This window comes from Marmota flaviventris, chromosome 2, assembly GCF_047511675.1.
Source record: "Marmota flaviventris isolate mMarFla1 chromosome 2, mMarFla1.hap1, whole genome shotgun sequence".
Lineage (NCBI taxonomy): Eukaryota > Metazoa > Chordata > Mammalia > Rodentia > Sciuridae > Marmota > Marmota flaviventris.
Window position 1 is genome coordinate 47,594,051 of NC_092499.1, and position 144,179 is coordinate 47,738,229.

General features: G+C 40.9%; 2 protein-coding genes and 1 long non-coding RNA gene across 3 annotated transcripts; 1 reads left to right on the plus strand and 2 right to left on the minus strand.

Annotated features, from left to right (window-relative positions):
* The first annotated feature begins 3,068 nt into the window (after positions 1-3,068).
* On the plus strand, positions 3,069-27,892 carry Psma6 (proteasome 20S subunit alpha 6). Its single transcript, XM_027929563.3, has 7 exons — positions 3,069-3,152; positions 15,407-15,501; positions 15,940-16,021; positions 17,448-17,603; positions 20,402-20,580; positions 23,200-23,294; positions 27,673-27,892. Exons 1-7 carry the CDS (start codon positions 3,077-3,079, stop codon positions 27,728-27,730), a joined length of 741 nt encoding a protein of 246 aa, XP_027785364.1. The 5' UTR covers positions 3,069-3,076; the 3' UTR covers positions 27,731-27,892.
* Positions 3,146-79,471, minus strand: LOC139704688 (uncharacterized). Its single transcript, XR_011706599.1, has 4 exons — positions 79,333-79,471; positions 73,127-73,293; positions 29,848-29,918; positions 3,146-3,606 (listed from the first exon to the last, which is right to left on the minus strand). It is a non-coding gene; the product is annotated as an uncharacterized lncRNA (long non-coding RNA).
* A 16,120-nt stretch (positions 79,472-95,591) lies between these two features.
* Nfkbia (NFKB inhibitor alpha) lies at positions 95,592-98,976 on the minus strand. Its single transcript, XM_027929604.2, has 6 exons — positions 98,632-98,976; positions 97,913-98,021; positions 97,366-97,576; positions 96,992-97,080; positions 96,606-96,866; positions 95,592-96,148 (listed from the first exon to the last, which is right to left on the minus strand). Exons 1-6 carry the CDS (start codon positions 98,856-98,858, stop codon positions 96,101-96,103), a joined length of 945 nt encoding a protein of 314 aa, XP_027785405.1. The 5' UTR covers positions 98,859-98,976; the 3' UTR covers positions 95,592-96,100.
* Between the last annotated feature and the right edge of the window lie 45,203 nt (positions 98,977-144,179).

Below are 144,179 nucleotides of genomic sequence, written 5' to 3' on the forward strand. Positions count from 1 at the left end.
AAAAGGGCCAGAAGAGGTAGAGCACCCTTAGTTTCAATCTGTAGTACCACTCTCACACACACACACACACACAAAAAAAAAAAAAAAACATAATACAAGTTTTAAATACTGAGCATGTACATTCTGTGAATGGTCTGATGCTTACTTTATGCTAGGCCCTGTTTGGTTTAAGGAGATGCTGGTGAGCAAAATACATAAGGCCACTGCCCTCAAGAAGACTGTGGTTCTAATCTAGCTTTCAATCTGTTTGTATTGAAAACGAACTTGATTCCATCCAGGAAGTATACTAAAAAGTATTAAAACGTACATATCATGTTTTATGCCTCAAAATTTGAATGAGCTGGGCATGGTGGTGCACACCTGTAATCCCAGCGACTCAGGAGATTGAGGCAGGAGGATCATAAGTTTAAGGCCAGTCTCAGCAACTTACTGAGGCCCTAAGCAACTTAGTGAGATCCCATCTCAAAAAAAAAAAAAAAAAAGTGGGTATGTGTGTGTGTTTGTGTGTGTGTGTACGCATGTGTAAAGAGCTGGGGAGGTAGCTCAGTGGCAAAGTGTCCTGGGGTTCAATCCCCAGTACCAAAAAAGGAAAGAAAAAAAAAAAAGTTCAAATGTGTGAAATAATTCTCACAGCCTGCAGGGTGTGAAATATCCCATCACTATAGGACAGTGAATATCCAGAATCATGTCTACAAAGGAAGCAAAAGATTGCAGCTATGAAAACATTTCTCAGTGTTCCCTTTCTACAGTTTTCTGTTCAATTTAATAGTCACTGTTGAACTGTTATGAACCAATCCCCATGCCAGGGGTAGTGGAAGATATAGAGATGAAAAGTACCCAGCCTCTGCCCTGCCACTCTTGATGAAACCCACACATCTGACTCTAAACCACGTAATTGCCAATATCTGACCCACAAAAATGGCCATCTCTAACTCAGAGAACACTTAACCTACCATGCATGAAACCCTGGGTTTAATCCCCAGAACGGGGAAAAAGGCCATCTCATTTGGTTCAGACTATTTAAAGATTCAAATAATATGCCCTGGCCATATAAGTAAGAAAGAGATCACTGGCAGATTTGGGCTTCTTAGAATCAATGATCCTTAAAGGAGACAGGAGCTTGGGGAATGAGGGGTGATCAGGCAGTGCAGCTCAGAGCAGTGCCAGTATTATCCAGGAATAGAAATAGGAGAATGAAGTATAGAAGAAAAGGCTGAAAAGATAGGTTAACAGCTTTGAATGCTAAAGACTAGATTTTATTCAACTAGGCATGGCGACACACACCTGTAATCCCAGCAATTTGGGAGGCTGAAGCAGAAGGATCCCAAATTCAAGGATAGCCTGGGCAATTTAGCAAGACATGTCTATAAATTAAAAAGGGATAGGGATGTAACTCAGTGGTGAAGCACCTGGATTCAATCCTAATACCAAAAGAAAAAGAATATAGCAAGGTTTGGCTGAGTACTTGGAATGTGTAGTAAAAAGGCAGGAATTGGCTTGAGAGGGAAGAGATTAGATAAGGAATTCTGTTTTAAACATTTTGGGTTTTGAAATGCCAAGTGGCTTAGTATGGAAGAGAAGATTCAGCTTCAAAAACAGTTTCAGTGTAAGACCTAATTTGAGACATCAGCATAGGGCAGGCTGTTGAGACAGAGGGATTAAATGAGTTCATCCTCCTAGCAGCCTTACAGAGAATTCTATGATTCGCAGGCAAACTATAGGAATTACAGAACACAAGCGCTCTCTCTCTCTCAGAAAACAATACTCAAAAGGTCGACTTGATTCTGCGAGTGGAGACCTGAACCAGAAGGGACAACTCTTATCAGTACAATTAGAGCTGGAAAGTACCCTATGTTCCAGAGATGCTGTTTGCATTTACTATTTTCTTAATTATGTTTCAGTTTTGAATTTCTTTTTCAGGTTAATAAAATAGAAATTTATTTTTAAAAACCACTCTTGAGAAATTGGAATTCTTTTATGATGTTCTTAGACATTCTTTGGTTCTAGGGGGGAAAACTCGGCCAACATTATGTTTTTGCATTCTGTATTCATTAACTAGGACTCTTCATTTGGGTAAAACCAAAATTAGCACGTTTCTACAATTTGAAAATCCACCTGCTGTTTTCCCAAGGGACATCCCCTTTTTTGGAATTATTATCATTAATCCATCCAACACTAACCTGCTCATCCCTTCTGATCTTGTTCATTATCCATCAAGGCTGCTAACCTCCGGATTTCCCCATTACCTGTATTTCAACCTTAGTTCCACTTCTAAAAAAAAAAAAATTGCTGTCCAAAGGAAGATCTTGCCAGGATAGAAGAAAATTCCGTTCTTTCCAGTGACTACTTGAACCCCTTCAGAGCCTACATTTTAGGGTTACTGCTACTGCAGCTGCTATCCTACCCACCCCGCCTCCGTCGTAGGAAGGAAAGTGGCAAGTAACGTGGAAGTAAGGAAGAACAACTAGCGTTCAGGTCAGACACAGGTTGGATGTAAGATGCCACTACTAACGAGATGTGATTACATTACGTGATCACACTGATAGGCAAATAACTACCCAGCAGCCCTAGAAATCTGCTTCGTTCTTTTTTTAAAAATACTTTTTTCTAGTTGTTGATAGATCTTTTATTTTACTTATTTATAGGTGGTGCTGCGTCTCGAAACCAGTGCCTCACACGTGCCAGGCAAGTGCGCTACCGCTGACCCAAACACACACACACACACACACACACACACACACACCTTCTCTCTTTTTAATATTTAGCTGCTTCGTTCTTGCTGTAGTCAACTCATTCTCAGCATGCAAGCCCTAAGACTGCACGACCCCCACTTCACCTGACCATCTTCCACAAGCTCAACCTTCGGCCCTCGGCGTCCCACCCCTAATGGGGGCGGGACCCTAAAACTCCCTCCTCGCTTGAATGAACACTAGGGCCGTGAGTTCGGCCGGCCGGAGCGGAAGAAGACCGGCCGGTGCCCCGGAAGCAGTCACTGAAACTTCCGCAGGGGTTTGTACGCCTGGTGCCGGAGCTCCGGGGGCCCCGAGACTGTGTTTGAAGTAGTGGGTGTACCAACATGTCCCGTGGTTCCAGCGCTGGTTTTGACCGCCACATTACCATTTTTTCGCCCGAGGGCCGGCTTTACCAAGTAGGTGAGTGAATCAAGTTCGCCCGATGGTCCACCTGAATTGCCCTGTCATGGTTCGGCCTGGAGCAAGCAGACGCGACCCGAGTTTAGTCTGGAGCTGAAGCAGGGCCGGAGTTGGGAAGGAAGCGCCTAGTCGAGGTTGAGTGCGTTGGTGTTCACGCCCGTCTGGAAGCAGGCTTCTGGGTCCCGAAGGCGAAACGAAAGCCTGGCCTCGTCTGGGCGAGCGCCGCAGCGCCTGAACACAAAGAGTTAAGGCAGACAAGGACTAATGCCTGCCTCTGGCTTCCTGAAGCCCTTTCATTTCCATTCTGTCCTGATAGGCCCAGAGTCTTATCTCCTTGAAATGATTGCTTCCTTATCTTCCCAACTCAAATGCCCCGTTTTTCTTTGTTTGCAGCATGGACTTCCTTGTCCTGTGGTTAAATCCACGCAAGCATTCAGAGGTTCCTGTGCTGTTTCTAGGGGTTACAAAAATAAATATTACACTCTGTCCCATACTTGGAGCTCACAGCTTAAAGGAAGTGATTGATATGTAACCAAATGGATAAGAAGGAAAATGAGAAGTGCCAATTTTCAAGTGTCTACCAAGTTCAAGACATCTTTGGAAAACTGTAGATAGAATGAATGGCTTCCAGTTATAGAGCTGCTCTTGAAACTGGCATCTTCTTTTAACCCACACCTGTGGGATTGCTCCTAAAGTTTAAAAGCTGGTTCTGAATTTTAGATGAGGTATGATGTACTGTTACTGAAGATCAATTTTAGTGAAAAGAATCCTAAACTAGTTATCAGTTATTCAATTCAGTTCAATTGCAGTAATGTCGGAGTTAGGTTATTATTAAAAGCAGGCCTTTGACCTCTTGCCATAGAGAATTTAGTGTTAGAAGATTCTGTTTTACATCTGGTCTGTAATAGTTTTATTTTATTTTATTTTTTTAGTTTACTACCTTAGTGTCCTTAAAAATCTTAAGTAGAAAAAAAAATCGTAAGCAGAAAGGTAGCCTATAAATGACGTTCTAGTCACCTGTAAATTTTTAACAGAAGTAAAAATAATTTGGAGGAGGGGCTGGGGCTGGGGCTCAGTGGTAGCACTTGGCTGGCATGTGTGAGGCACTGGGTTTGATTCTCAGCACTGCATATAAATAAATAAATAAGATAAAGGTCTATTAACAACTAAAAAAACATTAAAAAAAAAAAAAACACTTGGAGGGCTGGGGATGTAACTAGGTAGTAGAGCGCTTGCATGCAGAGGCCCTGGGTTCAATCCCCAACACCACCAAAAAAAAAAAAAAAAAAAAGCTTGGATGGAACAGGTTCATTATATTGCTACATACTGTATATAATGTGGCAACAAACAGCATCATGTTGAATCAGTAACCTTTTTAACTTGACCTCAATTGAAAAATATGACCAAATATAAAACAAAGAGATGACAGCTGTCTCCTTGAGGATTTTTCATTTTTAGTGTTTTATTCATGAGTTTTAAAGAATTTTCCTATATTGGACTACTGCTGTGAGTGTTATTTTTGTGCTTTTTAATTTGTGAACAGAGAAAGCCACACTTAGACCTATGTCTTGCCTATATCCTGCATTGTAGAATCTAGGCATAAAGCATCTTTTTGTTTTTGTTTTTGTTTTTGTTATGGTGGTGGAAGTTAAACCCAGGGCCTCACACTTGACTAGGGAAGCACTCAGTCACTGAGCTACATTACCAACCCCAAAATATAGACTATTTATTTATTTATACTGGGAATTGAACCCAGAGTCACTTTGCCAGTGAGCTACATCTCCAACCTTTTTATTTTTATTTTTTTAATTTTGAAACAGTCTCACTGAGGTGCTGAGGCTGTCCTCAAACTTGCAGTCCTTCTGTCTCAGCCTCCCCAGTTGCTGGGATAACAAGTGTACACCCCTGTGTTTGGCCTTCAAAGCATAGTTTATATTGTTTCTCAGATTTGGTGAATAGAAAGGCTGAGTATAGTGTCATTTTAATAGGATTTGGAAGAGAACATGCAGTTCAAAACAAGTTTAAGATCTAAACAGAATGATTTTAATATCTGTGCCTTGTTGAATAGCACTCTTCTGCTATTCAGGACATCAGTTAGACGTTGCTGAGAGAAAGAAAGTGAAAGAATGGTTAGTATGAGCAAGCAGTATAGTGGTGAAGAATTCAGGCCCCGGAGCCATACCTGGATTGAGATCCCTGTTCTATACTAGCTAATTTGGACAAATTGTGTAATCTTTGCTTTAGTATCTTTTTGCAAATTAGGCTAATAATAATTCCTTCTCATAAGGTTGTTTTGAGGATTAAATAAGGCAATGCATGCCTGCTACATACTAATTCCTCATAAATGTTATCACGTGCTTTTTTGATTCTTTGGCTTTGGGGGGTGGAGGGTCTATTAAATTAGTAGTTCTGTAGATGTGGAATGTTTTCCTTTCTTTGGATCCATCTATGCTTAGTTCTCCTGTGAAATATATGTATATACTCATTATTTGTAAATGCTATTTATTAGGTTTATAAACTCTAGAATCCTCCAAAGACAAAGCATCTAAGAATTGTAAGGTGCAAATTATTAATCTTAACTGCCAGAAAATAACATAACAAAAATAGAGTGATGATGAAGAAAAGATTAATGGAAAAGTAAGAATGTTCCTCATCTTCCATAGTTAAGACTCAAAGAGATAAATGTCGAGGATGGAGGAGTGTAGCTCAGTGGTAGAGCACTAACCTAGCATGCTTGAGATCCTGGGTTCAGTCCCCAGTACCAGAACAAATAAATAAATGTAGTCTAAAGTTGATAAATAGGGGTATAAATTGAAAGTTACAGTTCTAAACATAACGTTATAACTGTAAAAGTATAACATTGACAATGTTTGCTCCTAGTAAGTAGGGAGAAAGATTTTTTCCCCCCATTTTATACTCTTTGGTAGTATTTGAAATTTTTTTCTTAATATATGTACACAAGTATTTTGCTTGCACATGTTAAAAATCATAAAGTACTGTTAGGGATGGTGACACATGCCTGTAATCCCTGTGCCTTGGGAGGCTGAGGCAGGAGGATTGCAAGTTCAAGGCTAGCCTCAGCAACTTAGAAAGATCCTGCATCAAAATAAAAAATAAAATGGGCTCGGGATTAGCTCAGTGTTAGAGCATCCTTGGGTAATACCCAGTATCACCAAAAAAAAAAAAAAAAATTAGAACACCTAGGTTTGAAATTTAGTTTTCAGGGATGTATCTCAGTAATAGAACATAATTTAGTGTGAGGTCATGTGTTCATTCCCAGAACTGCAGCAGGGCAGAAAAAGAAATTTAATTTCAGGGCACCTAGCTTGTATATTATAATGTTGTAAACCTTAAATATATACAATAAAATTTTATTTTTGGTACTGGAGATTGAACTCGGGGGTTCTTTACCACTGAGCTGTATCCCAGTCCTTTTTTAAATTTTTTATTTTGAGATAGGGTCTCACAAAGTTGAGGAGGATCTCACTGAGGCTAGGTTGGCCTCAAACTTTCATTCCTCTTGCCTAAGCCTGGGATTACAGGCATGTGCCACCACACCCAGTTTAAAACTTCCTTTTTAAAAAAAAAAAATTAATTTGAGCAATTCCTCAGTTTACCAGTGGGGAAAATCTAGTTGATCAAATTAAGATTGGCTACATTATTTTCCCCCTGATGCTGGAGATTGAATTTAGTACCTTAAACATGCTAGGCAAATAACTCTACCACTGAGCTACACCTTCAGCCCTTTTGTATGTGTGTGATGTACTCAGGATTGAATCCAGGGTACTCTACCACTGAGTTACATCTACCTAGCCCTTTTTATTATTTATTTTGAATATACAAATATTAAATATTTTATATTTTAAGTTGCTGAAACTGGCCTTAAACTTGTAATTCTCCTGCCTTAGCCTCCCTAGTAGCTAGGATTACAAGCATGGACCACCATGTTGAACGCCAGCCCTTTTTATTTTATTTTTATGTATGTGTGTATTTTTACCAGGGGTGTTTTGCCACTGAGCAACATTCCTAGTCCTTTTTATTTTTAAACAGGGTCTTGCTAAATTACCCAGTCTGTCCTCGAATTTACCATCTTCCTGCCTTAGCCTCCTGAGTAACTGGGATTATAGGCTTGTGCTACCACATGTGGCTGGCAAGCCGTGCTGCTTAAGGCTCCTCTCGTGCTTTTTGAGGCTTTGCTGGATAGGTCTGGCAAAGAAGAATAGGATGGTCACTTGGATTTGTCTGCCGGTTGAATGTGAGAACTGCCTAGTTGCTTCTAAATGAAGCATATTGTTACGGAACTCAAAAGAAGTGGACTGGTAGAGAGAGATTGGAAAAGATAGTTTGTAAATAAAATGTGAAAGTAGTATTTATTATGTTATTGAAGCCAGAGTTCCTGGATTCGAGTCATCTCCACACCAAATGTGAGAATTTTCTTCATTTATAAAATGGAGATGATTCTACCTAGTTTTATGAGGCACCAAGATTTATTTATTTTTTATTGGTTATTCAAAACATTACAAAACTCTTGACATATCATATTTCATACATTCGATTCAAGTGGTTATGAACTCCCTTTTTTACCCCAAATACACATTGCAGAATCACATTGATTACACATCCACATTTTTACATTATGCCATATTAGTAACTGTTGTATTCTGCTACCTTTCCTATCCTCTACTATCCCCCCTCCCCTAGGCACCAAAATTTATGAGTTGATATGTGCAAAGCACTTAGAACAGTGCCCAGTATATAAGCACTCAAATGTTTCGGTAAGTATTGCTTTTAAGAAGAAACAGGCTGGGGTTGTGGCTCAGCGGTAGAGAGCTCGCCTCAAACATGCAAGGCTCTGGGTTCGATCCTCAGCACCACATGAACATAAATAAATAAAATAAATATGTTGTGTTCAACTACCACTAAAAAAATAAATAAATATTTTTTAAAAAGAAGAAGAAGAAATAGCTGGACGCTGTAGCACACACCTGTAATCCCAGCAGCTCAGGAGGCTGAGACAGAAGGATCACAAGTTCAAAGCCAGCATCAACAACTCATCGAGGCCCTAAGCAACTCAGTGAGACCTTGTCTCTAAATAAAATTTTAAAAAGGCTGGGGGATATGGCTCAGTACTTAGGTGCTCCTTGGGTTCAATTGCCAGTACCAAAAAAAGAAGGAGAAACAAGTCGCTGATGTAAATGGAGTAGAAACTCAAATAAATGAGCTGAGAAGTACAATCATATATCAGTTAATGATGAGAATGCCTAGTTAGTTGATCTCATTGTTGTGTGACTATCATAGTGTATACTTGCACAGAATAAGACAGCTACTATATCTCTAGGCAAGGGGACTACTATTGTATATGCAATTTGTTGCTGGCTGAGCCATCGTGATGGCTGTACTTAACTGTTTGCTTCTTTTGCAATTGAAAAAATTCTTATTTTAAAGCAGTGTTTCTCAACCCAGTCTCCTCATGCCCTCCTTGAATCTGATTTGAAATTAGATGTGTGTGTGTATACATACATACTTACGCGTGTGTGTGTATATGTATATATATTTACTACATAAAAGGTGATTGAATTGAAGACTACTGTATTTTTCAAATGTCATATTCTCCCTCTCCCTATGTCAGTGCCAAGATTTCTAGTGACCCTACTCCATTGAGAATCATCATTTTAAAAAGTAAAATATTAGGAAGCACTGAAATGAGTCACGGTTCCTGATAATGTAGCTTACAACTTTAGGAAAAGACAGAATAAGCAGCTTCAAAAAAATCTTAACAGAAAGTTTTTAGGCACATAGTATTGAAATGGAATATAGATACACTATCCTTCCTTGCCGCAGTGGAATATCTTGTTTTTTTTATTATCCAAACTTAATGGCATGTATGGTTCTCAATTCATTTTTATTTTTCCAGCTCATGTTTGTATAGGGGGAAAATCATATTTATAACCCTAAATTCAGTACAGCATTTTAAACAAAATTATGGTGGAAAAAGCCTTGAATAGCATTTCTAATAATTGGTAGACCCTCAGAATCACCTGTAGATGCTTTGTAAAGCCTGATGAGGATCGATCCATAAAGAGGTTAGCATCTCTCCTCTTGCTACCATCAGAGTCAGCTGCTAACATTGTGAGCCATTGTCTGATACTATGTGCTTGTCCTGAACTTTTGCCACACACTACCTTTTATATTTAGCTCTTGTTTTGTGCTGGTGTTATATAAATGCATACTAGAAAAATTGGGAAAGTGCTGGGCAAAATTGTAGGGAAGGAAGCAAAGTAAGTAAGAGATTACTGTGGAAAAGACATGTCTGTTTATAAAACAACTATTAACCATTTGGTTTGTGAGCAAGGTTACTTCCTAACCTGATGGTTTGTTGTCTGAATTAATTATATGAAAATATTGGCAGCTTCATGTGGTTCCACCTAATACTTGAGGTATTTTACTATGTATTTAAGTTAAGCTTAGGGTTGAATGTAATCTATTATAATCTTACCCATGGAAAAACTAGGGAATGGGCTAATACAGTTTTCTTGTATTATGTTGAACTTTCAAGGACAAATTAGCATTTGTGCATTATTAGCATAATGGTGTTTTTAGTCTTGAAAGTTTTTGAAATTTTAGTCAAAACAAAAACTTTTAGTGATGGAAATGAAGTGTTTTAAGATACTGTTACCAAAATTTTAATTCTAACTTTTGGGCTGTGGCTCTGTGGCAGAGTGCTTGCCTAGCATGTGTGAGGCACTGGGTTCAAGTCTCAGCACCACATAAAATAAATAAATAAAGTTATTGTGTATGGCAAATAAACAAATAAATAAATAAATGCATTTAAAATACTGCCCACAGGGATTAGTATTGTGGCTCAGTGGTAGAGTGCTCGCCTAGCACATGTGAGGCACTGGATTCAGTCCTTAGCATCACATAAAAATAAAGGTATTATGTCCATCTACAACTAAAAATATACATATATTAAAAAAAATGCTGCCCACAAACTCTTCTGTGTTTTCTTTATTGGACTTCATGTTGCTTATTTCTTCTGTAACATGTGATACTACTTTTTTACATTCCTAGTTTTTCTTTAGAAGTTACTCTTTTGAGGGTGGGGGGGGGCACTGGGGATTGAACTCAGGGGCACTTGGCTGCTGAGCCACATCCCTAGCCCTGTTTTGTATTTTATTTAGAGATAGGGTCTCACTGAGTTGCTTAGCACCTCACTTTTGCTGAGGCTGCTGGCTTTGAACTTGCAGTCCTCCTGCCTCAGCCTCCCTAGCCGCTAGGAATACAGGCATGTGCTACCGCACCCAGCTGAAGGTTACTCTTTAGGTGTGGGTGTTCTCTGAATTCTTTACTCTGGCACTTTCTAGTTTCCTGGAATTTATTCTGAAAATATGTTTTATGATGATAATGTTAAAATGGTGATTCATTTATGCTAACCTTTATTGAAAATTATAGTGCAGCTTGGTGAGTACTAAAATAATGGCACAACAAAAGGTACTATGGGAAGTAACTAGACTGACTGCCAAGGAGGGCCAGACAAGGCTTCTAAGAGAAGAAGAAGGTGAAAAATAAAAGATAGTTTGTGTCTTGAAAAACTGAGTGGCTAGTAATACCATTATTCAAGATAAGCACTATTAGAAAAGAAACAGATTTATGGAGAAAAGGAGCTTATTTTCAGACATGTATATGGAAGAAATACAAATTTGCAAATATGGTTCCAGAACTAGAGATGACAGAATTAGTAGTGATTATATAGGTTTAACTGAATCCATGTTACAGGATAAAATCATCCAAGGTTAGGGAAAAGTGACAGACTCCTAGAGAAAATAATACTTGAGAGGGAAAGTTCTCAGAGAAGCAGGAAAGGAATAGTTGGAATGATTTTCCTAACTAAAAACTTTAAATATTCAGTTCCTTAGTTCCACCAATCCATTTCAAATACTCTGTAGCTACATGTGGCTGAAGACTATTATATTGGACAGTGCAAACATAAAGAACATTGCCATCACCACTAAAGTTCTGTAGAACAGCATTAAGTCTAAAGAGAGAGCAAAGAGAACTCCCTTAATGGATCCTGACAAATTCACAGGTGTACCTCTATTGAGAAGCATTTTTATATGTATGGTATTTTTTATTTTGCATGACAAAAGTGTGTATTACCTTGGGTGATGGTACTGTGTCTTTTGTGGCTCTTACTGTGCATTAAATATTGAGGAAGTGTTCATTTAGTGCATGAGTGACACATACATACATACATACATACACACACACACACACAAGGATTACAGTTGTGTGCCACAGCGCCTGGCAGCTCTTACACAAATCAAATAAGTAATGCCAGTGAGTGAAAAGGCTAGATGAGATGCCGTAGGAGGTGGTGGTACCTGTGGGAAACTGCAAAATACATGTCCAGCCTTGGGTGATTTTTACTCTGAGCTGCAGTTATTATGTGAGAATGAAGATCAAGTGTTACCAGATTTTTTTCCCCAAGAAAAACAAACTCCTGGTTTTACCTTCATGTGATGTTTCACTTTGAGTTAATTAAAATCTCTAGGAAACCTACCCTGCATTCTAAACCAACGTGAATTAACTGGGTCCATGACATTTTTTTTTTTTTTTGGTGTTGGAGATGGAACCCAGGGATGCCCTACCACTGAGCCACATTCCTATTCCTAGCTCTTTTTATTTTTATTTTAAAATAGGGTCTCAACCTGCTGAGTCTCTGGGATTACAATATGCACCACTATGCACCTGGCTGCTCTTATCTCTTTTTTTTTTTTTTTTTTTTTGGTACGGAGGATTGAACTCAGGGCACTTGACCACTGAGCCACATCCCCAGCCCTATTTTGTATTTTATTTAGAAACAGGGTCTCACTGGGTTGCTTAGCGCCGCGCCGCGCCGCGCCTCGCCATTGCTGAGGCTGGCTTTGAACTCAAGATTTTCCTGCCTCAGCCTCCCGAGCCACTAGGATTATAGGTGTGTGCCACAGCGCCTGGCAGCTCTTATCTTCTTGATTAGCTCGGGTATTATATTCACTTCCTGTGGCTGCTTTATCAAATTATCACATGCTTGATGGCTTAAAATAACAGAAATATATTCTCTTACAGTTCTGGAGGCCAGAAGTCCAGTCAGTTTTACTGGTCTGAAATCAAGGTGCTGGATAGGGCTGCACTCCCTCTGGAAGCTCTAGAAGAGAATCTGTTCCTGCCCAAAGTTCTGCTTCTAGAGCTGCCAGCATTCCTTGGTTTGTGACCTGCCTCCTCATTCTAATGTTCAAGGCTAACATCTTCAGATCTCTCTCTCTACTTGCCTCTTCTAAAGATATATTTGGTTGCATTTAGAACCTACCAGAATAATCCCCCCATCTCGAGATTAGTTTTTTTAAAAAATTGTTTTAGTTGTAGATAGACACAATACCTTTATTTATTTATTTATTTATTTTTATGTGGTGCTAAGGATCGAACCTAGAGCCTGACACATGCCAGGCAAGTGCTCTACCACTGAGCCACAACCCTAGCTCCTCAAGACTCTTGAGCAATCACAGCTGCAAAGACCTCCCCTTTTGCTGGGTGCAGTGGCATATACCTCTAATCTGAGTGACTTGAGAGACTGAGGCAGGGAAATCACAAGTTTGAAGCCAGCCTCAGCAAGTTATTGAGACTGTAAGCAACTTAGTGAGACCCTGTCTCAAAATAAAAATATAAAAAGTCTGGGGATGTGTCTAAGTGGTTAAGCGCTCTTGGGTTCAATATATGGTACTCAAAAAAAGACCTCCTTTTTTTGAAGATAGAGTTCATAGGTTCCAGGGATTAGAGCATGGGTATCTTTTGGGAGGCTGTTATGCAGTCTACTACAGGGTGTATAATTTTATTGGTTTGTTGTTTTTGTTTAAAAAAACTACTTTTGCTTTGCTCTTTTCTAGCTTCTTAAAGTAGAAATTTAGGTAACTGATTTTAGACTTCCTAATGAAAGCAGTTAAAGCTATTTTAACTTTTCATGCTTTGTAAAAATTGCACAAATTTAGCTGTCTAAACAACACATATTTTATTACCTCATGGTTTCTATGAGTCAGGAGTAGTTTGGGCACAGCTTAGCTAGTTCTGCATAGGAACTCACAGGCCTGCAATCATGATACTGGAATTGGTCTGTGTTTTCATCTGAAGACTTGCCTGAAGGGAGAATCTACTTCCAAGCTCACTGGGGTTGTTGGCAGAATACATTTCTTTGTGTGTATAATTGAGAGCCCCAGCTTCTTGATGACTATAATCTGGAGACCAATTACTTTATCAAACTTACAAGAAGAATCTATAGAGTGAGTTGGCCAGCGAGACAAGTCTTATATAATGTTATAAAGATAACATTCCATCAACTTTACCATATTCTGTATGTTAGGAGTGGGTTCTAGGTGCTGACTACACTCAAGGAAAGAGGGTTACACAAAGGTGTAACTACTTCCCAGCAACTCAAGAGACTGAGGCAGGAGGGTCACAAGTTTGAGGCTACCCTTGTCAACTTTAGCAAGACCCTATTTCAAAAAAAAAAAAAATTAAAAAGGCTGGGAATGTAGGTCAGTGGTAGAGTATACCTAGGTTCAATCCCTAGTAACACCAAAACAGGGAAGGGAGGATGAGAGGAGTTGTAATACAGTAGAATGATAAAAATTAGTTATTATAGTTAGCCAGTTTAAGCTAGAGTTGAGGATTTCTTTCAAGGTGATTTTTCTAGAATCTTTTTGCCTTATTCTTTTGTTCTATCTTAAATATATAGCCACTTAGAAATATTAGATAATTTTTATTACAGCACCTATTAAAGGAAATTCTTTGGTTTCATAGGTAGTATCTTCTTAACTAGTTCCTATCACTGTGACTTTTTGAACAGATGAAGCCAGGCATCAAAACCTTGTCTAGAATAACACTTGACAGAATCATGAAATAATGTATTACAAGTCAAAATGTATATAATTAGTATTATGAATAATTTTTTCCTTTTAGTTATCTTCTGTATTTTCCACATTTCTACAATGAACATGTTTTGCTGCTTTTTCTTAATTTCAATATCTTTATTATTAAATTTAAATATTACAGAAATGAATAACACAGCAAGTGATAGTCTCATCTATAATCAAAAGAACCATATGTTGAAGGTAACATGAAAATTGCAAAAAGCATGATCCAGAAAAATTCAACTTGGTAGACAAATCAATGCAAAATAATCTAAAAGCAGTTAAAACCACATGTGGTCAAATTAGTTATTGAACAAAGCTAACAGAAATATTAAGTTTTGAGAAATTTTAAAGCAGCTGAATTTGACCTGGGGAAAAAAAGAAAAGACCCACAAAACAGACTTTTCTTTCTTTTTGTAGTGTTAGAGCTTGCCACTAAGCTACATCCTCAACCCCAAAATTTTATTTATTTTGGCAGGGGTGAGGGTACTGAGGATTGAACCCAGAGGTGCTTAATTACTGAGCTACATCCCCAGTCTTTTTTACTTATTTTGAAACAGGGTCTTGCTGTGTTGCTGAGGCTGCCCTCAAATTTGTGATCCTGCCTCAGACTTCCAGGTCACTGATATTCCAGGTGTGCACCACCAGGCTGGGCTCCAAAACGAATTTTAAATGATAAAACATGTTCAGTAAAGACTTGCTATGATTAAAATTACTTAAATTAAAACTGTGATTAAAATTACTTAAATTAAAACTTAAATTATGAGGCTTGAGCCTCATAATTTCAGTGAAATGGAAATGGAAAACAAAGAGTTGGCTTAACTTTTTTTTTTATTAGATTTTTATTATTTTGACTTTATATATCTTAGATGCATTCCATGTTAGTTTTTATAGCTCAAACTCATTCTTTTTTTCTCCTTTTTTTGTGGATCTGAGGATGGAATCTGGGTAGAACCTCACACATGCAAGTGCTCTACCACTGAGCTACATCCCCAGTCCAGCCTCATCCTTTTATCTTTTTTGATACTGGGGATTGAACCTAGAGTTGCTTAACCACTGAACAACATCCCAGCCCTTTTTATTTTATCTTTATTTTAAAACAGGGTCTCACTAATTTACTAAGGATCTTGCTAAATTGCTGAGGCTGACTTTGAACTTGTGATCGTCCCGCCTCAGCCTCCCAACTTGCTGGGATTATAGGCATGTGCCACTGTATCCAGGCAATTTCTTTCTTTTTAATGACTATTTGTTATTGCATTGTATGAATCTATAATAAATTATTCTACCTTTTAAAGAAACCTATTTGTTTTTCAGAATATGCTTTTAAGGCTATAAACCAGGGTGGTCTTACATCAGTAGCTGTCAGAGGGAAAGACTGTGCAGTAATTGTCACACAGAAGAAAGTACCTGTAAGTATTACATCTCAAGAGAATTTTTCATGAGTTTGTACAAAAGTGTATTACTTTATTCATATGTTAACATTATTCTTGCTTTGACTGCGTTCCTACTAGTTATTCAAGGAGTATTAGTTGAGCATCTATAAATGGTTTAGCTGAGTAGACAGAAGTAACATGTTAAATTCAGTGATATGATTATGAGCACAAGGGAATTTCTAAATTTTTTGTCTTCTAGGACCTTGATACAAGTTTAATAAACCCACAGGAAAAATATCTAGGAAAGGAAAACAAAGTCCCACCCCCCCAATTGGTTTTAACCATAAAGTGATTAGAATACTTTATATGTCTAGTAACATTATATAGTTTATTGCTGCATAATGTTTTTATAATTATGGAGACCTGTAAGGTGTTTCTCTTTTTTAAATTGTTTTGATTTATTTTGTTCACTAGGACAAATTATTGGATTCCAGCACAGTGACTCACTTATTCAAGATAACTGAAAACATTGGCTGTGTGATGACTGGAATGACAGGTAATCAGCTAGATGTCTGTTTAAATATACTAGCCTTATGTTATTTTCTTCAAATACTTTTTTGAGTTTTGCATTTAATTTTAGAGCACCAAAGTGCCTGATTTTTCTAGGTGATATAAGTAGATATGCGATACTCTCAGGCTAGAAACAATATTTTAAGAGTACTGTGAGTGGTTTTTGCTTAACCACTATATTACATACCCAGGCTCCCTCTCCCACTCTTAATTTATTTATTTATTTATTTTGGAGATAAGTTCTCACTAAGTTATTTAGGGCCTCAGCTTCCTGAGCTGCTTGGGATTACAGGCATGTGCCACCCTGCCCAGTTTATGAGTGTTTTTGAAGGTGGAAATGTAATGGTATCAGGTCTTTATGCTACTTTTAGGGAAAATAGGCTGAAGCACCTCTCATAGAAACTGTATTTCAGATGTGGTTAGTATTTAAGGAGACCTAAGTCATTATGTCTTGCTCAAATTTGGTAATCATGACACTGATTAAAAATGGGTAAGAAATACTATAAAAATTATTTAGGGGCCAGGTGTGGTGATACAACACCTGTAATCTCAGCAACTCAGGATGCTGAGGAAGGAAGATCACAAGTTCAAAGCCAGCCTCAACAACTTAGTGAGACCCTGTCTCAAAAATTTTAAAAAGGGCTGAGAATATGGCTCGGTGGTAAAGTGCCCCTGTGTTCAATCCCCAACAACTCAAAGAAAAAAAGAAAATTACTTTGGGTTTCTGTTTCTTGAAATCAAGGGAAAATTCAAGCCTGAAACAAAGATCAAGTGATATTATTCTCTGTCCTAAAACCTTGTGCTTTGGGAAGTAATTTGACTCTTATAGAAACTATTCCGACCAAAAAAAAAATAATTGTGACAACTGGTGAAAGGTTTATTATAAATGGGCAATGCAGTATATAGAGCTGTATCTTTTTATTTATTTACTTTCAGGTTCATTCTTTTATTTATTTACTTTGTTGGTGGTAGTGGGAATTGAATCCAAGGACTTTACCACTGAGCTACTTCCCCAGTCCTTTTTTATGTTTTATTTTGAGACAGGGTCCCACTAAGTTGCTGAGGGTCTTACAGTGTTGCTGAGGCTGGCCTCAAACTTAAGATTCTCCTGCCTCAGCCTCCTGAGTTGTTGGGATTACAGGCAAGGGCCAGTGTACTTGACAAGCTTCATCTTTTAAAAAAAAAAAAAACCTTGTTGCTGAGTCATTCCATATTCATTGGTGGGAGAAAGGGCCATAGTGGACCCCATTTTGAAGACTTTTCTTAACTCATAATAGAGATATACAGAAAGGTATAGGTATTTATGGAAAGGAAGTTGCCTGATGTTCAGGTTCATTCTTTCCTTTTAAAGAAGTAAACCTTTTTTTTTTTTTTTTTTTGGTCTGTCTGTCTTTTTTTTTTAATGCTATAAGCCGACAGCAGATCCCAGGTACAAAGGGCACGCTATGAAGCAGCTAATTGGAAATACAAGTATGGCTATGAGATTCCTGTGGACATGCTGTGTAAAAGAATTGCTGATATTTCTCAGGTCTACACACAGAATGCTGAAATGAGGCCACTTGGTTGTTGTAAGTATACTAAGAAGTCTCCTAAGCCTCCCAAATAATTGATCAGTTGTAATTTTTATGAGAAACGTGTTTAGAGATATTTAGGTTTTAAACATGTGATTTAGAAATTACATAAGGTGGGGAAATATTTTAATAAATCAGGAATGAAGAATAAGTTTCAAAACAGTATGATAGATATCTTTAAGCATTAGGTGCTGTTAGATTTTTTTAATAAAAATATGTCTATTTGAGTGTGTGATTCAAAAGATCCAAGTTCCTATTTTGTTGAGCTGTTGTTAAGGTATTCTATTGGAATTCTAGATTAATTAATTCCATGGAAATACCTAAATTAGGCATCTTGACAATGTAGCTACTTCTTTTGACCACTCTAAAGAGTTAGTAACACACAGGCCTATAATTCACGTTTTTAGAATAAATTCCTATTTTTGAAACAAATAGAATTTTATTGAGAGAAGGATAAAGTTTACCCATTTTTTAGACTTAATAAATAAATTAACCTGAAAAATTCAATACATGTTTGTTTCTGGCATTGTCATGCATGAGAATTAAATGTAATGATATTTCTCTTTAGTATCTGATTCTGCTGACCTTTTACTTAAAAAGTATTTCTCCCTTGATTTCTAAAATAGTATTCTTCTTTTAATTTCTTTAGCTCATCCTCTTCTGTTGATTCCTTAAATGTTGTTGCTCACCTGGTTTTGACCTTGGTCCTTCTTTTCTCTCTTAAATTTCATTCACTTGAATAACTTCACTTACTACCTCTGTACCAATTGCTCATGCATTATCTTAACCAAGTCCCTCTATATCCCACAAACACTTCAAACTTTAAGTTATTGCTATTTTTCTACATTCATTCTCAACTTCTCTTTTCTTGTCTTCATGCCACCTTTCTGGTCATTATAAAGTTTTGCCTAAGTATATTTTCCTTCTCTGCCTCGTGTTACTTTTTCATCATATTGGGCTTTTGTTGCTTAGCTAATTTTTCAATCTCTTCTCCCTTTTCTTTCTAGTCTATCCTCCATATTAACTCATGAGTTATCCTAAAATTGAATTTTTATTGTTGCCTCCTGATAAAAATAGATTCTTAATCAGCTTTAGCATAAATCCCAAATTCTTTAGAACAATATCAAGACCCTTTATAGTTTATTCCCATTTACCCTGATTCTTATGCTCTTTTCTTCTCCCTTACCAGAAAACTCTGTAATGTATGGATCTTTTTGTTGTTCCTGGGGTGCACCCTGCCCTTTCATGTCTTAGTGTCTTTGTATATGTTGGTCCTTTTGATTGTCCTTCATGTGTTTATGATCTGTTAAACCCTTCTCATTTTTCTAAACCCTGGAGTAAAGTATTTGTTGCTTCCTCCAAGTAGTAAGTGGGTATTTTGTGTTGCTCTTGTACTCCATATCCATTAAATTACAAAATATAAAAAAAGAAAATTACAGGTGACATAACTTTTAAATAAAGCAGATATCTGGCATCTTGTAGAGTGTCAATAAAATAAAGTTGAAAAATTCCTCATTAGTAGATAGTATAAAACATCTATAACTGAATACAGTAGCCGGCTAATACTGAATATTCTATTATAGGACACTATATAAAAGGTTCAAATCTAGAGTATAAGAAATCAGATGTTAAGCCATTACTTAAATACTTTATTATCTGCTCTGTTGAATAGAAAGAAGTTTGATTATGATGTTTAATTGTATGTCCATGGTGTGATAACATTTAGATTTGTAGTAATAAAGTTATATTAAATTTAAAGATTGGTTTGTACTGACTTTATTAAGGGGGCATATACCAGTGGGAAGAGAGATGAGCAGTATAAAGGTATGCAGTTAGCTCCAAAATGTGTTCCATACATTGTTAGTTCCCTGGAACCTTAGTAGTTATTTCTTAAGTTTAAAAAAAGAAGAAAAAAAGTAGTCCTGGTGTTTTAAGTCAAGTTTTTGCTTCTGTGACTAAAAGACCTGACAAAAACAATTTTAAAGGAGGAAAAATTTATTTTGAATGCTCATGGTTTCAGAGGTCTCAGTCCATAGACAGCTGGCTCCATTCATAGGGGCTCTAGGTAAGGCTTAACATCATGGCAGAAGAATGTGGTAGAGGGAAGTGCTCACATGATGATCAGGAAGCAGAGATTCCACTCACCAAATACAAAATAAATACCCCAAAAGTATGCCCCAGTGAGCAGCCTCTTCCAGGCACACCCTGCCTGCCTTAAATTATCACTCATTTAATCCATATAAGGGGATTAATTCACTGATTGGGTTAAGACTGTCAATCTAATCATTTCACCTTGCATTGTCTCACATGTCAGCTTTTGGGGGATACCTCACATCCAAACCATAACACCTGATTCGAGTATAAGAAATATTGAATAAAAGCTAAATAAGCCAATCTATAACAGAACATTTCAGAGCATTTAATATGTTGTTATTAATTATCTATAAAAGGGATAAATGAAAATGTTTTCAAAGTTTATTTGACCAGGTAACATCATAAGGGATTAAGGGCTCAAATAAGTATGCTTTGGGTAGTAGCATAGATTAGAAAAATTGTAAATTACATTTGTAATACTCAATTTCTTAATCTGTGATACATCCTTTTGCAAAATAGAAATTTATTTGTTGCCTAATTTATCTGATAACATATTTTGTCACTTTTCTTAAAGCAAAACACATGTCACAAAATTGATGACCAAAATAATAATTAGCAACAGTTCTGTGATAGCACAAGAAAGAGGAAATTTTGTTGTAGAAGAAAGGTATAATATATTTAATTAGGGTGTTTCTTTTTAGGTATGATTTTAATTGGTATAGATGAAGAACAAGGCCCTCAGGTGTACAAGTGTGATCCTGCAGGTTACTACTGTGGGTTTAAAGCCACTGCAGCAGGAGTTAAACAAACTGAGTCAACCAGCTTCCTTGAAAAAAAAGTGAAGAAGAAATTTGACTGGACATTTGAACAGACAGTAGAAGTAAGTTAACCAAATAGAATTGACTTTTTTTTTTTTTTTTTTATATTTTTTTAGTTGTAGTTGGACACAGCACCTTTATTTATTTATTTTTATGTGGTGCTGAGGATAGAACCCAGTGCCTCACACGTGCTAGATGAGCGTTCTACCGCTGAGCCATAACCCCAACCCATAGAATTGACTTTTTTTAATGCTTTGTAGAACAATGAAAATCTTTGCCTAATTGATAGTCTGAAAAGGGTTATTCCTGAGTTATATCACAAGACCAAAGTCTGTCAGCTTAATAGTAAAACTGATGTCATTCAAATGACATAGAAAAATGAAGACTTCTTTAATCACTTAATTCCTGTCTTGCTTCATAAATATATTGGAAATAGGCTTCAACAGAATACACATGATAAAATGGGAAAATATGAATAAGAGTAGGGCCCAAAGACTTGCATGGTTACTATAGTTGAGAGACTCAAATTAGGCTTAAGCTTCCTGGTGACAAAAGTGAAAAGGTTAGAAGTCAGTGATATTGCTCTTTTGGTCCTAAAGGAAAAATAGTCACATACCGAATTCTCAAGGAAGCACACATTTTCCTAGTAAAAGTACATGCTCGGGGCTGGGGATGTGGCTCAAGCGGTAGCGCCCTTGCCTGGCATGCTGCGGCCTGGGTTCGATCCTCAGCACCACATACAAACAAAGATGTCGTGTCCGACGAAAACTAAAAAATAAATATTAAAAAAAAAATTCTCTCTCTTTCTCTTTAAAAAAAAAAAAAGTACATCCTCACAGAATGATTTGGGTGGGTGGGGGAATACACACACACACACATATCTGGGATGCAAGATAGTATAGCTAGTTTTCTATGGGGTTCTTTTGGGGAGTTTTTGTTTGGTTGGTTGGTTTTGGTTTTGTTGTTTTGTTTTTCTACTGGACGTTTAACCCAGGAGCACTTACCAACTGAGCCACATCCCTAAGCCCCTTTTTATCTTTCATTTTGAGACAGGGTCTCACTAAGTTTGCTTAGGGCCTTATTAAGTTGCTGAGGCTGGCTGTAAATCCCAAGCTGCTGGGATTACAGACATGCACCACCAAACCGGCTTTGGAGTTCTTAAGGAGATTATTCATTACAATTGGTAAATTTTAAATTGACAAAGAACAAGCTAAAATTCTTACCCAAGTATTTAGTAATCTTAGACTGTAAAGAAGCCTCTTATTTAAAAAAAAAAAAAATTTTTTTTCTTTAGTTGTAGATGGACACAATGAATTTATTTTATTTATTTTTATGTGGTGTTGAGGATCGAACCCAGTGCCTCACATATGCTAGGCAAGCACTCTACCACTGAGCCACAACACCAACCCAAGAAGCCTTTTATTTTTGCCAACAAAATTAAGCAGAATTTTGGATCTGAGGATCTGGAACTAAGGCCTTTCTGAAGACTAACATTATGCTTTTGAAAAATTACCATTTAAAACTTTTATAGTCTGGTACAGTGACACATGTGCCTGTAACCCCTAAGACTTAGGAGGCCAAAGCAGGAATATTACAAGTTCAAGACCAGCACCAACAATTAATGAGACTATAAGCAACTTAGACCCCATCTTAAAATTAAAAAAAAATAAAAAACTTAAAGCAGGGTAGGCTAGGGATGTAGCTCAGTGGTAAAGTGCCCCTGGCTGGGTTCAATCCCCAGTACCAAAACAACAACAACAAAGAAATCTTTTTTATTTAGGCTCTAGAGATGTAGCTCAGTGATAGTGTTTGCCTAGCATGTGAGAACCTAGTACCACACACAAAATAAATAAATAAATAAAACTTTTCTATGTGGGGCCTTGGGATATAGCGCAATGGTAGAGCACTTGCCTGCATACTCAAAGCTGGATTTGATTCCCAATACTGCTCCCCACACACATATACATAAATAAATATAAACTTTTATATTTGGTTAGTAATTTATCTTATACTGAGAGATGTAAAGTTTTCATCTTGGAGATAATAGATCTTGTTAAAATATTTCTTAAATTTTTAAATTCGTAATTATATTAATACATCAGATTTTAAATGTTCTTAAATTCTTACTACTATAAAATCTTTGAAGGTACAAATTGTATTATTATTTATTCTCTTTCCATCTCACATCAGCACTAAGTGTAATACCTTGCATGTAGTGGTCATCAAGCCAATAAACTTTTAAAAAAATTATATTTATATATATATGTGTGTATGTATATATATATATGAGAATTTTTTTAGTTGTTGCTGGACCTTTACTTTATTCACTTGTTTATATGCAGTGCTGAAAATTGAACCCAGTGCCTCACACATACTATGCAAGTGCTCTACCACTAAACCACAACCCGAACCCCACAAATAAAATTTTATATAAAGCATCCTATTTTTTCATGTACCCCTTTAATTTATAGCTTGCTATAATAGAAGTAAGTTTACCATCATTGACAGATGACACATTATAGTTAATCAATCTGTTAGTAACATAGGCTATAGAACTATATTACTAAAATATGGAACAGAAGTAATAGCGTTTGATGAACTCATATTATTTGAATAAGTTTAGGATTATAAAATTCTTATAATTTTGAAATACTATGTTTTAATATTAATACTTTTTTCAGACTGCAATCACATGCCTGTCTACTGTTCTATCAATTGATTTCAAACCTTCAGAAATAGAAGTTGGTGTAGTTACAGTTGAAAATCCTAAATTCAGGTAAGTTATGTTATGAACCATGTATTTAAAGAAATTTACTAAGCTAAAATTTCTGACTAGAAAGGTAGAGAGAGACCTTTGGGTCCATTTGTTCTGTAACTTGGTGGAGGGTGAGGATGAACTATGATTGTAGTATTTTTTTTTTTCTTCAGCATTTGAGAATCTATTTTAATTTATTGGAGAGCAAGGAGTGCACCTTAGTTCTGGAGCACTTGGGTAGCATGCTAGAGGCCCTGGGCAAGGGGAGGGGTAGGGAACACTTATTTATAAGACAGACAGTAGGTGCTGGCGTTGTGACTCAATGGTAGAGTGCTCGCCTGGCACACATGAGGCACTGGATTTGATCCTCAGCACCACCTACAACTAAAAATTAAATATTTTTTTAAAAAAGACAATAATAGCTCTTTTCTATTTAAGAGTCACTTTATGTTTAACACCAGAGGTGTCACAAAATCATGTCCTTTTATTTTTTTAAATTGTAGTTGGACACAATATATGTATTTTACTTATTTATTTTTATGTGGTGCTGAGGCTCGAACACAGGGCCTCTCCTGTGCGAGGCAAGCGCTCTACTGCTGAGCCACAATCCCAGCCGCAAATCGCGTTCATTATATAAGCAGTAAAATAAGAGCTGTGTGGGCTGGGGCTGTGGTTCAGCGGTAGAAGAGCTGGGCATGTTAGCATATACCTGTAAACCCAGCTACGCAGGAGGTGAGATAGGAAGATTACAAATTTTTTAAAAATATATTTTTTTAGTTGTAGATGGACACAGTACCTTTATTTTATTTATTTATTTTTATGTAGTATTGAGAATCAAACCCAGTTTCTCACACGTGCTAGGCAAGCACTCTACCACTGAACTATAGCCCAAAAGATTACAAATTTGAGGCCAGCCTGGAGAACTTAGATGCTGTGTCAAAATAAAAATAATTTTTTAAAAAAGACTGAATGTAGCTCTTGATTGATCATTTGCCTAGCAAGCCCTGGGTTCAATCCCTAGTACTGCAGAAAAAAAATAGTAGTAGAAAACAAGCACAAGGGTTTATTTTTTTAGTTTAAGGCTGATAGAAATCCAATCCCTCAGTAGTAATTTTCAAGTTGTGTTTTTTGTTTTTTTTGTTTTTTTTTTTTCAGTCTGATTCTTTTAATGGCTACCACATCTCTGTATCTCAAAGCTAGAGGACAGGGTGTGGCTGCTACTAGTCTTTTTTTTTTTTTTTTAACATTTATTTTTTAATTGTAGTTGGACACAATACCTTTATTTCACTTATTTATTTTTATGTGGTGCTGAGGATCGAACCCAGGGTCTCGTATGTGTAAGGCGAGCGCTCTACCACTGAGCCACAACCCCAGCCCTGTGCTACCAATCTTGATAGGGCAGCATTGAAAAGAAACAGGGTCTCGCCAGGCTGAAGTGCAGTGGTTATTCACAGACACAAACCCAATCCCACCACTGATCAGCACAGGAATTTTGACCTGCTCCATTTTGACCTGGGTTGTTCACCCCTCTTTAGGCTACCTGTGGTCCTATGCTCCTGGGAAGTTACCATATTGATGCCAAAGTTAGTGCATACATGGGGTCAACATAGCACACTATAGCCTAGAGCCCCTGGACTCAATTGACCCTCCCACCTCAGTCTCCTAAGTAGCTGGGAATGTAGGCATATCCTACTATGTGGGACAGTAGTTGTCAAGTTTTGAAGGTGGAACTTTTATTTTGTGGTTAAGGATAATTTGTTTTTGTTTTGGCACCTGGGACTGAACCCAAGGTTGCTTACTTAACCACTGAGCCACATCCCCAGCCTTTTTTTTTTTTTTTAACTATTTATTTTTTAATTGTAGTTGGACACAATACCTTTATTTATTTTTATGTGGTGCCTTTTATAGAACCCAGGGCCTCACACATGCTAGGCAAGTGCTCTACCGATGAGCTACAACCCTAGCCCCTTTTTTTTCATGTTTTATTTTGAGACAGGGTCTTGCTAAGTCTTAGGGCCTTGCTGAGTTGCTGAGGTTGGTTTTGAGCTTACAGTCCTTATGCCTCAGCCTCCTGAGTTGCTGGGGCATGCAATCACTGTGCCTGGCTTAAGTGGAACTTTTAAGAGTACTTATATAAATCACACCATTATCTAGAAATCTTTGGGAAAACTGGAATTTTGAATATAACTGATGAGTTGCAGATGCTGGAGTGTTGTGTGTTGTTACTAAGTAACTAACTCCTGTGTATCAGCTCACTTAATTCTTCCAGCATCCTGTGAGATAGATTGCATACCATGGACTAGCGTGCTTTTGGGATTAGATGCAAGGAACTATGTGTCTTCTCTTAGATCACAACTGAAAGAACACATAATCATGGTTGGGGTGGAGGGTGGATAAGCCAAAATATAAGTTTTGGTTGCCTGTAGGTAAGTGATCTAAATGTGAATTCCTATGATTAAAAATAAACAAAAACAGGATTGATTATAACCTAATTTTTTTTCTTGTAAAACAAGGTTACCTTTTGTTTTTTTTCCTTTTTGGTGGTACTGGGAATTGAACCAGTACCACTCTGTACCACTGAGTTACATACTCAATTCTTTTTTTCTTTTTTTTTTTGAGAGAGTGAGTTTTACTAAATTGCAAAGGCTGGTCTTAAACTTGGGATCCTCCTGTCTCAATGTCCATGGTCACTTGGGATCCTCCTGTCTCAATGTCCATGATCACTGAGATTATAGGCATGCATTACCACATCTGGCTAAGGTTGCCATTTTTGTTTCCTTTTTTTGTACATTAAAAATCCAGAAGGAGCAATTTATATATCTCTTTAAAGAACCTGTAGTTAGCCTCTGGATTTAGTCCCCAGTACTACGGTAGTGGGAGGATGCCATTAGTTCTCGTTTTCTAGTCTAAGAATTTTTGATTATCAATCTTTGAATTTTATTTGTATCTCTTATTTTAAAAATTGGATAAGAGCCGGGTACAGTGGCATGCACCTAATGATCCCAGCTACTCGGGAGACTGAGACAGGAGAATTGTGAGAATTCAAGGCCACTCTGGGTAATTTTAGCAAGATCCTGTCTCAAAATAAGAAAAGGACTAGGAATATAACTCAGTGGTAAAGTGCCCCTGTACCCCCAAAAAAGTAAGTAAATAATCAGGTAAGAAACTAAGGATCCTGCTGGGCACAGTGGTGCATACCTGTAATCCTAGCAGCTCGGGAGGCTGAGGCAAGAGGATTGAGAGTTCAAAGCCAGCCTCAGCAATAGTGAGGCACTAAGCAACTCAGTGAGACCCTGTCTCTAAATAAAATACAGAATAGGGCTGGGGATGTGGCTCAGTGGTCAAATGCCCCTGAGTTTAATCCCTGGTACCCATCTCCCAACCATCCTCCCCCCCCCCCAAAAAAAAAAAAAAAAAAAACAAGGATTCTGTGTCTTTCAAAAACCTTTTATCATTTATAAATTCTGTGATAGTAAGTATACTTTAGTAACTAGGACATACAGCATAAGCATTAACAACTATATATAATTATAGCTTAATACTGCTCCCCCCGTGTTGCACTTATTTGACAAATTTCACCTGTTTTTTGTTTGTTGGTTGGTACTGACGATGTTTGCTGTACCACTGAACTCCATCCCCAGTCTTGATTTGTTTTTTATTTTGAGGCAGAGTCTCACTGAATGGTTTAGTGAAACAATGCAGACCTCCTGCCTCAGCCTCCCAAGTTGCTGGAGTTACAGTGTGCTCCACCATGCCCAACAATAAATTTCACTTCTTAGGAATCCAGCAATAATAGGTCATATCAACAAGATTGTCAAGCAGTTAATTCCTTTGAAAGCAAACGTAATTTAGAAAATGTCATATATTCAAAATGGAGCACCTTCTGACTAAAAGACTGTTCATAGAGTTACAATTTCATTTTCATGGACTTCTGAATCTGAGCAACTTTTTTAAAAAGTTCATGTAAGTTTCTATATAAATTTTCATCTTTCAACTGATAAGAAACTTGAGTTACACTAGGTATAAAGGCATTCCAACATCACTGCTAAATTGAGGACATTATGTATAGGTTAGCTTTATATTATTCAGTTGAAATATTTCTATCTCTGCCATAACTAAAAGAGTTTTGTTTCTAAAAGACCTATTTCTGGATCTAATATTAAACAACTAAATATTTCTGTATATAGATGAAGTTGACATAATGTCTGGGAATTCCTCCAAAATACGGAGGGAGTAGTAACTGGGTGAATATCTTAAAATGAGTGGTTATAAATTGATCATGTTGAAGTTGGATGATAGATACATGGGAGTTACACTGTCTTTTATGTGTTTGACATTTTGCATAATGAGTTTTTTTTTTTTTTAAGTAATTGTTGTTTTTTACCCTTTCACTTTCTAGGATTCTTACAGAAGCAGAGATTGATGCTCACCTTGTTGCACTAGCAGAGAGAGACTAGACATTGTCATTAGTTTACCAAATCCATGATGCCACTTGTCTGTGTGTTTGGTAACAACAAACCAACATTATAGAGGCCCTGGATTGAAAAAGGAACCTCTCCCACTCCTACTACTGAAGTAGTTAGGACTCTGTATAAATAAAAACAGTGCTTTTGGAAAAATGGTATTCTAACTTTTTTTGCCTCCAGTTTTAAGTATTAATCCTTTAGTACCTGCAGAGTGTTAAGTATTTGCCGTCTTCATATGATAGCGTTAGTCATTTTGTTGGCAGAAATGCAGGTTTTACTGGGCAGGTGGCACACACTTGTAATCCCAGCAATTTGGGAGCCTAAGGGGGATTCCAAGTTCAAGGCCACCCTCAACAATTCAGTAAGATACTCTCAAAATAAAAGATAAAAAAGGGCTACGGATAGAGCTCAGTGGCAGAGCATCTCTGGGTTCCATCCCTAGTACAAAAAAAAAAACAAAACAGAAATACAAGTTTCCTTGATTTGAGGGACTTAGCCCCAAATTTATCCTATAGCTATAAGGCATAATTAATAATAGCAGACTACAACACTGGCTTTGAAACCATCTCTGACGGTAAACTAGCATGTGAGACAAGGCTTTTATTTTACAGTTCCTCATTCTAATGGGCTATTGCTAAATCTGGAAGGCTTTACCTATAATAAAAAAAAAATTAGCCTATTGGTCTTCAGTAGGTTGTCTTCATTTAGGTTTGGGGGTGGGGAGTTGGTACTGGGGATTGAACCCAGGACATGCTCTACCACTGAACTATACCCTCAGCAGTCTTCAACCAGTGAACTAAACATTTAATCTTTACTCAATTGTAGAATTGTAATTAACCTTCAGAAAATAGCTGTGAATGTTCAGAAAATAGCACAGTGTGTATTTTCTGTGCTTGAAGTATTGAAAACAATAAGAAATCAGGTTATTCCCTGCTCCCCAGCCCTTTTTTTTTTTTTAATTGTGAGAGTCTCACTAAGTTGCCAAGGCTGGCCTCCAACCTGTAAGTAATCCTCCTGCCTCAGCCTCCGAAGTCACTGGGTTATAGGCTGGTGCCATGTCCAGCTAAGGAATTTCTTTAATGTTTAGAGAGAATGACATTAGCAATGTTAAGGAAATACAAAGTAAACTGTATATGCAAAATTATCCATTTGTTTTTTTGGTTTGTTGCTACCAGGGATTGAACCCGGGGCACTTAACCACTGAGCCATATCCCCAGTCCTTTTTTTTTTTTTTAAATTTTGAGACAAGGTCTTGCCAAGTCGATAAGGGGCTCCCGAAGTTGCTGAGGCTGGCCTTCAAACTTTTGATCCCTCTGCCTCAGCCTCCCAAACTGCTGGAATTATAGGTGTATGCCACCACAACCGGCTCATTTAGGTTTTTTAATGTACAGGATTTAAGGTTTTAAAATTTTTAGAGTGATTCCCTAGAGAAATGAACTACTAATTTATAGATAATCCAGAAATCCTGGAGTCAGGCTAATACATTTCATGTCCTCATTTTTACCAGGTGAGACTGATGGTAATGACCTCAAACAGGTCACTGTGGCTGCTACTTCCAATCCCTAAAATCAGAGTTGCTCCTGTTTGCAGCCATCAGGCCCATACAGGGAGGCCATGGGAGCATGTGACCACTAGAAGCAGGAAACTTCACCAACCACATCCTCTACAGAGCTGAGTCAAGAGTAATAAAGTTTCCTAAGAGGGAAGCGGGACTTTCAGTTTAGAGGCTGCCACTTAGATTACCCATCAAAATCCTTTAGGCTCTCTGAAGGTGCTAGCATTCTTTTGAAAGTGGGGTCTGTAGGACTACTCCCCTACATAGACTGAAATATACCCTTGGACCCTTGACTGATACCATCCCTCTGGAATCATGGATGAAAGACTAGCAAATAACTCAGTGTTTCTATAAGAAGATTTGGGATAGAAAACAAATTCTGGCTAGAAACAGTGGTACACACCTGTAATCCCAGCAATTTGGGCTGAGGCAATAGGATCCCAAACTCAAGGCCAGTCTGGGCACTTAAGCAACCTGTCTCAAAAAAAAGTATATTATATTGGTTAAATTACTTGAGGGGCTGGGGATGTGGCTCAAGCGGTAGCGCGCTCACCTGGCATGCACGGGGCACTGTGTTCGATCCTCAGCACCACATAAAAATAAAGATGTTGTCTCCGCCAAGAACTAAAAAATAAATATTAAAAAAAATTACTTGAGAGAATTGGAAGAAATTGATCTATTTTCATATGTGAACTTTAAATTGTGTTTTTAAAAAACTAGTCTGGGGGGCTTGGGATGTGGCCCAAGCGGTAGCGCGCACGCCTGGCATGCGTGCGGCCCAGGTTCGATCCTCAGCACCACATGCCAACAGAGATGTTGTGTCCGCCAAGAACTAAAAAAAAATAAATAAATATTAAAATTTAAAAAAATAATAAAAATAAAAAACTAGTCTGGGATAGATAACAGCTAATTCGAAAATGTTACCCAAAATACTAAGAAAAATGCCTTAGATCTTTAAAAAGGTATTTTGATAAGCTAATATATATACAGACAGAATATAAGAATATTGACAGGGGTTTGTTCAGACATGATTGAATGTAAACTATTTGGGTAAATACCTGGCTTTCCTTCTCTTGCTACCTCAGTTTGAAGGAACAGTTTTCATGAACCATTTAAGAAATGTGAACAACAAATCAGGTTTTGGCTTTCCTCACTAGCCCTCAAATTCAAAATTCGAATTTGTGCCATAATCAAATTATTATATAAATGATCTTAAAGATCTCTTTTAGAGTTAAAAAAGCTAAGATTAAATACATTTGTTGATCTGAATTTCCAAAAATAAAAGGAAAAAAATCTAAGTTGACAGAGATGTAATGGTGAATTAATAGGAGGTTCTTCCATTGAAATCAAGAATGATCTCAGGCTGACTGTTATCCATTTATTTTACATTCTGGAAAAATCTAGCTAACTCAATAAGATGAAGTTAAAAGGTATCAGGAGATAGTACTACAATTAGCTGTTTAGATTGTTTACCTTTAAAAAAAAAAAAAAAGAAAAGACCTAGGGGGGCTGGGGTTGTGGCTCAGTGGTAGAGCACTTGCCTAGCACATGAGAGGCATTGGGTTCGATCCCCAGTGCCACATAAAAATAAATGAACAAAATAAAGGTATTAAAAAAAAAAAAAAAAGACCTAATAAAGTATCAGCTTTTATTGGGGCAGGTCCTGTCTTTTTATTCTTTAAACTGTTTTAAATTTAATATTTAATTTCAGCCATCTAGTTGTCTCCAGTTTCAAAAGCAAGGATCTCTTAAAACTCTTAGCAGTAAAATATGAGCTAAATAGATTTGAAGCCCTTCATGTTCTTCATTATCTATCTCACTTTATCTTTGCAAAAATAAAGCAAGATCACAAATTCAAGGCCAGCCTGGGCAATTTTAGCAAGACTGCCTCAAAAAATAAAAAGGGATGGGGAAGTAGCTTAGTGTCAGAACACCCCCTAGGTTCAATCCCCAGGACCAAAAAAAAAAAAAAGTGTAGTTAATGTGTTTAATATTCCCCTACTGAAGGTTCATGTTAAGTAATTTGGCCAGGATCAGACAACTAACAAGTGGGAAGGACTAGATGAGATGCCACAATGGTCTTATCTCAGACATGTCTTTGTTAGGACATTAGATGAAATCTATAATTATCCTTTGTCAAGTTTCCCTTTCCCCATGACCGCACCCCCCCCAAAAAAAAGTTAAAAAATAACTATTTTCATATACCAGGAACAATTGCTTAGTAGTATGGCACCTATAACCATACAACCATGAACCCACCTGATCTCATCAGAAAACAGAATTTGTGTGTGAAACAGTAGCCACAAAAACATAAAATGTCTAGGAATAATCCTAACTGGAAAATACTGATCCATACGAAGGAAACAAACAAACAAAAAAAACCAGACACATCTGGCTCCTGGCTGGGAGCACTGAGTACTGTGAAGTTAATTCTTTTCCAAACTAATGTGATTAAAGTTATTTTAGTTAAAATACTAGAAGAACACTTTTTAAAACTTGGGATTGCCCAGAAACAGACCTTAGCATATGTAAGTAAGAATTTAATTGAAGATAAAATTAGCACCACAAAGCAATAGGGAAGTAATTCTGAGGGGAAAATGACTATATAGAAGAAAAAAAAAATGTTCCTTGTTTTACATTGCACACCAAAATAAAACCCAGGTGGCTCAGATAATTTTTAAAAATGTTTTAAGAGAAAGAAAAAGTAAAGGGGAAAAGCTTGGGATTAGAAACATCCCCAAATGATGAAGCACCTTTCTAAACAAAAGCACCTTTCAAATCATGAAAGGGAAAAAAAAAATTTTGTATATCTCACTACTTAAAATGTCACATTTTGCTAACCAGAAAATACCTATCAAAATAAAATTCAAGTAGTAAGGAAAACAAAAAGGTAAGAAAATACCAGCACATAAATAGAAGTATAATAACACTACAGACAAGTCATGGAAATTTCCTAGTCAATAAACTTGAAAAAATGATCAATCCAAATTTTAAATGAAAATCATAACATTTTCTATCAAATTACTAAAATTTAAAACAATACATAATGTACTTGACACATTGCAAATGTTCAATAAATATTTGTTTTTGCAAAGGGAATGATGAGGTACATTTAAAATCAGCTGGTCAGATAGCATGGCACATGCCTCTAATCCCAGGAGCCTGGGAGGCTTAGGCAGGAGGATCAAGAGTTCAAAACCAGCCTCAGCAACATCAAGGCACTAAGCAACTCAGTGAGACCCTGTCTCTAAATAAAATATAAAATAAATCTGGGGATGTACCCCTGAGTTCAATCCCCAGCACCCCCACCTCCAAAATAAAAAATCAGCTGCTCCTGCTGGTATAAGTGTATACATATTCCTCGAAGGAAACCTAGGCATATGCACCAAATGGCTTCATCCTTATCCACTCCCTCCTCCCCCTTAAACCCAGGAGTACCTTACACACAACTAAACCCCCCAGCCATTATTATTATTATTATTATTTATTAATTTTGGGACAGGATCTTGCTAAGTTACTGAGGTTGACTTCAAACTTGAGATCCTCCTTCCTCATCCACGTGAGTGGGATAAAAGATACGCACCACCACACCCAGCAATTCTGTTCGTAAAAATTTGTCAAACATGCATAATTAGATACAATGATACAGTTTTTATTTAAAAATTACATTGCATTCAATACTGTGCAAAAATTAAATTATATGGCATTCAATTCTGAGGAGTATTGTGCAGCCATTAAAACCCTTGTGTTGAATGCGCTCTCGCTTTCTCGGCCCCGCCCCACATCTGCGTGTGTGGAGCGGGCAGGAAATTAATCTCCAATTTAGGCGTCCTATGCTGTTTGCCCGAAGGCCTCTCCTGCATTGACAGTTTATTAAGCTCCAACTTGAATTTAAGACGCAGATGTTCTCATTTCACAGCCAGAGAAACGGATGCCAGGAAGTGTTCTTTCACCCTGCTCCATGCCAGCACTCATCATTCATAAAAATTTGGTTAAAATTGGGCTGAGGTTGTGGCTCAGCAGTAAAACGCTGGCCCAGGGTTCGATCCTCAGCACCACATAAAAATAAATAAATAAAATAAAGGTATTGTGTCCAACTACACTAAAAAAAAAAAAAAAAATGGTTTAAATCGTTTAATCAGCTGGGGTGGTGGCGTATGCCTATAATCCCAGCGGCTCCAGGGAGACCGGAGGATCGTGAGTTCAAAGCCAACCTCAGGAAGAGCGAGGGCTAAGCAACTCAGTGAAACTCTGTCTCTAAATAAAATACAAAATAGGGCTGGGGATGTGGCTCAATGGTTGAGCGCCCCTGAGTTCAACCCCCGTACCCAAAAGAGAAAAAAAGCGGGGGGTGGGAGGATGGGCGGAAACCTTGTGTTGGGCTAAGGTTGTGGCTTAGTGGCAGAGCACTTGCCTGGCATGTGTGAGCACTGGGTTCGATCCTCAGCACCACATAAAAATAAAAAAATAAAAATAAATGTATTGTGCTTATCTACAACTAAAAAAAAAAACCTATTAAAAATAATCAAACCTGTGTTGACAAACATTTAGTGACATGAAAAACAGGTAACATTATGTAAGAAACAGGATACATACAGTGTAGTCGTGGGAGAATAGCTCAGTGGTAGACCACTTACCTAGCACGCACAAGGCCTTGGGTGCAATTCCCAGAATCCCTGAGACAAACTATTTCATTCCCTTTGCCTTTCTGATTTCTGCCCTTCAGTGGTAGACAGTTCTGACTCCTGCCAACAGCATCCCACCTCAAAATTACTGTCTGCAGTCCTGGTATAAGTGTATACTTATACTTTCCTTGAAGGAAATCTGGGCATATGCACCAAATGGCTTTATCCTTATCCACTCCCTCCTCCCCCTTAAACCTAGGAGTACTTTACACATAATGACAAAATTGAGAAATGACAAAATTGACAATATTGAATTTTCTTATCCATAAACATGTAGCATCTCTCCATTTATTTAGATCAGATTTCTTTCATTTGAGTCTTATAGCTTAATAAAAAAAACTTAATATAAAATTTGGACATTAATTAGTAATATATTGAGGAGCTGAGTATGTGCCTCAGGACCTTCTCTGAAATCAGGAAAACCTGCTCGGTCTGTACAATCCCAACACGATCTGGAAATTGCAGGGTAAATAATACCAATTGGAACTGATGTATGAATGTCCCAGCCCCTTATAGGGCATTTCTGGGATGGGCTATAGATTTTGAAACTATATGCAAAATTTGGTATATGTATTAATTTCCTGGGAGAGACCCACAGTTTTTATCAGATATTCAAAGAAGCCTATTTCCGAAGAAGGGAGAACCACTTGCAGAAATGAAACACTAGAAGACAAAAGAATGCTATCATTGGTTATTACTGGTGGAATTACAACTGCATATCATTAACAAACATTTTTCTATATTTTCCATGTTTTAAAGAACATGTATAAAGAAATTGAAACACTCTAGATATCCAGCAGAAGGAAATTGATTAATAAATTATAGTTCAAGATATTTTACTGCCATTAAAAGTATTTTACAAGAATTTTAAATGGCACAGAAAAGTGCTTATGATAAAATTGGGGGGGTACAATATTAGATTGTTTACCAAGCCTATGATCTCAACAATGTAAACAATGAATTTAAAAAAAAAAAAAAACAACTCCTGGAACTAATATATGTTCACAGGAAGGTTAAAGGATACAAGTATAATAATACACAAAAGTTGGGGCCTGGGTTGTGGCTCAGGGGTAGAATATTCGCCTTGCATGTGCTAGGCTCTGGGGTCTATCCTCAGAACCACATAAAAATAAACACAAAAGTTAAATTGCTTTCCTGTATGTCAGCAATGAAGAATTTTAATTTGAAATTTCAAACAAAACACAACTTACATTAGTATCAAAAAACGAAATACTGAGCTATATATCTAACAATATACATATAAGATCTATCTAGAGAAAGCTATAAGACTGATGAAAGAAATCTTATCTAAATAAATGAAGAGATACTCCATGTTTATGGATAAGAAGATTCAATATTCTCAATTTTGTAATTTCTCACCAGTGTGATGTATAGATTCAATACAATCCCAATTAAAACCCAGCAAATTACTCTGTGGATATTGACAAATGATTCTAAAGTTTATATGGACCTATTTTCAAGACAGTGATCAAGACAACACAGTATTGGCAAAAGAATAGAAAATCCCAGAAACAATCGGGCTCAGTGGTGCACGCCTATAATCCCAGTGGCTCAGGAGGCTGAGGCAGGAGGATTGCAAGTTCAAAGCCAGCCTCAGCAACGGTGAAGCACTAAGCAACTCAGTGAGACCCTGTCTCTAAATAAAGTACAAAATAGGGCTGGGGATGTGGCTCAGTGGTTGAGTGCCCCGGGGTTCAATCCCAATACCAAAAAAAAAAAAAAAAAAAATATATATATATATATATATATATATATATATATATATATATATAAATAAAATTTGGACATTAATTAGTAATGTATTGAGGAGCTGAGTATGTAGCTCAATCATGGGGCATTTGCCTAGCATGCATCCAGTCCTGGGTTCAAACTACAAAAAATAAAAAAATATTGATATTAGTTCATGAATTGTGACCAATGTATTACAGCAATACAACATATTGGGAAAACTGGGGTCATATTTATATGTGAACTGTCAGTACCATTTGGTCATTTTTTCTGTAAATCTAAAACTACTCTTAAAAAAAAAAAAGTGTATTAATTGTGGTAGCACAGTCCTATAATCCCAGCTACTCAGGAGAATGAGGCAGGAGGTCTACAATTTCAAGGCCAGCCTGAGCAATTTAGAAAGAGTATGTTTCAAAATAAAAAGGACTTGGGATATTGCTCAGTGGTAGAGTGTCCCACATTCAATCCCTAGTACCTAAAAAAAAAAGCATTAAGGCCTGAGGAAAAATCATAATAGATAATCCAAACTATTTATAATGGGTACAAATATTTTTTCTGATTTCTTAATTTATTTTCAGGTGTTTTTCAATGATCTGTTATAATAGAATCAGACTAAAATTAAGTCCTGAAATTTAAAAGCCCAGGGGAGGTCACCATAGGAGGATCACCCCTTTAAAGTCTAGCCTTGGCAACTTAGCGAGACCCTGTCTCAAAACAGAAAAAGGTCGGGGGATGTAGCTCAGTGGTACAGTGCTCCTGGGTTCAAACCCCGGTACCAAAAAAAAAAAAAAGGAAAAAAAAATGTTAAAACCCTACACTGAGGGCTAGGAGTATAGCTCAGTTGTGGAACACTTACCTAGCATGTGTGAAGCCCTGAGATAGATCCCTAGGACGACAGCAAAAACAAAAAACAAACAAACAAAAAAAACACCTATACTGAAAAACATAGCTTTTAGAAAACCTGATTAAAATTTTCATTTCTTTTATGAGAAAAGAAGCCAAAATTTTTCCAGTAAAATAAAGAGAAGGTATGGATATTCTTACTCATTTATTATTATTTTTTAATTGCACCCACATCCTACAATAACATTACCTGGAGAGCAGTTTTGCTCTGTGGGTCACATGCTGGTCAACACCATCCTTCAAATCTTGTGTGGGCCACTTTCCTCAATTGCAGGGCACAAAGCCATGAAGCCTGGTGTCTTACACTCTGCGCATGCATTAAGTGTGTGCGCATTTCCCCACTAGACAAAACACCTGAGACACCATGGGACTGCAACTTCCTGCTGTCCCGGTTCATCCTACTCACCTCTTAATACAAATGACTGACTGCAGGTTAGAACAACCTCACCTCCTGCCCCTAGGAATCTTGCTTGCCTTCTCTTTAGATGAAAAGTGATACCACCATCACATGCTGGTGCTTGGTTCTGACTCAAGAAGAGCCTCTTAGGTAACAAAAATGTATTATTTGCCAACAGACCCCTCTACACAAGGTAAAAAAAAAAAAAAAAATCACAAACTCTGTGTGGTTTTAAATTCTCTGTGACACCACTTTCCTATGCCCACATCCCATGAGGGTTAGCAGTGAAGACTTTTAAATTTAAAATGTGCTAGATTAGTGGTTCTTAGCCAGAGTTTCACATCAGAAGTGTCAGGGGAAATTTTTCAAAGTGTACAAGCCAGGTCCTCACTCCTGGCCTATCAAACTATAGTCTCCCAGGATGCTGCTGTGGGCATGTGGGTTTTGGGGGTTTTTTGTTTGTTTGTTTGTTTGTTTTCGGTACCAGGGATTGAACTCAGGGGCACAACCACTGAGCCACATCCCAGCCCTCTTTTGTATTTTATTTAGAGACAGGGTCTCACTGATTTACTTAGTGCCTCTCCGTTACTGAGGCTGGCTTTGAACCTGTGATCCTCCTGTCTCAGCCTCCCAAGCTGCTGGGATTACAGGCTTGCACCACCGTGCCCGACTGGGCATGTGTGTTTTGGGAGTCAGGTCTGGTGCATGCTGTAAGCTAGGAAGTGGCAACTGCAGGTGACATGATCACACATGATCAAATTGTAGGAGCTCATCCCAGATTCATTACTGTTTTGGTTAATGGGCTGAAGAATCAATTGAGTTTCTGCAAAGTGACCCTGTGCATTAGGTTCATGTCATCTGTGCCTTTGCTGATCTCATCCTTGACTCTTACAGCCAGTGAAGGGGATAAAACATGCAAATGTCTAGCAATAATTAACCCTCTGGGCAGCCCAGCTACATAGCAACCTCATCCTGTGGCCATCCTTTCAAGGGCTTGAGACAGATTCACATGCCTTTAGGTAGACCCTCTCACTGAGAGACCTATCTCAGATCCAGAGGGATGTAAAGGAATATAGGAAAATATGCCATTAGAAGTAAATGTACCATTGCCTCAGATGGCAGGTGGTACTGCATATACTTTAGTGAAGCTACTGATGCCCCTTTTGAGCAGTTACCACAAAAAATGCTTTGGATTAGGAGCATTCTTCACATAGAAACCAACATCTGACCTTATTGCAAGGGGTGACCTGCAAACCTCACAGTTAACCCAGTTGTGAGGGTTTTACCAAGTGCTGCAATGATTAAGCTCTCACGGGGACTGGAATGAGGATGAAATGGAGAAGCAGAAGAAGCACAGGAAAGACCTGGTTTCCCTGGGCAGCGTAGGGATGATTTGGGGGGAGGCCCAGCTAACAGCCTCAGAGTGCTCAACCTAGCTGGGGTTTTCCAGGGACAGAGGCCATGAACAGCACTTCAGTTACCAGCTGGATTCTCACTGTCTAGTCTATAATTACCATCAGAGCCATGTTTGCCTGAAACAATATAACTGAGGCCACACTGCTTGGGCAACCTCCAGGGACCTGACTACCCCTGTTGTTTCTGGGAGCTTCTATAAGTCCTCAGCAAAAGCTTCAGGCAAAAAAGCTTCTGGGGAGCTGGAAGCAGAGGCACATGCCTATAATGCCACAGACCCAGGAGTAACAGGAGGAACACTAGTTGAAGGCCAGCCTGGGCAACTTAGTGAGACCTTGTCTCAAAATAAAATTAAAAGAGCTGGGGATGTAGCTCAGTAGTAGAGCACCCCTGGATTTGATCCCTAGTACTAGAAAGAAAAAAAAAAAAACTTCTGCGATGATAGCTATGCTGGTATTTCTTAAGTGATAAGCTCTAAGTTTTGGATGGACACAGCATAGGACACATTTACCCCCTCCAAAAAAGTAGCCCATGGATCCTCATAGAATGTCTGTAGAGACCCACTGTGACAGGGTGACCTGGAGATCACTTGCTTTTTGTGCCTCCATCCAGCAATACCCAAGAAAATGTGCTTCCAGAAAGAGGAAAGAATTCTAGGGCTGGGGTTGTGGCTCAGTGGTAGAGTGCTTGTCTAGCATGTGCGAGGCCCTGGGTTCAATCCTCAACACTACATAAAAGTAAAGAAATAAATATATTGTGTCCAACTACAACTGAAAAATAAATATTTAAAAAAATTCTAAATTCTCCTTATCAATTTAGAAAGCATTTTCTTAGTACTTATTCACAGCAAATAATTTTGAGCCCCTGCTACAAGTCAGACCATACTTTCAGGCACATAGTGATTAACAAGGTAACATCGACTGAGCTTCTGGAGTGGCTGAGAATTTAGGTCCTGCATCTCTTTCTCTTGCAGTGTCTCCTCCAAGTGAGCTGCCACTGAGAAATTGTGGCAGCCTCACATCCTGTCTGCATCAGCAGGGTAGAAGTTGGCCCTTTTGCAGAAGCAGATTAAACATGGAGTCCTCTTATAGGGACACCCCCAGAGACCAACAGCCCATGATTGACAGAAGATGTCTCTAACAACTTGCATTTGTAATTCGTGGGGTGCACCCCTTTCCTGCCACAAAGTACGCAGAGATCCCTTCTGGGGTTTTTTTTTCTTCTTTTGTCTTTCTCTGTGAAGTGTACTTAAAAAAACAAAAGGTCACTGTGAAACAAGGGAGTGTGCAGTTTCTCCTAAAGCAGGCAGGGCTGCAGGTACTCACAGCTGATTTCTCACATCTGAAAAGCCCCAGTTCCAGACTTCATTCCACAAAATGGGAACTGGTGGCCTTGGAGAGAGAGTTTTTCTAGGGAGGAGATAAATAGGCACTCGAACACCTGTGTAGGTACTTGCATGCCAGACCAAACAGCAAGACAGGGAGTAGGGGAAGTCCTGCTGCAAGGCCCAACCTCCCAATAGCTACACACTTAAGCACAAAACCCCTATCCTCCATTTGCTTCATTTTAAATCTGGCCTCAAAGAGACCCAGATAACAAAAGTACTGACTAGAGAGGAAGGGAGAAGGTCACTCACAGCCTCAGACTTCCAACTGCTGATACTGCTAACTCTCCAACAAATAGCCAGACTCACTTCACGCCTAAGGAATTTACTGCCTTGGTTTTCTCCCTGTAAAATGGATCCATTTCAAAGGGAGCTCTGAAATGATTAGACATAATACATTTAAAGTGCTGAAAGAACACCAAATAAGTATCTAGTAGCAGGGTCTGGTGTAGCCCTTCCAGAGTGCTTTCCGGTTTTCCCCACAGCACCCCGACCTTCCAATATGTAATTTCCTGAGAACATTTTCAAGTAGAAGGATCAGCAAGGTAGAAGCCAAGCTGAAGTTTAAAAGTTTCCCTCTCTGGCCAGGAGAGAGCAGGTGTGGCCCTGTGGAACCTGCCCAGAGCCTGCAGTTCACCAGTGAGTCACCTTCCCACTTCTTTCCAGGTGAAGAGGTTCCTCTTGAGCCTTCCATCACTCACTTGCACGTGGCGCACACAGGCTGTGGCTTTTCCCCACCGGGGGACCTTGCCTTTAGGGCAAGTCCTGCCTGGTTAGAACCTTCTCCTAGAGGAGCAGACAAGATGGCATCAGAAAGCAAGCTGCTTTTGACCCTTTCTGAACCAAAATGGTCTGAGGGGCAAGGTGGGCTCAACATTGTCTCCATTTTCTTCCAGCCCCAGGGCTGCAGAGTCCTCAAGAGCCCTGGTGGCACCCCAGCACAGGGTTCTGAGGCTCCTGACCTGCACCCAGAGCCTGTCCGTCCCCCGCCGCTCCCCCAGGTTCCTCATCCTGATGTCCTTGAGAAGTGTGTGTGAGTCAAGACCAACTGAGAAAGGAGGGGCCAAGGTGGAGGTGACTAGGGGGGCTGAGCAAAGGGGAGGAGAGACTTGGAAATGAAACTTCATTGCTGCCAAGCTCCTCTTGCATGCCTGGGGGCTCTGAAATGAATCAGCCCCTACAGACGGCCCAGGGGTTTTCTAAGTTCTCTTCTTCACATTCTTTTTTTTTTTTTTTTAACATAAAAATTCTTTATTCAACTTAATCCAGCCAGTATTGAGATAGTCCGCTATATTAAAAACAAGACATTTGAAAAAATTACAGCAGAATTAGCAAGGCAGTGACTAAGTCACTAAATTTAATTTTATATTCTTCATAGTCATTTGATAATCATGTAATGATGAACAATATTTTCAGCCACTTAAATGGAAATAACTTCTGCAAAGAATAGATTTCTAATAGTTGTTGAATTTTATAAAAGAGGTTTAAAACATTAAAGTTTCTGGAAATAACAAAAAAGCAATATGAAAATAAACTAGAAAACAAAATATACCCATCCATCTCAAAAGGCCACATCATCTCTTGAATTTGTACTCTGCTGCCTTTCCTTTACCTCTTCATTCTCTTTTTCCTGTTGAGTCCTTCTTATGCAGGAGGGATTTTGCAACCTCCCAGTGGCTTGTCACCTATAGAAAACTCCAGGTCAGCTAACAAACCAGCTTGCTTATCAGGCTGTTGGAGCCAGGAGGATGGCTGGCCTTGGGGTGGGGAAATCCTATCTTGCGCAGCTTCCTTCCTTCCTCCCTTTGGCCGGGCCCCACAGGGGTGGGGGAGCCTTTCAGGGCTTAGCACTTGGCTACTGGGCTCCCAGCCAAGTGTCCAGAGGACACTCCTCCTGACACCTGGATCCTTTTTATCTTCCTAGGGCTCAGAGACCATAAAACTCCTGCTCTAGAGAATGAACAAAAAACCCCTGCATTTCCAAGTCCTCCCAAATAGCCTGCTCCAGCCAGTTTCTCCAGTTTGTTCTGGGAGAAACAGGAAAAACACCGAGCAAGAACTTTTCTCTCTTGCTTTGTACTGATGGAACATGTCATCCTGCTGACAAGGCCCTTACCAACCAGGATTGAGTGATAAATTCCATGTGAACCTGCCCAGCACACAGCAGGCACCCCCAGAAATATTCTGCCCAAAGCCCTAAGGCTAGCTCTGTGTGTGTGTGTGTGTGTGTGTGTGTGTATGATATATATATATATTTGTAGTACTATATTAACCAGTATTGTTTGGACTTAAAAATGTATGCATCTCACAACAGAAATTCAGAAGATAATTAGAAATTATTTTGAAAACTTGTACTCCAATAAAATAGAAAATATTGAAGGCATTAACAAATTTCTAGAGTCATATGATTTGCCCAAATTGAATCAGGATGATATACACAATTTAAACGGATCAATTTCAAGCAATGAAATAGAAGATTCCATCAGAAGCCTAACAACCAAAACAAGTCCGGGACCAGATGGTGTCAGATCAGGTGAGTTGGGCAGCGAACAAAGAAGACAGATTTTAAAAGGCCGAGGAAGGAGGCTTTATTGAGATTCCACTCCCTGGCAGAACTCGATCAGACTGACAGAGTGGACAAGGAGAAGGGTCTGAGGAGAAACCACGTGGAAGTTCGACCAGACTGGACTTTTATGGGGCTTACAGCAGGAGGGAAGGGCTTGGGACAGGAAAATGTGTTTTTAGGGTCCCTTGTCCCGTTGGAGTTGGTCAGGGAGCTGGCTGCACTCCAGGATTGGCCAGGGGGTCCTGCTGATTGACAGGTGTTAGTCAAGAGATCTCACTGATTGACAGGCGATTCCACCCGGCACCTGATTGATGTTCCTTTTCCGCGCAGGCTGCTTTGTTCTAAGTCACCGCCACCGACCTAACAGATGGATACGCAGCCGAGTTCTACAAGATCTTTAAAGAACAACTAATACCAATACTCTTCAATTTATTTTAGGAAACAGAAAAAAAGGGAGCACTTCCAAACTCATTCTATGAGGCCAATATCACCCTGATTCCAAAACCAGGCAAAGACACATCAAAGAAAGAAAACCAATATCTCTAATGAACATAGATGCGAAAATTCTCAATAAAATTCTGGGAAATCAAATACCAAAACATATCAAAAAGATGGTGCACCACGATCAAGTGGGATTCATCCCAGGGATGCAAGGTTGGTTTAACATATGGAAATCAATAAATGTAATTCATCACATCAATAGACTTAAGAATAATATGATCATCTCAATAGATGCAGAAAAAGCATTCGACAAAATACAGCATCCCTTCATGTTCAAAACACTAGAAAAACTAGGGATAAAGCAGAAACATATCTCAACATTGTAAAAGCTATCTATGCGAAGACCCAGGCCAACATCATTTTAAATAGAGAAAAATTGAAAGCATTCCCTCTAAAAACTGGAACAAGGCAGGGATGCTCTCTTTCACCACTTTTATTCAACGTAGTTCTTGAAACACTGGCCAGAGCAATTAAGACGAAAGAAATTAAAGGGATACTTATAGGAAAAGAAGAACTCAAATTAGCACTATTTGCCAATGACTTCATTCTATACCTAGAAGATCCAAAAAATTCCACCAGAAAACTTCTAGAACTAGTAAATGAATTCAGCAAAGTAGCAGGATACAAAAATCAACACCCATAAATCAAAGGCATTTCTGTATATCAGTGACAGGGAAATGAGGAAAACTACTGCATTTACAATAGCCTCAAAAAAAAAAAAAAAATACTTGGGGATCAACCTAACAAAAGAGGTAAAAGACCTCTACAATGAAAACTACAAAATGCTAAAGAAAGAAATTAAAGAAGATGGAAAGATCTCCCTTGTTCTTGGATAGACAGAATTAATATTGTCTAAACGACCATGCTGCCAAAAGCATTATACAGATTTAATGCAATCCCTATCAAAATCCCAATGTCATTCCTCATAGAAATATAAAAAGCAGTCATGAAATTTATCTGGAAAAATAAGAGACCCAGAATATCTAAAGCAATCCTTAGCAAGAAGAGTGAGGCATGTGGCATCACTATACCAGACCTTAAACTATACTATAGAACAATAGTAACAAAAACAGCATGGTATTGGCACCAAAACAGACTGGTAGACCAATGGTACAGAATAGAGGACACAGAGACTAACCCACATAATTACAGTTATCTTATATTAGACAAAGATGCCAAAAACATGCATTGGAGAAAAGATAGCCCCTTCAACAAATGGTGCTGGGAAAACTAGAAATTCATATACAACAAAATGAAATTAAAGCCCTATCTCTAACCATGAACAAAACTCAACTCAAAGTGAATGAAGGACCTAGGAATTAAACGAGAGACCCTGCATCTAGTAGAAGAAAAAGTAGGCCCAAATCTCCACCATATCGGATTAGGTCCTTACTTCCTTAACAAGACTCCTATAGTGCAAGAATTAAAGTCAAGAATTAACAAATGGGATGGATTCATACTAAAAATCTTTTTCTCAGCAAAAGAAACAATCTGTGAGATGAATAGAGAGCCTACGGCTCAGGAACAAATTTTTACCACTTGCACATTACATAGAGCACTAATCTCTAGGGTATATAAAGAACTCAAAAAGCTAAATACCAAAAAAACAAATAGCCCAATCAATAAATGGGCCAAGGAACTGAACAGACACTTCTCAGAAGGTGATGTACAATCAATCAACAAATATATGAAAAAATGTTCATCATCGCTAGCAATTAAAGAAATGCAAATCAAAACCACTCTAAGATTTCATCTCACTCCAGTCAGAATGGCAGCTATTATGAAGACAAACAACAATAAGTGTTGGCAAGGATGTGGGGAAAAAGGCACACTCATACATTGCTGGTGGGACTGCAAATTGGTGCAGCCAATATGGAAAGCAGTATGGAGATTCCTTGGAAATCTGGGAATGGAACCACCATTTGACCCAGCTATCCCTCTCCTTGGTCTATACCCAAAGGACTTAAAAACAGCATACTACAGGGACATAGCCACATCAATGTTTATAGCAGCACAATTCACAATAGCTAAACCGTGGAGCCAACCTAGATACCCTTCAGTGGATGCATAGATTAAAAAAAAATGTGGCATATATACACAATAGAATTTTACTCAGCAATGAAAGAGAATAAAATCATGGCATTTGCAGGTAAATAGATGGTGTTGGAGAAGATAATGCTAAGTGAAATTAGCCATCCCCAAAAAACAAATGTGGAAAGTTTTCTCTGATATAAGGAGGCTGACTCATAGTGGGGTAGGGAGGGGGAGCATTGGAGGATTAGATGAATTCTAGATAGGGCAGAGGGGTGGGAGGGGAAGGAAGAGGGCAGGGGATTAGCAAGGGAGGTGAAATGTGATGGATACATTATCCAAAATACATGTATGAAGACTCGAATTGAGTGTCAACATACTTTATATATAAATAGATATGAAAAATTGTGGTATATATGTGTAAAAGGAATTGTAACGCAAAAAAAAAAAAAAAAACCAAAGTACATGTATAAAGGCATCGATTGGCGTGAACATACTCTATATACAAAGATATGAAAAATTATACTGTGTATGTATAAGAATTGTAATGCATTCCACTGTCATGTATAGCAGCACAATTCACAATAGCTAAACTGTGGAACCAACCTAGATACCCTTCAATAGATGAATGAATAATGAAAATGTGATATATATACACAATGGAATATTACTCAGCAATAAAAAAGAATAAAATCATGGCATTTGCAGGTAAATGGATGAGTTGGAGAATATAATGCTAAGTGAAGTTAGCCAATCCTAAAAAACCAAATGCCAAATGTTTTTTTTTCTGATATAAGGAGCATAGGAGAAATAGACGAACTCTAGACAGAGCAAAAGGGAGGGAGGGAAAGGGAGGAGACATGGGGGTAGAAAAGATGGTGGAATGAGATGGACCTAAATACATGTATGAAGACACGAATGGTGTGCCTCTACTTTGTGTACAACCAGAGACATGAAAAATTGTGCTCTATATATGTACTATGAATTGTAATGTATTCTGTTGTCATATATAACAAATTAGAATAAAAAATTTAAAAAAAATTATGCATCTGAGGTGTAATAGCTACTCAAATTTAAAATCTTGACATGCTTGATTTTTTAAACCAGTAGGGCCTCATTTTTTCAGATTCTCAGCCTATTTTGGAGGATCACTGGACCTTTTTTATGTATGGAAAGTACGTCTGTCTTCCCTCATTTCCTGATCACTTCCCCATCCTTGCCCACAGCCCCACCCCCATATAGCACAAAGCCCACAGTCAGGCCAGTTCCAAAGACCCAAGACAAAGTGAAAGACCCAAGGTTGGGTGTCCATTCCCTACCCCACGAGGCTGTTCAGCTGCTGCTGCCCCCAGCCCTCCCCTATGCAGTCAAGGCCAGAGAGGAGCACACCCCCACCCCAGATGCAGCCTCATGCAGGAGCGCTGTGGGAATTTTCCATCTCATTCTGCAGCCTGGTCGGCAACTCCTTAGATCATCTTGCTGCTGACACAGTCCTACGCTGGGCAAGCTTTCCTGCAGGTCAGAGAGGGCGGCCCAGGCAGTGCCCAGGCCTGCTCAGAACCCGGTTTCCCCCTCTGCAACCTGAAAGGGTGGAGGAGGGGTTCAAAGCCTCAGATATCCCTCAGCCCAGTGCCTCAGGCCCAGTAGCCTCAGCCTCCACCCCTGCCCAGGCCGGTTTCTTCCCAGCCTCTTGCTCTCCAGTTTCCTTCAGCTTCCCCTGTGGGCGGCTCCTAGTACTTCCAAAAGTCTCCTTCAGGAAATTTGCTAGTAGCCACAAAATAATGCAAACCTGTTCCTGGGGCTACACAGGGCGCAGGCATCATGCAGTCCTTGTCTCCTGGGGACCTGAAGAGGTAGGGTGAGGCAGGCCCTGTGACCCTGGGTACCTCTCCAAGAGCCCTAGGACAAAGCCCAAACTGGACTGCATTAGTTACAGATCAGGTATAAGCCAGTGGCCCTGGCTTTGCCTCTAAGAAAACTGAGCTCAACCCAAGGAAAGGCTACACAAAAACCTCAGGTGCTCCAATGTATTTCCTTTCTATTTAATATATAAAATGGTTGTATATATTAAAAATTATGATTTTTATATATTAAAGTTTATGGTTAGCATTGATTAGCTCTGTTTACCTAAGTTAAACTCCTTGCCCTGTGGTGAGCAGAAAGTGAAGACTCATGGACAAATACTTCTAAGCCCCAGAGTTCCAGGTAGTGACAAATGCAGGAGCATACTTCCTTCTGTGTGTCTGCAGGCTGGCCCCTGATGTGAACCTCATGGTCACAGCAGCCTGAGACCCTGACCAGAGAAAGGCCAGTTGCAGTGCCTTACAAGTTGCAACAGAGTGTGGGCCATTGCACATGGTAGGGAATGGTCAAGTGCCCTGCAGGTGGGCGCCAGAGAGATGCCACCTCACAGCTGATGGGAGAAGGATGGGGTAACCGTTGTTACCGCCAGTTAACAGAGTCCTGCTTCCCCACATGTTGAAGTTTGAACGTTAGAGAAGCATGCCAAGGCAAACATATAAAGCAGGGTTTATTTTAAAAGGGGTAACACAGACTTCTCCCAGGAGGAAGAAGGGGGCCATCGCTGGTATCATGGTATCCCAAGAAGCGAGGTGTTCTGCCCTTTTTACATGTCCTAGGCTTTCTTTGTTCTCCTGCCTTTTGCCCCTTATCTTGTGACTAGGCTCAGGAATGTTTGGTGGAAAGGCCCAACAGTGGGAAACAGGTGGACTAAAGGGGGAAGGGCAGGGTGGAGTAGCCAAGGAAACCTTAACAACCTTATAGCTCCCTGTAGGGAGGGGCAATTCCTGGGACAGGTTACCTTGACAACAGGTAGGAGCAGGGGCAGGTTCTTGATAAGGGTGGAGGAAGGGCTCTGAAGGAATTAACATTTCAATCCCTCAGGGGCAGACTCCAACTTCCAAGACTCACTCCAAATTGGCCTCCTTGATCTGACCTGACTGGATTTACACCGACTGCCTGTCTAATTCACAGTGACAGAGGAAGACTGGATTGATGCCAAAACCTTCACAGTGTTCTGACTCCTAAGTTCTCCCCAACCCTCTCCTCTCCACTCTGTGGTCCCTAGGTGAGGGTCTAAGGAGAATGTTGTCTGCTCTCCCAGCTCCCTCCTATGATGAGGCCATGATCACTTAGGAGAGGAATGGAATCCTAAGGGCTCCTGCTTCCAATTGAGGAGAGGTGGGAGGAACCCATGCTGACCATGTACTATGTACCAGGCCCCTAGGTAGGTGCTGAAAATAAACACTACCTCCTGGACTCTCTCAATAGCAATCCTATGAGGTGGATGTTTTCTTGACTGAGATGGGATTCTGAAGCTCAGAGAGATTAGTGACTGGCTCAAGGTCACATGGATGGTGTGGTGATTCAAAACCAGGTCAGTTTGAAGTTCAGTGACCTTGTCACACAAAGCATCTTGTGAAACATGCAGGCCTTGCCTTGTGAAATCCAGCAGTTAATCCACATTTTAGTCCTACTCCACATTCCAGGTTTTAGAGCTTGTTTCACCTGTAAAAGGGGCCCAGGGGCTCTCAAGGCCTCAAAATGACATGGGCCTTTGTATCCAGCTCAGTTCTGCAGATTGGCTTGGAATTGCTTAAGGAGAATGGACACTTCTCCATTAATAGATAATAGAGCAGGTGAAATAATAATAATAATAATAATAATAATAATAATAATAATACAGCAGGTGAAACTTTCCCATTTTCACATATTGAACTCCAAATTAGGGTATGGACCAAATGGGGCACATGGCCTGATAAGAAGCAAGCCTTTGCCTTATGACTTAAAAACAGAATTTGCCTTCTGATGGATGGTATCATGCAGCTAAATTTATTCATTGTGGTTGGTGATGTGAGAATCTCTGGAGTTTAGAACTCTTGAGTTTAGGACCGTCTCCCACTCAAACAGGGCAGCCCTTCCTAATCCCTTCATATGGCAACTGTTGAGAGATGACAGGTCCCAGGTCAGAACTGGATTGGGGCTGGACAGGGGAGAGAATCATCAGGGCAAAATCCTTGCCTCCCACAAAGGATACTGAAATACTGACATAGTTTGGCAAGTCTTAACACAGGCCTTGTTCAGTTCAGCTCCAGTGAGAACATTGGAAGAGCCTCCCCTGTCAGTAATGAGGGCCTCCCCACTGCCCCCCACCCCATCCCATGCCAGGGCTGCAGTTCAAGACCTAAGAGACAGCAGACAGCAGAGGACTAAGAATCTGTGGGCTGTGTGTGTGTGTGTGTGTGTGTGTGTGTATGTTGTGTGCTAGGGACAGAATCCAGGGCCTCATGCATTCTAAGCAGGTATTCTAGCACTGAACCATAACCTCAGCCCCTACGACTCTTAATTGAGAGTTCATTTACCTCCAAATGAACACCGTGTGTCTTTGCTTGGTTGCCTTCTGACCCTGGAGAGGGGTTGTTCTGACCCTGGAGAGGGGTTGTTGGCCAAAGGCAACATCGCTGACCTGCTTAGCATACTTTCCATTCTGTCCTTCCTCACCAACCAGAGTGCTCACCCCTTCCTGCTGTTTCTACAGCCAAACAGCTGTGGGAGTGGGCAGAACATGTCTACCCTACTTCCTGCAGATTCTTAGCAGCTGGGAGCTCCCTCTGTTGCCTGGTCATTTCAAAGTCTTCTGGAATATTCACCTTTGTCCACTGACTGCACACCATGCCCGTAAATGCTGAGAGGCCAAGGATGTTGATTTTGTAAAGGCAAATGCATTTTAGCCTTGGATTCCCTCACCTGTGGCTACTAGGAATCTTTATTTGCTTTGTTCAGGCTGTTTTTCTTGTGGAGAAAATAAGATTGCCAATTTGGGGGAGGGGGCTTTCAGGCCTCACATATAACCTTTGCTTCAGCTATTGGAGCACAGGTGGAACAGACAGGGATGCCAGGGGAAGACCCCTTCTGAGACTCTGTGGCAGGTCAGGCCCAGTGGCACATGCTGGTAATCCCAGCAATTTAGGGGGCTGAGGCAGGAGGATCCCAAGTTCAAGGCCAGTCTCAGCAACTCAGCAAATCCCTTAGCAACTTAAAATAAAAAGGACTGGGGATGTAGTTCAGTTGTAGAGCACCCCTGGGTTCAATCTCCCCACCAAAACAAAAACAAAAACAGACTTTGTGGCAGGGTAGGGTGAGGGGGACCAAAGGAAAAGTTCTGCAATCGCCTAAGCTGCCATCCCCACAGTTAGCCACCAAATACTCTGGTAGCTCTGGGCCATGTGGTCTTCCAGAACTCTGGGCCCCACTGGCTGCCTGTTTCAGAATTGCCCTGGTGCTTGGCACCTGCCTAAGTCCCACCCTAGACGTTCTAATCTCAAAGGAGAGGAAGGGCAGGAAAGAGTCATGTTGACAAGTCCTTCTGTCTCCAGGTAATTCTCATAGCCTGAGTTTGAGAACCATTGCGCTGAACAATCAGGCCACACCCAGTTGAAGGCAGTTCTGTACAAAGCACAAATTTCCTCTTCCTAGGGTAGCTGCTTCACTCTTGGATTTTTGTGTTCCTGGTCAGAAATTCAACAGAGACAGCAATATTTCTCAGTATCCTGGTGCTCTCTGCAGAGGAATGAGCCAGCTAGGCACGAGAAGCAGCCTCCCAGGGGCCCACTGCAGAGCCTTCCTCTCCTGTGACCCCAGCAGGGCCTTGCCCTGAAGTATTTTGGCCAGTTGACAGTTTGGGAAAACCCCAAGAGAGCCACAGAAGCAGCTGCAGAGGTGTCAGAGAGGGGAAGGTGTCACAGAGGGCTGGCGTCTTCTACTTGGGTGCTGTCTGGTCTCCTGCCTTGCCAGAGGCCCTGAGTCCACTCCTCAGCCCAACCTTGGGACTCTCCCCTTTGATTGCCTGCTGCACCCCATTCCAGTGCACCCATTTCCTCCTGATTCCCAGGTCAGAACTGATTCTCTGTTCTCTCATCTGGACCTCTGTGCCAGGTGGGGTCCCCTGCTTGCTAGCCTACAAATTTGAATTCATTTTTCAAAATCAACTTCAGCTCCTTCACCTTTTCCATGAATCCTTCCTGCTACCTTGAGCTAGAATCGATTCCTCCCTCCCTCCTGTGGTGCCTAGGAGATGGCACATCTCTCACACCTGTCTCAGTGGTCACGTTTCTCACGTTTGTTCATGGTCACAGCCCTCACGTCTCTGGGCACTCCTGTCAGCATGCAAAGCCCTGCAAGCCTCTTCACTGTGGCAGCTGCAGCTCTGAGTAGGTGTGCAGGGAAGTTGGTTCTTGTTTTAGCTCTGTGGTCTGGAGGTAGTTCAAGGCTTGATTTTCTTTGACACAGATTGCGGTGGGTTTTCTACTGTCTTATTTCAGAAGTGAGGAGATTAAGACAAGGTAAACACTCAGTGACACCTCAGTGCTTAAAAGCCTATTAGCCTCTACTTTGGTCTGTAATTTCCTCCCTGATGCTATTACAATATGCCATTATCTTGTTCATTTGTTTTCTTGTCTCTTGGTCCTTTGGCCTGCGTTACCTACTAGAGCATAAACTCATGTTAAAACTGGTCTTGGAAATCAGGATCAAAAATCTGGATCAGCTCCTTGTTTCCCTGGTGCAGAAGATTAAAACATGCTCAAAATGCCAAAGCAAGAGCAAAAAGTACATTCATTTAAAAAATAGAACAGAGAGAGGGAGAGAGAGTCTTCTGGAGAGGATAGGGTCCAGAGCAGGTGCCTGAGGGAGTGAGGGTGTCTTGCCCCTTTATAGGGTTCAGGTTTCCTTTCTTCTCCTGTCCCCTTTTCCCCTTATCTTGCTATGTGACCAAAAGGTGGGAATGACCAGAAGCAGAAAAGGAGCCACCCTGGAGGTATTAACAACTCCTTGCTGGGAGAAACAATCCCCTGGAGACAGGTAACCTTGGCAACAAGTTGTGAAGAGGGGAAGTGTTCTGGACGTATTAGCATTTTCCTTCTTTTTGAATTAGCCATCACCTTCCCAGCCCAATCTTTCATTATCTATACTGCCTGTCTAGCCTTTGCCCAGTCTCAGTGTGAGTGGGGTATATGGGATATACTTGCTCCCCACTGGGTCTTCAGAGACAATGCTGAGTGGGACCTTCACGGTGTCCATAGATGTTTACTATGAATAGGGTAAATCCAAAATCCTTGTAAATTATGTAGAGGCAGGTATAAAATTAAATATTTGGTCCTGTCCCCAAATACTCTGACAGGTAACTAACGCCCACAGTCTGTATTTTTCAGATCAAGCGTAGATACCACACTGACATGCAACTTTGACTTCCACAGGCTCAAGCCTTATTCTAATTCTGTGTGGCTTGAGCCACTCAGAATGAAATCCAGTTGATTCCGTGAGGTGACCCTGCCACAGTCGTTAGTACATGTGTTAGTACGATATCCTTAGGGAAGGATTTTGGAGCAAATAGTCTGAGCAGAGGGAAAGAGGATGGTCTTTGCTCTACATACTACTGGTTACTTCCCAGGCTAAGAACTTGGCTCAGGAGCTGGACAGGATGGTTAGCCAGCTGTGTAGATGTGTAGTCCTAAAAGTGTCTCTTGTGTCCTCTTCCTTAAAACCCATTCTGTGGGAAAGGGTACCCCAGGCCAGCAGCTACCCCAATGACGGCACTCGTCTCTATAACCTTCCCTCCCCAACACTGGCCTAGCAGGCACTGCTGGATGGACATAGCCCCACACATGTCTCAGCCCACACCTGCACATCTGTACACAGCAGCCCCAGGAAAGTCCCCAAGATTTTTAGGACAAGGGAAAGGCACAGTACTTTCTCCACCAGAGCATTCTGTCCCCTTCTGGCTGTGCCATAACCCAGCTGGGTGAACTTTGGGCCTCTCACTCCCCTTGGCAAATCTCTGGATCCGGGAGAGAGCTGGGCTTGCCCCTCCTTTTAAGATTCTAAGTCAAGTTCTTAGTTGGAGCCAGACATGGGCAGGGCCTGGCTCTTCTTCAAGGCCTGGCTCAGCTCCTCCGGCCTGCTCCCCAAGCCCTCTGTCCCCACACCTCCCCACAGCATCTGCCACACAGAAGTGGGCAGGCGAGGGAGCTGGGAAACTCCCTTCGCCAGGCTGCCAGCTGAGTATAATTAGCCTCACGGCTCCCACAGAGGCGACACTGTGTGCTTGCCAAGTCCCCTGTCTTCTCCCGCTTGTTGGCTGCTCCTCAGGACAGTTGAACCTCCAACCTCACTTCGCTGGGTTTGAAAAAGCAAGAGCCGAAAACAGAAGAAGAGGGGAACATAATCAAAATGGAGAAACCTGATCTTGGTGAGGGGTCCTGGAGGCAGCAGAGGCCATGGGGTGGCTGTTTCCCCAGAGCACACCCTCAGCCCTCAACCCTTCAGCCCCTTCCCCCCAGCCATATCAGGCCCTGTGAAAAGTGCAGTGGGAAGATGCATCTCTGGGAATCTCCAGATAGCAGCTGCCCTTGCTGGCTGGGGGTTTCTGTAACAAAAGTCTTTTAGGGCCTGGCCATAGGGCCTCAGCTGTTCTAAATGGTATGTTTCAAGTGGTTTTGCTTTTGAGGAACTTGCTGCCCAGGACTTCAAGTGCCAACATTGACCAATGCATGTCCTAAGGCCTCCACTGGCCACAGCCTCATCCCCCCCACACACCCTGGCTCCCACCCACTTACTGCTGGTCCTGGACTCCTGTGGCCAAGGAGAGGTGGATAGATGTTGGTAAGTGCGTTTCCTTTGGCCCTGGAGTAATTCCAGGCTGTGCTGAAGCTCTGGAAGGCAGTCAGAGCAAGCCTGAGACATGAGCCCTGACTTGAGAATGAACTTCAACACACATACTCTGTCCTCTTGGGAGGCAAATGACACATCTGAAATGCAGAAGTAGAAACTTTGCTGATTATGAGTTTCCTCCTCGGAGCCTCCACTTTTCTATTACTGCTGAAGGTACTGGTCAATCCCAGCTAACCCAGGCACCCACCAGATCCTGCCTGTTCATACTCATGTCAAACCCTTCCCATGTGATCCGAACTGTCTTTTTAGTCTTGTCACCAGCTCCTCTCTACATTGACTAATTTGTCCTTCAAGTATACCATTTATCCATCCACTCATCCATCCATTTCTTCAATTATTTTGAGATAGGGTCTTGCTAAATTGCTAAGGCTGCCCTTGGACTTGCAATCCTCCTTTCTCAGCCTCCCTAGTGTCTGGAATTACAGGCAAGTGCCACCATAGCCTCCTCTATTTCTTCATTTATATTTATCATGAACCAGGACTGACAGGGATAGAAATCATCCTTCCGTTTGTGAGGGGCAAGGACAGATTAATAGGCGTTACTGTTATTGCTATGGGCCAGTCTGTCTGGTTACCCACTGCTGGTTTTCCTGCTGTCTTTCATATGGGCCTGCTCCATTGGATCCTGCCTCCATAGGAGCCATAGAAAATTAAGTTCTCAGGTAGCAAGCTGTAATAGTCATCATTCCTGTGTCTAGTGTTTACCATGTCACAGTGGAAGAACTGGACTACACACCCAGGCAGGATGGCCCCTGGCTGCATGGACAAATGCCCTTGTCCTCTGGCTGCCTTTTGGTGTTGGCCAATGGGAAGCCTGGAGAAAGATCAAAGGGAGGAAGGGGAGGGATGTCTGTATTCATTCCCTGACAACCTTCCCACAAGGCCTCCCAGACTGGGCCGTGACCCTGGAAGGAAGGTCACAGCTTTTCTCCTTCTTCATTCTAGTAATGTTAGTGTCTCTGCTATTGTCCCCGGGCGGCTGCAGCCTCCCTGGTGCTTCTGCTATACCCTCTGCCAACTTTGTAAATGGATGGCACTGCCCCATACTGTCTCTCGGCTCTAGGTAGAAGAAAGCTTAGATTGTCCCAGGGCCTTATCAACTTGCTGCTTCTCATATTTTTTATTTCATTTAATTTTTATTTTTTATTTAAATAGGTATAAAAGAATGTACAGTGAAAAATCCCCCTCCCTGTCTTTCTCAAATGCACAATTTTCCCTATAGGAAAGCATTGAAATGCTTCGTTTTATTTTTGTGCTTAAAGATGTATAAAATAAAATTTACCATTTTAACTTTTGTGTGCTCATGATGCTGGGGATGGAGTGCGGGGCCACATGCATGATAGGCAAGTGCTTTACCACTGAGCTACACCCCCAGCCTTCAATAATTAGTTACGTTTTTTGGGGGAGACAGGGTCTCACTAAGTTGCTGAGACTGGCCTTGAATTTGTGATCCTCCTGCCTCAGCCTCCCAGGTTGCTAGGATTAATACAAGTGTGTGCCACAGCATCCAGTCATTTTGATCATTTTAAAGTATATAGTTCAGTGGCATTAAGTACATTCACGTTCTTGTGCAACCATCGCCACATCCATCTCCAGAACTTTCTCATTTTTGTCATTTGAGACTGTATCCTTTAAATACTAACTCCCTGATGGGTTTTTGTGAATCCTTCCAGAGATATTTGATGCATATTCTAGCAAATATATATGAATATTCTTCTTCCTTTAAGAAAACACAAATTATTTTGTTTACTAACACATCTCGGGTATCATTTCCCATTATACAATTTCTCATCTTTCTGGTCAGCCTTCCTTGTATGGATATTTAGCCCTTGTTGAGTTACATGGCTGGAAACTGAGGGTGTTTGTAACCCTTTGCTGTACAGATGGACCTGAAGGCTCTTTAGTTTGCTGCTAGCCTCCAGCTCCTTTTCTGGTGTAGCTCCCATTCTGCCTCCCTGCATGCTATACCAACCCCTGGATTTCAGAGCCGCCAGGTCCTCAGACTTTGCAGACTCCCTGGGTTCTGGACTTGCTGTCCCTTTCAGGAACTCACACTTCTAGCTCCATAGTAGCCCAGCTCATCTCGTTGGGGCCCTGTGTCCTAGACTGACAGCCTATGTTCCAGATGTGATAAACACAGGGAAGCAAAAAAGTCCTTGATGGTCCCTGCATCCATGGGGGAGAAAATGGTAGAAAAAGCCTCCTCACCCAAACAAACATAGGCCTCCAGATTTATGCTAGACGGTGTAGGATAGATTATTCTGGGAAGCATCCACACCAGGCCTGTAGGGAGGGGCCCAGCTCTTGTTCACAAATGTGAGGAGCCCAGCACTGGGTCTCCACATTTTTTTTTTTTAGTTATAGATGGACGCAATATCTTTATTTTGTTTATTTATTTTTATGTGGTGCTGAGGATTGAATCCAGTGCCTCACATGTGCCAGGCGGGCACTCTGCCACTGAGCCACATCTCCAACCCCTCCATATTTTTTTTTTTTTTTTTGTGGTACTGGGGATAGAACCTGAAAGTGCTCTACCACTGAGCTACATCCCTCTTTTTTTAAAGACAGGTGAATTGCTGAGGCTGGCCTCAAACTTGCAATCCTCTTGCTTCAGCCTCCCAAGTATCTGGGATAACAGAATGTGCCACTTTCTGTCTCCAAAGTTTGTTAACTTATACCTGGATTTGCTGACACCTACCCTGGGAGTTAAGAGCACCCAGAGCCTATTTATTTTTTCGTGCATACCCTATACTGTTTTCTACTCTAGCATTACCATTATCATCATCACTTTCTAATAAAAGAAAGAATTGTAAAAGCTGGGTACAGTGGCACAATCCTGTAATCCCAGCTGCTCAGGAAGCTGAGGCAGGAGGATCTCAAATTTAAGGCCACTCTGGACAATTTAGTGGGATACCCATTTCAAAAGAAAATGTATTTAAGTGTGTGTGGGGGGATATAGCTTAGTGGTAGAGCACTTGCCTAGCATGTGCAAGGCCCTGGGTTCAATCCCCAGCACTGAATAAAAAAAGGAAAAGAAAACAAAAAAATTGCAGAAAAATGGAGGAGAGCTGGGTGCAGTGGTGCACACCTACAATCCCAGCAACTTGAGAGCCCAAGACAGGAGTATCACAAGTTTGAGGTCAGCTTCCAGCAATTTAGCAAGACCCTGTCTCAAAATAAATAAAAAGGTCAGGGGATATAGCTCAATGGTTAAGTGCCCCTGGTTTCAATCCCTAATCCCTAAGAGAAAAAAAGAAAAAAAGGAGAGAAAATGGTAGAGAAAGCTTCCCCCCACAAGCAAATATATAGGATTCAAGATTTATGCTAGAAGGTGTAGGATAAATTACAAAGAAAAATGCTTTCCCCCTAATACTAACAGTAATCAACATAAATGTGCTCAGAATGCCTAAGAAGCACAAAACACCCTATGGAACAGTACTGTGCTTTTCACCCTCCAACTGATGAAGAACAAGGTTCAGAGAAGTAAAGGGACCAAAAGGCCAACAACAGAAGTGGGACTGAATCAGTCCCTAGACTCAAAAATCTCTAGGAATGCATATCGATTAGCCGTGAGTTTGACCAGAGGCCCTAAAACAAGCCAGCACTAAACTAGGCAGAGGCATTAAGAGAGGATTAATTAACATGAAAGAACTAAAGGAAACAAGGCCCTGGGAGCAACCACCAAAGTTGCAAAACTAGGTCAAGTTTCAAGATGAGCTCTCAGGGGACACTTTAGGGGACACTTAGAAATGGCTGGAGGGCTGGAGACCAGCTAAACAGGCAGGATGACTTGAGAGCTTCCTCTGGACAAGACAGCAGGGCAGGCAGAGAGGAGGATCCTCTCTGTGCAGATGGCTGTTCACATTGTAATCTCTACTTTCAGGAGTGCAGAAACTTCCAGAAAGAATCTTGTCCCTCTTGACCAAAAGGTTGAGAGGTCGGGCTTTGATTTCTTTGGAGGCCAAGTAAAGGTGAAGTCAGGGCATTCAGTAGGAAGGTATAATCACAATGTAAGAAATGGATTCAGCTGTGTAAATATGAAGATCATAACCTGCACCTCCACTACAGCTTCCTCTCCTGTCCACCATAAGGTCTGAAGAGCTGCTGGTGGTGAGGTATTTCTGCTTCCTGGACTGAAGAAAACCGGCAAAGCAGGGATGGAGATGGGAGCTCACCATACTTGGGTTGAAGGAGACCTCATCCACAAAGAACACTCTCTGCAGAGAAATCTTTCTCCCCTCTAAACCCTTGAGGGTCAGTGGAGAGAAGACTTCAGGAGAAAGCAGAAGTTAGGAGGCAACTTGGGGGACATTCTGAGTGTCCCCCTTGCTGAGGTCCCACCCTTCAGGCATTCTGGGAGAGCATTCACAACAAGAATAGCTCAGCTCATTAAAAACGGTAAGCTCTTCAGTACCACCCATCCTGACCCAGTACCTGGGTGTGCAGGCCCGCAGGGACAGGCCAGGGAGGACAGACTGATGGGCCAGCCCCTCATACAAAGGGCATGTGCCCAAACCACAGCAGCCCAGGTGGTGTCACATGAGGGTCTGAGAAAAGTACAAGCAGGGAGCAGTGGGGTGGGGCGGTCCTGAGACAACTGCTGGCTGAGGCTGAGCATAGGCCTCACACCTGGCTGAGCACTTCTCCTGAGAGGGCTGTAGAGCCTTGGCCTCACACCTTCTCACACACCTAAGACCCCTCACTACTTCAGGGAAGGGATGTGAGGACACAAAGAGGAGGAAAAACTACAGAAAGAAAATCTTCTAACCTCGGAGTTTCTGCAGGAGTATAAGTGATACAGAACTATATTTGGGAAGCTCCTCAAAGAGAAAAAGGCTTCCCAGTCTCTAACTTGATAGAGACCCGGGACTTGGGATGAGAGCAAAACTGAGGGGGTGGGCCCTGCCTGAGTTTCCTGGAATGAGTCCAAGGGAGGTGGCAAAGTTAGAAAGGGCCATGTGGCATGTCCATCTTTCCATGGCAGCAGGCTGCAGAGAGTCCTGTGTACTTGGGAGAGCATGGGCAAAGGAGAGAGAATAGCTGCAGAAGGAACTTGTGGGCAAGAAGTGACAGTCCAGAAATGACCAGAGAGGGAACTCCAGCAGATGCCAGGGGGACAGCTGGCCTAGGATGGAATGAGCTCTAGCCTCCTCCCATGTGCTGGGTAAATGCACCTGGACTCCAGAAAATTCCAGGAACTGGCAGGAGGGTGGGAGAGGAATAGCCAGTCTCTGGATTGACTCGATCAATGCTGAGTGTCTTCCATATCAGGGGAGCAGGAACTGAGACAAAGAAATGAGGTCAAGGATGAAAAATGAATTCTTGTACAATCAAATATGTGCACTGAAATTCTAACATGCTACATATAAGGCAGAAAACCCAGAATCTATAAGGATCAAATTTATACAATAAAACCCTTCAAACAAAAGGCAATATGCTGGGGAAAATGACTACATTTCACATAATAAAATACTAAGTTTCTTTGTGAAGATCTTTCCTCCTCTCCCTATCCTTTCCACCCTCCACCCTTTGATACTGGAGATTGAACCCAGGGGCACTCTAACACTGAGCTCCATTTCAGCCTTTTAAAAAGTTTTTATTTTGAGACAGGGTCTTACTAACTTACACAGATTGTCCTCAAACTTGCGATCTTCCTGCCTTGGGCTCCCAAGTGCCTGGGACTGGGACTATAAGCATGCAGCACTGCGTTTGGCCATAAGTTTAGTAAAGTCTGATGCTGATGAGAGGACAGAGAAGCAGCCTCTCTCAATGGCTGTTGATAAGATCATAAATTGTTACCAACTCACCTGTAATCCTAGCTCCAGAGGCTGAGACAGGAGGATCAGGAGTTCAAAGCCAGCGTAAGCAAAAGTGAGGCACTAAGCAACTCAGGGAGACCCTATCTCTAAATAAAATGCAAAATAGGGCTGGGGATGTGGCTTAGTGGTGGTTGAGTTCAATACCTGGTACCAAAACAAACAAACAAATAAAATTGTTACAACCTCATTAATTGAGAGCAGTTTAGCAATATCTTTCAAAACTGAAGTACACAGTTCCTTTGACCACTGTTCCAGTTGTAGGAATTTACCCTGTAAATATATCCCCACATAGCCACAGGATGTTTGTTCAAGTAGCATGTTTTTGTAATGGCAAAAAAATTGGAACAACCTAAAGGTCTATTAGTAAGGAACTGAAAAATAAATAAATAATGATATATCAATGGAATACTATGTGGCCATTCAAAATGAAATGGATCTGTGTATGCCGATATGGATAAATCTCTGAGAAACAATTAACTTTTGAAAAAACAATGTGAAGTCAGGCACGGTGGTACACACCTATAATCCCAGCTACTCAGAAGGTTGGGGCAGGAGGATCACAAATTCAAGGCCATGTTGAGCAATTCACTGAGGCCCTGTCTCAAAATTAAAAATATAAAAAAGGGTTGAGGGGTGCTGAGGTTGTAGCTCAGTGGTAAAGCACTTGCCTAGCACAGGTTAGGCCCAGGGTTTGATCCTCAGCACCACATAAAAACAAATAAATAAAATAAAAGTTAAATTCTTAAAAAATAATAATAAAAATTAAAAATGGTTGGAGATATAGCTCAGTGGTAGAGTATTTGCCATATGTGAGGCCCTGGGTTCAATCCCCAGTACATACACACACACACACACACACACACTAAAAAAAAAAAAAAAACCAACCAAGGTGAAAAATTATTATAGTTGTTTCCCATTTTTATTTAATTAAATAACTACTTAATTAATTTTTTGTAGCACTGAGGCTTGAACCAAGAGGTGCTTTGCACTGAGCTATCCCTAATCCTCCTTCTCTCTCTCTCTCTCTCTCTCTCTCTCTCTCTCTTTTATTTTTATTTTTTTGTGGTGCTAGGGATTGAACCCAGAGCCTTGCATAAGCTAAGCAAGCACTCTACCACTGAGTTACATTCCTGGGTTTTTTGTTTTTGTTTTTTTCCTATTTTGAGACATGGTCCCACTAAATTTTCCAGGCTGGGCTTGATCTTGCAATCCTCCTGCCTCAGCCTCCCAAGTAACTGGGATTATAGGTGATCCACTAGCATTTTTAAAAATGCAAATAATGCATGTACAAATAATGCATATTTGTGTGTGGGTATATTCTTAAAGTGCACAAAAGCTAAAAATCTGTCTATATATTCTCATGGAATAATTTTGTACTATTTGAATGGTTTAGCGTCTGTGGATGTTTTATTTTTATCATGGTTTATAAGGTGCAGAGACAAGTGGGAAACAAAACTAGTGGGAGGAAGGTACAGCAAACACTTATGCCAGCCCAGAGCCAGGGGTAGTGGGAGGTTTTGTGGGGGAAATTGGTGCTTTCCATGTGACAGCCTTAGACATCATGACCTGAGTCACAGCCACCTTACAGACTGTGATAAAAGTCCACAACCTTCCAAAGGCCATCATTGCTGGCATATTCTAGAACAGATTATCCTTAAGGCAGGAGGATTTGAGGCTCCCAGTGGGGATAGGAAGGACCAATAAGAAAGCATATTCAGGGAGAGGCAGAGAATCAGGGCTCTTGTCTCTAGCTGGGCTGTTGTCACTCTTCCAAGTTCCACAGGGACTATGATACCTCCAGATAAACTTGACCTGCCCTAGAAACGGAAACTCCTATTTCTCAACAAAATCTACCTAAGCTCAAAGGTGAGATCAACAAAGAGTTTCAAAGATAAGTTTAGATTATTATTAAGAAGAATGGAAATGAGGAATTATTAAAAGAATTATTAAGAAGACATTCAAAGCCCAGCAGCATATGAGTAATAAGGGAACTGCCAACATGAAGCAAACAAAAATAATCAAATTCAGACAAAGAGATCCCATTTTCCAAATATCATATTAGCAAAAAAAATGTTAAGGATTGCTACAGTTCAATGTTGGTGAGTGGGTGGCCAAAGAGGTGCTCTCAAGTCCTACTGGGGAGAGTAAAAATGAGCCCAAGCTTTTTGGAACCCAAGTCGATACGTGGATTCACTCTGAACTGGCAGCTGCACTTCTGGGAATCTACCCTCTGACATCCTCACACAAGGCACACACAAGGATGTTTATTTCAACACTGTTTACCTAGTAAAATGTTGGAAACAACTAAATGATCATCAAATGGAACCCAGATGTACAATTTGTGATACAGCTACAGGTTGGAATCTTTAAAAGACAGAGGTACAAGGCTGGGGTTGTGGCTCAGTAGTAGAACACTCGCGTAGCACATGCAAGGCCCTGGGTTCGAGCCTCAGCACCACATAAAAATAAATAAATAAAATAAAGGTATTGTGTCCAACTACAATTAAAAAAAAAAGACAGAGGTAGATTTACATCACTTATTGGAACTATCACTAAGGCATTTTGACAAATGAAATTAACAAGTTAAAAATATGATACATATAGTATTATATATGTGTGTTTATTTTAAGTTCTTTCCTAATCCTAAGATTATATCATTCCTAAAAACAGGTATGAAAGGATGTACACAAGCAATAAAGAGTGGTTACCTGGGCTGGGACTGTAGCTCAGTGGTACAGCACTTGCCCAGTTTGTGTGAGGCACTCTGTTTGATCCTTGGTACCACATAAAAATAAATAAATAAACACATACACACACACACATATGTGTGTGTGTGCGCGCATATATATATATATATATATATATATATATATATATTGTCCATCTACAATAATAACAACAAAGTAATTACCTATAAGGAGAAGTAATAAAGAGATACGTTAAGTTTTACTACATACATTTCTGTGTTGGATCTTTAATTTTATAGTTTTTAAACAATGAGCATGCATGAATGTATGGTGTGAATGCTCATGATGGGTAGTGTACATACTGGCCTCATTAGTTACGAGGTGTGTAAGAAAAAATAAAATAAACCTCAAGGCAGCTTTTTTTTTTCCTATAAAAATAAGACTGGAATTGTAGCTCAGTGGGAGAGCATTTGTCTAGCATGTGTGAGGCACTGGGTTCAATTCTCAGCACAACACATAAATAGTAAATAAAAATAAAGGTCCATTAACAACCAAAAAAATATATGTATGGCTAATAAGCTAAGTTGTGGCACAGGCCTATAATCCCAGCTGCTTGGAAGGCTGAGGCAGGAGGATTGCAAGTTCAAGCCAGTGTGGGCAACTTAATGATACCCTGTCACAAGAAATAAAAAGGGCTGAGGATATGGCTCAGTCGTAGAGTCTCTGGGTTCAATCACCAGTACTAACCCTCCTCATAAAAAGGGCTAATAATAGGTTTGTTGCTAGGGTAACATGAATAGATATAAACAAAATGCTTCGATGAGACTGGCATATGGTAAGTGTTGCAGTTAGGATTACTTATGTAAACATAAGCTTTACTTCACAAGTAGGTATGTGCTTGGGCAGAGACTCACACCATAAAGCCACAGCTCACTTGAGTGTGAGTTGGAGAGAGATGCCAGGTATAAATGTCTGCCTCGAAAGGAGAGTCTGATACTACTGAGAATGGAAGCCAGACTGAGGACTGCTCCCTGGCCAGCCTCCAGTCTTCTGATAGACATCCTCAACATCATTGTGCTGACAGGAATTCATGTCAAGTTTTTCTGTCGCTACCTGAGTTGGCCGGTATTGCTGACCACAGAAGTAGAACCCATCTGGTCTAACACACAAGTTCCGTGGAAGCACCAAGGAGCTGGTGACTTGGAGGATGGACACATGTTCAGGACCCTCTCATGGGTTCTCATCAGGAACCTCTGGCATTCAGCACCAGGAGAGCAATCCTTGGAGTAGCATCAGCAGGCCTTGGACCAGGAGACTCACTTACATAACCCTTGTGCTTTGGAGACCCACATAGACTGCTGGGTTCCTCCAACAACAGATTCCACCGATAACTTCAAGGACATTTAAATTTTTTTTTTCAACACTTGATGACATTCTCTCTCTCTCTCTCTCTCTCTCTCTCTCGGTAGAAATTAAGTACAACTTTTTTTCCCCTTTATAAACAAAATACCTCAATAAGGATGATCAGCCCTTGATGGTATGAAGATTTAAAAATATATGCAGAGGGCTGGGAGTGTAACCCAGTAGAGCACTTGCCCAGCATGCTTGAGATTCAAGATTTGATTTCCAGCATGGCAACAATACCAACAAAAATATTGCAGAGAGATACCATTTGTATAGTATTTAAATGTGTGTGTGTGCGCGTGTGTGCATTCATGCTCATGCGTGTTTTAATACTTCTGGCAAAGGTGCAAGAAACTTAACATATGCAACCAATTCTGTGAACAAGATAAGTTCATACACGCCTTTTGGATAGTATCTTGGCAATATCTCTCAAGAACTAGAAAAACATTCACAGTAGTTTCTTTTCTGAGAATTTATCTCAAGGAAAATATAAATCAAAAAGGAAAGGTAGAAAAGTAAAGCAAATCCCATTTTGATGCTATATTATTTAAATATACAAAACTGAGAACAAATTGTCCTATAGAAGCTGGGCTTAGTGGCACAGGCCTGTAAAACCAATTACTCAGGAGGTGGAGGCAGAAGAATCACAAGTTCAAGGCCAGCCTGGGTAACTTAATGGGACCCTGTCTCAAACAGACAAACTGCTGGCATTTAGTTCAGTGGTAAAATGCTTGCTTAGCATGCACAAGACCTGTGTTCCCTCCCCAGTACTGGGGAAAACAAACAAACAAACATGTAAACAGTTCTATAGAGGGACAAAGTAATTTGTAGAATATTATTCAATTATTTAAAAAGATGATATGAGGACTATATAGGAACATGGAAATGCCAATAAGAAAGAAGTAACACCTGCACTGCCCTACAATTACAACCATATAAAAGTACACTTGCATACACACAGACACACAGACTCATGGCCTGAGTGATGAGCTGCTGGACACTTTCCTGTATGTATCACACACTAGCCAGTCCCCTCTCCTCCATGGTCCTGTAGCAGTGAGCTGAATTCATCACCTAGGGCCTCCCAGGTATACATAGGTTGCTCAATACATGTTTTGGAAGAAATGTTCTGTTGATGTTGCTATGATGCTTGTTAGTACCACTTAAACACTTGATCACAGTCTTTCCAGACCTTGGCCTCTACTGTATCCTAACCAAAGCCTTCCTGTGACTTACATATTTTATTCAAATGGTGTGGTGCTTATCATGTAGCCACCTATCAGCTATCTCTAACATTTGTAAGCAAGCCTCTGTGTGCCTTTATACTAAGTGGAGGATATTAAAAGATCAGGCAGCACTCAGAAAATAACTGCTTAAAAAGGAAAAGAGTTTTTCAGGGAGACGTTCAGATCTTATCTGAAGAACCCAAGAATCAAGACACCTACATACTTGGGCTAGTTTATTTCCAGTTCTGCTTAGGAAAAGCAGGTAAGCTAAAGGCCTGCGATTCAGTGGGAAGTAGAGATGGGGCTGGGACCAGGGCTGCACTAGCCACCAAGAAGGGCCACCAGTTTAGGGCAGTGCTGCCTTGGAAATAGATGTCTAGTCACAGAAGGAATAGTTAATGTTCTAGTAGCCACATTAAAACAATAAATGAAAATAATTTTAACTTATTTAATTAGAAAACTCCAAGCTGTAATTTTTACATGTAATTGGTGAAAATTATTTTTATTAATTTTATATTCCTTTTTTTCTTACTAGTCCTTGAAATCCTGTGTGTGTGTGTGTGTGTGTGTGCATGTATAAGTATTTTTTTGGGGGGGTGGTACTGGGAATTGAACTCCAAAGGGCACTTTACCACTGAGCTTCATCCCAAGCGCTTTCCATTTTTTATTTTGAGACAGGTTCTCACCATTATTTTGCTGAAGCTGTCCTCGAACTTGGGATCCTCCTGCCTCTGTCTCCTGAGTTGCTGGGATTATAGGCAGGTGCCAATGTGTCCAGCAAAATCCAGTGTATATTTTATACTTACAGCATATCTCATTTCAGACTATGCACATTTCATGTGCTTAATAGTGGGCTAGGAGTGTAGCTCAGTGGTACAAGCAGCAAGGTCCTAGATTTGATCTCCAGTTATACCGGTCTTGGAAATCAGGATTGGATCCTTGTTCCCTCAGGGCTGAAGATTAAACACCAGATAAATGCCATAGTAAATTTTATTTGAGAGAGAGAGAGAGAGAGAGAGAGAGAGAGAGAGAGAGAGAGAGAGAATACTCCTCCGGAGAGGAGCCCATGTGACCCAGACCTGGTGGGAGTGGGGGTGTCTTCTCACTTAAAGAGTCCCTGCATCCATCTCTGGGCTTGAGGGTAACTGAGCCCCGAAGTGGGAAAGGTCTCACAGAATTAATTATATAAGTTGTTGTATGTCCTTCAGCAGTCCTGGAAATGAGCTCCAGGAGGAGAGATTTTGAAAAGAGGAATTTTGAGGAGATGAGAAGAACAGAGTAGGACAGAGATAATCTTTTAGGCATAAATTTACCAGAAGTCATTGTTCTTTATTTGCATTTCCTTTCCTTATCAAAGTAAAACACTTGCGCGCTCGCATACACACACACACACACACACACACACGCACACGCACACACACATACACACGCACACACACTTGCACTTACGCAATGGTTTGTGCAATTGCTATGAGTCCAACAAGGCTTGTCTGGGTGTGAGCCGGCACATGTCTGGCTTCCCGCATTGAGGGCAAAGGGACACACTGGGAATTTCTCAAATGTTCACAAGAATGTAGAGAGGGAGTTCTGAGTAATCTTAATTCCTTGAACTTCTTGTGGGAAAATGCAGTCCCGATTTCCTTTTAGAGACAACAGTCTTTAAAAGCAGTTGAGAGTTTTCATTTGTTTATGGTTAGAGAATGGCATAAATGCACTTCTATGGAAGGTCCCAGCAAGTGAGAAATCCTGTCACAGGGACATCCCACCCTAGGCACACAGCCAGCTTGAATTCCCCCACCTTCCTTTTAGCTTGGTTAAGGGGATCAGCCTAATAAACTATTGATGTCCTTATCACCTTGCTTCCTTTGGACCCTTGGAGTTCTTTCCTTTATTCTGTTCTCTGGGCCTCTGGTATCTCCCAGGTAGAACCTGAGACATCATGCATCCAGGGGGCAAGCCATCTGCCTACAATTTGGATGGGCCAAGGGGCCACTTATAATACAATCCTGCTGCTAAGCTCGCTCCTCCATCAGAAGTCTGTATCCAGTGCCACATCTTCTCTGGGTTCCAGTCCTCCCACCTTCTAGGTTGTTAATTAGGTAATTTGATTTACAGAGGAGAAGGCAAAGAAAGAAAAGGGATGAAAAGAGGAAATAAAATTAAAAGCCACCCAAAGCCAAGGTGCCTGGGTCCCTCTCTGTGTGGTAGAGAATAGCTATGGTGGCAACTGCCCAAACCACGGTGTCCAACCCACAAACGGTGGGGATTTCCAGCCAGGGAGGGGGTGCTGCAGGGCTGGTGGTGCCTACAGTGTGGACAGCTGCCTGCGCCCATTGTGTTGGGACAACCTGACTGGATAGCCTGACGGAGGACAGCTTGACAGGTCCACAAGTGGCTGCTCACTCCTCCCAGCCTGACCATACTGGCTTACCCTGAGGTCTTAGTATCTGTCACCAGGATTTTTTTCCCTCAAGGAGAACCATAATAATAATAAGAAGAATCTCATTTCAAGGATTCAGCCAACACCAGCTATTTATAATTCCAGAAAAAGCCTAGATACCAAGTGGCACCATTCCTTCAAAGGGGGATTTGGTCCCACTTTTCTGGAGGCATGCAGAGGGAGAACAAATGCATATGGTACATGGGCCTCTTTGCTCTCATCTGGCCATCAGCTTACTCTGTGGATCCTTGCTTTGTGTGGTCCCTCTCAGGGGCCACACAAACATCACCCCTCTTCCCTGAGGATAAAGACTATGGGGAATACCTACAATGAAGAGTAGGGGCTTTAGGGTTTTATACCAGCTTCACTTCATTTGTTCTGTCATTCATTCTGTTATCTGAGAGACCGAATGGAAATTATAGGGGCTGAGGATACAGAACTGACTCCTCCTAGGCCTGGCTCCACCTGGACAGCTGGAAAGGCCTATCTCTTATGTTGGCTCAGTTTCCCCCAAAGAGGTGGAGAGCCCTCATTTGGGAAACTGCCTACAAAGCAGTTCCGCCCCTTTGTGAATAAGCTTTGGCAAGCACTTGACTGAGTCACAGCCTCAGTGACACAACACGTGACTTCAAATTGCCCAGAAGTATGACTGGCACTGTGGCCTGGGCCTCCCCTCCTGGAGGGCCTTTGGATGTGCCACTGTCAACTCAGAAAAAGGGAGCTAAAGATTATCTTGCTTGTTTTCTAAAAACCTCAGTAAGCTGCTGAGTTTGAAGGCCCTGGTCCATACATGGTATATTCCTTAAAGGCAACTTGAGGTAAATACTGATTTTTTTTTTTTAATTAACTAAGCAAAGCATATTTCTATAGGAGAAAGAAATTCCCTGATGGGTTTCTTAAGCAGGTGGGAGAGTGGACTATGTTCTTACTTGGGAGTGGGGACATCAGACCCAACTCCAACATCTGGCTGGTGACACCTTGATTATTGACCCTTGAGGCACAAGGCTGACTTTTCCTGAGGGTCTGTCTCAGTCATGGTTCTCCCCAGTCATGCCCCCAGAATTCCTGGCCCCTGACATGCTGGACCCAATTGACCCACAGCGAACATCTACTTGGCCCACCCTGGGAACGGCCCCACTTCTCCTAGAGCAGGACAGAGCAGAAATGGAGGGAGGCAGTGGAGAGCCATTCCTGCATTTACTGAGCCAGCTGAAGCCAAGCAGCTGGTGGCTTGTCAGTGTCAGGCCGAGGCCTGAGTCATGGCTCTGTCATAGCCCTCACTTGAAGAACTGACCCACAGAGGAAATTACACAGCACTCTGTGGCCCATGGTGCAGGCAGGGGCTTTTCCAAGGGCATCAACTGGGAAGGCAGAAAGCAGTCTCACCCACATTGGAATCTAAGGCTTGGGGACCCCTTCTTACTTCAGGGGAGAGGGCCTGGTGACTACACCCTGACCCATTTGTTACAGAGCTGCATGCTCACCAAACCAGTCTTGACCCACACAGTTCCTTGAGCTGCAGCTCCCAGTCCCTCTGTAGCCACTCACCCAGAATCTATACTGGCTCCAGAACCTCTCTGAGGGACCCTCCATCAGAAAAGACAATGTGTCTCTAAGATACCTACCTATAAGACTCTGGGCAACTACATGATATTCTCTCTGTGCTCAATGGTGCACACCTGTAATCCAGTCCCAGATTCTCAAGAGGAGGAGGCAGGAGGCTCCCTTGGGCCCAGGAGTTCAAGGCCAGACTGGGCAACATAGCAGGACCCTGTCTCTAAAATGATAAAATACAAATAAATATATAAATAAATAAACCCTCTGTGCCTTCGTTTCCTTGTCTGTAAAAGAGGTTTGAACACACCTCACCAAGTTGTGACAATTATATGAGAATATAAGCAAAGGACCTGGCAGAGAGCGGCACAGAATAGGTGCTCTGTACATGTTCCTGGTTCTCAGCCTACTCAGATGCAAAATCCAGACTGGCACCAACCCCTGTGGCTCAACTGTTAGAGTTTCCCTCTTTGCTTCCCCTATATCCAGTCCCCCAACCCTCCATGCAAATGAGTGGTTGGAGGAGGAGCAGGAAGCGCCATTGTTGTAATAGTTGATTCACCTTAGTGTGAAGGCTGGCCCAACTTAGGGCAGACCACTGAGAAGGACTCTTCACCTTCCCCACGCTTACACAGTCTGTGTGTGTGTGTGTTGTGTGTGTGTGTGTAAAGGGAACAACATTCATCGTGCATCTACTGTGTGCCAGGCCAGTGCTAAGCCCTGCACTCTTGGTATTTCATTTAATCAGCACAATTTGCTGGGCTGCTTCTGCATCATTCCAGTGTGGCTTTTCATACAAATGTTCTTCAGCTGGGGTGGGGGTGGGGAGCTCCATTTCTATTTTTATCTTCCATCAGAGGGTGCTCTGCTTGGGCCCCTTATCTCCCGCCGCTAACACTTTCACCTACATCCGGCTGCAACTAGAGGCTTTAGTTTTGCAAAGGGAACTTTTGCTTCACATCCAGCCACCTCACTTCTCCCTCTGAGCCCTCTTTGAGGTTCCTTCTTCCAGGGCACCATCTCCTAGCCTCTTGGACTAGATGGAGGTGGAATCCATGCTTCTTCCTAGAACCCAGGAACCACCTGGGGTAGGACATCTTCCTTTGCCTCCTTCCCCTGGCAGTTAAAGGGTTCTCTTGGACCAACAACCCCTCCCTGCAGAAGGCCAGGCATTGGAGGGCAGACCAGGATTCCAACTGGCTCAGAGCTCCCCTAGGGTCCTCGCACACCACTGTGTTTGATTTATTTTAGCCCATTCCACTTTTGGCTGAGCATTTGAGAGTACAAATCGGGATCAGAGGTACAATAAGGATTCTGCAATGTGAATTTTTTGTTGTTGTTGTTACTGGGGAATAAATCCAGGGGTGTTTAACCACTGAGCCACAACCCTAGTCCTTTTTTTTTTTTTTAGTTGTCAATGGACCTTTTATTTATTGATATGTGGTGCTGAGGATCGAACCTGGTGCCTCACACATGCTAGGCAAGCGCTCTGCCACTGAGCTACCACCCCAGCCCCAACCCTAGTCCTTTTTTGTATTTTATTTAGAGACAGGGTCTCACTGAGTTACTTAGGGCCTCGCTAGGTTGCTGAGGCTGGCTTTGATCTTCCTGCACTAGCCTCCCAAACTGCTGGGATTACAGGCATTTGCCACCATATCTGACTGCGTTGTGAATTTATATCTATGAAGAGCTTAAAGTTATTCTGCATGTGATTTTTTTCAGTGCTGGAGATCAGACTTGGGGCTTTGGGTAAGCTAAGGAAATGCTCTACCACTGAGTTACATCCTGAAGTCCTTGGCTTGTGATCTTTATAAATGCTTTGCCTGTCCATAGGAGAAGAGGGATTATTATCTTTAATGTACAGCTAGAAACTGGGAGGCCCAGAGAAATTAAGGGCACTTATTAAGGGAAATCAGCTGCTTTACTGAGTATCTTCTGATTCTTATCTCAGGGCTACTTTCTTCCACCAAGTGCCTCAGTGCCAGTCTAGGTGCCTGCCATTCAGGCCAGAGCAGTCAGAACTCAGGGAGAGAGTTCTGGGAACATCTCTCCCCAGGGAACGAAAGACCAAGAGACCCATGGCTGAATCTTTTACTGGCTGACTGGCTCTGGACATTGAAGAGTCACAGCTTTAGTCTCCTGCAGCTATGATCTTCTTGAGAGAAAAACTAGGCACCTCTCTCTTTATGTGATAATGTCTGACACTGAAATAACACTTAAATAGTTATTTCTGTGCACCAGGTATAAGAGTGTTTTCCAGGAATGGACTCATTTAACCCTCACAAAACCCTAAAATACATTTTTTTAATATTTATTTTTTTTTAGTTTTCGGCGGACACAACATCTACAAATAAATGTTGTGTCCGCCGAAAACTAAAAAAAAAAAAAAAATAAATATTAAAAAATTCTCTCTCTCTCTCTAAAAAAACAAAACGAAACAAAACAACAACAACAAAAAACTTGTCTAAGATCACACAGTGAGAAAGTGTCCAATAAATATGACTTTTTTTCAACTCCTTTTAAACTTCTTAACTCCTTGGGGCAGAAAGTAAGTTTGGTTCCTAAGACTATTCTGGACATAGGTTCAAATATCCTCAATCTGGTTTCCTTCTGCATAAAACCAAAATTGCACTTCAATTGGTAGGTACAATTGTGGATTTTTTTTTTTTGTACCAGGGATTGAATCCAGGGGTGCTAAACCACAGACCCACATCCTTAGCCCTTTTTTTTATTTTTGAGACAGGGTCTGGCTAAGTTGCTCAGGGCCTCTTTAAGTTGCGAGGCTGGCTTTGAACCTGCGGTCCTCTTACCTCAACTCCCCAGCCACTGGGATTACAGGTGTGCTCTACCTCACACAGCCTGATTTTAAGTTCCTTTTAATGTTGTACGTTGTCAGGATTATATAGATTGCTCATTTTGAAGCAATTTGTAATTACTGATGCTTTCCTTCATCTGGAACTCTTTGTACAAAGTGGCCCAGAGAAAGGACAATGACAGAATTGCTGAATGGCGTCAGAGTAGAATGTATGATTCAGAGCCTGCTCCCTGTGGCCATTCAAGGGCTTTTCTGAACAGAGGTCCTGGCTGTGTGCCACCTCTTGAGTGACAGAGGAGCAGGATTAATATGTGCCTAAAGATAACTGGCCCAGAGCCCTAGAGAGAGGGAAACTCATCCCATCCTCCATGAATAGGTTCAGAGAAACAAACTAGCAGGAGGAAGGGCATTTTAGGGTGACAATTTTTGACTCTTGGGACATTTGGATGCAGCTATTTTCACACAGTTATCTTTAAACAAAACCACTTAAACATTAGCTAGCCGTGCTACACTTACCCTTGAGGACAGTACAGTCAAAAGGGTCCTGTTTGGGCCCAGCTCAGTGAAAATACAGGGAGTAGATGGGTTGAGGGGGAAAAGTGAAGTCAGAATTTATTCCCTTGACTTCCTGTGGGGTCTTCAAGGGTGACTGCTGGGCCACAAGTGCAGTGGTGCATGCCTGTAATCCCAGTGGCTCTGAAGACTGAGGCAGAAGGATCATGAATTTAAAGCCAGCTTCAGCAACCTAGTGAGGTCCCAAACAACTCAGTGAGACCCTATCTCTAAATAAAATACAAAAAAAAAAGGGGCTGGGGATATGGGTTTCAGTGTTTAAGTGCCCCTGGGTTCAATCCCTGGGACCAAAACAACAACAACAAAAGAGTGGTTGTTGGTCACCTGAGGGTGGCACACAGTTATCAATGAAAACTCTCTTGGTTTCTGCTGCCCTCTCACGCAGCCAAGTGTCCGGCTGGACATCTGCCAGGAGCCCCAAGTCCTGCACTAACCCCAGTGGCTTTGCCACATCCTGGCCCTGCCTTTGTAAACAGTCTTTTTTATCAGACTCTCTCCAAATTACCCACCATGTGTGCCTGTGACAGTTGACTCCTGCCTTGATGCACTTAGGCCCTCTCCTCTTCTCCAGGCTGTCTCCAACCTGATCCAGTCAAAGTGGCTTCCACAAACACTGCCCTCCATTCTGGGGGGGGGGGGGGGCGGGCAAGGTCTGGAAGATCCAAGCTGGGTAGATTTAAAGAAATGGATGGGTCTGGTGTCTGGTGCTTTGAATACTGCATTTCCTGGGAGCAAGCCCTGCAGCAAACACTCCTAAGTCAGAGATTTTGGTGTGCCAAACACATTCCTCTGGAGGTACCCGTCGTCCTTGTGTCCATCATTGCAACAAATTGAGACTTCCTTTGTCCAGGTGGACTAGCTCCTCCTTCCCCGCCAGCCCCACCAATGGGATAGCAAGTAAGCAACCCACAGTTCACGTCCAGCCCATAAGGAATACCTGGAGGCAGGAGGTGAGGGCACACAGGGTGATGTCTTTTTTTGACCTGTGCAACACAGGGATGCTGACTGCCCATCAGTTTTCGAAGAAAGAGGAAACGCTCGCCGGCCAGTCCATGCTCTGCACTCTGGGTTTTTTCCCGGTTCAGAGAGTCCCACAAATGCATCCTGTTACCGAAACATGAGTCAGATGAATCCTGTTGTAGCCTCTTCCCCAGGTGCACAGATATACAGCCAGAAATCAGGGTGGGGACTGGAACTCAAAGGAGTCTGGACTTTGCAATCTAGAGGAGAGGTTGGGGAGCTTCCTGCAAACTCCCCAAATACCTTGAGTACACTGGCAAGGAAGGGATCTGGGAGGTGGAACTTGCTCCTTAATTGCAGAGCTGGATTAGAGTCCAAAACTCCAGTGTGGCCCAGCACCTCCCCTTTAACCCTGCTCTCCTCAATTGTTTTCTGAGCAACGTTTCTAAACCCCTTGCCAAAGGCCTGGACTCACAGGTCAAAGAGGCTTTGCTAAAAACTGGTTGTTCAAAAACTGGGAAGGGATGATTCCTGGTGTGTTAAGGAAAGTAAAATGCCACCTCCTGAAGCCCTCCCTGATGACCCCTGTGGGAGTGATTGTTCACCTCTCTGAAATCCTCTGACCCTCAGGATCTTTCAAAGTAGGCTCTAAATGTTAATATCAATCAATTTTTTTTCCACCTTTGTCAGTGTTCCTTTCTCCTGCACAGTACCCAGGCTCCTAAGCAGTTTTCCACCTCTCCATTCATGCCCAACCTTAGGAATGTGTGTTAAATTTTCGTCTAGCCTCTCCTTGATTCTACCCCTATTACTGGCTGCTGGAGAGTGGGTCATGGAATCCTCACCAGTGAGTGTGGTTATTCAAAGAATGAGGCTGAAGAGCCAGTCAAGATGCAGAACTAGCAAACCAAAAAGAAAAAGTGCCTTCCCCTTATCAAGATCACGGGGGCCTGGTTCACTGAGCAGCTGGGACAAAGAGTTCCAGTTAAGACTCAAAGCAGCCATTGAAGGAGCCAGTTTAGGAGGTGAGGCAACACCACATGTGTAGCTGAACCCCTTCTTTCCTGGGGAAGGATCTGGGCAATCTTTCCTGCATTTGTGACTAGAGATCTCGGCAAACAGAAAGATTTGGTTACAGAATTCCCTGTGCCAGGTGTGGTGGCACACATCTGTAATCCCAGCAGCTTGGGAGGCTGAGGTAGGAGGATTGCAAGTTCAAAGCCAGCCTCAGCAACAGCAAGTTGCTAAGCAACTCAGTGAGACCCTGTCTTTAAATAAAATATAAAATTAAGGCTGGGGATGTGGCTCAATGGTCAAATGCCCCTGAGTTCAATACCTGGCATTCCTCTACCCTGCATTTCCACCCAGAAAAAAAAAAAAAAAAGTTCCCTGTACCTGAAGCAGTCCTAGCTGTCAAGGTCAGTGTCACCCTACTGGCTGTGACTTTTACTAGGCTACTCATTGCACTCATGTCTCAAATAAGGAAAAATGAAATATAAAAGAGTCTTGGGAAAACTAGGAAGCTTATTACAGGAATAACTCAGAAGAAATGGTTCAGCACTTCTTCATTCCACAAAGGGAACCAGAAGTGTTGCAAATAATGCTCTTCCTGCTAAATAAGTGTCACGGACTCTCCATCAGAAGAATCAGATAAAGGCATATTGACACAGGAACAAGAGTTTTTATTCTTATGTTTGAACATAAAGAAGGCAGAGAGATTTCTGGGAAAGAAATCCAAGACCAACTCAAGGGAAGGACAAAGGTGTACAGCTTTTACAGCATCTGCAGGGTAGGCAGGGATCCAGTGTCCTGATAGCATCTCTGCTCCATGTGATGTATGTCTCATTGCTATCATCTCTGTCTTATGGTGTGTTTTTCACTATGCTAATAAAGTAAAGGTAACTGTAGGTTACTTTAATGACTATTCTACCCATGAATTTGCTCTTCATCACCTGGAATTTACCCCTTATCATCTGAAAGAGCCCTTAATATTATTTTCAGAAAGAAAAGGAAATACTATTGTTCTGTCTTAGTACATTTGATTTTAGTGACCTTGTCTTGTCTGACCCTGATTTCTTGGTATTTCTGCTGATTATGTGGTCTCTGAAAGCTGAAGTTGACTTCTCATCCTCCTGTCTCCTGGTGTGTCACCTAAATTTTATGGGCTTGAAGACTATTCCATTTGTTAACACCTGATTTTCCATTGTTAAAACTAACTTAACTGTTTCATTTTTTTCTGGAGAGATTTTATTCCCTTAATTCTAAGGGGTCCTGTTTTTCATGGGGGTTTCTGACTGTCTCAGATTTAACAAGATCCTGACCCCTAAACTCTCTGGGGAAGCCCCAGGCTCAGTTTTCAAGGACTAGTGCTTTCACTTTTTCAGAAATGGTAGAGTCTGGAATGGTTGAGTGACATGATGCACTTCTGCAAGAGGACTACAGACTTGTTTGGACCTGGTAGTCAAGGCATTTTTCTAGAATACCAGGAAATTTTGAACTATTAATCCATCTCAAGCAACAGTGCTAACAGAAAATTTACCTATGATAGAACATAGAATCACGACCAAACTTTCAAACAGAATGATCAATGGTTTTCTAGTTTTGCTTTACTATCTGTTTGCTCTTATTAAGTATATTACTTTATAGAACATATATGAATTATAATTAGTCAAGAAATTGGAAGGATTGAATTCGGGGACTCACTCATGCTAGGCAAGCACTCTATCAGTGACCACATCCCCAATCCTTTTTATTTTTTATTTTGAGGCAGGGTCTTGCTATATTGCCAACACTGGCCTTGAACTTTTGATCCTCTTGCTTCAGCCTTCCAAGTAGCTGAGATTATAGGCAAACGCCACTGCACCCAGCTACTTGAATTGTTTGTTTATTTTTTAAAGTACTTTCCCAGATGTCATTCCCTCCTTACCAACTCTGTAATTTCCTTAATTTTGTACAGCCCTCACATAGTATATATTTCAGCCAATAAGAACTCAGTCAACTTCAGAACATCCCAGCTTTGTACATCACATTGTGTCACCCACTTGCTGAGGTCAACCACACTGTGGTTTGGTCTGAAACTGACTCGAAGAGTTGAGTTACAGACCTGTCCAAGAGTCCCAGAAAGGTCCTTGAGCTGGGGACTAAACACAGCACTGCCTCAGTCACAGGGCTCAGGACTGGGGAGGAGGAGTGTTCTGAGATTAGACTGATTCTCTCTCCCTCACTCTCTCACAGACACAAACACATGCGCACCCACACTGGTTTTGTTTGGTGATGAAGCTCCTTCTTTGTCCAGAAACACTTTTCTCTAAAAAGAGATAAGAAGAAAGCTCAGTGCCTAGCATGCATGAGGCCCTTGGGTTCAATCCCCAGCACCATCACCACAGAGAGATAGAGAGAAAAAGAGAGTGGTGGTGGGGGGGATGCAGATTTCTGTAAGCCACTCAGCTGGCATAGAACTTCTTCCATTCAGATGGTCCCTCTCTGGGCTGGGGGTCATCAGCATTGTTCCCATGAGCTGCCCCGATGCTACTTTCCTAAAGACCAACAGTTCTTGAGAACTGGAGCCATAACAAACTTTTAAAACTACTTGTAGTACTTTTAAAATATATACTTAAAAAGTAATCTAATGAGGCTGGGTGTGGCAGCGCTATAATCCCAGCTACTTGGGAGACTGAGGCAAACTGATCATAAATTTGAGGCCAGCCTGGGGAACTTAGCAAAACCCTGTCCGAAAATAAAAAATAGAAAGGACTGGGGGTATCCCTAGCAACACATAAACACACACACACACAGGCTGGGAATGTAGCTCAGTGGCAAAGGGCCCCTGGGTTGTTCAATCCCCACTTCTGCAAAATACAACAACCAAAAAAAAAAAAAGAAAGAAAGAAAGAAAAGAAAACGAACAAACAAAACACCCAAGGCTTGACCAACTTTTAGACCACAGAGGTGTGCAGGGAAGTTGGTTCTTGTTTTAGCTCTGTGGAGAAGCATGGGGGAATGAGGCAGCTTCCTGACAACAGCAAAGATGCCCAATGCCCAGGAGCTCCCAGTTGAATTCAGCCATCTGAGCAATACAGCTGGCACACAGAAACCACAGAGCTAAAGCAAGAACCAGCTCCTCTGCACACTACTCAGAGCTGCAGCTGTCACAGGGCTTTGCATGCTGACCGGAGGGCCCACAGACGTGAGGGGCCATGACCATTGATGAATAGGAGGGATGAGACCATTGAGATGGATGTGAGTGACCACAGATGGATGTGAGGAATGTGACCACTGAGAGAGACGTGAGGGACATGCTAGGTCCCAGGCAGCACAGGAGGGAGGGAGGGATCAATTCTATCTCCGGGTGACAGGAAGGCCTCTTGGAAAAGGTGAAGGAGCTGAGGTTGGTTAAATCCCCAGCACAGGGAAGGAAGAAGGTAATTTTAAAAACTGGGTATGGTGGAGCTTGCCTGTAATCCCAGCAACTCAGGAGGCTTAGAGAGGAGAATAGCTAGTTTGAGACCAGCCTAGGAAACATAGCAAGACCCACCTCAAAATAAAAAATAAAAATGGCTAGACGTGTAGTTCTATGATAAAGTGACCCTGAGTTTAATCCTAATCCTCAGTACTGGAAAGTAATGCTGGTGATGAAGAAGATGATGATGATAACGTTGATGAAAGTAACCTAATGAGCAGCATATACCTTATATAATATTTTTTTTCCTTTCCTTTCCTTTTTTTTTGGTACTAGGGAGATTGAATCCCAGCCAGTGTGTGGGGGGTGGTGTTTTACTACTAAGCTATATCCCCAGTTCTTTTTATTTTTTATTTTGAGATCAAGTCTCTGAAAATTGCTTAGGGCCTTGCTAAGTTGATTAGACTGAACTTGAACTTACCATCCTCCTGTCTCAGCCTCCTGAGTCCCTGGAATTATAGGCATGTGCCACCATGCCTGGCCACTTTATATGACTTTTAAATGGCTTCTATCCTGGTTTGTTTATAGGCATGCATTTGGTATGTGCTTGATCACTATATTTTTCTTTGTAGTTTATTTTCTGACTTAATGTCCTATGCTAAATATCTCAGATGCATTTCCATCAGTTTCGGTTTTCTATTGCTGTGTAACAAAGAGCCCCCAAAATTAGTGGCTTAAGAAGACCTTGATTTATAATTTTTCATGATCCTGTTTGTAGGCAAAAAGGTTTTTTTGTGTCACCTGCTATTGCTCAGGTGGCTGCATTCAGCTGGGAGCTCAGCCGGGAATCTCTGTTCCTCTCTGGGTCTTGTTCTCCCAGGCTTCTCCACACTCCTGCTGGCTAGCTAGGACTTCCTGACAGCATGGCAGCTAGATTCAAAGAAGGAGTGACAGACCTAAAGTGTGAGCGCTTCTCAAGGCTTTTCTTTTGTCATGCCTCCTTAGAGTCCCACTGGCCAATGTCAGCCACATAGTCAAGGCCAGTGTCAATGTGGGAAAGAACTATGAAAGGGCATGGATTCCAAGATTGTGCCTCATTAAAGGGCGCCAATGTATTAGTCCACCACAGCTTCATTCTTATTCCAGAAGACTATTAATAGTTGTGAATTTGACCTTTTCCAACTGAGAGCTAGCCTGATGCTGGAAATGTGATTTTGCAAGGATAAGGTTTGAACTGTGCACCTCCAGCCCAGTGTACAGAAGTGGAATTACTTGCTGGTGAGTGAGCCTGGTGTTTACCTGGCACCTGATTCCCGTCAAGGCTTGGTTAGCCTCTGTTCATCTTGGCTGGCTATAGATCAGTTCTCACAAAGTGGGGTGGGGGAGGGAAGCTGAGGCAGGAGGATCTCAAGTTAAAAGTGAGCCTCAGCAATTCAGTGAGACCCTGTCTTTAAACAAAATATAAAAAGGACTGGGGATGTGGCTCAGTGGTTAAGCACCCCTGGGTTCAATCCCCAGTACAAAAAGATAAAAAACAATAATAATAAAAAAAATCTAGTGATTATTGGAAAGAATAAGCAGATGATGCAAGAGTATATATAAGACACACAGGGGCCCTCTGAAGATGTGATTCAGGGGGTAAGGAGCTGTAGGAATGTTTCCCCATGTCCACATTTGGAAACTAGCAAAGCTCTAGACATCCCTGTTATGAATGCTGCTGTATTCACATAACAAAGCTTTTAATGATATTAACAACATTTAAATATAAAGAGAAATTTACTTACCTGGGTGTACCATTCCAATTTTCAGTTTCTCTCTGAGAATACCTCTCAAGGCAGAGACAAAGCCAAAGGCCTCTTACCTGCCCAGGCCTCCTTACAACCCTGTCCCTTGTGATTGTTCCAGGTCTGCATTCATATTCTTGTATATTTTGCATAAGTGTGAGCATAGAATAGGTATATTTTGTGTTCTTTCTAAAATTCATCCTACGTAACTTCCCTTTTCCTGTTCTGTGTCTCACAGTTTAATACTTCTCCTACTGGTGGGCACATGGACTTGCCACATTGTTGACGTTATAAATAGCACTGCTATGAATATCTCTGCACATTTTTTTATTTTGGATTATTTCCTTGAAGGTAGAGTATCTAAAGTGGGCTAAGGAGAATCAACATACCTTTTTTTTTTGGTGGTGGTGGGGTTCTGGGGTTGAACCATTCACATCTCAGCTTAATATGGCTTACCATGTTTTTAATCAAATCTATCCGTCTTTTCTTATTTGATTACTTCTCTTTTAAACTTTGAAAGTCATCAGGCACAGTGGCACATGCTTGTAATCTCAGCAATTTAGGAGCTTGAGAGAGGAATACAGCAAGTACAAGGCCGGCCTGGGCAACCTATCAAGACCCTGTCTCAAAATAAAAAAGGCCTTGGGGTATAGCCTAGTGTTGGAGTACCCCTGATTTCAATTCCCAGTACCACTAAAGAAACAAGCAAACAGAAAAATCCTCTCATCTCCAATATTATATTACATATTTTCTTTCATTAAAAAAGATGTTATGATTTTTGTTTGTTATTGTATATCTAACTCCAATCCATCAGGGATTTTTTTTTTTTTTTTTGGTGGGGTTGATACAGGAACAGCTGAAAATTTGCAACAAGAGTTATGTTGAGCCTAGCGCAGTGGATTACGCCTGTAATCCCAGTGAATGGGGAGACTAAACCTGGAGAATTGCAAGTTTAAGGCCAGATTCAGTAACTTAGTGAGGTCCTCAGCAACTTAGGAAGATCCTTGTCTCAAAAAACAAAAACAACAACAAAAAAAGGCTGGCAGTGGCAGTGTAACTCAGTGGTGGGTGCCCCTGGGTTCGATCACCACAATACCGAGAGAGAGAGAGAGAGAGAGAGAGAGAGAGAAAGAGAGAGAGAGAGATGGGGGGGAGAGTAGACATGATGGAGAAAGATGGGAAGGAAGCATGGACATGACATTTCTAATAGAAATATTGAAAAGAAAAAATAAAAAATAAAAGAACTCTTGAGCCTCATGCACATTTATTAAAAAATATTTCCAGCACCTTATTGGAAATATACCTAATTGGGAATATTTCCAGCAAAGTCTATAACAGAAAAGGCATAGACTTTGCCCTCAGAATGGGGAATCCAAAAGGGTGAGAGTCACAACGTAGTGTTCTGACTGCTCTGGTAACAACTAATAGGAAAAATGATAGCCTGTTCTTTTAATATCCAGATTAAATTGTGCAACTTAAAAAAAAAAAAAAAGAAAAGAAAAAGAATAGCCTGAATGATTCCTGGAGCACTGTGACATAATCAACACTGCCAAAGACTAGTACCAAGCCCCAGATATGAAGACAAAAGAATCTAAAAATTCACAAAATGGGCTGCAAGACTATATATCGAATTCAGGAAAGTGTTCCCTTTAGAGACCAGAGGAGGGAAAGAATCGAGTAGGAGTAGTAAGCAGAAATTTTGTTGTTTTATGCATCACATCCCATTTTCTTAGAGAAAAAGAAATAAGGATTTCAAGGAAGTATCACACACGAATTGTGATATTTCTTTTTTTTAATATTTATTTTTTAGTTATAGGTGGACACAATATCTTTCTTTTCTTTTCTTTTTTTATTGCTTGTTCAAAACATTACAAAGCTCTTGACGTATCATATTTCATACTTTAGATTCAAGTGGGTTATGAACTCCCATTTTTATCCCGTATACAGATTGCAGAACCACCATCAGTTACACATCCACATTTTTACATAATGCCATATTAGTAACTGTTGTATTCTGCTACTGTGGTGCTAAGGATCGAACCCAGTGTCTCTCGCATGTTAGGCGAGCGCTTTACCTCTAAGCCACAACCCCAGCCCCAAATTGGGATATTTCTGAGAAAAAAAAAATACATTGGTTGAAACATGTACAGATGTGTGAGAAGGAGGGGGATAACTGAGGAACCCTGAAGAGGGTGGGGAAGGGGAACTGAAGGCTGAAGAGGGGTTGTCCTGCCCAGCTGGACATAGGGATTAATGGGTGCAGTACACAGGCCTTTCGGGCAGAAGCATGGATAGGCCAGAGACAGACTGTGGTAGGCAAGTTTGACATGCACCCTGAGGGCCTCAAACATCCCCAAAGGACTTGCAGCTCTCTCTGGATGGAAGACTTGCTCCAGGGCTGTGTAAAGGGGGACCTAAGGAACTATGGACCACTCAGGGCTACCCTAGCTCAGGATCAGCCCACTCACCACCATCCACAGTAGCATAAAACTAAGCAAAAATTGTAAAGCAAACAACTGGTGAGGGCCAGGAGAGGCCCTTATAGGGGACAGTAATCATGCAGAGTAATTTCAGGAAAACTCTCAGCAAACTGGGAAATCAACAGGACGGAGACCAGGGCCAGGTGGAGGCTGGCTGCCATTTTAGGGGGACTAGAGCCTAATACCCGGACCTCCTCAGAGGATATCACCTCCTACCCACTTCCCTCCAGGACAGCTGAAGAGGTCAAGTCCTTCCTACTCACCCCACTCCAGGAATGTGGCAACCACCCAGCCAATTGGATGTTTTCACCTAGGGCTTTGGCTCCTGGGTGAGCAGCTGAGGACACTGGTAGAGGTCATTTACAAAAGCAGGTGCAGTAGGCATGGCTGTGGCATCAACATCCTGGCCATGATCACTTGTGGCCTGCTGGAGCTGTCATTTCCTGACCTTCTCAAGCTTGGTCTCCGTAATCACTTGTCCATCCTGTGAGTTCTTCACCACATTAAATTCCTCCCTGCTTTAATTACTGGAGCTGTTTTATTGCTCTTGGACATAAGCATCAGGATGGATTTAACCACTCAGCTGTCCAGTGCGCTGCAGAGAATTAGCCAGAATATCCTGTAATCTGCTCTTCATAATATATCTCATACCTAATTCACACCCCTGACCAGATCCAGGCCTGGGTTTTCTTACTCTGAACAACTGCAGCAGCTTCCTACTTGGGCTCCCTCCCAGCATTCTCTGCCTCCCAAACTCTCAAGTATCACCAATGGATTTCTATCCTGTGACTTTCCTGCTCAAGAACTTAGTATGGCTCACTAGTGCCATAGGCCAAATCCAGGTGCTTCCTATAGTCTGGTCCTGCTGCTACCATCTGACCATAAAAGCTCCCTCTTTGAGGAATGCCTCATATATCACCTTGTCACCTTCCCCAATAAAAGGTCTTGCCTCTTGTCTGTCTAAATCTTGGTAAGATTTTGGGGTAAGGGTTGTCTCACTGGATCTGTATCAATGCTCTAGGAACTTGGTTTGAAGCAGTCACTGACCCTCCCTGGGCTGCTGCCAGCACCTATAGAAGGCCTGGGTTGGATCAGATGTTCCTATGTAAAGACCCTCTTGACTTTCAGGAGAAGGGAGGTCACCCTTTTCCTTGACAGAGGCCATAAAGGGACCACCCAAAGACCCCGCCCCACCGTCTCTGTCTCCTTCCTTCATCCTGGAAATCCTATGAGCCAGGTGGATACAGGTTGGTTTGCATGGTTGAACCTCAGAAAACTGGAGACAGTCATTGCTCTCAGGCCCATGATGGCACAGAGCTCTCCTTGGCAACAGTCACACAGTTAAGTCCCTAGCAGTGTGCAGTCTGGTACTCTGTGATGCCACAGTCCACAGGACCTGCTTTTCTCTCTATTGCTTTTTCAGGAAAACAAAACAAAACAAAAAACAGTAAAGCTATTCTCATTTTAAATTAGTTCTGAAAAACATCTGTAAGAAGGCCTGGGAGGGTCAGTGTCAGAGCATACAGGTTTGCATTACAAGTAACAGAGGCTCTGAGTTGCTGCCCAGGCCTCTCTGTCACCTGTGTCATGCATGTTGTCCTGCTCTGAATCACTTTCTGGCCATTGCTGGCACCTGGTTCTCTCCCCGACCAAACTGCCTCTGTGAGATGGGCACTCCGCTGGGCTTCTTCTCCAGCTTAAAAGAATGTTCCTCCTCTGATCATTGCCCTCGATCTGTCTAGACTCTGCCAGGGTTTTAGCACAGCGCTCTCAGGAGCTAAACATGGCCCAGTTCCTGGGATATAATTAGACTAGTCTGAGTGCTCTCCCTGGGAGTGTGCATGTGTGTGCGTGCCTACGTGGGTGCATGCAGGTGTTTGGGTGTGTGAGGGTGTGTGTGTGAGAGAGAGAGAGAGAAAGAGAACTCACAACCCCTTGGCTGAGGGGTTGAGGGGTTGGTTTGTGGGGGGGAGCAGCGTGACAGCACAGCCACACTCTCCTGCTGAGGGCAGGACATAGGGGAGCCTCCTGCAGAGAGAAAGCAGGCAAAGCTCCTTGGAGAGGGGCAGAGGAGGAAGACCCAAGTGTCTTCTGATGGTGTTTCAAGCCTCACCTTTCACTGTCCCCTGCTCCAATGAGGCTCTGGAGCTCTCAGTCAGGGGTTGAGTTACTTTGTAATGTAAACCTTACTGACTGTCATCCTGGGATATGCTCTGTGTCCTCTGGCTGTCCTTTTCCCTCACAGATAGGTATGTGGAGCACATTCCACTGTGGATTAATGTTTTTGAGAACAAATTAAAAATGAGAATAGCTTTACTATTTGTTTATTTTTCTAATAATCAAAGTGATAGAAAAGAATAAAAAGAATACATTTCCCTGACTTATGTTAGTTTTTTTTTTGTGTGTGTGTGTGTGATGATGATTCAAGTTATGCTTTTAGAGATGGGGATGTAACTCTTTGGTAGAATATGTGCTGAGCATGCCCTGGGTTCAGTCCCCAGCATATTTCTCTCTCTCTCTCTCTCTCTCTCTCTCTCTCACACACACACACACACACACACACACACACACACATACACACACACAGTTAAATTTCTAAAATATAGTCTTGGAGCTGAGGTTGTGGTTCAGCGGTAGAACACTTGCCTAGGTTCGATCTTCAGCACCACATAAAAATAAATAAAATAAAGGTATTATGTCCACCTACAACTAAAAAATAAATATTTAAAAAAATAAAATATAGTCTTTATGGACTAGGGATGTAACTCAAGAATCTAGCCTTACTCAGAATGTACAAGGCCTGGGTTCCATCCTTAGCACTACAAAGAATATAAAATAAAATATTTAAGGGGACTGGGATTTGGCTCAGTAGCAGAGTTCAATCAATAAATAAAATAAAGCTCCATTGACAACTAAAAAAATATTTAGGGATGGCTTTATATGAAGCGACAACTGGTGTTTACTTTGATTTTGGGGAAGAGGTAGATGGAAGTATAAATGAGACAAAATTACCCATGAGCTGATAACTGAAGCTGGACATGGGATTTATTTTTAATATTCTGTGTACATTTTTGCATATTTGAGGTTCTCTATAGAAAGTTTTTAATTTTTCTTAAGCCTAAAATGCAGCTACCCATCACCGTTGACATCTTGGGACATTTGTCACTTAAAAATGTCAGAAGAACCCATTGTCTATGTTTGGAGACTGTGCTAACTGGAAATAAAAATGCCAGCACTCATTTTGCAGCCTCCCTCATGTGGCACATGACTTGAGGCTCCAGCAATCTCACCCTCTGCTCAGACCTTGAATCAGAGGCTAATAATGGGAGGGATTGTGTGGAATCCATTCCAGGCACAGTGGATAGCCAAGCCCAGCAGTGTGCAGAGTTTGGGATGCTAGCAGTGGAGGCAAACTCATAGCATTTTCTCTCTGGCTTGTGGGCCAACTGGAGAACCTAAATCACCCATAATTAGTTTCTTTTGCTTATAACCAATAATCTTGATGAGTAAAGCACTTCACTGTAATTTTTTATTATTCATAAGATTATACTATGCAAAGTGTTCTGTCACATGTCTATTTCCCTTCCACTTAATGGCACATGGAGGCTGCCTCTGTACAATACAGATGTCCTCTTTCCCACATTCCCTCAAACACTGTCAATGCTGCTATAGGGTTCGGTGCTCTCTTTCCCTGCCTTTTCCACAAGTGGTTGGGAGGACAGGAAAGATCTCTATAAGAAAAATTCACCTTTTAGCCCTGTGTGGTGGTGCAGGGCTAATTCCAGCAACTGAGGAAACTGAGGCAGGAAGATTACAAGTTCTAGGTCAGCCTCAGAAATTTAGCTAGTCCCTAAGCAACTCTGTGAGACCCTGTCTCAAAACAAAAAAATAAAAAGGGCTGGGGATTTAGCTCAGTGGTAAAGTATCCCTGAGTTCAATTCCCAGCACCATAAATAATATAAATAAATAGATAAAAATTTACTTTCTATTTTGCTGAGGCAGGGTTGGGAGCTAGAGGACGCATACCCGACCAGCCTCCTCTTATAACAGTGGGCTCCTGGCACCGTCCCAGGAGAGGGGTGTTCATCCCAGCATTCTATAACCATGTTGTATTTCTCCACTGACACACATCTCTCACTACCTGTGACCTGGCCCATTGTTGGTGACAAGAGCAGCAATTTCTCTCACTCTCTGGGACTTCAAGGAACTTTCAGAGGTCAGAAGTCTCCTAGGCTTGCACTTGGTCTGGATCCATTGAAGACCCTCAGTTTCACACCTTTGATCAGCCCATGGCAGCTCCTGTGAGTCAGGTCTACACTTCACAGGTGTTGGGAGGCTGAGAAGGGCTGGATAAAGTGGGAACACTGGGTGAGGGACTGGTCAGAGGGGGTCAAGAGGAAAGATTGAAAGTCCTAATTTGTCCTTAGCAGATCTAGTTCCTCAGGTCCTGGGTTGCCCTGAGAGTAGAGGATGGAGGGCTGTCTTGAAGGGAATGACATTCCTGTCAGGAGGCTGTCAGATGCTCTTCACATTAATAATATTAATAATCTTCTAGCAGAAGCTCTCATCTACTAAGAACCTACTATGGCCCTTTGCCAGAGTTTTACAGATGGTGTTAGTGATAGTCATGCATCACAGCCACTCAGCCAGGCAGCTCTAACAACCCAACTTTATAGATGAGAAATTGAGACTCAGGTTAAGCAGCAAGCCCAAGGTCACACAATTATATGGATTAGGGCCCAGAGTGGCGCGCAGATCAGGCTGAATCTTCAGGGATAGGTAATCACTCTGGAGGCTGCCTCTCTTCTGGAAGCCAAGAGGGGTGTGTGTGCCTGCCATTGGGCTTCCCCCAGACACAAGGTCCTACAGGCGTCTGCTTGAAGTACCTCCCTCAACCCCAGTGGGTCAGCTGGAAATTAGCTTTTTAGAAAATTCACTCTTAATATCACATAATTTCTTCAGCCAGTGTTTCCCAGCTGGCTCTAAGGAGGCAGAGTTTTCTCTCTTTTTTGTTGAAGAGTTCCTGTTCTCAAAAACCCTCTGATGGTAGAGGTTGGGGTGGGGGTGGGGCTCAGCAGTAGAGCTCTTGCCTGTGCTGGGACCAGAACTGGGGCAGGAGCCTCTTTTCCTGTGGCCAGGAGGCCTCTCACCCACTAAACCTGGTGTGCCAGGGCTGCCCACAGCAACTGCAGTGGGCCAGATGTTCATGTCCTCCCACAAATTCATGTAGAAATCCTAACCCTCAAGGTGGAGTATTAGGAGCCAGGGCCTTTGGGAGATGATCAGGTGATTGAGTGGAGCCCTCAAGAATGGGAGTAGTGCCCTTTTCAAAGAGACCCCAGAGATCAAGCTCACACTTTGCACCATAGTAGAGAGACCCCAGAGAGAGAGTTCACTCCTTTGTTGACAGAGAAAAGATGTCATCTATGAACAGAAAGCAGGCTCCTACCAGACACCAATCTACTGCCACCTTGATCTTGGACTTCAATGCTCCAGAACACTGAGAAATACATTTCTTTTGCTTATCACCCATGAGTCCATGGAATTTGGTTGGAGTAGCCTAAAGGGCCTCAGACTACTGTGCTCCTGGTGTTCTCAGTGCACTTAGAACAACTTTATCACCTATTTTTTGAACACTCTTCTGAGGTAGCTTTTCAATTTTCCACTAAGGTAAATTTATACAACAGAAATAGTAGCAATTGGGGCTGGGGATGTGGCTCAAGCGGTAGCGCGCTCGCCTGGCATGTGTGCGGCCCGGGTTTGATCCTCAGCACCACATACAAACAAAGATGTTGTGTCCGCCAAAAATTGAAAAATAAATATTGAAATTCTCTCTCTCTCTCTCTAAAAAGAAAAAAAAGAAATAGTAGCAAATGTTACTGACAATAAGTGTAAACCTATTTTCCTCAGAGTAAAATAAGTAGCCAGAGTGACCACAGGCAGTGGCAATGGAAAAATGGCAGCTTTGAGGAACTCCTCACATCTTCAGCAAAATGAGGAGGCTCACTCTGGCCAGTCTGGTGGACAAAAGTTTGGAGGCAAGAAGGGACAGGGTCTGAATCTCAGCACTGTCACTTTTCTTGGCTGTACCACCTCAGACAAGTTACTAACCCTCTTTGAAGCTCAGTTTCCTTAATAATTCCCACCATGATCGTATATGCCTGGCATAGAGTCACTGTTTGACAAATGACACCTGCTGTTATTTATTATTCACCAGTGGCTGAATTACCTGGGCACTTTGAAGTGTGATGGGAATTGACACTAAGGACAGATTGAAACTAATGGGCTAGATGCTTATGACAAACTAATGCTTGTCAATTACACATGAAATTCTAGAATAGGTGATGCTTGTTCTCCAATTTCCCCTCCTTCATACTCCCTATCCTGGTTGCCCCACAGTCCCACTGCTCCACTGCCCACATGCCAGCCACCATGCTGTTCATGGGTTGGTTCATGTCCTGAATTTTTAGCTTTTTCTTTTTGTTTCAATACATCAAAATGTACCTGTCATGCGTCCTATTACTCAGGACTTTAGGCCTAATGACTAATCCAACTAAAGTAATATTTATCTCTTCTGCCCCCCAAATTACTGTCTAAATTAACATGATTTCATTCTTCCATTATCTTCATTACAATAACTTTACTATTTCAAGAGACTTTTGCCCAGGCAAATAACTTGATTGTTCATTACAGGAATCTCTCAAAAGACACATCAACTCTTTAAAAAGGAATAAATCAATAAATATTCCACACCTAAAACTCTTCAAACCCCTCACCTTGCTGTTTCAACAACATGACACTGTTATCTAATGATCTTTCCTCCAACCTAACCAAGCCTCTGCACCAAAAGACCCTCCTTAAATCAAACTTGCAATTCTCAGAGAGAACCGACCACTCTCTTCCCACTACATATGTGATTTAGAGGTTCTGAGGACATTTCCTGCCTGTCCACTAAGCAACGGCCTCATTCTGTCTTATCAGCAGGTTGTGGGGTTCTGTTTAGGCAGCCAGCAATGGGCAAGATCAAAGATCACATACCCACCAATGTCTCTCTCTTCCCCAGAGCAGAAACTCTGATGCACTCCTTTCAGAAAGCCCTTTTGGTGGAATTGATACTATCTGAGCCCCAGCTAAAAGCCAGGAGAGAAGACTTCTGGGGCCAAGCTTAGTCCAGAGGTCATTCACGTCCTCCATGTTTGGAACTGTTTTAGGTGGGTACTTGGTGGGCAATGGGTGGACAGGCATGTGCACAGAGCCCTACATCACACATTTCAGGCCTGAGAAGTACTACACACGCTGGTCATGGTCAATCATGGGAGGTACGATTATTCTTAATTCTCAGCCTGAAGAGGGAAAGCTGTCTATTCCCACTTGACTTGTGGATGACTGGATATTTATTTATCTATGGCTTAGGTCTCTACTTCAAACCAGAGGTTTACTAAGTGTTTTGAGGAAGAAAATAATTGAATTTACGTACACGTAAAGGTCTACAGAACTGGCTGCTCCATAGCTAGGTCACACACAGTTTGCCATATAACAAAGTCCTCCTCAGTGACTTTGCTCCCCAGGGATAGAGGTGGAAAGGCAGCCACAGGAGAACATTAAAAACCAACTTAAAACTGAATCAATACTAGAACATCTCACTTGAAAGAAGTTCATTCACTGGTTCTTAAAAAGTTGCATTTGCTTGTTTGTTTTGGGCATCCCCCGGGAGGAATATTAAAATACTGCAAAGTTTTTAAAAGTCTGACCAAAATGTTTAATGTGGTGACTTTGGGTAGACCCAAGCTTCAGTCAGAAGCAAACATAGACCGCACACTGGAAACTCCTGGAAGGAGAGACATGCCTCACTTCCTTTATTAGCATCATATGAAACTTGATGCTAAGAATTTGCGGGGAGACAATTAGGATTTGGGTTCAGATCTGCCTGAGTCCCAAAGTATTATTCAGTTATTGGTCTTCTAAGATCTTAGGTCTTACATTTTCTGCATCATTTTGCAATTTCTATAAGACTTTTTTTTTTTTTTTTAAAGAACTTCAGCTTGGGCTAGTTAATCCTTACCAGCCACATTGAAATCACATAACTATTTTTTTTGTTTGTTTGTTTGCAGTGCTGGGAATTGAACCCAGGGACTTGTGCAGGCTAGGCCAGTGCTCTACCACAGAACATAAAGAACATATCCCCAATTGATGATCTGAAATCACTTTTATTAGTGGGAATGCCTACATTTAGTTGGAAGCTGTTTCATGCCACCGATTAGAAATGTGAACCTGGAGCTGATCCATATCTTGCTCTTCCATTGACTAGCTGTGTGACAGGGCTCTTTCTTTTTGTGGTTGTTAGGTGCTAGGAATCAAACTCAGGGCCTCGTGCATGCTCCACCGCTAAGATATACCCTTAGCCTTGGGCCATGTTTCTTCACTTTGCTATGCTTCTTTTCAAAGAAATATGAAAATACTTCACAGGGTGGTTTGAGAATTACAGTAGTTAGCTTTAAGCGACTTAATGAGGCACTGTCTCAAAATAAAAATAAAAAAGGGATGGGATGTGGTTCACTGGTCAAGCACCCCTGGGTCCAATCCTTGGTACCAAAGGGAAAAAAAAGAGAGAAAATCACGGGAGTTCACTTAAGACTACTGTCTGGCACATAGTAAACATTATATATAAATTTAATAAAAAACTGCAATTATTTTACTTTTAATTTTTATCCCATGATAAATAGTGTCATTAAATATCATTGTGAATAAAATATTGTATAAAATGAAAACATAATAATTTTAAAATATTGTATAAAATAAAAAGATGACAATTAAAAATTTTAACTTGCTTTTAAACAGCTAAGTCTTTTCATATAGGCTCTACTCAATAAATTTTAAACATATATGAAATGATGGCAACAACCGAAGGGAAGCTCCTCATTACTTAAGATTTTTCCTCATGCATTTTAGTCTACTGTTTGTCAGGCTTCTCACATTTCAGTAAGGGCCATAGGAACACTATCACAGGGAGGGAAGCGCTGCCCCTCCATTCCTTCCAGTTCTGAGGTCTAGTCAGGGCGTGACCTGCACCCACAACAGCCCATACAAAGGTACAGATTAACTCATTTTATTTAATTAAATTATTTTTTGGCTACTAGGGATTGCTTAGTGCCTCCCTTTTGCTGAGGCTGGCTTTGAACTCTCTATCCTCCTGCCTCAGGCTCCCAATTTTAAAACCAACTTTTCATCTCCTTTTTTAAAAAAAATATTTATGTTTTAGTTTTAGGTGGACACAAATTCTTTATTTTCTTTTATGTGGTGCTGAGGATCGAATCCAGTGCCCCACGCATGCCAGGCGAGCATGCTACCATTTAAGCCACATCCCGAGCCCTCATCTCCTTAGTAGGCAAATTACCTCTTCAAAAGCAGCTCCTACATGACTTTTGTTCCTTTTCTGGAGCCCAATGATTATGCCTTTGACCTTGTATTGTGTCAGCCTCTTCCCTTATTGCATGTACCTGGTTTGATGGCAGATTTGATGGCCTTGGTCCCTATTTTAGTGCCAGTGCTCAGGATCCACCCCTACTTTTAAAAAAACTCCCATTGCCCAATGCTAGATCTTCCCTATGAGCAGCTATAGAAGTGCTTAGGCCAGTTTGCAGTGATACCACCAGGGGTGGCAGACAGCACCATCTAAGGCCTAGTTCAGATTCAAGTCTGATCCTAAACCAGAAGTACATTGTCTGGGAAAACATTAGACATGCAGAATCTCAAGCCAGCCCCAACCAATTGAATGAGAACCTGCATTTCAACAAGTTATCTAAGCAAGTCAAGTGCATGTTAAATTTGAGAAGCTCTGGATAAAGGCACGCACTCATTTGTCATTAACTCAAAGACAGGTGGCAGATTTCTTCCAGATTTGGCTCTAGAATCTAGGGTCACACACAGATGTAAAAAAAAAAAAAAAATGGTATGGCAGTGCCTGGTGGTGAACACCTGTAATCCCAGCTCAGGTGGGAGGATTGCAAATTTGAGGCCAGCCTGGGCAACATAGTGAAACTGTACCAAAATGGTAAGGTCTGTAGCTCCGTAAAGTGCTTGCCCAGCATGTATCATGTTCAAGTCTTACTACTGTAGGCAAGAAAAAAGCAGTGTAATGAAAAAATATTCAAGATCTATAGCAATTAGAGAGATGCAAATTAAAACCACACTGAGATTCCATCTCACTCTAGTTAGAATGGCAATTAGCAAGAATACAAGGAACAATAAATGTTGGCAAGGATGTGGGGAAAAGGTACACTCCTACATGGCTGGTGGGGCTACAAATTGGTGCAAACACTCTGGTGCTTTCCAATCTGTAAAGCAGTATGGAGATTCCTCAGAAAACTTGGAATGGAACTACCATTTGACCCAGTTATCCCACTCCTTGGTGTATACCCAAAGGACTTAAAATCAGCATACTACAGTGATGCAGCCACATCAATGTTTATAGTTGTTCAATTCACAATAGCTAAGCTATGGAACCAACCTAGGTGCTCTTCAACAGATGAATGGATTAAAAATGTGGTATATATACACAATGGAATATTACTCAGTCATAAATGAGAATGAAATTATGGCATTTGCTGGTAAATGGATGGAACTGGAGATTATCATGGAATAAGCCAATCCCCCCAAAACAAAGGCTGAATGTTCTGTCTGATATGCAGATGTTAACACACAATAAGGGCGGGGATAGAAATTTATTGGATTAGACAAAGGGGAATGAAGGGAAGTGAGGGAGACGGGAATAGGAAAGAGTGGAAAGAATGGGATATAACTTTTCTTTGTTTGTATATGAATACACAACCAGTGTAACTCCACGTCATGTTCAACCACAAGAATAAGATATACACATGCATGTAGAATATGTCAAAATATACTCTACTGTCATGTGTATCTAAAAAGAACAACAACAATAACAAAAAGCAGCATAGCCTGCTATGGATGGTCAGTTTAATCCTCAGCCTGGAATTTAGTTTTGTTATGAACACAACTTGATCTCCTGCCACCTAACAAAAAAGTGCTACTGGTAGATTGGAGCATGGGATAAGAGAATAGACAGTACTGCTAGGGAAATAGATAGCTGGGGCATAAACTTTCGTTCCCATTCTCCACCTTTCTGTGCCTTGGATGCCTGCACTTCGAGCTCAGGTCTTGCTCTGTGCTTCATCTCCCCATAGGGTCTTACATGTGTTGCCTTTCTCTGCACCTGGGCAAGGAGCACTTTGAGGCAAAGGCCAGGACTTGTTCATCTTTGTGTCTCCAGCTCCTGGCAGAGGGCCTGGAGAATAATGGTTATTTATAATGCAAATGAATGAATGAGACTGAGAATCTCACTTCTCTAGGAGGGAAACACACATATAATATCTAGTTTCTGTTTCTATAACGCTCCTTTAAGATTCAGAAACAACCTGGGATATTCTTGTCCAGGGACCAGAGGTTGGGGAAGGTTTCTTGGGCAGGTTTCTGACTCTAGTTCCAGAACTCTGACCTTTCTTGCCAAATGAAACTTCAGCTTCACCTAGGGCAAGTTAGTAAAAATCTGGAGCAAAGGGGAACAAAGGAAGAATCTATTTCACTGACTCAGTTCTAACTGTCACCACTTAATCACTTCCAGTAGCTATTGAAATTTCAATGCAAATTCCCCTTCAGCATTTCCAGGCCTCAGAATCAGATTGCTCAGACTATAGTTTGTGCCTCTTTAAAGAAATCCCTTTCCTCTGGAAGGGGATTTGGTACACATGACCCATAAAGGAAATTTATCCTGCTAGATGAGGCAGGCAGAAGGAATCGAGGAACTAAATTCAAGGAAGTTGCTGACGTGACATTTATTTCCTCCTCCTCTTACTTCTCTCTTTCCCAAGACTCCCTTACTTCTACCTGCCCTGATGGGACCTTTAGCTTCCAGGAGAAAATCGAAGTGTGTAAACTAAGGCTTTCAGTCTGCCAAACTGTTTTCTTTGAAAACTTCTGTTCTTGTTTGCTTAGAAATGTGAACAAAACTTTCTACCAATTAGAATGTTTCCATTCTAAAAATATTCTGTTAGGAAACTAAAACTCTAGGCTCCAGCCACCCAAACAACTAGAATAATGGAAAGGAAGGGGAAGAAAAGGAGATGGAAAAATAGAACTGGAAAGTTAAGGACCAGCTATGTTGGAGTTTATGCAGATGACAAAACCCAAACTGCGGGTTGGGGTCTTGAAGAGAAGATAAGCTGAAGTCTAGAAAGGCGAGATTGTGGGCCCAAGTGGGTCAGAAGAGGACACTCCCTGTGGTGACCATGGAGAGTGAGGCCCCTACTCAAAGAGCTGGCCCCTAAGGAGGTGGGGGATGGGCAATATCCTTTGCTCTGTTTTTCCAGGTTTCTAGCACAGAACTAAAGTGAACCTGTATGAATGAATTGACACACATTCGCCACCATTACAGTCAGAAGAAGAGTTGATTCTGAGTAGGGTGCACTAAGAGCATCATTCCATGGGAAGCCAATTTCCAATCTTCGTTCTTTGAGTTTGAGGATATGGATATTTCCCCCACCCCCACTTTACCCTTTTCACTTACCAGCTGAGAGAGCTAAACCTAAATTAACATTTATGTGTTCAAGCATTTAACACCCATGTTCAGGTGCTCTGGAATGGACAAGGAATTTCATGGATGAGCACAGTGCACAACATGGGTAATACTTGGCTCTAGATAGACTGAGGCTGCTAAGATGGGACAGAGCTGGCTTTGACCAGCTCTGCAGTAATGCTCTTTATATATGAAAGACCTCAACAAGTGTTGGCTCCTCTTTTGGTCTGAGGGAGGGGATGATCATATTTATTTGAATTTGAATCATTTGTGGATCAAGAAGGGATAATATTTTCTTAGCTATAAGCTGAAGTACATGAATTGTGTTTATACACCATTCTTCATTTTATAAAATGTCGTAAGCTTTATTCTCCTACTTAAGCAAGAAATACATTCTAAGGGTGAAAAAATGCTAATTACAGAGTATCTAAATTCAACTTTCACAAATTACTGATTTCTTGCAAAACGTAAGACTCATGAAGCCAGTAGTATTTTTGCACTACAGCCAATAACAAAATAGGTAGTTTCAGAGATGCAATATATTTAAATATTTAACTGCCTGAAAACAAGGGTAAAAATTAAAAATTAACCATCTACCTCTCCTAAAAGGTGACAGGCCATTCTAATTTCTTCCACTGTGAAATACAGGACGTTGTGCAACAGCTTGTATTTTTCTTTAGCCCTATATGCCTGGCACTCTGCTGTTTTTAACATGGATTGTCTTCTGCAATGTTCACAACATCTGCTAACAGATATCAGTGTAGTCCCATTTCCAAGTCCATGTCCTTAGGAACTTCCACTATTACGAGATTTTTCCCAGTTCTATAAAATATGAATTCATATTCCTCTCATTCAAAATAATTTCCTGAAGTGGAAGCAGGGTTCTGCAACAGTTTAAATCAAGGGGATGAAAGAAAATGACAACGGAGAGCCTTTCAGCTACAGGATGAACAGCTTGTCACCACCCTAAGCCTGAGACTGGCATTTCCTTTCATGCTTGCGACAGCCTCCCTCCCACTCAGGCCCAGGGGCTGCCTGCAGAGTTTTGCTGGGAGGATGGGTATAAGTGTGAGAAGCTGCTCTCTGAAAGAGTTCCACAACAGGCTGTTCCCCCACAGCTTTCTACCTCCACCTCTACCTCCTCTCAGAATGGAGGAGTCCCTTGACAGCTTGAAGACAATGATCAGGAATAACTGTTTGTAAAAATCCATTTAATAAATATACATCTTAGAAGTACCAAAATAATTACCAACAAAATACACTATGTACACCATTTACAGGAGGGTAATACAAACCTTGATAGGTAGTGACTTTTAACCCCACACCACCAAACACCTGGTTATTACATGTGACAGGACACAACTGGGGTCAGCCACTAAATAAACAGTGATTCAATCAACAGCAAAATAAATAAAATGTAGTTCTTTCATCAAAACCTTCTCCATAAACCCTACAAAGGTGAAGTTTTAAAGAGGTTTTCTTTGAATTCCAATCTTTCTTGCTTCCCCATAAAAAAGTTCACAAAAATAACAAAATAAGGGCTGATCTACCACAACAGAATGTTTGGGGACAGGCAGTGTGAAGTGTGGGTGGTAAGTACACCCTTTGAATTTTTTTTTTCCTTTTTTCTTTTTTTAGAAAAATAAAACTCTCCTTTTGTACAAATATACAAGTCCATGTTCTTTTCAATATTTTCCACTCATAATGTCAGGCGCTGGCCTCCAAACACACAGTCATCGTAAGGCAGCTAAAACAAGAGGAAAAAAGACATGTTAAACTTGCAGAACTTGGCCAAGGGTGTTGTAGGGAGGCTACTGAAAATAACTGAAGTATTCTTGGAATCCCTTCTCCATAACCCAAATATAATGAAACTGACAGGCTGAAGGAATTTTCCTTGAATGCTCCTTTCATTAAAAAAAAAAAGCTAAACTATTGCTTAGGGTGTAGCTCTGTGGTAGAGCAGGTGCCTCACATGCACAAGGGCCTGGGTTCAATTCCCAGGATCAAGAGAAAGGATAAGCTATTAAAATAAAACAAAACAAACAAACCAAAAAAAGGCATACTCTTGGATACTGGTTAAATAGGTTCAAGTTTGAGAAACTGATGAGCCCTGTAATAGAGAGTAGCTCTAGGGCCTGGGAGGGTACAGGAAAATAGCCCTCATTATCTTGGGCAGAGTGATGAAGATGTTAATGGAAACTAACCTCATCCTCTGTGAACTCTGATTCTGTGTCATAGCTCTCCTCATCCTCGCTTTCAGGAAGCATCTGAAGGTTTTCCAGGGTGAGCTGGCCCAGCTGCTGCTGTATCCGGGTGCTCGGGCGGCCCCAGGTGAGCTGGTATGGGGAGTACCCTTGGTAGGTTACTCTGTTGACATCTGCCCCACACTTCAACAATAGGGACACCAGATCAGGATTCTGCAGGTCTACAGCGAGGTGGAGGGCTGTCCGGCCATTACAGGGCTCCTGAAACCAAGAGCAATTTGAGATATATACAGCTGAGTTTGGCATTTCTGCTTGCAAAAAGAGTATGCTTAGTGTTACTGAGGAGGAGCCTGACTCACTCCATCTGTAGGTTATGAAGCACTCACCTGAGCATTGACATCAGCACCCAAAGACACCAAAAACTCCACGATGCCCAAGTAGCCATGAATAGAGGCCAAGTGCAGACACGTGTGCCCTAGAAGAACAAAAGGCAAAGAGTATAGTCATTTGTCAACCCTCACACATGAGGCAGAACCTTACCCCTGTTATTTTATGGGACAAATGGTTATATCTTATGAAATTTAAGAACTCAGAATTTGGGTTCTGATTGAACTTTATAAGGACATCAAACAGGCATGTCAAATGCGTGTTTCCTCAACCTTTCAAATACTGGAAATTTAAGCTCTTGCGCTACTCCTTAAATTGGCCCACACGCCCCTTCTCCATGGCAACTGCCCTTGGATGGGGCAGTCAAACATACCATTGTAATTGGTGGCCTGCAGGATGGACTGGAGGTGCTGTGTGCTGCAGGCCTGTGTCAGGACTCCTATGCTCGCCAGAAAGCCATGCTCACAGGCAAGGTGTAGGGGGGTATTTCCTCGAAAGTCTCGGAGCTCAGGATCACAGCCAGCTTCCAGAAGTGCCTCAGCAATTTCTGGCTGGTTGGTGATCACAGCCAAATGGAGTGGAGTCTACAAATGGAAAAGGATACAAAGAAGGATAAGCCATGGAAACAAACCCATAACTTGATTCCCTGAATCCCAGACATCTCCTGGTTGTGGGTGCTTCTCCTCGCAGACAGGTACAGGGGGTTAGGCAAATACCAGAGGCTCTCAGCAGGTCATAAAGACCTCACCAAACCAATGGAATTTTCTTCACTCTCTAGGAAGCTGGCAGATTTGAATGAAAAAGGCCACAGCAGTATGGGCCAGGGAGTGTTAATTTAGAAATGATCTGGGGGCAAGGGTACTATATATCCAGCTCCACCATGGGGTCAGAGAGGGCACAGGGCAGGGTAAGGGGCCCACCTGCTGCAGGTTGTTCTGGAAGTTGAGGAAGGCTAGGTCTCCCTTCACCTGGCGAATCACTTCCATGGTCAGTGTCTTCTCTTCATGGATGATGGCCAAGTGCAGGAACCTGAGGGGAAGAGAGGGAAAACCCCCCAGGGGTGGTGAGTGCACTGCGTGGGGCCCAAGAAGCGCAGGCTGCGGGGGATTGCGCAAGGTCGGGGTTTCTGGAGGCCGAGGCCACGGTGTTTTCCGCGAGGTTATTATGAGCTGAGTGTTCCTGGCAGGCGCCCAGGGACTTTCCGGGCCCCACCCCCTCCGCGGCGGGCGCCGGCCAGACCGCCCCGCCCTCCAGCCGGGCCGGAACGCCCTGTACTTCCCCTCCCGGCCGCGCGGCGCCCGCCGGCGGCCCAGAAACTCCCGGCCCGCCGCCTTATGCAACTGGGGACTTCGCGTCCCTGCCGCCGCCCCGCCCCCGGCCGCGAGGTCGGGGCCGGGGGGATGGGGGTGTGTGGCAAGGCGGCTGTGAAGCAGAGGTGCCCAGCCTTGGGCCCTCGGAGCCCGAGCCAACTCCCGTTTTCCCCACGCGCAGCCCTGCAGTTTTGCAAGGGTTCGCAACGGTGCAGAAAACCCGTAGGCAATAGAGGCCCCTCTGCCCGCGGCTTGAGCTGCAGGCCCCGCGCGCCCACTCTGCTCCGCACGTCCGCCCGACCCCCGCCATCCGGGCCCGCAACACTTACGAGTCTCCGTCCTCAGTGAGCTGCTGCTTCCAGGGCTCGGTGCCATGCGGCGCCTCCTGCGGCTCGAGGCGGATCTCCCGCAGCTCCTTCACCATCTGCTCGTACTCCTCGTCCTTCATGGAGTCCAGGCCGCTGTCGTGGCGGTCATCCAGCAGCCGCTCCTTCTTCAGCCCATCCCGGGGGCCCTCCATGGCCCACTCCTGAGCGTGCTCGACTGGCTGAAACATGGCGCGCTGAGAGCTCCGGGCGCTGTCCCCAGGTGCGCTCGGCTGTGGGCTGCGCGCTGCCTTCCTCGCAGTGTCGCTAGCAGGCAGAACTGCACGTTCGGATTGTTGTGGGCTCGGCAGCGCCGCCGCGGCGCCCTTATAACGCTGGCAGGGGATTTCTCCGGGGCGGGGTCAGGCGCGGGGAATTTCCAAGCTAGTCAGACCAGAAAAAGAGAACTGGCCTCGTCCTCTGCTAAGAAGCCTAAGCCCCGAGCCGGGGTTCATTAGAGAAACTCCCTGCGATGAGCCACTGGGGTCATGTACTGGGAACTTTTTCATGAGCGCTGAGTGGCTGGAAAGTCCTCCCGATCAAGCCCCCTCCCCCGAGGTACTTCCCTGCAGCTTGCACTCAGTAACCCTGTCCCTCTGCAAGAAAGCTTCTTTCCCTGGGGTTTCCCAGGATCGTTTTAATTTGGGGTCGTCGGCTGCAGAGATCCTAAGGACTCAGACTTGGTGGGCGAACGGTTCCTCTTTGGGGTTTGCCAACCTGCGGTCCTTTCCGTTTTTAGATCTTTTGAAAACGCAAGGGTGGAAATGATGGCTAGGTGTAGGGATTTGCTTCCCCCAAACTTCTTTCTGCTGGGAAAGACATACTGGTTGTTAAAAGGTCGCAGGCGTCAGTGTTTCTGCCAATATCAGGCTCATCTCATGGTGCAGGGACTTTTACCTCATCCCTAACACACACACACACACACAAACGTTGTGAAAATCTTTGTAATAGAAGTTGCAGATACCTCAATAACTATTGAGTTCCTACTGTCTGATTTACCTGTGCTGCTGCAGAGAATTGATCCTGAGCCTACTTCTGGGTGCCCAGCTGAGGACTAGGTTAGTGCCTTACCCAAGATTGGCCTTTAAGGACAGCCAAGAAAATAACTGCTAGGCATCCTGCAGGAGGTTGAAGGCAGCCCTAACATTGCCCCCACATCTCTTGCTGCCTTCAACTTGCTCCTCTTCTCCGCAGGAGGGCGGCTGTAGGATACATTCATGCATTGGGTACCCACTCCAGAGATAAAGGGTTTGGGTTCACTATCTTCTGATTTCATCTGGAGAAATAGAACTGATGCTTCTGCCCCCAACCCCACCTCCTGCTCTCAAGGCGTGGTTTGAGTTCATCAGCTTCTTATAGAATCGATCCAGCCAAAATAAAGTCCCCCAGGTTGGGATTTTTTCCAAATTTGCCCAAATGGTGTTGGGGATGTATCTCAGTGGTAAAGCATTTGCTTAGCACGTTTGGGGCTCTGGGTTCAATCCCCAGTATCATTAAAAAAAAAAAAAGATTCTGGGGTTGGGATTGTGGCTCAGAGGAAAAGGGCTCACCTAGCATGTGTGAGGTCCTGAGTTTGATCCTCAGCACCACATAAATATTAAATAAAGGAATTGTGTCCACCTACAACTAAAGAATAAATATATATATTTAAAAATGCCCCGTAGTTCTGCAAAGATTTCTGTAGATAATTGCAGTCATCTTTTCCTTGACTGGTTGTACCCTAACCAGCCTTTCCCTTCTCTTTATATCTTCACCCCCTCTCTCAATATTTTAATGTAGAGAAACAGAATTGATAGGGTTAAAGACAAACTATGAGGGGAGGGAAAAAAGTAAAATCAAGAAATAAAAACTTCCAGGTAGTAATGATCATATGTTCAAAGGAAAACTTCCCTGGGATTGACTCCGTTATCTCTTAGGCTTCTGGTGTGCATGTATACAATTATAAAGGCAGTGTAAAACAGTGACTCTAAACAGGAGATCTTAATTCTAGGTTGTAGCTCTAATTAACTGCATATTAGTTGGAGATGTCAGTTAACATTTTAGTGGTATACTTGTGTTTAAAATAAGATTGGACTTAATTCTACCTAAGGTCTTCCGTGGCTTAAAAATGTATTGTTCACAAATGCATATTTAATCCTTCTTTGGAAGGATGGCCAAGGCTTTTGGGAATATCATACTATAAATTTTTGAAAGAACTCCAACACTTTACGTATTACATTATTAGTTCTCAAAACTAATCTTGTAAATAGGTATTATTCCCATTTTCCTAAAAAGAAACTGAAATGCATGGACTTTTACCCAGGCATCTATGGCAGTTCATCTAATTTCTACCCCAATATATTAACCACTTGGCCAAAGAAGTTGTAAAATTAACACTTAAAAACTAATCATGAAATGAGACCGAATACACTACAATTTGGAATATACTCTAAATCCTTTCTACTCAGACTGTAAAAGAAAGGGAAGGTGTTCCCCCTATCTGGGGATATCTTTTTTAAATGTACAGCAATGTTGAATTGTAAAAGCACCACCAACAGGTACACCAGAAGAGGATTTGGGACTGCAGTCATAAAAATTCAGGCATAAATTTCTTTGCACCTCCTTTGATAGTTTTATGTTCCTGATAGCATTCAGGATATGGTGGTCTGTTCCTGATTGTTTAGTGTGACACCTAGTGGTAAGAGTCAGACCTAGGTGTTCCTTGATTTGTCACAATGCCTTTTTAAAAATTAGGGCGGTGCTGAATCTTTATGAGGTGGGGATTCCCAAGGAACTACCTTTTGTTTTCCTGCAACCCTGGGAGACAGTTTTGAATAATGTGAACCAACAGGTATTCTCCCCTCATATATGGCTCAATATGGTTTAAGTCAACAAACATTACAACTTGGGTGAAAAAGAATATGCTTGGAAATCAGAACCATGAGCACACTTTTTCTTTCTTTCTTTCTTTTTTTAATTTTCTTCTTCTTTTTTTTGTACATAAAAAGGAAGAAGACAACAAAAGGGTCTGACTTTTGGTTTAGGAAGGTCTTTATAGACCCTTCACAGTGCTTGAATTTTTCTTCATTGTCAAACATTTTAACTAACTTTGAACATTTTAAAAATGTTAAAACCTTACATAAACAAATTTTAATGTTATGAGGTTCTGTGAGTGTGTATAGGTTGCCAGGGATTGAACCCAGAGGCCTTGTACATGCTAAGCACTTGCTGTACCCCAATTTACTCTCCCAAGCCTTTTTTTCTTTTTAGTGCAGAAGACAAAGAATTAAGTTTCACCTTGAGGTTAACTTTGTATTTTAACTCAGGATGTAGCCATAGAGAATGACAAGATGGACTATGATCCTCTAAGGCTTCCCTGTGGGCAAGAGCACCCACATGAGAAAATGAGCAACAAGCAACGTGGGGCCTGGTGGGGCTGCAGGTCACTTGTGCATTCTTCCTGGGTGGGAAATGCTCAGTACAGGCTAAGCCTGCTTCCTGAAGTGCCCAGTGATTTTACAGTGCAGAAAATTTTGTAAGTTAACCAGGTGCTCCAACATCTTCCATTTCCATTTCCTTCCTTCCTTTCTTTTTTTTAATGGTATTGGGGATTAAACCCAGAGGCAATCTACCACTAACATACACCCTAGCTCTTTTTAACATTTTTTATTATGAGCCAGGGTCTTGCTAAATTATCCAGACTAGCCTTAAACTTGTAATCCTTTTGCCTCTGCCTTCCAAATAGCAGGAATTACAGGTTTGTACCACAATGCGCAATTTTCTTAGCATCGTGGGCCTGTGCCAGTTGGCTAGGCCAATTAAACCTAAATTATTTTGGGCCCTGAAAATTAAACTTTTGAATCAGGATACTATCACTCAGTATAGCCAGGGTGGAAGAGAGAGGAACTGTAGCAGGGTCCTTGAAGACCAAGCAAGGCAGGCACACTCCTAATGCACAATCCTTCTGTGACATTCTTTTTTTATTTTTGTATTGGGGATTGAACCCAGGAGCACTTCACCACTGAGCTAAATCCCCAGGGTCTTACTAAATTGCTTAGGGTCTTGCTAAATTGCTGAGGCTGGCCTCAAACTTGTGATCCTCTTGCCTCAGCCTCCCCAGTTGCCGAGATTACAAGTTTGGGCTATTGCACCTGGTTTCTGTGACATTCTGAATGTGTGTGTGTGTGTGTGTGTGTGTGTGTGTGTGTGTGTGTGTGTGTTGCTAGTATTGATCCCAGAGCCTTTGTTTATGCTAGGCAAGCACTCTACCATTGAGCTATTTTCTCTGCCCTCTGACTGTACATTCTACATCCAATCTCAGGCTTTCTTCTTCTCTCCTTCGGTAGTTAGTAACCATCTATACCTTCCCCAATCCCCTGAACCTGGAGCCCTCATGCTATTGCTATTTTCTATAGAAAAATAGCTGTCACTACCTTTCACAGGGTAGTGAAAATAGTCTCTCAAAGCTATAGTGTGCTCCCTTTGCTACAAATTCTGCAGTTTAATGAGGATCAAAGCCTTAAAGGATCTCAAGTACAAATACCCTCCATAGAGGCCAGGCAGGTTTCCCTGAAGAATGAAGCTGCCCTGTGAGTCTGAAGGGGAGTGGCTGGATCTCCAGCAGCCCAGATCTGAGTGTGCTTTCCTTCTATTCAGGTCATTAATCTTTGCCACATGGCATTTTGAGTTCAGTGCTGATCTTCCATTGTTAAAGGAAAATACAAATTAGAAAATGTATTTTGATGTGAAAATTTTCACATCAAAACTTTTATGAAAACCAAACAATGCAATTTTGTCTTTTGGCTAAACAAAGTCCATAGGCCACACATTTAAAAGCTGTTTTTCCAGTCAAGGTATGATGTTTTAATGGTGGTTTGGGGGAAGGCCCCTGCTCTCTGCTCCCTTGGCCTCAGAAGGTCTCTGCTCCTGGGAAGGCTGAGGGTAGAGTGTGTCCATCCAGGATGTGCAGGGCTGCTGCTGGCAGGCAGAGTCAGAATTAGAGACTTTGAGCCCTGAAGAGAGTTGTCCCTCCCTTAAAGGAATTTTTAAACACTATGCTGTAAAATATGTACAAGTCCAACAAAGTTTTGATTTTTCTTCACAAGAACCACACACACACACACACACACACACACACACACACACTTTTGAACCACATTATTTCAGTAAACATCTTGTGCAGTGCTCATGCTGCAACCAGCATGGTGGTGCCCTAACCACATGCCCAAGCTGCCTATTGGGTAACTTGCTGCAAGGGAAGGAGGAGGCCTGCACATGTCACCCTTGGCCAAAATTCCTGGCTCTCCCTTTTCAAGGCTTGTTGGCAGTAACCAAATAATATTTATAGGTGTGTAGGATTGATCATGTTCTGTTGTGTTCTGGGAGGAGTAGTTAAATCAAGAAGGTGGTGGAGGCTTAATAGCACTTTGTTTCCCTCTGTGCCAGTGTCTTTGCTGTTTTGTCTCAAGTATAAATTCATTCTGAGTTTAGTCAGGGTAGGAGGAGATCTAGAAATAAGGCAGGTTCCACATTAGAGCCTGGTACTTGGCAGGATATCAGGCATCAATGATATAAGGTTCCTGTACTTGGGCACCATAATTAGGTAAAGGGCTAAAGATCCTTCTCAATATCAGGAGCTAAACCAAACCCATCACAAATACTTAATGGAAAAGAGGAAACTTTTTTTCTCCCTGTGGGCTAAGGTCTTGGACAAAGTTAAACAGAATCAGAGTTGCTAAAATATTGTTTTAGGTTATAAACAGAGAAAGGATTTGGGAACCTTGATCTTTAACAGGAAAGGGTGGGTTTGACAGCATGGATGTGGATTTTAGTTAGTAATTTTTACAAACTTGATGAAGGAACATCAGGGAAGCACATGCAGAACCCAGTCTCCATGTTGGCCCTGACACTAGAATAAAGCCCTTCTCAGACCTGCCTTTAGAAACTCTGTTCTCTGGAGTCAAACCCCAGGTTTCTTGGATAAGTATTAGAAACTGAGATTTGTTTCTAACACTTGTCTCTGAGGCTATTAATGGAGAAGAATAACTATAAAGATATTGATTCTGAAAGTTATTCTGAGTTGATTTTTACACATTTAGGAAACAGAATAAGAAGAGTTGCAGTCAGAAGCCATGAGCAGGGAGAAAGGGACAGACTGGCCTGGAATGTTTTTCCTTTGTTTCCAGGTCTCAGCTGTCAGAGTCCAGTCCCATGACTGTCACATATTCCCTCTGGATAAGTCACTCGGCTTGGCTCAGGAATGCTCATCATTTCCTATATCCTATGGCTGTTTATAGGCTAAAGTTCAGGGATTATTTTTTTAACCAGGAACACTGATGTTTTTAGACAGCGAGATAGGTTCATGCATCACCAGATATTTGAATGCTAATATCTGAAAATTGGACTCATCTGGAAGAGAAGAAAAATAGGGTTAGTATCTCTGCTTCCTGATCACGAGAGCTGCTTCCTTCCACCACACTCTTCCTCCAGGATGTTCTGCCTAATTTCGAGTCCTGAGGAATGGAACCGGCTGGCTGTCTGTGGATGGAGACTTTTGAAACTGTGATGCCTGAAAAGTAGAGTGTTGCCTCTACCTCCGAAGCTGAAAATTAATGAACCTTCATATCATGAATGCTTGGGTAATGCAAATGGATGCCAGAACAGCAATTCTGAAAAATATTAAGAAATAAACAAGAAATTAGAGTGTATGCAAATAATACCACCGAATAAAAGTTTTCTACAGTAAAACAAAATAAAATAAATAAAAAGGAAAAAAAAGAAAAAGAAAACTAGGGAACAGGGTGGCTCCTGAAACTCTGGGGGCTGGGGAGAATCTGGGTGGGTTTGACAGCATGGATATGGATTTTAGTTAGTAATTTTTATAAACTTGATGAAGGAACATCAGGGAAGCACATGTAGAACCCAGTCTCCATGTTGGCTCTGCCACCTTGAAGGATTCACGGGTACCCCAGATTGCCAAGACAGTGAGATAATTTCTACTTGATAAGTATACCAAATATAGTTCAATGAATGTAGAAAAAGCCAGGAAGGTACCCAGATGGATTTCAGAGCAGAGAGGATGGGGAGACATAGGACAAAGAGAAAAATACAGGGAGCCACAGTGGAATTTTCCCTACACAAATGGCAGGGTGGAGATCCACACTAGGAGGAACAGTGCAGATAGTACTGTCTGCGGCGACATCTTTTGGCCATTTATGGAAGAACTTTTCTCTGATAAATATTTTCTTGAGGGGATTTCAGGAAAGTGTGGAGAGTGAGGCTGAGGATGTGCAACTGAGGCTGGATATGCAGTTGAAACAATAGTGTAGCATTTACTACCGTCTCAAGGACAGAGCCCACTTTGTGAGCGCTTCTTCTCTGGCAGCCCCTGGGGCCAGTGAGCTCAGTTCATCCTGCTTTTGAATTGATACCCAGACCTCTCTCCATTTCCACTGTCCCCACATGAGTTCAGGCCTTGCTCTACCAGAGTGGTTTCCTGATTTGTTATTTATACATTCATTGAACTATATTTGGTATACTTATCAAGTATAATTATCTCAATCTTCAGCATTGTTAGATGGATATCTGTTTTAAAGGAAATTGAAGCTCAGATAGCTGAAGTAAAACAATCACAAGGCTGTAGCTAGGAAATCTCAGAACCAGCATTCAAATTCATCACTGCATACACTGCCGCTCCTGGGCTTCCCCTCCAAACTCTACAATATTGCTTGACAGTTCCTATTTAAAATTTTCTCAAAGGTATTGGCCTAAGTGTGTGTGTGTGTGTGTATTTGTATATGTATATATGTGTATATACACAAACATAATATGTATATATATATACTTATATATGTAATATGTGTACATATGAACATATTTTTTTTTTTGTTTATGGTACTAGGGATTGAACCCAGGGGCAATCTGTTACTGAGCTACATCCTTAGTTCTTTTAAAAAATTTTTATTTTAAGATAGGGTCTCACTAAATTGTCCAGGCTGGCCTTGAACTTGTGATCCTCCTACCTCAGCCTTCCAAGTAGCTGAGATTACAGTCACGTGCCTGGCTATATATTTTATACAGTTTTAAAATTTAGTTAAGTTGAAACATAACACCTATATGTGGTTAAAAAAATCAAGCTATCTAAAAGGGTTACAATTATACAATTACATTTCTTTGGGCTGGGTGTGTAGCTTGATAGTGGAGCCCCTGTTTAGCATGTACAAGGTTTGATTCACATCACCAGAATTTTTTTTTCTCTTAAATGCTGTTTCTAATACACATTTCCATCCCATAATTTCCTATAACAAAACCTCCAGTGGCCTGCTGTAGCCTGCTTGGAAAACTTTGAATTCCTCAGCTGATACCTACAGCCCTGCAGGGTCAGACCCCACCCAGTTTAGCCACTTCCCATCTCCAGTGCTCCCCAGCAGTGGCCTCACACAGGACTATGTCCCCAACCCTCCTTCCCTGTTCAGCTTCCTTGCCAGAACCCACCCTTTTCAAGACTCCTTCCTTATCTTTTCTGGAGTGCTTAGCCTTCTCCCAGATCCTTCTAGTGCTTACTGTCTTGGGCTACATGTTGCCATGTAACTGTAGTTATTGCCAGTCCTCCACTTTGACCCTTAGATGGACACTTCACTGTATAGGATGGAACAAGGTTTGCTGGGTGGGGAGGACAACATGTATTTCTTCTGTCTCCCATATCAATTCCCTTGTTTTAGGCCTGTGTATCCTTTTCCTTCATACCTATCGTAATTATTCCTCGACTCTCCTTCTCTGTTAGTAGTTCACTCCAATCAACTTTCCTTCTCTACCTGGGAATTATCTCCAGATAACCTCCAGAGATCATCTGGTCCAACTTCTGCCTTCGAGTGAGTAAACTATTATTATTCCCATCTTAACAAAGGAAGCAGATACGCTGGGGTAAAGGGTATTAGGAGGAGAGGCGCCAAGCCAAGACACAGCAGAACCCAGCACATACTGTCTTAGGGGAATGGGGATTGGAGCATCAGTAGAATTGAAGAGATTATAAAAAGACCTAGACAGTGCCTTCCTTCTCTTATTTCCTCTTCTGTTGCTTGAGAATAACCTGTGGGGACAGATGCAGGGTCAGAAAGAAGACTCCTCTTCTCAGTACCTTATGGACATAGGTAAGGTGCCTCCTTTAGGAGATAGGTGGACTTGCTTAGTCCAGCTCCCGTGGGTAAGAGATAAATAGGAATTGGGGCAGAAGCTCTACTTTAGAGTATCTCCTGTGTTAGACATATGTTGAGGACAGAGAATGATGGGAAGGAGGCATAATTGGAATAGTTTTGTTGGTTGAGAGACTGCCTCTTCTCATCAATGGATGTGAGGCTGAATGGACCTGGTAGGGGTATGACTGCTAAGGCCCACCAGGATGCCCTTTCAGGGTGCTATTTGATGACTTTCAGAAACAGGGGTATTTTCCACACAAAATATCACCTCTCAAGAGCTTGACCTAGTTTAACAAGCATACAAAAACTAACAGAATCAGAATTTAAAGTGAAAAGCCCACTGGTGTATGAAGACTGGTGTGTGGTTTGGAGTCTCCCTGACTCAGGCAACATCTGGAACAATTTGTTTCCCAGATAAGTTTCCACTGGATAATATAAACCTCTATTATCCAGTGGAAGCTCTCTATCTCTGACTGATCACAGAGAGAATTCATTTAAATGTTTTTACACATCAACATTTGATAAGCTGTTTTATAGAAGTAGTTCAGGAGGTTGTAGATGTATTAGATGTCAGGGCATCACCACAACTTTCCACTGTTAAAAAACCTTGACTCTCTCACTTCAAGTCTTTTTGTTCTTGTCTTTAGGTCTAGCAATTTGTCAGGCCAGCCCTGGGTGATTCATATCAGTGATAGCAAGAGTGAAAATTAGCATAGAGATACATGGGAGGGTTGCTGTCTGGAGGGTGTTGAATCAAGGCTAAAAATAGGTGGGGGTTCCTGAGGTAGCCTCCTTTGTGGCCACAGGCATTCAAAAGGAACAGTCATCAGGGAAATCTCTCTTCGAGCCCTGCCCACAAGAGAAGGCAAAAGCCCCCACCTCTGTCACTCCTTCTTCCCCACAGGAAAAGCTCAAGGTGACAATATATTTGGTGCTTTCAAAATGTCATTGACAGATTCTCACTCCTTCCTCCCCCAGAACTCTGATCAGAGGCTTTCTGTCTGGGTAAATTCATATTTTCAGTTCCTGCTTCCTTAGTTCAAGAGCAAATGTCTGTTCCTGACTGCCTGTAGCTGTTTTGTCAAAGGACTGATTAAAGTAAAGAGAATGTGTGTGGGGCAGAGGAGACACAGGCTGGGTTTAATCCCCAACGATGCCCAGACAGACAGACAGACACACACACATATACACACACAGAGTGAATGTAATAAATTGACAAAGCAAGAGTAATATGAAAAAATTTTTCTAAGAAAAAAATCACCATAGATAAAGAAAAATAAACATTAATTTGTCCAGCATTTATTAAGCATTTGTTTTGTACCAGGCACCGTGCTAGGGAGTAGAAGTACAAAGAAAATAAAATATGCTTCCCACTGTCAAGAAGCTCCTAGGCTGGTGGGGAGATGACCAGGTAAATGAGCAGTTCTCCCAAGAAATGATAAAGGATATGGCTGGGGTAAGGACAAAGTGCTCTGAGAGCATGGAACAGGGGAAGGTAAGGCAGACTGAGTGGGTTGGTCAAGGGTGGCTTGGAAAAGGACAAGGAGGAATCAGCCAGAGTGAGGGTTGGGGAAGGATATGGCTGGTAGAGGGCGTGAACAAGTAGCTCCCTGGACTTGGTGTATGGTAAAGAGAGATCTGTGAAAATGTTGGACAGGAGAGACATGGTGCACAGCTCTTGGGACTGAACAGAGAATGAAATGGCATCCTAGAGAGCCATGGGGGACCGCTGTGGCATTTTAAATGGTGCTTTAGGAGACAGTGTGGTGATGGGAGTAGGTGAGGCAGGAGGCTGTGGCCAGTTAAAGGCAAAGACTGGAAAGTGCTATGGCTAACAAGAGATTCTCCTAAGAACAAGGATCTGCAGGATTTGGTGACTGACTGACTGAGGTGAAGGAAGGGGAAGAGTCTAAGCGCTCTGCTTCTGACTCTGACTACTCATCAGGAAGCCGGGAGGAAGAGCAGGTTGAGGGGAAGATGAAGAATTCTGTGTTGGACACATCCATTTCCTGGGTGGATAAAGAACTGGTTGGGGATTTAAGGTTGGGGTTGGGGACATTCTAAGAGCATACACTCTATTTTTTATTTTTATTTTTTTCCCAGTGCTGGAGATTGAACTCAGAGCCTCATGCAAGCCAGGCAAGTGTTCTACCACTGAGCCACATCTCCAGCTCAGGATGCAATATTTGAGAAATAGCCAAAGTCCGGGTGAAGACAAAGCCACCTCACTTGTGTGTAGAGGAACAAAGGCCAAGATTGGGAACATTTTAGGGGTGAGCTGAATTGAGAAGCCAGCAAAGGAAACTGGGAAAGAATATCCCAAGAGGAGGGAGGGAAAAAAGGAGAGAGGATGTCCCAGAGGCTGAAAAAAGGGAGAAGACAAGTCTTTGGAAAACGGTATCAAATTCAGCAAGATTGTGCGTCTGTAATGAAATTGCACAGGTTTGGAAGGCTCATGATTCAGGGTAGCTTGGGAAGAAAAAGGCCAGACTGAAAGATAAGCAAATTTTATTTAAAATGTGTTTAATTTCTTTCAAGTACAGTCAAGATGGTAGCCACTAAGGAAATGGACGCCTTTGGGGGCAAACCCCTGCATTAATGAAACTTCAGTTGTCCTATCTTTTTGTTTTGTTACAGAAAGCTTGGTCTTTGTCCCCATTGTCAACCCAATAATGAGCGCATGGTTTTGAGGAAAAGGAAAAAGAAATTTTATTGCTTTGCTAGCAAAGAAGAAGCACAGGGACTCCTTCCCAGAGGCTGTGATTCTGCCCATCAGGGGTTTTTTAAAGAGGTGATTCAAAGGCTACATTCTGAGTTCTCTGTGTTGTAATTCACTTGTTAATTCGGGAGACAGTCATTTCTTAGATCTTCTGGTGCCATCCCCAAGTCTGAAGTAGTCTTTCCTGTGGTGGGTGTGTGCTCAAGGAGAGATTACTATGCCTAGGATGGGGAAGAAAGGTAATCCTGCTTCTGAGATAAGGGAGGGGGAGAGATTAGAGAGAGGGAGGAAAAGAGAAGGAAACAGGTCAATTTAAAAAATAAATCTCAGTGGCAGCAAGGGCTATATTCAAAGCATAAAGTGGACCACTGTTAAAATTTCATCTAAGACTCTTTCAGACTTTTAGAGAATCAGCTAAAGTCACCCAGCCACTTTGGTTCATTCTTTTAGTGACCTAGAATAAACGTGGATCTTTATAATATTGAATTGTGCATGCCCAGAAGGGTTCCTATCCACCATCCTAACCTTAGGAACTTGACCTTGAGCTCAGCAATGTGCACTTTAAATTGACCATACTCAGGAATGTGTCCTCCCCTAAATTGCTTTTCTGTATGAATATGGATAAGCTCCCCAAATAAAATCCCCACACTTCTATTCCTTGGGGAGAGCCTTGCTTTGGAAATAAACCCCAGTTCTCTCTTTACCTTTCTCCACTCTTAATTTTTGGTTGTGCTTTTTGGCTTTGTACCCACAAAAAACTGCTGGGTATGGTGGTGCACACCTGTAATCCCAGAGGGTTGGGAGGCTGAGGCAGGAGAATTGCAAGTTCAAAGCCAGCCTCAGCAATTTAGTGAGGCTCTCAGCAGCTCAGCAAGACCCTGTCTCAAAAATATAAAAAGGGCTGGAGATGTGGCTCAGTGGTTAAGCACCTCTGGATTCAATTCCTGGTACCAAAAAAAAAAAAAAAAAAAAAAAAAGGATAACCACTGTGTTCAATTATAAAGTCATTTAATGATGAGCTATGATTTGAGAAAATTATCAGTATGTGATTTCATCATTGTGTAAACATCATAGAATAAATATACTCACACAAACCTGGATGGAATAGCTTACTGTGCACATAAGCTAAAAGGATGAATATATCTATATTTACACACAGAGACACACACACACATCCATAGTATAACCCATTGCTCCTAGGGCCACGATAAACAAAACATCATGAGGTTAAATCAAACACAAGATAAAGTAATGCAGTCACAAGACCCAGTGAACATGAGATGTGTGAGAATGTGGCTGGCCTAACTTGGCATTCTGTTTTATAGTAAACTCTTTTTATAAGTAGAAGAACACTCAAAAATAATAATTAAAATTATAGGACAATAAATACATAAACCAGTAACATCAGTTACTATCATTATCAAATATTATGTACTGTACTTAATTATATGCGTATGCTTTTATATGAATGGCAGAGCAAGTCTGTTTACCCCAGCATCACCACGAACACATGAGGAACACATTGTGCTGCAACATTAGGAAGACTATTAGAAATACTGAGGCGCTACAAGAAACAAAACACCTACTTGAAAGTGGAGAGGGGCATGCTACCAGAACCTGGCTGGCAAGGGCAACTGGGTGGGTGGTCTGCCTGCTTATATCCTTAATGCAGTGCTGCCCTTTGCCCTGATTGGAGAAGCTGGGTGTGTGTGTAAAATCTACACCATTTGCTAATTTTAAAATTGGGGTGGGCAAAGGGAAGGGCTATAATTAAAATGGCTACAATTGGACCCAATTAAGGCTGTGTTCTGAAAATGGAACACTGGGCTTTCTGTTGTTCATGAATTTCCCTTTTTCTTTTTATTCCTTTTCATTTCCCCTTTGGGGTTACCATCCATCCTAGATATATTAACTTTTTGCGGTGGAAATCGCCATGGTAATGAGTTCTCCTCTTTTTAGCGGTTCAGATAGCCATCCTGGTGATTAGGAGCACTTGACGAGGTCCTTTCCAGCTCCTCTGAAGCTTGTCTTCTTTCCAGGTCTTGATTAAAATCAAGTTGCCAGGCTGGAAGGGATGAATTGCAAACTCTAGGAGGGGAGTCTGAGCAACAGTTCATAATAATCATATCAGTGGGGATGGGGGGAGCATAAATAGTCTAAATTGACTCAGAATAAACCTATGACTCGGACAGAGCTTTTTGTGATATTTATCAGGCACCCCTATATAAGGCCCTTCTTGTATAACCTCTCAGTTTTACTTACTTTCAGAAGGAAACAAATGTACATCCAAAGTAAAAGAACCATTGTCTTATCTTTTAAATGTCTATGTGTGGCTGTGTTTTGGTTGTACTCTCCTGCCAGATGTTTAAGACCAAGTAGGTCAAAATTGACATCTTTCCTATCTACTGTTAGAGTCAGTTAAGATTTGTCAGGGATCACTCTTAGGAACTTGTGAGAAACCTTGTGGCTCTTTTTGCTTTTCCTCTACCAGTGGAGCCATCTGCTGAGATGGGTCAGGGTCTTACTGACCACATGTGGCTTCCTTTGGAAGCATCAGGGACATTTCCAAGTTTTGGTTTTAAACATTTAGCAGGTCAGTTTCACCACTATCTTTAATGTCTATAATTTTATAGTTGTCCCTTCCATTTAACTAGGGTTAGTATTAGTATTGGAAATCTGCCTTACATCCTATTCTGTCCAATAGATGATGGCTTATTATCTCAAATTAACTCAGTTTGTTCTGTTAGAAGGAGTACTTCTTCAAAACACTAACAGGCAAAAATTATAAAATTCTGTAAGGAAAATACAAAATGAAATTAATAAGACTGAAAACATTCAGTTTGCATAATAGCTTTGAACCAAGAAAAATAATTTCTATAACACAAATATATCTTTGGTATCTATTTTGCCTCCACAAAACACATAAATTTATCAACTAAATCACACATGAGATCCCTTACAAATTTTACTTTCTTTTAAAACTCTCTTACAATCTTACATATCTTTTATAATTTACCCAAACCTTTACTTAGTTTTGTATTACATCCCTTGTTTACTTTGAGATCACAGTGATATTTACATCAAAAATCTATCTTTTGAACACAACTTAAAATAAACTTAAGTCTAGCCTACTTTGGAGCAATCCATCCTAACATGGAGTAGGGTGAGAGGTAGAGATCTCAGATAAAACAGGGCTCTTGACAAATAACACAACACAACATTACATCTGAAACATGAATCAAACAAAAACTAAGAGAGCTCCTAACTTTCTTTTTGTGGAAAAAGTGGCAAAATGCTTCTATGTTTTACAATGTCAGGTTTGAACAAATCAGGCTTTTCTTTTTTGCGGGGGTAAGCGGGGATTGAACTCAGAGGCACTCGACCACTGAGCCACATCCCCAGCCCTATTTTGTATTTTATTTAGAGACAGAGTTGCTTAGGGCCTTGCTTTTACCAAGGCTGTCTTTGAATTCTCGATCCTCCTGCCTTAGCAGACTCTTTTTATTACCTTCCCAAAATACATTTAAATTTCCACCCCAGTGTAAAGAGTAACACTCTTTGTATGTAACTTATTTATTTTTTTTTAGTTGTAGATGGATACAATTCCTTTATTTTTATTTTTATATGGTGCTGAGTATCAAATCCAGTGTGAGTACGCTACCACTGAGCCACAATCCCAGCCCTATATAAAACTTATTGATAACAGGTTTCCTTTAGCCAGTTACAAAACATTAAATGACATAAATAGACACCACCAAAGTTGTTATTTCTATATAAAAATTTGAAGGAGACTACTGCTATAGGCGATTTTAGTTTGGAGAACATCACCTTGAAAAAGTGTTCTCTCAAGCTTTACATTTTAAAGGCTTGTGTACTTGAAGAACATGAATGCATCTAATATACAAAGAAGCCACTAATGGTTAATGTCACAATTATACAGGTGTCCTTACATTAACTAAGTTTAAATTTTAAAGTAAAATATGGAATCCATTGTATATGGTAACAATAATCATAGGTTTGCATGTGTTAGGTAACAGCAACAATCAAAGGATACCCTCAAATCACTCATACATTTAGGAAACAGTGTTAATGATCAGAAATAGACTTAGTTAAAGCACATAGATATAAGTCAGGTCTTCAAATGGCAATGTGAACTTTCAGATGTAGTGTACAAAAGAGAGCATATATTGGTTATCTTGCTGGTAAACCTCCGTAAACTTTCATTTTACAAAACATTTAGATAAGGCTCATACAAACATGGTTCTCAGATGTATATATATCTCTGGTCATATATATTTAGGGTGTAAACTATATTATAATAACCTAAAATAATAGTTGTTCATTTAATCACTTATGAAGTAATCATTTAAAAGATTTTAAAACAGATACAAACCCTAATTCCTTTAAGAATTAGCTTCCCTAAATAATAAAACCTAACCGACACACACAAAAAAATTATTTTGATAGAAAAGAACAGATTGATGTTCAGAGTTTGCTTCCTATCAGTACATTAAAATTTAAGTAACTTTAACTAATGGTGCTAATTATAGTCAATTTAATCACACACACACACACACACACACACACATTTTGAGATTTACCTTCCAAAAACCTTCTGCACCTTAGACATTCTATAAGTTGTTTACATCCTTAGTTTTGTCCTCTTTCATCCTGGACTTGGGGATCTTCAGAAGGGCAAGTGAAATGGACTAATGCTCTGTCACTTTGCTTCTCTTTCAGGAGTCCTACCCTTCATTTTATACATTCTGTCTCTATCCAAAATACTGGGACTCTGTTATCCAGTTAAAAGAAAACTTTCATCCTTAGATATAAGAATATTAATTTACCAAACAAAATGCTTTCTCACCCAAAAATGTTTCTTTTACCTTCTAATTTTCCATGCTAAAATATATTTCCATACCTCTAATATTCTTTTCTAGTTTTAGACCCTTTCTTAAATTCATATTCTGAAGCAATCCTTATGAATATTATCTGTGCATTTAATTTATATAACAAATTTCATCCCAGAGAGGGATGGATAATCTGGCATATACAAAAACTGTGCCTTAATTTTTTTCCCCAGGTGGTATTCAAGGTGTTGGAGCACAAAATATTTTTGAGCCTGACCTGTCTCCCTTAGTATGTCATAATGCCGTCAACCTTAAGTAACTTCCCTACTTACCCAGAGGCTTGTTGTACCCAGAGTCTCCTTTGGGGCCTTTTTCAATACTAGGCGTATTGATATTCAATGGAGGAGGCCCTTTCCATCCTTTTCCCTTTTGTTTCCCTTTCTGAAATTTACTGAGAGTAGAACCCCAGAGTATAAAAAAGTAGCATCATGGTTTGGATTTAAAAGTGACATTTTTTTTTTTTTTTAATCTGGTCCAGAGCTGGTTTGGGTAATAGCTCATGCAAGTTGAGCTATAAGATGGAGTTACAGTTTATGCCTCCTTCAAGAGCCATCTCTCTCTGTCCTCCAACTGGTATTTGGCTCAGAATTGAGTACAGAAAATATTAGACATTTACCCCAGGGTTTGAAGGTCAAGGGAATCCCAGTGTATAAGGGCTTGTGCCAGATGGAGTGCTACCCGTGTGCAAGACAAGGGAGAAGAAAGCATCCCTTGGCAGCCTTCCATTGCCTCAACCAGATCAAGGTGTCCCTTGATCCCTTGTAGAACTCAGAGCCCCTCGAGGGCTGACTAGGACTCTTGAGTCACTCAAATTAATTGCCCCTCATTGACATATCCTTCAATGTCCTCTCACTGAAAATTTCCTTTATGATCTTCAAAAATATTAGTGACCACATATTGAAGCCAGACTAGGATGTGGGAGGTTGGATGTAGTCTTTCCTTACCAACACATGACCCCAAATCCCTTTTCTGTGTTTTCTTTCTCTCTTAAGTGGAGAAACCTCAATTTTTTTTGTAATGTTTATACCCCTAACTATGGAAGCACTGTAGACAGGGTTGAGCATCCCAGAGGAGACAGGCCAATTGCTTTCTTGGCTACTGTGCTAGGGGAAAGACATGTTCTTGAAAGCCATGTGTCCTGGACAAGTTTTAAATCTTTCCTGATATTATATTTGCCATCATATTCATAATTAGGGCCACCAAAGCCCTGTCCTAGTTGTTGTATAAAATAATCTAATTTATACAGCCAGGGATGATGTCCCTTGTGTAATAGACCACAAATTTGTGACCCTCAACCTAATAGTTAGGGGAACTGTGGAAAAATTGTCTTAGAGCAATTGAAATAGTAAGAGCCTGGTATGTGTGTGTGTGGCGGGGGGAGGCTGGTGTTGTGGCTCAGCAGTAGAGCACGTGCCTAGCACGTGTGAGGCACTACATAAAAATAAATAAAATAAAGGTATTTAAAAAAAAAAAAAGAAATAGTGATAGCCATGGGTCGTCATCACCCCCACCCCCAAGGGAAACTGGCAGGGTTAGAAACCTAGAAAGAGGATAAAATCTTTATGATCTGATAAAGAATAAACAAGCAAAAACTGAGATTCAGTGGGATAGGATTGGAGACTGGGCTCTAAACTTTCTGGGGGAGGTTGCTTCAAGGTAGAGAAAGGGGAAACTCATCCACGCACTGGTAGGTTGACAGGTAAGGCTCTGCCTTGGAGTCCTCAGATCATGCTGAGAAGTCAGTCTATGATCCAAGCAGATCTCTGAGGGACGCCCTTTCTCTACCATTAGGTAAGAGGTTATGAAAGGAGATTGAAGTGGAGACAGACTTTCCATTTGCTATTTATTGGCTTTTGGCCATCTCTGGAGATCCTGTGTTCACACCAGGGAGTAACCTCCGCCAGAGACTTAGCATGATTCTAAGAGAGACCTCAGATTCTCAATCAAATGGATTGCCATGATAGGAGACTGAGGCTAGATCAGACCAACATTCTCTCTGCCAAAGGCAGAAAGGGATTGATGTCTCATTCCAGCAAAGCCTTTGCCCTGAGTCTTGAGTTTGCTTTTAACTGGCTGACAGGCTCCCAGTATTTTTGATAGAGACAGAATATATAAAACGGAGTGTAGGACTTCTGGAAGAAAAGCAAAGTGATAGAGCATTAGTCTGTTTCACTCACCCTCTGAAGATCCCCATTCAGGCCACCAAGATGAAACCAGAGATTTGAGATAAAACTAGATTTCCTGCTTTGCCAATTTCTTTTTTTTTTTGTTTTTAAAATTTTTATTTGTTCTTTTTAGTTATACATGACAGTAGAATGTATTTTGACATATGATACATACATACATATGATACATACATGGAGTATAACTTCCCATTTTTGTGGTTGTATGTGATGTGGAGTTACACTGTTTGTGTATTCATATACGAACACAGGAAAGTTATGTCTGATTCATTCTACTGTTTTGCCAATTTCCTTCTGGGTTCTTGTCTCACAAATTTGAAGAATAAAATCCACAGACAATAATGGAAGAGTAAACAGAGTAGAATTTTTTAAACAAGAAAAGAGAAAACTCCTACCATGTGGCAGGATAGCAGAAGAAAAAAATAACAAACATTTTGGTGTGCCAATTTAGGGACTTATATGGTTTGGAGTATGGGCATAGATCAAAATCTATGTTAAACAGACATTGGAAAAGTATGAAGGCTATTGGTTGTGTCCTTTAGCCTGAGTTTTAATCCTTCCTGTAACTCCCATCTGGGTTCACCTCCACCTTCATTTTCCTACCTCAGTGAGTTAAAGGAATTGGCTGGAGTGTTCCCACAGGTGAGCCTTGTGGTCCTTTACATTAGCAAATGGCCTTGATGGTGCCCATTAATACTTCTACTGGTTAGCCTTCTGGTGTGGTTTTTGTAGTTGACTAAGACCTCAACTTAGATGGATTACTTCTGATTGCTGACCATTGACTATTTTTATTCACCAACACTCTGATTGGCTGGCTACCTAGAAAGACTTGTGGGTTAGTAGTTTTAAAGGCACATTTATTCTTACCAGTTTAAATTGGCCCTTTTTTTGTTAAAGCTTTATTTGAGTCATGTGAACTGAAAAACATTTGGATCTATTCATTAAATTTATGAGTACTCATTTATCTATGAGCCAATTCTTATACCATGTACATGATATAGACACAAGTATATATATATAGAGAGAGACATGACATACAATACCTAGGTTAAACACAGCCTGTTACAGATATATATATATATATATATATATATATATATATATATATATATATATATATATTTATCTTTCTGCATCTGGTTTATTTCTTTTTTTCTTTAGCCTGTTACAGATTTTTACAGTATTTTTTTATAGGCATCAAAAAGGCCCGTGCAGTTGGGAACATTAGGAATAGAGTCATGTTAGATGCTGAAATCAAGGGTTCATATGGCTGCTTATCTTCCATGGGGGCAGATTTGCTCCCATCATCACCACTGTTTATTTCTCCTGCTTAGGACTCCTCAAATGAAAACATTTGTACATATGGGATCCATTGTTCTTCCCTGTCCCTAGGCCTAGAATTTTTATTCCCCATTTTTTTGTAGGTTTCTGTAATTAAATATCTCCCTGTGTATTCGCTTCCCTCATTGGAATTTTCTTGTTCACCCTGAGCACCTCTTTGTGCTCACTCCCAATTACTAGGGATTTCTTGTATAACCCCCATCCTGCTTTCCTACATGTGGTCTTGAATTTCTGAATAGAGTCTCAACCTCCTCCCCCTTTTGGGGGGTTTCTTGTACTCAGGTCTCAGTCACACTCACACAGCTTCTGGGATGTCCCAACCACCAAGGAAGTACTTGAGCTTCAGAATAGATTTTCCTGCCTTGATGGAAGTAGTGCATGGTGCATTCCTGGGCACAGTGGTGCTTGCTTGGGCTCTCTCCCCATGTTGCCAATTCACTTCCCATTTTTGGGTCCATTGTGGGCCCCAGGGATCACAATTTCCACCCCTGATCTAAGGCCTCCATACAAGGGAGTGGGACATGTCCATGACCTCTGGACAATGTATGAAGTCCCATGTTGAGTGCCAAAATTGTTAAAAATACTGAGGTGCTGCAAGAAATCAAACACCTGCTTGAAAGTGGGTGAGCAAGGCATTTACTCCTGACAGAGGGTGTGTTATCAGAACCTGGCTAGCAAGTGTGCCTGGACGGGTGGTCTGCCTGCTTGCATCCCCAAGGCAGTGCTGCCCTTCACTCTGATTGGAGGAGCTCGGGGGTACAATCTACACGATTAGCTAATTTTTAAATTGGGGTAGGCAAAGAAGGAGTTTAATTAAAATGGCTACAACTGGATCCAATTATTAAGGCTATGTTCTGAAAATGAACCATTGAACTTTCTATTTCTCATACCATGATGCCACTAAGTGATAGGAATTTTTCAAATCCCTTATAATCTTACAGTACCATCATTGTACATGGTCTGTTTTGGACCAAAACATTCTTTCATGGCTCATGGCTGTACACAATTGCAGGGCTAACTAGCAGGGTCCTTCAGGGCTGTATCTGAAAGATTTACCATTCCCACACTAAAAGCATGCAGTAAAAATTTAGCATCTCTTTTATTTGGCCGGTTGATAAATTTAAGTTACATACCTAAGGCACATATTTAAATCAATCAGGACTAAAATGCAGATCTCCAGATATTTTGCCTGCTGATCTTCCCTATTAGTCATGGGTTCTCAAATTTCAACTTACACAAAGATCACCTGGAGAGTTTGTTAAAACACAGATGGCTGGGCCCTACCCTAGTGATTTTTTTTTTAATATTTATTTTTTAGTTGTAGTTGGACACAATATCTTTATTTTATTTATTTTTCTGTGGTGCTGAGAATTGAATCCAGGGCCCCCGCATGTGGTAGGTGAGCGCTCTACCGCCAAGCTACAACCCCAGCCCCTATACTACTGATTTTTATTCAATAAATCCAGGTTGGGGCTTGAGAATGCATTTATTTTTATTTTTATTTTTTTATTTTTGGTACTGGGGATTGAACCCAGGGATGCTTAATCACTGAACCACATTCTCAACCCTTTTTATTTTTTTATTTTGAGACAGGGTCTCACTAAATTGCTGAAGTTGGCTCTGAGCTTGCAATCCTCCTGCCTCAGTCTCCTGAGTTGTAGTATTATAGGCATGCACCACTGTGCCCAGCTCCAAGAATGCATTTGTTACAAAAGTTACCTATTGCTTCTGGTTAGGGACCACTTTTTTTTTTTTTTGCATTGCTGGGGTTAGAACCTAGGAGCACTCTACAGCTAAACTATACCCCAAGCCCTTTATATTTTGAGACAGGGTCTTGCTGAATTGCCCAGGCTGACTTCGTACTTGAGATCCTCCTGACATAGCCTCCCAAGTAGCTGAGATTACAGATGTGGTCCCTCCCCTTCCACCTCCACCAGGTCTGGGATCACATTTTGAGAGCCACTGCTCTATAAGCCTGTCTCTCTAAAATGATGTGCTTGAAGTTTCCAGTTAGGGCTCTCAGGTTGCTTCACCAGTCTCTCAGAAACCCTCTTCATAATAATATTAATTTGTTTGGAAAGGATATTTTCTTCATGCAAATCAGTGTCCTTGTGGAAATTATAAACATGGACCTGAACTTTTAACTCAATTAATTTTTAAATTTTTGTATTTAATTTTTATTTCATATAGTGCTGGGGATCAAATCCAGGGCTTTGAGCATGCTAGGAAAACACTGTACACTGAGTCATACCCCCTGCCTTGGATCTGAAATTTATTCACTCAAAATTCTGGGGCATTTGAGATAGAGTACAATACTGCCCTCAGAGAATTCTCCTTTTGCAGGAGATGCAGCTGTGTAGGATGAAAAAGTAACATATAAAACAGTTAGACTGCCAAGGAGGAAAAAAGTAAATCAAGGGCTGGGGTTGTGGCTCAGTGGTAGAGCACTTGCCTAGCATGTGTGAGGCACTGGGTTCGATTCTCACCACATATAAATAAATAAAATAAAGGCCCATTGAAAATTAAATATATATGTATTAAATATATATGTGTATATATGTATATACATGTATGTGTGTGTGTGTGTGTTTGTGTATGAAGTAAATTAGGGGAAAGTTATAGAAATACAGGGCAAGAGAGCCTTTTGACCTTTTGGCTACAGTAGTTAGAGAAGATGAGAAGACAACAATGAAGCAAAGTCCTGAAGGAAGGAAGAATGGTCCAGGCAGTACTCGGTCAGTGCAAAGGCCCTGAGGTGGGACCACCTTGGGTGACAACAGAAGCCAGTCTGGGTGAATAGAGTGAGTCAGGGGAAGAGTCATAGGAAATGAAGTCAGAGGTAACAGAAAGCCAGATCAATGCTAGGATCTTAGGAACTGATTGTGACAACATTTAATAAGTTCCCTAGTTAAATGTCACGTCACTGCTTTTCTTGCATTAAAACATCCTACTTATTTTGAGGGAAAATTAGGTCCCAACTTTGAGTGGGACCCAGAAGCTCCTATAGCTGTGGATCTCCAAATCCACAAAAGAAATACAAATTGTATTATCAGTTTGTAATAAAAGACGATAAATTTGCTGAACTGCTCGTTTCCTCAAAACAATTGTGTACAGACCAGTCTGAAGAGATACATATGGAAGGAAATGTTTCTTTGGCCACCTTTTATAAGTATATGTACATGACCTCATCTTCCCTCCACCCCAGGCCCCACTCCCAGCCTCAACCTTTTTCTAAATTCCAAGAGAATTGCCCTGGCAATGTCTGCTGCATTTTTTCTGTATTACAAATTACATTGTCTGCACTTCTGGGAAAAATTGACCCCACCCTTATGAGTCGTAAGATGTGGCAGACCTTTAGTTCTTTTTATGGTCAAGCTTTTGGGTCCTGGCCCACTACACAACTACCTGTAACAGAAAAAAAAAAAAAGACCCATTAACACATTAAGTGATAGACAAGGATGTTTTGTCTTTATGGAAGATGGCTGAACTTATATTCGAACAAATAGAAATCTTATAATAGTTATCACAGTCAAAGATAGATTAATAACTAGGCTATGTGGATCATTGGCCTAAGAAAGTTTTGCATGTTCTTATCTTACTATGTAAACAATATGACCTGAGATAGAACAGTGAAGTGCTTGACTGTGTGGTCCGTGGGGCCTTGGGTTAAGTCCTGCAATGGACTAAAAAGATGCAATTCTGAATTCTGAGAGGTTATATTCTAAAATAAAAAAGTCCTGGACCTGTTACAATGTAGGAGTCTTTATGAGGACTCATGTTTTCTTTTTTTAAATACCTTTGTTTTATTTATTTATTTTTATGTGGTGCTGAGAATCGAACCCAGTGCCTCACATTTGCTAGGCAAGTGCTGTACCACTGAGCTACAACCCTAGCCCCTCATGTTTTCTTATTGGTATGTGAAAAATATTTTTTAGCAGACTAAAGCATTGTAAACTTCCCTAGGATTTTTTGGTTTGAGCCATCAGAGAATGCATGTGCATCTTTGAACAGAATTTTTTTTTTTTGGAGTCCTATTGATAAATTATTAAGTTAGCTGGATTTTAAAACACTTGAGTTTTCATTGATAACCTCTTTCTTTCTTGACTTGAATTGGCTCCTAGTGGTCCACAAAGAGCAGAGAGGGTAACTTTCTGTAGCCCACCTCTTTAGAATAGGCCCCTCTGTCCCACCCAGAAAATGACATTGCATGTGGGTTACTTCTGCTCCTACAGGCTGAGATGTTGTTATTGTTGTTGATCCCTAGAATCTTAAACTGTAGGAGCTGGAAGGACCTGTGAGGTCATTTAGTCCAACTACCCTTTTATGCTTATCTAGCAACTTGGGTCAAACATCTCTAATATTTGCTCTTAGTGGAATTAGGTAAGCCCTGATCCCATTTATTGGGGAAGGCTTTTTTTTTTTTTTTTTTTTTTTTTTGCAGAAGGTAAGTTTTGGTGTTATTGATATGTTTAGTTTAAATGTAATTCAGTTCGATTTTTAAGAGAGAGGAAAAGGAGACTTGGCTAATGCATCTTTTCTTTTGCCAAATGAAACAATATTGTGGATGGAGACTCAAGAATATCTCTTTGGAGCACAGCTAAATGGTAAACACCCTACATTCCTATTTCCCGTCCTAATGAAAAACAATCCTAAGTGCCAGATCACAATAGCAAAATGCTTAATAGTGCCCCCCACACCAGTAAGCCATGGTTCCTTGCCTCCACCAACACAAACAAATTTTATGGTCCAGCCTTTACATGAATCACTCTGAAAATGGTAGCAAATGTAATAATCCCAGACAGCTGCAATTATCTAAATGTCTCCCTATTAGCTGTTTGAATGGTTAAAGCCCTATAATCAAATCAGAGTGAATGCTAATTGAAATCTAATAGAGCATACATCCGTGTGATTAGGTATCAGAATTTGATTCCAATATTGTTAAATTACAGATGGGGCCCATCAAGTCACACTAAAAATAAATATTGTAACCTCAATGTCAAAAAAGATGGATATTTTTCAATAATTAGAGATCAAACTGGAAACGGTTTGCATGGTGTTACCGCCACCTACTGGGATTTGGTGGAACTGCTTTCCTTTGACGTCGGTAAACTGGGTATTTGTTTTTCTAACCCAAGAGATTTAACAAGCAAGAGAAACTGCCCTAATTTTTAATTCTGTGATTAAATATGATTTATTAAGTGGAAATAGTTAGGAATTATAATTTATGTAAGAAGCATCCAGGAATATTACAGAGAAATCCATATTTATTTACTTCAGGAAACTGGTGGCAAAGTTTAAAATATCCCAGGAGGAGATATGTTGGCTGGAAGACAGGTGAGAGTGGATGGACCAGGTGGACCCAGGTTATATGGAGTGCTGCTGAGTGAATGGCTGGGGAAGTGACCCTTAACATTCTCCATTCAGCCCACTTTATTCTTTCCCTAGTTTCTGATAATGGAAAATTCACTACTGTTTGTAATATCTCTAGGATAAATAGCATTTATTAAATCACTACCACGAATGAACACAGTCTCAATTCCTGTTGAGTATTAGAAGTACAAAATGTGAGCCCTCCTCAGGGAGTTAATTATCAGCAGTGAAATTAGAAAAAAAATACAGGACAGCTTATAATGGTAATAAGGAGCTGACTTTTGTCAGATAACAGTCACTCAAGAACAAAGTCTTGAGATAAATAGAAAATTTACACATAAAACAATGCCTATATTCTACATTCATGCTTAGGACAATTTGGCTAAATAAATTGTAATTTCCTCTTACATGTCTAATGCATAGGGAAGCTGATTGTAAAATCCATGGCCCCAAAATGTGAGACATAGTGGAGGGATGGTAAGCTAAATTTGTAACTGAATTTTACCAACTACACAGAAACCTAAAGGCTACTTATCTGCCTTTAGGATTTGGCCTGAATTGGTGCTATTTTGTTTTCTCAGTGCTGAGGATGGAACCCAGAGACTTGCACATATAAGGCAAGTTACTTTACCACTAGGATACAGCCCAGCCCACATTTTATTTTTTAAATTGTGATTTTCTTAAGTGTGTATTAATAAACCCCATGGAATTATTAATGAACAAAGCAAAAACATAAACAAATAAATGAAAAGATTGGAACAGAATTAATAGGAAAAGCAAAGAAGGGTCATCTGAAACATTTAAAAAGGGTTAACATTTATCTGAAGAGATAATAGGAAGATTATTTCAATGCCAGCATTACAACTTGTTGATAGGCAGAACAATGCCCCCTCACAGATATCTGTTTTTTTTTTTTTTATTGAATCCAGGGACACTGTACCACTGAGCTATATCACCAGCCATTTTATTTCCTTTTTATTTTGAGACAGGGTCTCACAAAGTTGCCCATACCACAAACACGCTATCCTCCTTCCTCAGCATCCTGAGTCAATGGGATTACAGGTGTGCATCACCACACCTGGCTAGATGTGTCTAACCTCATAGACTATGTGTTAGGTTACATAGCAAGGGGGAATTAAGGCTGCATGTGAGATTAAGTTTGCTGAGCAGATGATCTTGAGATGGAGATTTTCTCCTGGTAGATCCAGGTGAGCCCAGTGTAATCCCAAGTGTCCACATAAGTAAAAGAGGGACAAAGTGAGAGAACCAGTGGAATGGCAGCGTGGGAAGGACTCGGCCGATGTTGCTGGCTTTGGAGATGGAAGAATAAGGCCACAAGCCAAGGAACACAGTTGCCCTCTAGAAGCTGGAAAAAGGTGAGGAAACATGTCCTTTCCTGGAGCCTCCAGAAGGAACACAGCCTGCTGACACCTTGCCTTAGTCCAGTGAGACTCATTTTGGGCTTTTGACCTTCAGAATTGTTAAATAATGTTTCTGTTGAAGCCACTACACTTGTGGTAATTTGTTATTGTGGCGGTAGGAAAATGAACACAAAGATTGACGAGAGGGAAGCAGAGGGGGATGGAGGCCAGGAAAGACCGTGGCCCTGTATGTAGGCTCAAAGCAGCAATTGTGACATCAGACCCATCGAGGTTCCCAGCTCTGCCAGTCATTTCCTGTGTAACTCAGATCAAGTTCCTTAACCTCTCAATATCTTCATCTATACAAAGAGATAAGAGTAGTCCCTCCCCAGAGGCTTTGAGTCAGTGATGAGACAATTTGCAGGAGTCCTTAGCCATCCATAAACCCCAATGTACCGAGCTGCTTTAGCAGCTAAGACTCACTGTCAGTAGCCACTGCCACAGGTTTTATGGTTGTATGTTATTGTTGTTCTTAGTGATCAGGTGTTTATTTACAAGATCTGTATAACATTACATATTTAGCCAAAATTGACTTGTGAAGTAATACAGATTAAAATTATATTAGTATTTTGAACATAAGAGGGTTTTAAGAGGACACTCCATTAATCCTACTCCCTCTAACTATATTTCGGATGAGGTGGTTCCTTCCTGCACAGTTGATGACAAGCCTCACTGTCCAGAGAGTAAAAACAGATCATTTCAGTGTAATTAGTTATTCTTTAAATCTTCATCGGTAACTGTTAATAAAATTAAATTTGTTTCTTGTTAATCATGATTATCAGGTACCATTTAGAGTAGTATTCATTTATTAAGTTTTAGGAAAGATTCAGAATATGCAGAACTCCAGAATATGAAATACAGCTCTAATGGTTGCAATTGAGGATCTCTTCAATGTAAACTTTTTGTTTGATGACCTTTGTAGTTAAAAGTTGGTCATTTCAGATTTTATATATCTACGTATGATTTATCAAAATAGACATCATTGAAACTTTTATTTTGAAATAATTTTATACTCATAAGAAGTTGCAAAACAGTATAGAGTCCTCTTTATCCTTCCCTCAGCTTTCCCTGACATCAAAACTGGGAAACTAACAGTAACTACAGATCTTATTCAGAGTTCACAGTTCTTTCGTGTACATTTTTTGTTGTTGTATTTTGGTACACACAGTTCTATGAAATTGTACTGAATGTATGGATTTGTGTAAACATTATCATGAGCAGGGTTTAGAATGGTGGCCACCATCCTGTACTACCACTTATAGTCACAGCCTCCTCTGTCCCTAACCCTTGTCAATGACGGTTCTATTCTCTATCACTGTGATATTGTCATTTTGAGAATGTTGCATAAATGGAATTACACAATATGTACACTTTTGAGATGGGCTTTTTTCATTCAATCTAATACCTTTGAAACCATCTGTTTGCTTGTGTCAATAGTTCGTTCATTTTTATTAATGAGTAACACTCCATTATGTAGGTATTTCACAGTGTATCCATCACCTGCTAAAGAATACTTGGGTTATTTTTAGTTCTAGCTCTTACAAATATAATGGCTACAAAGATTCATGTACAGGTTTTTGTGTGAGTATGAGCTTCATTTCTCTAAGAAAGATACCTAATTTTCCAATGTTAAGATACTTTGTAAATGGCAATGTTCAATTCAAATTTAAGGTAGATTATTCTGAATTATATTATTAATGATAAACCGTGACAAAAGGCTGAAAAAGTTGGAGAGTGATATTGGCTAAAATATTATATTTTTATATTGGATGCATGTATGAATATGTAATAATAAATCACACTATTATGTACAACTATAATACACCAATTAAAAAATGGGGAAAAACAGGCTGAAAAAACTAGGGGAGAAGAGTTGGTGGCAAAAGGGACCCTTCCACCCCAACCTTTTGGAGAAAATATGATGCTGTTTGTTTCCTGACTGAGACTTGAGGCTAAGAGGCAGCTTTTCATATGGTAGATATGTGGAATTGAATTAAAAACAAAAGATTGAAATGTCTTGGCACATTATCAGTGCACCAGCCTCTGGAGGATATATACAATTAGTGGAGAGAATATTAATAAGAAAAGAGATGAACAAAGACGGGAAGAAAGGCAGATTCATTCATTCATCCAAGAAATATTTACCGGGCCCCTAATACTTGCTATGCATTGTTGTAAGCCCTAGATAACCAACAAATACACCAGACAAAGTCACTGCATCGTGAAGCTCCTATTCTAAAGAGAATGAAAGACAATGAATAAGTTAGAATATAAAATAATGTCAGGTAGTGATAGATACTATGGACATAACTCAGGGGAAGAAATGCTATTTTTAAACAGATAGTTAGGAAGTCCTCTCTGAGGCAGTGAGAGAAGTTTCTGGAGAGCTGAGATCATAGAAAGATACGAATTAGGCCAAGATTTGGTTCAGAGGAAGTTATTAGAGACACTGTTTACATTCCTAGAAAAAAGGAAAGTGTGCTGTGTTGGTTGCATGTTGGTGCCCAAACCCATGGTAGTCTTGTCAAGGCACTGTTTTACTTCTGACTTGATGTAACTGTGTCTGTCTGTGCTCTCCCAGTGAGAGAGCTTGAAGATGGAAAAGTGCTGTGGGAAAGTAAAGTGGTATTATTAATGATTTTTGTGGCTTCTGTACTGTGATGACAAAATGTATCCAGTCCCTAAAGAGAGGTGTTATCCTTATAATGAGAGCAGTTGTGATTTACTTCATTTTTTATGTTTTGGTCTGGACAAGCAGGTACTGATGTCCAAGTTTGCCTGGAAGACCAGGAAAAATGAAATGAAAAATAGTGAAACAGAACATCCCTATTCCTGCATCTTTTGCTGGCAAAGAGAGCGCTTTTCCTGAACATCCTTTGCAGCAGTCCTCTAGATAGGGTGGATGATTTAGCTTTTTCAATGACCCTCTTTTCTTTTCCAGGGTAGGAGGGAAGGTTATTGGAAAGAGGTGAGCTTTTAGGTTGGTTTTAAATAAATGAAATATTATGGATGTCAGGCTGGGGTTGTGGCTCAGTGGTAGAGCACTTGCCTAGCCTGTGTGAGGCACTGGGATCAATTCTCAGCACCGCATATAAATAAATGAATAAAATAAAGGTCCATCAACATCTAAAAAGTATTTTAAAAAATATTATGGGTTTAATTAAAAGTTCTTTTGGCTAGGCATGGAGGTGTGCTTGTGTAATCTAGGGGCTCTGAAGGCTAAGGCAGGAGGTGGTGAGTTCAAAGCCAAACTGAGCAATTTAGTGAGACCCTGTCACAAAATAAAAAAGTAAAAATAGAACTGGGGATGTGGCTCAGCGGTTAAATGCCCCTGGGTTCAATCCCCCATACCCAAACAAAACAACAACAACAAAACTCTTTTCTCTCTTTTTCAGTATTGGGAATTGAGCCCAGGGACTCATGCATGCTAGGCAGTACTCTACCACTGAGCTCTACCACCAGCCCTTTTATTTATTTATTTATTTATTTGAGGGTTCTGCTACTCTCAAACTTGTGATCCTCCTGCCTCGGCCTCCCAAGTAGCTGGGACTTAGGGCAAATCTTTAATAGATATAGCTGACCCATATGACTCCTCCTTAAAATCCCAGAGCCCCAAACAATACCCAACACATATTAGGTGCCTAATAAGCATTGGTTCACATTATAGAAAGTGCTGAACTAGCTAGACCCTGTGGCACACACCTGTAATCCCAGTGACTCAGGATACTGAGGCAGGAGGATCACAAGTTTGAAGCCAGACTCAGTGATTTAGCAAGACCCTCAGCAACTTAGTGAGACTCTTAGCAGCTTAGATCTGCTCTCAAAAATAAATAAATAAATAAAAAGACTGGGATAAAAGTCAGTGATAAAGTGCCTCTGGGTTCAATCTCCAAGACAAAAATAAACTGACCAGCCAAAGGGGCTGAACTACCTCAGATTTCAGATTCTCTGACTTCTATCAAGGGGTGCTAATCCTGTAGAGGAAAAGCTGAGACCCTGGTGTGTATCTCAGTGCAACAGTTTATCAAGTCTGCCCCCCTGCTAGTTTATATATTTAAAAATCTCTACTAACATGATGCTTTGGAAAGATTTACTAGAATGCAATTTGTACATTAATATTGTTAGGTCTAGGTTTTCAGTAAGTTTATTTTGTGTTAAATTCAGTTTTATGAACTTACTGTGTGCTTTACTAACTTCTAAGGGCACAATAGTGATTATGATCAGTCCCTGCCTTAACTCATTCATGATTTTTTTTTCTTGTGCTACTGTGAATTGAACCCAGGGCTGCTCTATCTCTGAATTATAAGCCCAGTGCTTTTTATTTTTTATTTTGAGACAGAGTCCCAGGCTGGCCTCAAACTTGTGATCTTCCTGCCTCAGCCCCTGGAGTAGCTGGGATTATAGGCCTGTGCTGCCATACTTGGGTGGTGCTGTTTCCTCTCTGTATTATACATATGGCAAAATACATCTATCTAATATTAGTCCATTGTTACATTTGGGAGTTGGTGGAAATACCTTGTAAAATTCTTACTTTGGACAAAAACACAAAATTCTCAATCACATGTGTGAGTTGAAAACAGATATTTTTAGTAGGCTTTCTGGATATTTCTAGCAGGCTTTCAACTGTAAAGAAAGTGATATAGAGGGCAGGCACGAGGTTCCTATTGGTTTGGGGAATCTGGAGTTAATAGTGGGAAGCAATTGTTACTCTAACTACACCCCTACACATTATAGAGCCTGGGAGGAGAGTTTTCCTGACTGTGGATTGATGTCACTGGGCTCCCCATCTACTGGGAATGGAAATGTGTTTCCTGGGGTGGTCCTTTGCTGCCTTCTGTTCTTGCTGGAATCAATGCCCTTTTATCCACCACTTTTTCCTGGGTGTGTTTTGCCTGCCATGATTCAGGGCCTTTGCCATACAATGCCTAGAGGTTTAGTTCTGTCATTGCAGAAATCAAATGAGCCTAGAGGTTATTTGGTTTTAATTACCATTCATTGAAACAATCAATGTAGAGGATTGAGTCATTCAAATGGTTAATGGTGGGGACATTTAGATAATTACGACTGTTGAAAGTTCTCCCTTCTACTAATTGTTTTTATTGAACAAGATTTATATGTAGGTCTTGAAGAGAAGTTGTTGAGGCTGTGGGCCAACATTTTGGAAGGAGATAGTAGAGAAGGAAATCTTTTGGGGCTTACCTAAGCCTGGCCTCTTTTCATTTTTCTATAGTTACCTCACGACTAGGTTTTCAAAGGGTCATGTAAGCAGACAGTTGAGACCATGATCACAAACATGTACATTTGACCATGGTTTTGTGCTTAGTTGCCATAACAGACTCTCTTAAGATTATGTAAAAAGGGGTTCTGGGTATAGAACAGTGATGGAGTACTTGCCTAGCATCCTTGAGGTCCCTCAAAGGATCATATAAAATAATATGCAGTGCCCTAAATGAAATTTTGAGTGTAGTATTTTGCTTGGCTTCTCAATTTCTTTTTTTTTTAAAGAGATGAGTCTTGCTATGCTCGAATTCGGGACCCCCAAAAGACCACCAGAGACCCAAGATCGATGTAAGCAGCAAAGAGGTGTTTATTGCGAGCTAGCTCGGTCCTCCGCGCACACACACAGCAACTGGTGACACTGAGAGGCACCGAGCCCAGGGTTTGCAGCAGTTTTATACATTCTTTGGAGAAGGCAGGGACTTCACATACATCATAGCAAATCATCACACACCGTGGGAAAATCAAATAACAACTCTAAAACATGATTAGCACATTCACTGGCTGGAACAAGTTGGGTAGGGGTGATTGGTCAGTACAAAGGGGTATTCATTTGAACTGATTGGTTTAAGCCAAGAGGGGTGTACGTGCTGAACTAAATGGTTTCCCAACATGTTATCAACCACCATAAACCACTGAGAGGGTTATCTGGTATCCCAGGTATTTCCCTGTCTCATGCTGATTGGTGGCTGCTAGGGGGCTGCTATGGATCCCCATCTAGCCAGACTGAGTCAGGGACACCTGGCGCAGCAGATCTCTCCTGTTATTTGTAGATAAACAACTTAACAGGGTGGGAATGTGCTTAGGAGTGCTCTGGGGGTTTTTCTAAGGACAAAGGCCATGTCCCTTCCTTGGACAGGCTTTGCTCTGAGATAGAGGCTGGTTTTTCAGTCTCACTCCTGGATGAAGCCATCCTCCTGCCTCATCCTCCTCCTTAGCTGGGGCTACAGGCACACATCACTGAGCCTGGCTCTCAATTGTTTATTTAATTATATAACTTTATGACTCTAATCATCTGTCAGTGTTATGGATGAAAAAGTTTTGTCTATCCTCTTAGGCTCACTGCATGAGGCATATATATATATATATATATATATATATATATATATATATATATATTTTTTTTTTTTTTTTTTTTTTTTTTTTTTTTGGTGGTGCTGGGATTTGAACCCAGGGCCTCGCCTCTTATATACTAAGTGCTCTACCACTGAGCTACATCCCCAGCCCAAGGTTAACTGACAAAAGACAGATAACAGGAAAAAAGGCATGATTTTTATTGATTTTAATAATTTTACTTGCACTGGAACTTCTTAAAAATGAAGTGAAAACTTGAAGTGCTTAGACATGATAGCTTATAAACCTTTCTTAACAAAGAAAAACGTGGGCTTCAGTGGTTGATAAACTATGGGGGAGGTGGTTAGGAAATATGTGAAGAAAACTAATGGAAGATAAGGGTTATTTTAGTAAGGATTGTTTATGCACACATGTCTTGGTGTGACATTGTTATAAGAATCATTCTCTCCTTGGTACAAAGGATACCTCCCTCAAAGGACAATTTATGCCCTGCTGCCAGATAGATAACTTTGCCTACATTTATTGGTTCTCAATTGCTTTTAGCTCAAAGTAATCCTTATGCCAACGTGGTATTTTGGAGTAGCATATGTTGATTTCCTTCAGTAGCATTTCCCCATTTTTAGAGGTGAAGAAATGAAGAGCAGGGGTTAGGGGTATAGTTCAGCCGTAGAGTGCTTATCTAGCCTACATGCAGAGCTGGGTACATGCTCAACATGGGGGGGGGGAGGGAGAAAAGAAAGGAAGGTTTAGCAGAGTAAAAGGATTTTTTTTTTTTTTGTAAAAAGATATTGTGGTTGAGGTGGAACCATAATCCTCATCTTCTGATCCTGAATATTTCATTTTTATTGTCAGAGGTCAGCAGCCAGCAGGGAACAGAAGCATAACTCACGGGAGACTTCAGCAAGCAATTCCTGCTAGACAAATGAGTGTTTTCATTTTTATTCTCAATGAAGGTTTAGTTTTAGCATCTAACTGTACTGAAGATTTATCTACACGTTTTCCCTCTTTTTCTTTTTAAAAATATTTTTTATTGGTTCTTTTTAGTTACATGTGACATTAGGATTCATTTTGACATAATTATTAAATCATGGAATTGTAAGGGTCCGGCGAAGCGTCGGAGGAAGAGACCACCAAGAGACTGACTCATGCAATTGCAGAAGGGGATTTATTGGGGATCCATTCCAGCGCGCTGGGGCTCCGTGCTCACTCAAGAAGGGAGAGCAGCCCAGAGCCCAGAGCAGGGGCTGAGCACTGCTTAAGTACACTTTTTGGGGAGGGCGGGGACTTTACATACATCACAGTCTCCTTTAACAAATCATCATACACCGCAGGAAAATCAAACAACAATTCCTAAACATGATTAGTTCATTCATTGGCAGGAACAGGTCGGGCGGGGGTGATAGGTCAGTTCTAAAGCAGGGTACACATTCAAACTGATTGGTTTAGGCCCTGTGATGCCTACGTGCAAGATCGCACAGGGCCCTAAGTTATTAAACAACCAGGCGCTCAGGGGGAATATTTACTGGGAAGTTCGAGTATTGTCTTAACAGCTACAGGAATTTCAGGTTCTGGGTGTAGCAGAGGAACTTAACAATACCTAGTCCTTCACTTTTTAACTCAGGCCTTGCAGCTTAGGAACGTTACAATGCCCGGTCTTTTACTTTTTAACTTTTACACTTTAACTTCAATTTCTTTTACCCTTACAGAATATAATTTGCACTAATTCAGCTCCCCGTGTTTCCTCTTTCCCTCCCCTCCACCCTCCCCCTTCCCTTCCCTTCACTCCACTGATCTTTCTGCTATGGAGAAAGTTTTGTTTTTTTTAGTGTCTGGTAGATATACACAATGGTGAGACTCACTGTGGTATATTCATATACATACATAGAAAAGTTAGGTCAGAGTCATTCCACTGTTTTTTCCTTATACCATCACTCTCCCTCTCCCTCAGTCCCCTTCATTTAGTCCACCCATCTTCTATTTGATGGAATTTTCCCCATCCCCATTTTGTACTAGTTTCTGCATATCAGAGAAAACATAATTGACCTTTGACTTTATGAGTCTGGCTTATTTTACTTAACATGATAGTCTCCAGTTCCATCCATTTACCAGCAAATGTCTTTATTGAATAATAAGCAAAAAAAAAAAAAATTTTGCAATCTCACCATTCTAAAACAATGTAACTCTCATTGAAAAAATATATAAATATATGTGTGTATCTATATGTCTATATATCTATATCTATGTTTTAGTACTGGAGATAGAAACCAAGGGTATGCTTTACCACTGAATTACCTCCCTGGAATTTTAAAATTTTTTATTTGAAGACAGGGTTTGGCTAACTTGCCCAGGCTGGCCTCAAACTTCCAATTCTTCTGCTTCAGCCTCTGGAATAGTTGGCTACTAATACATATGGTGGCTGGACTGATATATATATAAAATATATATATATTTTAGTTGTAGGTGGACAGTGGACACAATGCCTTTATTTTTATTCATTTATTTTTATGTGGTGCTGAGGTTCAAACCCAGCGCCTCACCTGCGCTAGACAAGTACTCTACCACTGAGCTGCAACCCCAGCCCTTGGACTGATATTTTAAAATGTCTTTGCAAGAAAAGTTTTTACTGGTTCAGTGATTTGTTCTCAAATGATGAGATTTTTTTTTCTAGTAAAAGGATATATTTTTTTTCCCAAGGATATCTGTTTTCCTAAAAATGGAAGTTCTAAATACTCTTTCATTAAAAATTCAAATATTAGAGGGTTGGGGATGTTGCTCAGTGGTGAAGCACTTGCCTCGCACACCAAAGACTCTGGGTTTGATCTCCTGCATTGCCTCCCACCCACCTCTAAATTAAAATATTAGAGATATATACAACATGGGTGTTGGCAATGTATCATATCTGTTATTTTCAGAGATAATCACTATCAATTAGATAGTATATCTCTCTCCAGGTTTTTTCCCATGCATATATTAGTAAATATAATTTTTCCCACAGAAAAATGAGATCATGTTATTTATACTGTTTGTTAAAATTGAAGTAACATTTACATCCCATGAATTTACCATTTTAAACATTTCAAACTGCAGTTTGGTGGCTCATAGTATATAAATGATTTTGTGCATCAATACCATTATCTAATCACAGAACTTTTTAAATTTCATAAATGCCATACCCTACTGCTTTGCATCTTGCTTTCTTACTTAATGTAGCCTATATGAAGATCTGTAGCATTTTTAAAATAACTCAATAGCATTCCAGTGTTAAGTAAAATAGGTAAATAACCTCAATTAATGGATAGTTGGATTATTTTAAAAATGTCATGAACATTGCTATACTGAACATCCTTGAACACTTGCATACTTTTGTAAAATAAATTATTAGAAACAAATATGGAATCAAAGAAGATGAACATAAAATATGTAACATGTACATTTCCCTCCAAATAAAGTTGTACTAATTAACAATCCAAACAAAACTATTTCCTCATTTGTTTTCTCACACTCTTGACCAACCTTTTATTTTTTTCTGTTATGGGTGTGTGTGTGTGTGTGAGAGAGAGAGAGAGAGAGAGAGAGAGAGACAGAGAGAGAGGGAAAAGAAGAGAGAGAGAAAAAAATCTTTCCTGTTCATACTCTTTATCCATAGTTCTATTGAGTTGTTTTCTTTTTCTTATTGATTTTCAAATAGTTAATAAGAAATTTTTGTTTTGAAAGAGCTTTTTGGCTCTCATTTTAAATCAGCTCTTTTCTTTCCCTGCCCCGGAAACATGTTCCCTCTGATTCATCTGTGTTAAGAGCTTCCAGGCCATTTAGCTTAATGAGACCTTTTCCTGCTGAAGAGGGCTTGGCCTGTGAGCATCAAAAGGATAATAACACCCTATTTCCGTTTCCTTTAGAACCATGGACCTCTCTTTCACTCACATTAATTGCTTTATGTTTTCCCAGCTTGATGCATTCATCCTTCGGTTTCTCATATAGTTCTTTCTTGCTAGTATCTAGCTGCATTCTATCAGAAAATTAATTCATTTGGATTTTGGAAATATTGTTTAAGGAAACTCCATTGCATTCAATTTTAAGCTCATCTAATTTTTGTCTCAACCAAAGAGTTCCCTTTGGCTTAAACTTTGTTCTTTGGAATCTACCTGTTCTAAATATTTGAGAACCTGATCTCAAAGCCAATGGCAGCCGTGGTTTCTTTGCCGGGCAAAGGAGGTCCTCCCTAGAGTTCGCTGGTCACATGCAGTTTTCCTGAGCTGCCTATAGTGGGAACCCTTTTCTGCCATTCAAATGGCTATCCTGGGTTTCTGTGCTATCAGGCAGTGCTTTGCCCCAGAAGCAACAGCTGTGACCTATGGGGCTAGATTGAGAGATTAATGAAGCCCTGTGGGATTCTTCACAAAAGAAGAGTTGGCATAAAGGGAGATGTGTTCTATAAGGCTCTCAGGAGAGTAGGAAACAAACCAAGGATAAAAAAATGCTGCCACAGCTGCTATCGCCTGTGAGTAATGTGAGGGTGAAGTGTTGACAACACAGATTCCCCAGAGAAAAACTTGGGGGTGAGACAGTCACAATACAGCAGAGTTGTGTGTGTGTGTTTTATGATTTTAGCATTGATTTTCAAATAACACGTTCACTTAAAGCCTAATCTGACGCTCTGTGGTGTGGGATGGGCTGGTTATACCAGGCCCGCAGCAGCTTTATTATCTCTACCACCAAGCATCAGTGTGGGAACAAACCAGGCATTCTTGGTCCTTTTCAGCTCCCAGCTGGTCAGTATGCTTCTTTTGGAGATGAGCCGAAAGAGGCCAGCCAATCAGAATTGTCCCTTCTGTGCCTTTGACAATGAATAGAATGAAGATTGATTGATTGATTGATTGATTTATATCAGGGATTAAACTCGGGGCACTCAACCACCGAGCCACATCCCAGCTCTATTTTGTATTTTATTTAAAGACACTGAGTTGCTTAGTGCCTCCCTTTTGCTGAGGGTGGCTTTGAATTCGTGATCCTCTTGCCTCAGCCTCCTGAGCCGCTGGGATTACAGGCGTGTGCCACCGCACCTGGCTGAAGTTTTATTCTTAAGGATAAGCACAATAGTCCTTAGCTACCTCTCTGTACTGACCCCCACTCCTCCTTCCAAAGGGAGAACCCAAGTCCTCACCTGGTTGGTTTCTTTACATGGTTAGTTAAGCTACTGGTACTTTTAGAGGCATAAGCACTAATGCATTCATTACTTTTTATGTTATTAAGGACTTTAATTGGCATAATCGGTTTCTCAAGGTCTTACATTCATTTTACAACTAAGTTTTCATCCATATATATATATATATTACTGATGGCAAATATGGAGAAGTATAAAATAATTAAAATCAACCACATTCTTGTAATCAAACATAGCCACTGTTAATATCTTGATCTCTATCCTTCCATATTATATATACACATTCAGTTCATTCTCATTATTTTTTTTAAGTAAGCACTTTTATATTTTTTATTTGTTGTTCAAAACATTACAAAGCTCTTGACATATCATATTTCATACATTTGATTCAAGTGGGTTATGAACTCCCATTTTTACGCCGTATACAGATTGCAGAATCACATCGGTTGCACATCCACGTTTTTACATATTGCCATACTAGTGACTGTTGTATTCTGCTATCTTTCCTATCCTCTACTATCCCCCCTCCCCTCCCCTCCCATCTTCTATCTCTACCCCATCTACTGTAATTCATTTCTCTCCCTTGATTTTTTTCCCTTTCCTCTCACATCCTCTTATATGTAATTTTGTATAACAATGAGGATCACCTTCCATTTCCATGCAAGTTCCCTTCTCTCTCCCTTTTCCTCCCACCTCATGTCTCTGTTTAATGTTAATCTTTTTCTCATGCTCCTCTTCCCTGCTCTGTTTTTAGTTGCTCTCCTTATATCAAAGAAGACATTTGGCATTTGTTTTTTAGGGATTGGCTAGCTTCACTTAGCATAATCTGCTCTAATGCCATCCATTTCCCTGCAAATTCCATGATTTTGTCATTTTTTAGTGCTGAGTAATACTCCATTGTGTATAAATGCCACATTTTTTAATCCATTCATCTATTGAAGGGCATCTAGGTTGGTTCCACAGTCTAGCTATTGTGAATTGTGCTGCTATGAACATCGATGTAGCAGTATCCCTATAGTACGCTCTTTTAAGGACTTCAGGGAATAGTCCGAGAAGGGCAATAGCTGGGTCAAATGGTGGTTCCATTCCCAGCTTTCCCAGGAATCTCCATACTGCTTTCCAAATTGGCCACACCAATTTGCAGTCCCACCAGCAATGTACAAGAGTACCCTTTTACTCACATCCTCGCCAGCATTTGTTGTTGTTTGACTTCATAATGGCTGCCAATCTTACTGGAGTGAGATGGTATCTTAGGGTGGTTTTGATTTGCATTTCTCTGACTGCTAGAGATGGTGAGCATTTTTTCATGTACTTGTTGATTGATTGTATATCCTCCTCTGAGAAGTGTCTGTTCAGGTCCTTGGCCCATTTGTTGATTGGGTTATTCGTTTTCTTATTGCTTAATTTTTTGAGTTCTTTGTATACTCTGGATATTAGGGCTCTATCTGAAGTGTGAGGAGTAAAGATTTGTTCCCAGGATGTAGGCTCCCTATTTACCTCTCTTATTGTTTCTCTTGCTGAGAAAAAACTTTTTAGTTTGAGTAAGTCCCATTTGTTGATTCTTGTTTTTAACTCTTGTGCTATGGGTGTCCTATTAAGGAATTTGGAGCCCGAACCCACAATATGTAGATCGGAGCCAACTTTTTCTTCTATCAGATGCCAAGTCTCTGATTTGATATCAAGCTCCTTGATCCATTTTGAATTAACTTTTGTGCATGGCGAGAGAAAGGGATTCAGTTTCATTTTGTTGCATATGGATTTCCAGTTTTCCCAGCACCATTTGTTGAAGATGCTATCCTTCCTCCATTGCATGCTTTTAGCCCCTTTATCGAATATAAGATAGTTGTAATTTTGTGGATTGGTTTCTGTGTCCTCTATTCAATACCATTGGTCCACCCGCCTGTTTTGGTACCAGTACCATGCTGTTTTTGTTACTATTGCTCTGTAGTACAGTTTGAAATCTGGTATCGCTATACCTCCTGATTCACACTTCCTGCTTAGCATTGCTTTTGCTATTCTAGGTCTTTTATTTTTCCATATGAATTTCATGATTGCTTTCTCTATTTCTACAAGAAATGCCGTTGGGATTTTGATTGGCTTTGCATTGAACCTATAGAGAACTTTTGGTAATATCGCCATTTTGATGATGTTAGTTCTGCCTATCCATGAACAGGGTATATTTTTCCATCTTCTAAGATCTTCTTCTATTTCTCTCTTTAGGGTTCTGTAGTTTTCATTGTATAAATCTTTCACCTCTTTTGTTAGGTTGATTCCCAAGTATTTTATTTTTTTTGAGGATATTGTGAATGGGGTGGTTTTCCTCATTTCCAGTTCAGAAGATTTGTCGCTGATATACAGGAATGCCTTTGATTTATGCGTGTTGATTTTATATCCTGCCACTTTGCTGAATTCATTTATTAGCTCTAGTAGTTTTTTTGTAGACCCTTTTGTGTCTTCTAGGTATAGGATCATATCACCCGCAAATAGTGATAATTTAAGTTCTTCTCTTCCTATCTTAATGCCTTTAATTTCTTTTGTCTTTCTAATTGCTCTGGCCAGTATTTCGAGAACTATATTGAATAGAAGTGGTGAGAGAGGGCATCCCTGTCTTGTTCCAGATTTTAGAGGGAATGCCTTCAGTTTTTCTCCATTTAGAATGATGCTAGCCTGAGGCTTAGCATATATAGCTTTTACAATGTTGAGGTAAGTTCCTGTCATCCCTAGTTTTTCTAGTGTTTTGAACATAAAGAGATGCTGTACTTTGTCGAATGCTTTTTCTGCATCTATCGAGATGATCATATGGTTCTTATCTTTAAGTCTATTGATGTGGTGAATAACGTTTATTGATTTCTGTATATTGAACCAGCCTTGCATCCCAGGGATGAATCCTACTTGATCATGGTGCACGATCTTTTTGATATGTTTTTGTATCCGATTTGCCAGAATTTTATTGAGGATTTTTGCATCTAAATTCATTAGGGATATTGGTCTGTAGTTTTCTTTCTTTGAGGTGTCTTTATCTGGTTTGGGAATCAGGGTGATATTGGCCTCATAGAATGAATTTGGAAGTTCTCCCTCTTTTTCTATCTCCTGAAATAGATTGTGGAGTATTGGTATTAGTTCTTCTTTAAAGTTCTTGTAAAACTCTGCTGTATATCCATCCGGTCCTGGGCTTTTCTTGGTTAGTAGTCTTTTGATGGCTTCTTCTATTTCCTCACTTGATATTGTTCTATTTAGGTTGTTTATATCTTCCTGACTCAATCTGGGTGGTTCATATGTCTTAAGGAATTTATCGATGCCTTCACTATCTTCTATTTTATTAGAGTATAGGGTTTCAAAATAATTTCTAATTATCTTCTGTATTTCTGAATTGTCTGTTGTGATGTTGCCTTTTTCATCCCGTAAACTAGTAATTTGGGTTCTCTCTTTTCTTCTCTTTGTTAGCATGGCTAGTGGTCTATCAATCTTATTTATTTTTTCAAAGAACCAACTTTTAGTTTTGTCAATTTTTTCGATTGTTTCTTTTGTTTCAATTTCATTGATTTCAGCTCTAATTTTAATTATTTCTTGCCTTCTACTGTATTTGCTGCTGATTTGTTCTTCTTTTTCTAAGGCTTCGAGGTGTAGTGTGAGGTCATTTATTTGTTGGCTTTTCCTTCTTTTAAGGAATGAACTCCATGAAATGAATTTTCCTCTTAGTACTGCTTTCATAGTGTCCCAGAGATTTTGATATGTTGTGTCTGAGTTTTCATTTACCTCTAAGAATTTTTTAATTTCCTCTTTGATGTCTTCTGTAACCCTTTGTTCATTCAGTAGCATATTGTTTAATCTCCATGTGATGTAGGATTTTTCCTTTCTCATTTTATTATTGATTTCCAATTTCATTCCATTATGATCAGATAAAATGCATGGTAGTATCTCAACTCCTTTGTAGTTGCTAAGATTTGCCCTGTGACATAATGTATGGTCTATTTTTGAGAAGGATCCATGTGCTGCTGAGAAGAAAGTGTATCCGCTTGATGTTGGGTGGTATATTCTGTATATATCAATTAAGTCTAAATTATTAATTGTATTATTGAGCTCTATGGTTTCTTTATTCAACTTTTGTTTAGAAGATCTGTCCAGTGGTGAGAGAGGTGTGTTAAAATCTCCCATGATTATTGTGTTGTGGTCTATTTGACTCTTGAACTTGAGAAGAGTTTGTTTGATGAACGTAGCTGTACCATTGTTTGGGGCATATATATTAATGATCGTCAAGTCTTGTTGGTGTATGATTCCCTTGAGCAGTATGTAGTGTCCTTGTTTATCCCTTTTGATTAACTTTGGCTTGAAGTCTATTTTATTTGATACAAGTATGGACACCCCTGCTTGCTTCCGTGGTCCGTATGAGTGATGATTCTCATTATTTTGATAGTTATGCTTTTGAAGGTATTTGGGAATAATGAAGTAATGACTACAGAGTCATTGTGTCTTGGGAAAGTATAGGGTTAGGTTCCTATGAGCCTCTGGTCACAACATTTCTACCAACTAATTAATACATAAATTTAATCTATGTGTTTTTCTATTTAAGAAAATTCATTAATATATATTGCTGATTCACTAATATTTAACTCATGACCAACAGCACCATAAGTCATGCCCAAGTGAACTTAATCCAGGTATTTCTCTGTAAAACATCTGGTAACACACAGCACTATGCTTGGGGGGAATTTTAAATAGCAAAATCATTTGAAAAGTTCAAAAAAATTTTACAAAAATGTGAAATACATGGCAATAAATAAACCATGAAAATGATACTCGTTTATAATACAAGAGCTGAAACAAGAAGGCAGACCATTGCAATGTTTGACTTTAGCTGGAAATGTGCATGTAGGAGACTCAAAAATTTGGAAACTCTTCACAAGTCTGCAAGTAACTACAAAAGTGTTTCAAGTATTGATTTTTGTCATCAAAAATGTTTTAGTAAATAAGTGACTAGAATTTGTAGATGATGTAGATCAACTATATTGTAGCATTTTTCACTTACCAACATATGCATTTTTTTCTACATTTTTTGTTGGTACATTGTAGTTGTACATAATGGGGATATGTTGTTACATATTTGTATATGCACACAATATGGCAATATAATTTGGCCAATATCACTCCCCAGCACTTCCCCCCTCTTTCCCTACTTTCCACTCTTTGGTCCCTTTTCTCTACTGACCTCCTTTTGGTGTTGGAGACTCTCCTCCCACCTTTCTTTTCCTTTTTCCTCTCTAACTTCCACATATGAGAGACACCTACAACACTTGACCTTCTGAGTTTCACTTATTTTGTTTAATATGATGGTCTCTAGTTCTATCCATTTTCTTTTTAAAAAAACTATTATTATTAACTATAATTTATTGAATGCCTACCATTTGCCAGCATCTTCTAGCTATTTTATTTTCATTTGGTCTTTTTAGTTATACATGGTGGTAGAATGTATTTTGACATATTACATATACATGGAGTATAACTTCCCATTTTTGTTGTTTACATGATGTGGAGTTACAATGGTCGTGTATTCACATATGAACATAGGAAAGTTATGTCCAATTCATTCTATAGTCTTTCCCATTCTCATCTCCCTTCCTAATTCCCCTTGTCCAATTCAGTGAACCTCCACCCACCACCCTCCCCACCCCGCCTATTGTGAGTCAGCATCCACATATCAGAGAGAACATTTGGCCTTTGGCTTTTTGGGATTAGCTCATTTCACTTAGCATGGTAGTCTCCAGTTCCATCCATTTGCCAGCAAATGCCATAATTTCATTCTTCTTTATGGCTGAATAATCTTCCATTGTGTATATGTACCACATTTTCTTTATCCATTCATCTATTAAAGGGAACCTAGATTGGTTCCATAGCTTAGCTATTGTGCATGGAGCTGCTATAAACATGTATTTGACTGAGTCTCTATAGTATGCTGATTTTAAGTCCTTTGGGTATATACCAAGGAGTGGGATAGCTGGGTCAAATGGTGGTTCCATTCCAAGTTTTCTGTAGAATCTCCATACTGCTTTCCAGAGTGGTGCACCAATTTGTAGTCCCACCAGCAATATATAAGTGAACCTTTTCCCCTACATCCTCACCATCATTTATTGTTACTTATATTATTGATAACTGCCATTCTGCCCGAGGTAAGATGGAATCTCAGTGTAGCTTTAATTTGCATTTCTCTAATTGTTAGAGATGTTGAACATTTTTTCCATATATTTTTCATCATTCATATTTCTTCTTCTGTGAAGTATCTGTTCATTTCCTTTGTCCCTTTATTGACTGGGTTATTTATTTATTTATTTATTTATTTGGTATAAGTTTTTTGAGTTCTTTATATATTCTGGAGATTAATGCTCTATCTGAGGTGCAGGTAGTAAAGATTTTCTTCCATCCTGTAGGCTCTCTCTTCATATTCTTGATTGTTCCCTTTGCTGTGAAGAAGCTTTTTAGTTTAATAAAATCCCCTTTATTGATTCTTGATTTTACTTCTTGTGCTTTAGGAGCCTTGTTGAGGAATTTGCTTCCTAAGCCAACATGATGAAGATTTGGGCCTTTGTCTTCTAGGAGGCATAGGGTCTCTGGTCTAATGCCTAGGTCCTTGATCCACTTTGAGTTGAGTTTTGTGCAGGGTGAAACAGAGGGGTCTAATTTAATTTTATTATAATGGAGTTCCAGTTTTCCCAGCACCATTTGTTGAAGAGACTATCTTTTCTCTAATGTATGTTTATGGTGCCTTTGTCTAGTATGAGATAACTGTATTTATGTGGGTTTGTCTCTGTGTCTTCATGTCTGTTTTGGTGCCCATACCATGCTGTTCTTGTTACTCTAGCTCTGTAGTATAATTTAAGGCCTGGTATTG

Excerpts from the sequence above, each read along its gene's own strand:
- Psma6 (XM_027929563.3), top strand. The coding sequence starts at position 3,077 with ATGTCCCGTGGTTCCAGCGCTGGTTTTGACCGCCACATTACCATTTTT. Across the intron at positions 3,153-15,406 it reads GGGCCGGCTTTACCAAGTAG|AATATGCTTTTAAGGCTATA; the intron begins GTGAGTGAATCA and ends TTTGTTTTTCAG. Across the intron at positions 15,502-15,939 it reads TCACACAGAAGAAAGTACCT|GACAAATTATTGGATTCCAG; the intron begins GTAAGTATTACA and ends TTTGTTCACTAG.
- Nfkbia (XM_027929604.2), bottom strand. The coding sequence starts at position 98,858 with ATGTTTCAGCCAGTCGAGCACGCTCAGGAGTGGGCCATGGAGGGCCCC. Across the intron at positions 98,022-98,631 it reads CTCACTGAGGACGGAGACTC|GTTCCTGCACTTGGCCATCA; the intron begins GTAAGTGTTGCG and ends TCTTCCCCTCAG. Across the intron at positions 97,081-97,365 it reads GCAGGCCACCAATTACAATG|GGCACACGTGTCTGCACTTG; the intron begins GTATGTTTGACT and ends TTGTTCTTCTAG.